Source organism: Prionailurus viverrinus, chromosome A1 (genome assembly GCF_022837055.1).
Source record: "Prionailurus viverrinus isolate Anna chromosome A1, UM_Priviv_1.0, whole genome shotgun sequence".
NCBI lineage: Eukaryota > Metazoa > Chordata > Mammalia > Carnivora > Felidae > Prionailurus > Prionailurus viverrinus.
The window spans coordinates 136750979-136857893 of NC_062561.1; the positions used below are offsets into that span (position 1 = coordinate 136750979).

General features: G+C 40.8%; 2 protein-coding genes across 4 annotated transcripts; both read left to right on the forward strand.

Annotated features, from left to right (window-relative positions):
- Nucleotides 1–527: 527 nt before the first annotated feature.
- Nucleotides 528–56983, forward strand: OCLN (occludin). Of its 3 annotated transcripts, none has more exons than XM_047869997.1 (9): nucleotides 528–665; nucleotides 10086–10202; nucleotides 15849–16524; nucleotides 18873–19034; nucleotides 42093–42238; nucleotides 48492–48707; nucleotides 52125–52296; nucleotides 53954–53995; nucleotides 55910–56983. In XM_047869997.1, exons 2-9 carry the CDS (start codon nucleotides 10153–10155, stop codon nucleotides 56009–56011), a joined length of 1566 nt encoding a protein of 521 aa, XP_047725953.1. In that variant the 5' UTR covers nucleotides 528–665; nucleotides 10086–10152; the 3' UTR covers nucleotides 56012–56983. The 3 variants fall into 3 exon arrangements, with proteins under 3 accessions (XP_047725953.1, XP_047725944.1, XP_047725958.1); XM_047869988.1 differs by lacking the exon at nucleotides 528–665 and adding an exon at nucleotides 781–864; XM_047870002.1 differs by lacking the exons at nucleotides 528–665; nucleotides 48492–48707 and adding an exon at nucleotides 781–864.
- Nucleotides 56632–101007, forward strand: LOC125172249 (general transcription factor IIH subunit 2). The gene is made up of 17 exons (XM_047870008.1): nucleotides 56632–56643; nucleotides 64532–64570; nucleotides 75601–75685; nucleotides 76478–76555; nucleotides 76884–76920; nucleotides 77572–77658; nucleotides 79838–79888; nucleotides 80213–80267; nucleotides 84368–84473; nucleotides 85886–85976; nucleotides 86131–86218; nucleotides 87223–87330; nucleotides 90171–90234; nucleotides 92009–92112; nucleotides 93088–93190; nucleotides 96358–96397; nucleotides 100324–101007. The coding sequence occupies exons 3-17, from the start codon at nucleotides 75630–75632 to the stop codon at nucleotides 100441–100443; spliced, it is 1188 nt and encodes a 395-aa protein (XP_047725964.1). The 5' UTR covers nucleotides 56632–56643; nucleotides 64532–64570; nucleotides 75601–75629; the 3' UTR covers nucleotides 100444–101007.
- Nucleotides 101008–106915: the final 5908 nt, after the last annotated feature.

Genomic DNA, 106915 nt, shown 5'->3' on the forward strand with positions numbered 1-106915 from the left:
CTAGTAATCATGTACACTACCGCATGCACTTTATTTTTACAGCAAGTTTACCAACGAGATCCTACCACACTTTGAGTAATGGTCTTTTATCTGGCTCCAGAGATTCAGAACCGGTTCCTTAATTTACAAGTGACTTTTGCAAATCTCTCATTTCTGGCTGCTTTCCAACAAAATTTTAACCAAATTTTAGGAACAGAAAATTGTTGGGTAAGGACATGCCTTTCGTGTCAGCGTGTGAGCACCCTGGGACCTCCTTCAGAGTAAAACAGTCCTCCTCCAGACCTCCCTCCGCCTCTCGTCGGCTGTTCTATCCCAAGCAGAGGGGCTCGGAGCGCGCCGCAGGGCGGTCCAGGACCACCCCCACCTTCTGGGAGCCGGGGCCCCTCCTCTGCGCTCGGTCGCCAAAGCTGCGCTGTGCCTTTAATTGGGATCGCAGGGAGGGTGTGCGGGGAAGGGCTGGTTCCTCCCGCCTCCTTCTCCACCGCTCCCTTCCCCCTCCCATCCGAGTTTCAGGTGAATGGGTCACCGAGGGAGGAGACGGCCACGACACACAATTCCTCGCTGGCGTCCACCCACACCCCCGACCTGTCCTTCCCCGGCTGGAGGCCGCGGGACTCCGGGGAAAGCTAGCCAGAGCGCCCAAGAGCCCGCGCTTGGTGTAACAGGTGAGACTGGCCAGTGCGCGGCCCCAGACCTCCAGCACCGGCCAGGCGGTGGTGCGCATGCCCGGGGGCAGGACCGCAGGGGTGGGGGGGTGGGAGGAGGAGAAGAAGGAGTGGAGGAGGAGTGGAGGACCGACAGAGTTCTTAGTCTAGTCCCAGGCTGCTGGCGGGCGGCCCGCACCTCGTCAGGTGCGCTCGCCAGGTAAGCGCGTTGCTTGGCTCCCGCGGTCCTTGGTGGGTCGTGCGGGGCAGCAGTGAGTAGATGGGAGTTGGGCGCGGCGCCGGGGGTCACGGTGGCCCCAGAGTCCCCCAGGGGATCGTGGCTCCGGTCTGGTAGGGGAGGCGCGGCGGGGGAGGACGCCCGGCGCCAGTTTCGGTGGCGGTTTCGCCTCTGGGCTGGGACCGGCGGGAGCCGGAGGGGCGCGGGTCCGCGGAGAGAGCAGCCCTGGGCTACTTTGGCGGCTGCCTCCCCCAGCGAAGGGCCACTTGGAGCCGCCGATCAGCTCTTTCGGCGGAAACGCTTACAGCTCCTCGAGTCCAGGCGGCGCGGGCACCTTCTCGCTTTAAAGGGGGGTGGGCGGGCGGTTCCCGAACTGAGGGAGCGCAGAGCGCGGCTCTCCGGACGGAGAGCTGGGAGGTCCTCAGGGAGTGGGGCGTGCGCCCGGCTCCTCGGGGTCCTGAGTGTGAGGGCTGGAGACCGGGGGTCTTGGATCCCGGCGGCGGGGAGGGACCTCATCGATTCCTCCCCGTTCACTCTTTGGGTACCGAGTGGGGAGAGGGGTGACGGGTTTAATCCGTGAAGTATTCCTAGAGCCCTGGGGTGGGCCGATCCGCTCTTTGGAATCCAGCTAGTGCGAGCGGTGCGAGCGCGCGTCAATTTAAGCCTGGGGGCGGGGATTTAATTTCGAGCGAGGCTGTACTTCGAGGGAAGCTGTTCGCGCTTGGGATCCTCACCCGTGACCCGCAGGCCGCCGCCAGGTGGGCGGACCTGCCTCCGGGCGGTCCCTGCTGACCGCGCGCTGCGCGCACCGGCCGGGGCGCACGGACACGAACTGCCGCGGGCTTAGAGACCTCCGGGGAAGGGCCGGCGCGCGCGCTGCCTGCCGACATGTTCCCTGCGTCGGAGGAAGTGTGCGGGGAGAGCAGGGTTGAGGGGTCAAAATGGCCTCTGCTCCTTGGGGCTGGAGGAGCACCTCCGAGCCCCTGTGCCCCAGGTGAAGCGACTAACCCGGAGAAGCCACGGCATCTCGGGCTGGCTGGGCACACTGCCCATTTGGGAAATGACCCGGGGCGGGGGAAGAGGCAGCCTTCCAGGTTAGTGTGTGGCCCTCACGCACAACAGGTGTATTATTGGGATCCCTGGAAAAGGTGAAACCTTCCTTTAAGGCACTTCTAGTGATTCCCGCTGTGATTGGAAGCTAGTTCTTTCCAGGCGGAGGTAGATTTCTCAAGCTGTCAATTCCAGTATAACAGTGCTTCTCTGGCACGGTACAAATGAATATTTTCTCTTTCTGGTATTTTAAAATAGACATTGTAAATGGTGGAGCCACAGTAATGGCTGTCTCCTCCAAGCCTCCTTTTTGTGTAGTTCTGCATTTCTGTAGTTACCAGGTGCCTCTTTGGTTAAATGATGGAGAGGAGGATGGCGAGATTTGTGCAGCTTCCAGGCTGTTCAGGGAAATGATGGGCAGTGCCTCCTAAATGCTGGGCTAAAAAGAGTTCTGTGCTTTGTATCCTTTAATGATACTATCAACTCTGGAAGGTAAGTCTTACTAGAACTCCATTTAAAAAAAATTTTTTTTTCAACGTTTTTATTTATTTTTGGGACAGAGAGAGACAGAGCATGAACGGGGGAGGGGCAGAGAGAGAGGGAGACACAGAACCGGAAACAGGCTCCAGGCTCTGAGCCATCAGCCCAGAGCCTGACGCGGGGCTCGAACTCACGGACCGTGAGATCGTGACCTGGCTGAAGTCGGACGCTTAACCGACTGCGCCACCCAGGCGCCCCAAGAACTCCATTTTAAAGGTGAAACACCGGTAGAGGAAACATGTTGCAAAGTTTGTGGCTTGAAACCTGCTTCAACAAATCGGGGAAGGTATACTGGACAAGCAGCAGTCCTGGATATTCCAGCACCAGAACGCTCTGGGGTTTTTCTGGAACTCTCTACCTTTGACTGGTCCCTATGGTCTCATAGAATATTTCCACATCTTGTTTGATGTGAAGATATACTTCTTGTTTTCTTTTAAAGGTAGTGTTGGAATTACCGCCCTTTAAAAATTCGGAGATTACTTTTAACCACACAAATTAACTGATAGAAAACCTTTCACCTGCCTAGGAGCCTGCCAGAAGGGAAGTTTTCTTCACTTGCATTTTAAGGTTTACTGGATTAGATTCCCTAGTGGGCTTTTTTCTTCCAAGTTATTATTTATGGATGTACTGGGGTAAAAAGACAATGAGGATTTTTGTTACCCTTTTTGTTTTAGCTTCTAGGCTTAGAGCTGCTGGGTGATTTAGTGCTTCCTAATCTCGAATATGGTACGAATTGCCTGGGGATCTGATTAACATAGATTCTGATTCATAGGTCAGATGTGGGGCCTGGAATTCTGTTTTTCAGCAAGCTACAAATGATGTCCATGGTTAAATGTTTGACCCTTTACTCTCCCTTTCCTTCAGACTGTAAACACTTAACTAATTTGGTTGAATGTGAAGGATTATATTTAGTGGCTGTTAGCATTGTGAACTTGAAGGCATTCACAGCTGTATTGAAATCCCAACTCTGATATGGGTTGTTGGTTTTATAAATCAAATGTTGATTGACCATCACTTTGTACCAGGGACTGTAGGGATCTGGAAGAAGAGTGATGGTCATGATAGACATCTGGGTGCTTGTAAGGCTGGTGTTCCAGTTGAGGTGGAGATGGTGGAGATTATTTAAAAAATAACAGAGAAGAAAAAATAATAATTAGGGGGGAAATTCGCTCTGAGAATAAAATAGGCTTGGTGGGTGGAGTGAATAGCAGGGAAGGAGCTTCTGAAGAGGTGACATTTGAGTTGAAAGCTGGACAGCTAGTTCCCACCATGTACAGATCTAGACATTATAGACAGGAAACTGACAAGATCAAGGCACTCCTTGGATTGATGCCTTTAATTGAGGCAGTGATGCTCCAAATACATGGTGTGCTTAAAAATCACCTGGAACGGGGGGGTGCCTGGGTGGCTCAGTCGGTTGAGCGTCCGACTTCGGCTCAGGTCATGATCTCGTGGTTTGTGAGTTCGAGCCCCACATTGCACTCTGTGCTGACAGCTCAGAGCCTGGAGCCTGCTTCGGATTCTGTGTCTCCCTCTCTCTCTGCCCCTCCCTGCTCACGCTGTGTCTCTGTCTCTAAATAATAAATAAACGTTAAAAAAATTTTTTTTGTAATTTTTTTTTAACGTTTATTTATTTTTGAGACAGAGAGCATGAACGGGGGAGGGTCAGAGAGAGGGAGACAGAGAGAGGGAGACACAGAATCTGAAACAGGCTCCAGGCTCTGAGCTGTCAGCACAGAGCCCGACATGGGGCTCGAACCCACGGACTGCGAAATCATGACCTGAGCCGAAGTCGGACGCTTAACCGACTGAGCCACCCAGGCGCCCCCCCCCCCAATTTTTTTTTTTAAATCACCTCTAGGGGCACCTGGGTGGTTCAGTTGGTTATGTGTCTGACTTCAGCTCAGGTCATGATCTCTAGATTTCATGGATTCGAGACTCGCATTGGGCTCTGTGCTGACAGCTTGGAGACTGCAGCCTACTTCCGATTCTGTGTCTCTCTCTCTGCCCCTCCACATTCTCTCTCTCTCTCTCTCTCTCTCTCTCTCAAAAATAAATGGACGTTAAAAAAAGTTTTTGTTTTTTTTTTAAATCATCTGGAGAGGGGTGCCTGAGTAGCTCAATTGGTTGAGTGGACGACTCTTGATTTCGGCTCAGGTCATGATCTCACAGTTCATGGGATGGAGCTCTTCATTAGTGCGAAGACAGCTTGGGATTCTTTCCCACCCCCCACCCCTGCCTCGTTTCGCTGTGTTTTCTCTCTCTTTCTCTCTCTCTTGCAAAATAAATAAACTTAAAAAAATCATCTGTAGATCTTACTAAAAATGCCCCTTCGAATACAGAGCTAGTCTGTTTCAAAATATGCCTAATTTTAAAATTTTAGACAGTTTACTAATTGTATGCCAAAATATAATAATTTAATACCAGGCACAATTTTAAAAAACTTCTTAAAGGCAAATTAACTCTTGCTGCATATGATTGAGAAGGAATAGGCTCTCCTTAAATACGATAAAGTTTATCTTTTACTTACTGACAGTTGCTTCAAAGAATTTTTCAGGGGGATAGCATTTTCAGGCTTTCTCTTCTTCCTCTTATGCTTAGGTTTCTATGAAGACAGCTTTGGCCAGTAACCATTTTCAAGGGGAGAACTTTTTAAATATTTTAACATTAATCAGCTTTACATATTTTGTAAGAGTCTGCTGTTTGCCTTATGCTTTCGACTTTTACTCAGCTGTTTGATTTATGTCCCTATCATTCACATGGTACGGGTTCTGTGATGGTGACCGATGAGCCCCTTAGGCCAGATCCTGTGTCCTTTTCATTCATTTTGTCCTTCACTCAGCATACTTTTACTGGGCAGATGTTAATATTGTTGTGCTGGGCGTTGGGTAAACAGTCTCTTGGTCCTTTTTTTCTTTGGCTGTGGCCTTAAAGCACAGTCCCGACTGCCTTGAAGGAGACATTAGAATTCCTCCAGTCCAGTCCCCCTACAATATCAAACAACTAAGCTTTGCCTACATGGCTTGAGATCACATTGTTATTTGTTATTTTTGAAGGGTGTGTGAAGTTAGGGTAAGGGAGAGGCTTCCTAACATTGACATGAAATCTGACCCTGTGGTATCTTTTTTTCAAAGAATGGTTTCTAGGACTACAAAGACAGCTGTGCAGATATTTGAAGGCTGCTGGAGTGGTCCTAATGTTGATTGGTCCAGGCCAAACATTTCCTGTTTTATCAATCATTTGTCTTAAGACATGGTTTTTCTAGTTCTTTAACACTCTTAGTCACCTCCTGGAGAGGCACCTGCTTGGAACATGATGTACACATTTCAAGGTTGTGCAGAGGTTTGTTTCTTTTTCATAACTGTATCATTCCTAGATCTAAGCACTGTCTGTGCCTACTGCCAAAGTTCGGGATGGCTTGTTAACTTTGATGAAATTCTTCCCAAGGAAACACACTTCCAGAAATTGAGTCTAGGGGTGCTTGGGTGGCTCAGTTGGTTAAGCGTCCGACTCTTGATCTCACCTCAGGTCATGATCTCACGGTTCATGTGTTCGAACCCTGCATCAGGCTCTGCACTGACAGTGTGGAGCCCTGCTTGGAATTCTCTCTCACTCTCTCTCTGCACCTACCCCACTTGTATGTGCACATGTGCTCTTTCTCTTAAAATAAATAAACCTAAAAAAAATTTTTTAAAAAAAAAAATTTTTTTTTTTTTAACGTTTATTTATTTTTGGGACAGAGAGAGACAGAGCATGAACGGGGGAGGGGCAGAGAGAGAGGGAGACACAGAATTGGAAACAGGCTCCAGGCTCTGAGCCATCAGCCCAGAGCCCGACGCGGGGCTCGAACTCACGGACCGCGAGATCGTGACCTGGCTGAAGTCGGATGCTTAACCGACTGCGCCACCCAGGCGCCCCAAAAAAATTTTTTTAAAAAAATAAAAATTGAGTCTACATTTGTAAAGTGATTTATTCATGCCACTAATATTTGAAAACGGAGACAAAGTACCTAAAATGCCCAAACACTGAAATTTCTCACCTTCAAGGTAACCATCTTGCTGTGAATGGTTTTGCTCATCTTCCTTAATATATTATCTTAATTATAACACCCTAGAGGTCAAGTTTGTCCCCAGCCCTTGGGCATAGGGGGGTAGTAAAGTTCAAGGAAGAGAAGTAGAATTTGTCCTCTCTGATTGTGAGCTGTTAAAACCTCTAGGGGACCTAAACGCTCCATTCTTTCATCCTGTTTAGATTCTGTTTTTCAGTCCCAGAGGCATCTGCCTGAGCGTGCTGTCTGTGCATAGGGATGTGCTCAGGATCCTCAGGCTTCATCCACCAATCTGGCAACCTTCTCAAAAAAGCAAATGAAGTTGATATGCCATGATTTGTCCTTGATAATTATTTGCTTCACAATATAAAATCTCTCGTATCAGAGGATATTTGATAACAGAACTCTGAATCCAGAAAATGGCAGTTTGGAAAGGGATTTTTGTTGTCACCGTTTCTGACAAAATGTAAACTTCAGCCTGAGCCTGGATTAATTTAGAAGGTTCAAAAACTACCATGGAGGGGGCACCTCGCTGGCTCAGTCGGTAGAAAATGTGACTCTTGATCTCCAGGGTCCTGGCTTCACGCCCTACATTGGGCATAGAGGATACTTAAAAAAGCCAAAGCAAAACAAAAATCTACCCTACCGTGGAGCCTGGAATTTTTGGCCTAGTCTTGAAGGAGTAAGCCCTGGCTATGAAAGGGGTAAGAATCCTCAAAGGTCAGTTTGTCCGTATTTGACATTCAGTTTCACAACTAGAGTCCTACATTAGTGTTTAAATTCCGTTTTTTTAATATTATTTTTCTGAACATCCGTTAAGAAGCCAATCTGGAATTTCACTCTCCCATAACACTGTAACGTGCTAGTGGCCTCAATTGCCCATTTTTATGTACATTTGGGTGCTAGCTATAGGTCTGTGTATGCTTAGGATTTGTGTACCTTTTTGTATGTGAATACTTCAGTAAAAACAGTTTTTTAAAGGAAAAACATTAGCGAACTCTTCCATCACTGTGTTTGGAAAATCATGCTAATGGTGTTGTGTTCCTAACATTCACTCTATTTCTGTCATTAAGGTTTTTAGCTGATGTACGTTTGGGCATTATTTTCTTCTGAGAAAGGTGGAATCGACTGTCCTTAAGGATGTGGAAGATAGTTGCCTTTGATATTAAAGAACAAAATTTAGAGAGTTTGAATTTACTTGCTTGACTAACATAATACCTTATTTGCACTTGGTTTTTTGGAAAGGAAACACAATACTAGACCCTTGAATATACTCAGATTGTAGATCTTGCTCAAGTGACCCCTCCCACTCCCACTTCCTGCCCTCCTTCTTCGGGTCTTGGTCTTTCTTCTCTGCTTGGCCCCGTCTTGGGCTCGATCATGTTGTCAACCCTAATAACTGGATAACTGCCTGTTGTGGTTGCTTTTTTCTTTGTGTGTGACCTTCTGTAGTACTTCCACAGACTCCCATGGTGTAGTGTAGACACTTAATAAGTACTTGTCGATTGAATGAAATTGCCTCTCAGGTATGTCGGGATTGTGCTCTGAGGAATTTTAGAACAAAATCATACTGCTTTTCTCGTAGGGCAGAAGACTCTTTAATATAACACATAATTAATGTTTCCCCCCTTTCTGTAAACATTATGTGCAATTTTGAAGACTTGGAAAATGAAAAGGAAAAAGTGTCCACAATCCTACCATCCATAGATGTATTGTGTAATAATTGGTAGTGATAAAGGCATACTTTTAAACCAGATTACGTTTCAACATTGAGGGACTAGTTGTGCTAGATGCAGCTCTGTATCCACTTTCCTATGCATTCTCTTTTGATATGGCCCTTCAAAAGTAATATGAAACAATAAGTTTTAAGAAGTTTTCTTTTTTTTATGTTTCTTGTTCTTGGAAGGGACTGTTTTGAAAATTACCAATTTTTTTTTCTTTCTATAATTTATTTTATAATTTACATCCAAGTTAGTTAGCATATAGTGCAACAATGATTTCAGGAGTCGATTCCTGAATGCCCCTTACCCATTTAGTCCATCCCCCCTCCCGCAACCCCTCCAGTAACCCTCTGGTCTCCATATTTAAGAGTCTCTTATGTTTTGTCCCCCTCCCTGTTTTTGTATTATTTTTGCTTTTCATCCCTTAGGTTCATCTGTTTTGTATCTTAAAGTCCTCATATGAGTGAAGTCATATGATACTTGTCTTTCTCTAATTTCACTTAGCATAATACCCTCCAGTTCCATCCACGTAGTTGCAAATGGCAAGATTTCATTCTTTTTAATTGCCGAGTAATACTACATTCTGTATATATATATATATATATATATATATATATATATATGTACACACACACCACATCTTTATCCATTTATCCGTTCATGGACATTTGGGTTCTTTCCATATTGTGGTCGTAGGGTAGTTCTGTTTTTGATTTTTTGAGGAGCCTCCATTCTGTTTTCCAGAGTGGCTGCACCATCTTGCATTCCCATCAGCAGTGCAAAAGAGATCCTCTTTCTCCACATCCTCGCCAACATCTGTTGTTGCCTGAGTTGTTCATGTTAGCCATTCTGACAGGTGTGAGGTGGTATCTCATTGTGGTTTTGATTTGTATTTCCCTGATGATGAGTGATGTTGAGCTTTTTTTCATGTGTCAGTTGGCCATCTGGATGTCTTCTTTGGAGAAGTGTCTATTCATGTCTTTTGCCCATTTCTTCCCTGGATTATTTGTTTTTTGGGTGTTGAGTTTGGTAAGTTCTTTATAGATTTTGGATACTAACCCTTTATCTGATAGGTCATTTGCAAACATCTTCTCCCATTCCGTCCATTGCCTTTTAGTTTTGCTGATTGTTTCCTTTGCTGTGCAGAAGCTTTTTATTTCAATGAGGTCCCAATAGTTCATTTTTGCTTTTGTTTCCCTTGCCTCTGGAGACGTGTTGAGTAAGAAGTTGCTGCGGCCAAGGTCAAGAGGTTGTTGCCTGCTTTCTCCTCAAGGATTTGGTGGCTTCCTGTCTTCCATTTAGGTCTTTCATCCATTTTGAATTTATTTTTGTGTATGGTGTGAGAAAGTGGTCCAGGTTCATTCTTCTGCATTTCCCAGCACCCCTTGCTGAAGAGACTGTCTTTATTCCATTGGATATTCTTTCCTGCTTTGTCAAAGATTAGTTGGCCATATATTTGTGGGTCCATTTCTCAGTTCTCTATTCTGTTCCATTGATCTGAGTGTCTGTTTTTGTGCCAGTAGAAAATTACCAGTTTTTACCTGTGCTGTAAAAGCTTTGTGAAATTTTTATTACTACAACTTAGCAATGAAAGTTAATATTTGTAAGCCAGTGATATGCAGTGCTTGGTGCTGTGAGGACGACCAGGCTGAATGATTCCTATGCTTAGTGATTTTCTGTACTCAAGGAATTAATGATCCATTGTATAAAGATGGCAGTGAGAAGGACAAGAGAAATAATCATGGTGTGACAAGTTACTTGAGATTGGTCTCATTAGTTTTTTTAGCAATGCAAGGAAACTCTGAGCTCAGTAGTAACACCCTTACCCTACTTACGTTGCTTAGATTGCCTTATCTTGGAAGCTACGGGGCAGCGCTCATCCTGAAGATCAGGTGATCCTTGGTATCAGCCATGTCATCGAGGCCTTTTGAAAGTCCACCTCCTTATAGACCTGATGAATTGTAAGTAATTCTTTAGTTGTTTTTTTTTTTTAAACTGTCACATGTAAGAAATGTGTATAGTTGAAATTTTCATCTGTTAAGTGTTTGCTGTTAAAAATGTCTGTTTAGGGGCCCCTGGGTGGCTCAGTCGGTTAAGTGTCCAACTTCAGCTCAGGTCATGATCTCACAGTTTGTGGGTTCGAGTCCTGAGTCAGGTTCTGTGCTGACAGCTCAGAGCCTGGAGCCTGCTTCAGATTCTGTGTCTTGCTACTCAACGCTGTCTCTCTCTCTGTCTGTCTCAAAAATAAATAAACATTAAAAAATATATATGTGTTTATAAATTTAAATTGAAACAAAGGTTATCAAGTGAAAGTTTCCCTCTGCTACTTAACTTCCAGGATGACAGTTTTTCTCTGCAGAGACAACTATTGTCACCTGTTCCTTCTTTCTTCCTTTCCTTTCCCTTCCTTTCCTTTCCTTTCCTTTCCTTTCCTTTCCTTTCCTTTCCTTTCCTTTCCTTCCTTCCTTCCTTCCTTCCTTCCTTCCTTCCTTCCTTCCTTCTTTCCTTTCCTTCCTTCCTTCCTTCCTTCCTTCCTTCCTTCCCTTCCTTCCTTTCCTTTTTTTCCTTATTTCCTTTCTTTGCAAGAGAGAGCAGGTGCACACGTGAGTGGGCAAGGGAGAAAAAGAGAACGAGTGAGAGGGAGAGAGAGAATCCCAAGCAGATTCCACACTCAGTGCAGAGGCTTGAGGCTTGATCTCACAACCCTGGGATCATGACCTGAGCTGAAATGAAGAGTCAGACACTTAACTGACTGAGCCGCCCAGACACCCTTATCTCTTTCTAATGGTTGCTTCTAGATAGTTTAAGCTTATATTTGTGGGTATATTTATTCCTTTTTGTTTTTTCACAAATGGTGCGAAGCTTCTTTATTAATGCCCTGTTTAGGTGACTAACCCTAAACTTGACTCCTTGTCAATTTTGTAGTAATAACTTTTATTGACATACGGTTCACACACCAAATAATCCACCCATTTAGAATGGACAGTTTAGTACTTTTAATATATTCACAGAGTTGTACAACTGTCACCACATCAATTTTAAAACATTTTCATCACCCCGATCAGCAGTCATTCCTCATTTCCCTCTAGTACTAGGCCATCAGCAGTCCACTTTCTCTTTCTAGATTGTTCCATGTCGGACATCTCATACAAATGTAATCACACAATATGTGATCCTCAGTGGCTGATTCTTTCACTTGGCATAATGTTTTCCACATCGTTAGTTTTTTTTCTTTTCTTTTCTTTTTTTTTTTTTTAAGCCACCGGAGAGGTGGATCTTTTTTTTTTTTTTTTTAATTTTTTTTTTCAACGTTTTTTATTTATTTTTGGGACAGAGAGAGACAGAGCATGAACGGGCGAGGGGCAGAGAGAGAGGGAGACACAGAATCGGAAACAGGCTCCAGGCTCTGAGCCATCAGCCCAGAGCCTGACGCGGGGCTCGAACTCACGGACCGCGAGATCGTGCCCTGGCTGAAGTCGGACGCTTAACCGACTGCGCCACCCAGGCGCCCCTAGTTTTTTTTCTTTAAAAAAATTTTTTTTAAGTTTATTTTTTGGGGGAGAGAGAGAGAGAGAGAGAGAGCGAACGAGCACAAGCTGGGGAGGGGCAGAGAGGAGAGACAGAATCCCAAGCAGGCTCCGCACCATCACCGCAGAGCCCGACGTGGAGCTTGAACTCACAAACTGTGAGATCATGACCTGAGCCAAGATCAAGAGTTGGATACTTAACTGACTGAGCTCCCCAGGCACCCCATCCACATCATTAGAGTGATTCTTGCCATTAATAAAATCAAGAAGCATAGTTGAGGGTTCTTGCATCCCTATTCATTTGGGGGTTTAACCATGAAAAAATTTAAATTTGTTATCAGACTTTGATAGGGATTTCTTCCTGTAAGTAGTTTGTAGCTTCAAGTCTTTGATAACTGTAGTAGGAGTTGTGTTCCTATTACATTGCCCCTATAAACATGGGTGAGATATAACACACACACAGAAAAGGGCACAGAACATGTGATGATGATGAGTAAGATAAAGATAAAGCAAAATCATCACGTAGGTCACCTCCAAGTGCATCCTTGTCTCCTCTCCTTCCCCTGGAAACCACCGTTCTGACATGATTATCACCTGATATTCTCTCTTTCTTTTTTTTTTTTTAAACATCTAAACAGTACATTTTAGCTTTACTTGTTTTTAACCTTTTTTTTTTTTTTTTTTGCTTCAGAGCAATGCTACAGAAATAAAATGTGAATGATATATGTAATTTTTTGTTTTTTTTTCTAACTGTATTAATAATATTTTGCTTAACCCAGTATATTTAAAATGTTATTTCAACAGGTGATGTAAACACTGACTCATGAGGCAGTTTATATTCCTTGTTATTACTAGATGTTATTTTTTAGAGCAGCTTTACATTCACAGCAAAATGGAGAGGAAGGTGCAGAGATTTCCCATATGCCCCCTGCCCTTATACATACATCGCCTGTCTCAGTATCCCCCTTCAGGGTGGCGCACATGTTATAATTGATAAACCTTCATTGACAAATCATTGTCACCCAAAGTACGTAGTTAATACTGGGTTTTCTCTTGATGGTGCTACGTTTCTTTTTTACACTATGATCCGTTTGGACTGGCCACATTTCCAGTGTTCAGTGGATCGTGTGGCTAGTGGCTGCCATATTAGACACAGCCCTGTAGCATTCCAGCCTGTGGATATGTTACAGTTACCTGTTCCACTCTAGGTAGAAATTTACACTGTTTCCAGTTTTGGGTTATTCTCAACAATGCTTCTGTGAATGTTACAACGTTAATGGAATTTTAAGTGGTGTAATCATGTTTTTTTTTAATGATATAATCATTTTGGGGGGGTGCCTGGGTTTCTCAGTTAAGTGTCTGACTTTAGTTCAGGTCATGTTCTCACAGTTTGTGGGTTCAAGCCCCATGACAGGTCAGAGCCTGGAACCTGCTTCAGATTCTGTGTCTACTTCTCTCTCTGCCTCTCCACTGCTTGCTCTCTCTCTCTCTCTCAAAAATAAATAGTAAATATTTAAACAATTTTTTAATGATATAATCATTTTGGAAAACACTTCGACATTGTCTTATAGAGCTGAAGTTAAAAAAAAGAAAAATTTGACTCAAAAATTCTCCTGGATATATACCTTAGAAAAATAAGTGCTTTTCAGGGGTGCCTGGGTGGCTTAGTCTGTTAAGCGTCGGACTTCGGCTCAGGTCATGATCTCACGATTCATGGGTTCGGGCCCTGAGTCAGAGTCTGTGCTCACAACTTAGAGCCTAGAGCCTGCTTTGAATTCTGTGTCTCCCTCTCTCTCTTTTCCTTCCCCGCTCATGCTTTGTCTCTCAAAGATAAATAAAAATGTTAAAAATTTTTTTTTTTTTAATTTTTTTTTCAACGTTTATTTATTTTTGGGACAGAGAGAGACAGAGCATGAACGGGGGAGGGGCAGAGAGAGAGGGAGACACAGAATCGGAAGCAGGCTCCAGGCTCTGAGCCATCAGCCCAGTGCCCGACGCGGGGCTCGAACTCCCGGACCGCGAGATCGTGACCTGGCTGAAGTCGGACGCTTAACCGACTGCGCCACCCAGGCGCCCCTAAAAATTTTTTTAAAAAAGAAAAGAATAAGTGCTTTTGTGTATGAGGACACATGCTCAATCGTGTTCAGAGCTACATTGTTCACAACAGCCCCAGATGGAGACATCCCAAATATCCAAGTAGAATGAGTTATGGAGTTTTCATATGTGACGTTTTCAAAGACCATCTTATCAGTGTTCTTTCTAGTTTGCATTTCCTTGCATTCAAGTGGTTAGCAGCACCCAGTAGTAAGATATCTTGCTTTGCAATGAGAGAAGTGGACCAAGGAAATAATGGCAAAAACAGAAGGGGGTGAGGTCAGTTGAGCAATTGAATTTTGTTCCTCCAGGACCCACATTTCTTACATTCAGCGTGTCCACAGATCAATGTGCCTGTCTCCCGTGATGTTTATGATTGTATTACTGAAGTTTGCAAAGTAGTTGTTTTGTTTTTTGTTTTTTGTTTTGAGAGAGAGGGCGAGAGCAGGGGAGATGGGCAAAGGGAGAGAGAGAGAGAGAGAGAGAGAGAGAGAAAGAATCCTAAACAGGCTCCATGATCAGCACAGAGCCCAATATGGGACTCAATCCCACGACCTGGGATCATGACGTGAGCCAAAATCAAGAGTCGGACACTCAACTGACTGAGCCACCCAGGCACCCCTGCAAAGTGTCTTTATAAAGATCTAATTAGACATCACCTTGATGAGTCCTCTTTGCATATTTGATTTACTTCGTAGCTCTTAACCATAACTAACCTTTGAGGGGTCTGGATTGAGACATTGCTGTTTGTTGTTGTATCCTCAGTATTTAGCGTAGTGCCCAGCGCACATCAGCCTGGTGGCTTCAGTTAATAGCTATCATGTGAATAAATGAATGAATGTGCTTTCTCAGGTAGGAGAGTGAAGCTGCCAAGAATTGGACATGACCCTGGGTAGGCCACCTTCAGTGTCCTGTTTGAATGCACTGGTCTCAAATTCCACAAGCAGTAGGGTTGACATCCTTATTCTAAACTGCTTGGGCTTCCCTCCCCAGGAATTACAGTTTAACTGGTGTGGAATGCTCTGTCTAGGGATTGTACCCACTCCCCAGGTGATTCTAATATGCCAAAAATTTGAGAACCTCTACTCCATAGAAATCCACTCCATAGAGTGGTCATTCTCAGTGCACGTTTCCCAGACTGGCTGCACGAGCAGCAGCTTGTCCTTCCTGCACAATCAGCACCTTGGGGTTGGGGACCAACAGTCTTTGTTTTAACAAGCCCTCCAGGGGATTCTGATGCACAGAAACTTTTATTGTTCACTGGGTGTTTCAGTAGCTTCAGACTGCTGTAACAAAGTATTACAGACTGGGTGACTTATTTTCTCTATTAAAAATTTTTTTTTAATGTTTATTTTTGAGAGAGAGAGAGAGAGAGAGAGAGCGCATGAGTGAGGGAGGGGCAGAGAGAGAGGGAGCCACAGAATCCGAAGCAGGCTCCAGGCTCTGAGCTGTCAGCACAGAACCCGATGCGGGGCTCACACTCACCGCGAGATCATGACCTGAGCTGAAGTTGGCCGCTTAACCGACTTCGTGACTTATAAACAACAGTGCAGACTGGGTGACTTAAAAACAACATAATTTATCTCTCACAGTTCTGGAGGCTGAAAGTCCAAGATCAGGTGCCATTGTGGTCAGGTTCTAGTGAAGTCCGTCTTCTGGGTTGCAGACTGCCAGCTTTTGGTTGTATCCCCTCGCAAGATAGAAGGGGTCTCTTTTGTAAAGGCACTGTTTCCATTCATGAGGGCTCCATCTCATTACCTAATTAGGCCACCTCCTAATAGCATCACATTGGAGTTTAAGGTGTTGGCATTTGAATTTGCGGCAGGGGGTGGGGGGAGGCATAAAGTGTTGTTGCTTGTAGTGGGGTGGTACTAATAATAGTTTTATTTGCCAATGGATAGTTTAAATTATTCCGAGTACACGATATGTTCTTTCTACTTACCTCCAAACGATACTAACTTGAAACTGTTTTCATGTGTATTTCAGCAAACCCAATCATTATGCACCAAGCAATGATATGTATGGTGGAGACATGCACGTTCGACCAATGCTGTCTCAGCCGGCCTATTCTTTTTACCCGGAAGATGAAATTCTTCACTTCTACAAATGGACCTCTCCTCCAGGAGTGATTCGGATTCTGTCAATGCTTGTTATCGTGATGTGCATTGCCATATTTGCCTGTGTCGCCTCCACGCTTGCCTGGGATAGAGGCTATGGAACTGGCTTAATAGGAGGTGGTATAGGCTACCCTTACGGAAGTGGCTTTGGTACCTACGGAACCGGCTACGGCTATGGTTATGGCTACGGCTATGGCTACGGAGGCTACACAGATCCAAGAGCCGCAAAGGGCTTCCTCCTGGCCATGGTGGCCTTCTGTTTCATTGCTGCATTGGTGATATTTGTTACCAGCGTTATCAGATCTGAAATCTCTAGAACGAGAAGATACTACTTGACCGTGATAATACTGAGTGCTATCCTGGGCATCATGATGTTTATTGCCACAATTGTCTACATAATGGGAGTCAATCCAACTGCCCAGGCTTCTGGGTCGCTATACAGTTCGCAGATATATGCCATCTGCAACCAGTTTTACACGCCTGCAGCTAGTGGACTCTACGTGGATCAGTATTTGTATCACTACTGTGTGGTAGATCCCCAAGAGGTATGGGTGGTTTCCTCCCTGCCCTGCTTTGGGTAGAGGCTTTTGGGAGGCTTAGTAGAATCACTTTGGGACCTTTTAAAAGGTATTTATGACAAGGCTTCACTTCCTTTGAAGTCAGAATCTGGAGAGGGTCTGGTGTCATTATTATATTTTTAATACCATATAGTTCATCCATTTAAAGTTTGGTTCAGTAATTTTTAGTATATTCAGAGTTGTGTGTCCATCCCCATCTGAGGCGAGCTCTCCCCTGATAGCAGAGACCCTGATGTGGGGCTTGAACTCACAGACCCCGTGATCATTATCTGAGCCAAAGTGGGAGGCTTAACCAAATGAACCACCCAGGCACCCACCCTTCTTTCTTTTTTTAAAGTTTTATTTAATCTCTACACCCAATGTGGGGCTTGAACTCAAGACCCTGAGATCAAGAGTCATATACTCCCCTGAACGAGCCAGCTGGGTGTCCCCGTGATTGGCTCCTTCCAGTTCACATCAATGTAAAATTCTCAAGGTTCATCCATGTTATATAGCATGTTGTGTCAATTCCTTTTTATTGCCGAGTAATGTCGATTGTATGCCTGTATCATTGTTTATCCATGCATCAGTTGATGGATATTTGGGATGTTTTCACATTGATTGTTTGGAATAATGCTCTGAACATTTGTGTACAAGTTCTTATGTGAACTCATGTTTTAGTTTCTCTTGAGTATGTACCTAGGGATAGAATTGCTAGGTCTTATGTTGTCTCTGGGCCTTTTTTTTCTTTTTTTTTTTTTTAATATTTATTTATTTAGAAAGAGAGAGAGAATCGCATGCAGGCTCCACACTGTCATCTCAAAGCCCAACACGGGGTTATATCTCAATGAACATGATCTGAGTTGAAATCGAGAGTCAGACACTTAACTGACTGACACTCATGGACAGTGTCTCTGTGTTTAATCTCTTGAGGAACTGTTTTCCCAGCACTGTTTTACATTTACTAGAAATGTACGATGATTGCAATTTCTGCGCATCATCACCAACATTGTGTTTTGTCTGCTTGATTCTGTCCATGCTGATGGGTGTGAAGCTGCTAATCTTTTTTTCCTGATGGATTTACCTTTTTTTCCCTTATCTTCTTGTTTTGTTTTGTTTTCCCCCTCCTTACACTGACTCAGTAATTCTCATTCTTTTACCTGAATGAGTCACTCTTTTGGGGTTAGATCATCTCCAGTAACTATCATTATTTTGAAGACTGAAATGTTTTCACCCCAAATATAGGTTTTCGGAATGTTTGTTGACTTGCGAATGTATGTCTGGTAAATAGAGCCGAGGGCTGATATTCCTATTTTACCACACCCCCCGTCTCTCTTAGTCCTCTGAATGCCCCAAACTTGTATTCACTGAAAAAGGATATCACTGTTAGATGGCTGCAAAGAGACCCACTTGTTACCCATTAGCAGAATCCAGGCCAGGGTCCAGGTACCTGCCTAATTTCAAGCATCTGCAGGCCAGTGGACCACTCAACATGCTTATCAGACACTGGGAGAACTGTCACGGGGAGGGATTCCTTGTCACAGGGCCCTTTCTTGTAAGTGCACAGAAGACTCCCAACAGAAACCACCTGCCAGACTAAATGAATCATTTTCTCTAATTTATAGCTTGGTTAGATCATGTCTGCATAATTTATGGTAAGGTAGATCCTCTATAGACTGGAAGTTACATTCAGTATAAAAAGATTTGCCGAGCATGTGTTATGAACAAGATTATAAACATGATTGGGTATTTGAAGCTACTTCTGAGAGGGGCGCCTGGGTGACTCCGTCGGTTAAGCCGCCGACTTCGGCTCAGGTCATGATCTCACAGCTCCTGAGTTCGAGGCCCATGTCGGGCTCTGTGCCGACAGCTCAGAGCCTGGAGTCTGCTTCGGATTCTGTGTCTCCCTCTCTCTCTTTCCCTCTCCTGCTCACACTCTGTCTCTTTCTCAAAATAAATAAACATTAAAAAAAAATTTAAAGCCCTTTAGAAGTATACCAGTGATTGAGTTAATTTACTGGCCATTTTCATCTGTTGGTAAAAAGGCCACTTAGTGCTCAAGCTTTGGAACTAGATGTCTATCATTTAAAATGGGGTGATGAGAGTACCTAACTTTAAGCCTGTTCTGAGTATTGAGTCAAGTCACATATGTATTGCTAGCCTCCACCGAACTGACATGGGCTACATTTTATATTTCTAAAATGTAACTATTTGTATCAGTTTTATATCACACCACAGATATATAAGTGCAGGGCCTTAGGTATTTTTGGATAGTGCATTAGGATAAAGTAAACAATTGAAATCTAACTGTGTCAATATCTTTAATCTCTTTTTAGGCAATTGCCATTGTCCTGGGATTCATGGTTATTGTGGCTTTTGCTTTAATAATTTTCTTTGCTGTGAAAACTCGAAGTAAGATGGACCGGTATGACAAGTCGAATATTTTGTGGGACAAGGAACATATTTATGATGAGCAACCCCCCAATGTCGAAGAATGGGTAAGTGTTGTTTAAAAAAAAAAAAAAAAAGAGCATATGTCTGGTATTTTATTAACCCCCCAGGTTTCTGTCTCTAAATTTGACTTTGAGTGCTTTGTGAAACTCTGTTCTTAGAATTATTGTCTGTATATGTTGCAAAAGTTGTGCTCTCATGTTTTGCTCAGACCTCTGAGAAGGTGGTATGATAACTGGAAAGTGTTTCACTACAAGGTGAAAATCAGATTTCCATATTAAAGAAGTGTACCTAAGCCCTGAAACCAAACGGCTTCTAAAGAATTGTGCAGAAAGGACTTGGCTTTTGCAAAACAAAACACCTCTCCCCTCCCCTTCTATTTTCCTTCTTGTCATTTTGGAGGGAAACACTTGGGCAGGATGCTTGCTGTCTCTTGGCTCAGGATTGGCAGTGGTGTTTTGGAGTCGTAGCAAGTGGCATATGTTTAAACTTCTTCCATGGATAACAGCCTAGCAAATTACAGTGACTGATTCTGCATGGATACTTACCTAAGAGATACTTCCGTGAAGCAGAGAGAGAGACTGGAGCGATTCCCTTTTTGTGTATACTGTACTGTTATTCATACGAGTATGTGTTAATATCTCGGAAATAGGTGTTCCTGATACCTGACCTGTCTTTAGAGATGTCTGCAGTGAGACTTTATTTCTCAGAAGTCCTGTTAGAATGCAGTTGGGAGCATCCTCAGAAACCCCCATCATAGGTTTCCTGGAGCAGATTGAAGTTTTGCTGTGAAGGGGAGGTGTGAATCCTGGACACGGGTTCCAGGGTAGATGTGTTCTGGACCGGGGGAGTGGAGTAAAGAGGGCTCAGGTTGGGTTCTGCTGGTCAGGGGAGGGATAAAGACATGGCTCATCTCGAAGGCCTCTTTAGCTCTGGCGTTCTGTGTGTCTGATTTGAAGAAACGTAGATGAGATTTTCTTCTGGTTAGTTAAGGAGCCACAACGAAACTCTTTTGAAAATCAGCAGGTGTGGTAGGGTTCCTGTGTTCCTGAACTCTCCTTGAAGCCTGCTTGTTCTCTTTTTCCTCCTCCTTCCCTCCCACCCCCAAAAAGTGTGAAGGTGTTAAGGACTGTTTTCTTTCGACCTTTAGCTCCAGGCAAGGCCACCTGTAGATGGAATAGGACTGTCTATTGTGAACTGTGAAGTAAATGTTTCGCCGGGAGTTTCTGGGAGTTTCTGGGCGTGTCAGTTTTCACTGGCTGTTGGATTTGTTTATTTAAGGTTTCGAGAGCCTAACCAAAAAAAAAAAAAAAAAAAAAACTGACTTAAGAGAGACCAGTGCTGGTAATAGTAGAGTTCCAGTGAACTTTGGCTTCTCATCTGATCTTACTGTCAGGAGGTTTTAATCAGTTCTGGGTGCTTTAGATAATTGGGCAAAAGATAGCCTTAACAGTTAATGGAGGTGATAATGATGGTGAAGCAGAAAGCACTTTATTTTTTAGATTTTTATTAAAAATTTTTAATCTAATTTTTAATTTTTTATTTTTATAAAGATTTTATTTTTTATTTTTTTAAATAAAGAAATATTTTAAGAAATGTTTTAAGAAGTTTATTTATTTTATTTTGAGAGAGAGAGAGAGAGAGCACCTGTGGGCAAGTGGGAGAGGGGCAGAAAGAGAGGGAGAGAGAGAATCCCAAGCAGGCTCCATGTGGAGGCCACCTGGAGCCCGATTTGGGGCTTGAACTCACCATTCATGAGATCATGACCTGAGCCCAAATCAAGAGTTGGGTGCTTAACTGACTGAGCCACCCAGGTGACCCAAGATTGTATTTTTAGGTAATCTCTACACCCATTGTGGGGCTCGAACCACCATCTGGAGATCAAAAGTCGAATGGTCCACTGACTGTGCCAGCCAGGTGCCCCAGCACTTTACTTTTAAAAAAGCATTATTTGGGGTATATGTATTTTTTATTAAAAAAAAATTTTTTTAATGTTTATTTATTTTTGAGAGAGACAGAGCATGAGTGGGAGAGGGGCAGAGAGACAGGGAGAGACAGAATCTGAAGCAGACTCCAGCTTCCGAGCTGTCAGCACAGAGCCCGGTGTGGGCTCGAATTTATAAACTGTGAGATCATGACCTGAGCCGAATTCGGACGCTCACCCGACTGAGCCACCCAGGTGCCCCAAGGGTCTACGTATTTTTTTTTTTCAACGTTTATTTATTTTTGGGACAGAGAGAGACAGAGCATGAATGGGGGAGGGGCAGAGAGAGAGGGAGACACAGAATCGGAAACAGGCTCCAGGCTCTGAGCCATCAGCCCAGAGCCCGACGCTGGGCTCGAACTCACGGACCGCGAGATCGTGACCTGGCTGAAGTCGGACGCTTAACCGACTGCGCCACCCAGGCGCCCCAATCTACATATTTTTAATATAAAAATAATCTCTGCTTAAAATAATGGTAAAAAACTCCAGCATTGATTATTTGTACTAAGGATTAAAATTTGAATTCTCGTTGTAGAGAACTAAGGCCAGATACTCCCCATATAGCTACTAATGTTTTTTGTTTTGTTTTGTTTCTTTTTGGTGGGGGAGAGGGGAAGAAAAACTTACCAGAGGAACAATTAATTAGCTACTGAATATTAGTTTACTCCTTCCCTATATGTTAGGGTAGGTTTAGATGTTCATTATTTTATTAGATCTTACTGCCTTTCCTGGATTTTAAAATCTGTAGTATCGGAACCTTTGAGCAAAGATGCCTCAAAAGTTGAGCCTTAAGAGTTGTAAGCAGGTTTCAGCTCTTAAGTATTATGTGTGGGGAAAATGTGCAACTCGCTAATTTCCTGTCTCTGAATCTCCAGTACAATGGTTTCTCTGCCTTCCTAGGGAATTTTCGAGTTGTTTTTTTTCCCTTCCCCTTCTGGATATCTTGTACTTTGTAAAATAAGCAGGCCATGTTTGCACATTGTTTTGGGTGTTAACCTGGTCCTTTGTAGTCAGTCACTTCAGTTTGTACCAACGTTGTAGATTAAATATTTGAAGGTTCTTTTAATTAAATTTGCACGTGTTTATTTTTTTCTGTTATGTCCTCAAATTCCAGATGTAGTTGGTACTTTTTCTGAATTAAAGTGTGTATATGTGTGTGTGTGTGTGTGTGTGTGTGTGTGTGTGTGTATTTTTAAAATTTATTTTTTCTGATTGGTAACTAGAGATTTTGAAATACAGTGAGCTATAAAGAAAATTCTTCCACCCTTAGTTACAGTTCTCATGTATTTTCTGTCATACCCCAGCCTCTCCTGCACCTTCTTAATCTGAATCCGAAGAAGTAGGACTATGTTCCCCATCAGTGTAAAATCCTATTTTTTTAATAGAATTTTTTAAAAAGTTTAGTTATTTTGAGATAGAGCCTAAGCATGAGCAGGAGAGGGAGAGAGAATCCCAAGCAGGTTCCTCACTATCAGAGCAGAGCCCAACACAGGGCTCAAACCCTCAAACTGTGAGGTCATGACCTGAGCCTAACTCAGGGGTCGGATGCTTAATTGACTGAGCCATCCAGGTACACTGTGTAAAATCTTATATTTTTTTTAATGTTTATTTATTTATTTTATTTATTTTTTAAAATATTTATTTATTTGAGAGAGAGAGAGAGAGAGCACAAGCACGGAAGGGGCACAGAATCCGAAGCAGGCTGTAGGCTGCTCAGCTGAGCTGTCAGCACAGGGCCTGACATGGGGCTTATCCGTGAGTTCATGCCCTGAGCCACAGTCGGACATTTAACTGACTGAGGCACCCAGATGCCCCTAAAGCATTAATTTATTTTTGAGAGAGAGCAGAAGCAGAGGAGCAGGAGAGAAGGGGACAGAGGATCCAAAGTATGCTCTGTGCTGACAGCAGAGCCTGATGAGGAGCTTGAGCTCATGAACCTCGAGATCATGACCTGAGCCAGTCAGATGCTTAACTGACTGAGTCACCCAAGCACCCTAAAATCCTATTTTTTGATTTAACATTATATTGTAGGCTTTTTATGACATCATTAAATATTCCTCAAAACCATTTTTGATACTCTTAATTTTATTGAAGTACAACATATATCTTACACAGAGTAAAGTACAGCAGGTACACTAATTGCGTGGCTTATGATCATGAGATCATGGTCGTGATCAAAGAGATAAAGACATAGTTCATTCCGGTGTCTGTGGTTTCCTCATGCCTCTTCTCAGTATCCTCTAGAGGGTGGTGACCTCTGTCATTTCTGTCACATCAATTGGTTTTGCCGTTCTTAAATTTCATATAAATGAAATTATGTACTGTGTACTTTTGTGCTCACTGAACATATTGTCTGTGAGATTCATTTAAAAAAATTTTTTAATGTTTATTTTTGAGAGAGAGAGAGACAGAGTGTGAGTGGGGAGAGGGGCAGAGAGAGAGGGAGACACAGAATCCAAAGCAGGCTCCAGGCTCTGAGCTGTCAGCACAGAGCCTGATGTGGGGCTCAAACTCACGGACCATGAGATCATGACTTGAGCTGAAGTCGGACACTTAACTGACTGAGCCGCCCAGGCGCCCGAGATGCATTTATATTGTTGCATCTATCAGTATGATACTGTTTTAATTTTTGTATTTTTTGGCAAAATAGAAACTTTCCTAAGTATCCCCTTTAAAAAGATCCCTTGGTCAGAATTACAGTGAAAAAAAAGGTTTTCCCAAAGAGGTGAAAGACATCACTGATGATAAAAATTGAAGATGACACAAGAAAGGGAAAGACATTCCATGCTCATGGATTGGAAGAATTAATATTGTTAAAATGTCTATACTGCCCAATGCAGTCTACACATTTAATGCAATCCCTATCAAAATAACACCAGCATTTTTCACAGAATTACAACAAACAATCCTAAAATGTGTATGGAACCACAGAAGACCCCAAATAGCCAAGGCAATCTTGAAAAAGAGAAGACTGTATACAAATCACAATTCCAGACTTCACATTGTATTACAAAACTGTAGTAATCAGCATGGTACTGGCACAAAAATAGACACAAAGATCAACAGAACAGGATAGACAGCCCAGAAATAAACCATGATTATATGGTCAATTTATCTTCAACAAAGGAGGAAAGAATATGCAATATGAAAAAGATAGTCTCTTCAACAAATGGTGTTGGGAAAACTGGACAGCTACGTGCAAAAGAATGAAACTGGTCCACTTTCTTACATCATACACACAAATAAACTTGAAATGGATTAAAGACCTAAATGTGAGACCTGAAACCATAAAAATCCAGGAAGAGAGCTCAGGAATCAATGTCTCTGACATCGGCCATAGGAACATTTTTCTAGATATATTTCCTGAGGCAAGGGAGCCAAAAGCAAAAATAAGTTATTGGGACTACATCAAAATAAAATTCTTCTGCACAGGAAAAGAAACAGTTAACAAAACTAAAAGGCAACCTATGAAATGGGGTAAGATATATTCAAATGACATATCCAATAAAGGGTTAGTATCCAAAATATATAAAGAACTTCTAAGACTCAACATCCAAAAAACAAATAATCCAATTTAAAAATGGGCAGAAGACGTCAAGAGACATTTCTCCAAAGAAGACATACAGATGGCTAACAGACCCCTGAAAGGATGCTCAGCATCACTCATCATCAGGGAAGAAGAAATCAAAACTACCATGAGCCATCACCTCACACCCGTCAGAATGGCTAAAATCAACAACACAAACAACGGGTGATGGTGAGGATGTGGAGAAAAAGGAACCCTTGTGCACTGTTGGTGGGAATGCAAACTGGTGCAGCCACTGAGGAAAACAGTATGGAAGTTCATCAAAAAGTTAAAAACGGAACTACCCTAGGATCTAGCAATTGCACTCCTGGGTGTTTGCCTACCTAAAGGATAAGAAAACACTAATTCTAAAGGGATACATGCACCCCTATGTTAATAGCAGCGTTATTTCCAATAGCCAAAATACGGAAGCAGCCCAAGTGTCTATTGATGAATGAATAAGGACAATGTGGTATATATATATATATACAATGGAATGTTGTTCAACTCTAAAAAAGAATGAAATCTTGCCATTTGCAGTGACATGGGTGGAGCTAGAGAGTATAATGCTAAGTGAAGTTATTCAGCCAGAGAAAGACAAGTGCCATATGATTTCATTTGGAATTTAAGAAATAAAACATGAGCAAAGGGAAAGTAGAGAGGCAAGGCAAGAAACAGACTCTTAACCATAGAGAACAAACTGAAGGTTACCAGAGGGGAGGGTGGTAGGGGGATGTGTTAAGTAAGTGATGGGGATTAAGGAGGGCACTTGTGATGAGCACCGGGTGTGTATGGAAGTGTTGGATCACTATATTGTACACCTGAAACTAATAGAATACTATATGTTAACCAACTAGAATTAAAATAATAACTTAATAAATAATAAATAAAAATTTAAAAACAGGTTTTTGAGGAAATGTCTCCTTGCCATCCTTGTGTGACCATTTTCTCTTTTTTTAGGTATCTCCCCCCCCTTCCCACTCTTCTAGGTACTCCTCTTAGTTTTTTATCATGCGTTTCATGGTTTTATTTTGCAAAAATAAAACCAAAGAAAAATAGACTGCCTGCTTATTTACGCAAAAGTTAGTGTAGTGATCACACCATTCTGCTCGTACCTTGCCCTTTTTGCTTTACAGTGTATCCTGATGAACTTTCTTCCCAGTTTTTTTTTTTTTTAACATTTTTATTTATTTTTGAGACAGAGAGAGACAGAGCATGAACGGAGGAGGGTCAGAGAGAGAGGGAAACACAGAATCCGAAACAGGCTCCAGGCTCTGAGCTGTCAGCCCAGAGCCCGATGCGGGGCTTGAACTCACCAACCGCGAGATCGTGACCTGAGCTGAAGTCGGACGCTTAACCGACTGAGCCGCCCAGGTGCCCCTCTTCCCAGTTTTTAAGGAGCCTCATCCTGGTATGGATGTACCATGATTTTATGTCACCAAAGTCATTGGTGGTTACATTTGCTATTTAGTATTACAAACAATGATACAATTTAAAATCTTTGTTTACCTTGTGTACATGTGTAGTTACTTCTCTAGGATAGATTTCCCAGAGTATCCTACTAACTAATACTCAGTAATATTACTGAGTCAGAGGATATATGTGTCTATAATTTTGATAAATATTGAGAAATTGAATACTGAAGTTGCCTTTTAGAGTAGTTTACCACTTTATACAACATCAGTGATGTATGAAATTTTGTCCACACACCTTTTCTAGTAACATTCCATGGTACAGGTTATTTAGCCAATCCCTGCTGTTATTTTTTTCAATTTTTGACGTTTTAAAATAATGACTTTTGTTTGTGGTGGTTTGCAAGAAGTTCGTAATGTGAAAAGAGTACATATTTATTGTAACAAAACACAAGCAATACAGGAAAAAGGAAGAAAGGGCACCTGGTTGGCTCAATTGGTAGAGCATACGGCTCTTGATCTCAGGGTAGTGAGTTCAAGCCCCATCTGGGGCATAGAGCCTAATTAATTAATTAACTAATTTAAAATTTTTTAAATGTTTTTTTTGTTTTTGAGATTGGGAGAGAGAGACACACACAGAATCCGAAGCAGGATCCAGGCTCCTGGCTGTCAGTACAGAGCCTGACACGGGACCCCATCTCATGAACAATGAGATCATGACCTGAGCCAAAGTCAGATGCTTAATTAACTGAGTCACCCAGGTGGCCCAAGCCTACTTAATTAAAAAAAAAGGGGGGGGGGGGAGTTCCCACCCCTCTCCCTCTGTTTCCCATTGGGGCAGTGACATTTAACAGACAGATTTATATCCTGTTTTTATTGTTACTGATGTCATACATTCTAAGACACTCCTTTGTTCCCTCCAATGTAATTTTTTTGAGATTAGGGACTTCTTACTGTTGTAGTGTGGATGCTTCTCCTCCCCCAAGTCCTCGTCTTAGACTCCCTCCATGTGTACGGTCACAGACACAAAACCAGTACAGTATAGTAGAGTGGGTGTGAAGTGTGGAGCCAAATTGCCTGGGTCCCAGTCCAGCCCTGCCAGTTGAGTTTGTGAGGCCAGGCAGGGTCTTCCGTGTCTGTGCTTGAGCTTTCCCATCTCTAAAATGGGGATGGTAATTGCATCCACCTCATGGGTTTGTTACAGTGAATTAACTTTGTAAAATCCTTAAAATAACTAAGTCTGTCGGTACAGAACCCATGTACCTCGTTGCTTTTAGCAGCTGTAGGGTATTACACGGTATGAGGATACCATGATTCATCCCCCCTGTTGATGGACATTTTGATTGCTTCCGGTTGTTTGCTCTTGGAGATAACGGTGCAGTGAACGTTCTTAAACGTGTCTTCATGTGCCCTTGCTCGTATAAGATAGATTTCTCCAAGTGTTCGTCGAGTGTACAAGTTTTGTATTTTGTTAGGTGCTGCAAAATTGCCTCATTGTGAAAGGCTGTTTAGTTCTCCTGACAGTATGTGATGTGAGAGTGCTCATTTCTCAGCATCTTTGCCCTGCCCTGGACATTACCAGTCTAACGTTTACCAATATCCTAAGTGAAGATTGAGTTGTATTTTAACTTTAAAAATTCTGTGATCCAGCATGTTTCCTCTGGAGTTTTTCATATTAATGCTTCATCTAAGACCGGGCCGGGGAAGGGCCCTGATGAGGCCTGGGTCGGGTCACCATCTGCACACCAGCCTGCTGTGCTCCAGGGAGGGCCCTCATCACATAATATGGCAGATGGCATTTCCCACAGTTACTGTGTGGCATAGGGAGATGGTTTCTAGAGAAACAGGGCTCTGGAAACAATACGTACTACATGAATTAATTGTAACTGCCCTCTTATTTTTGATAACATCTGGACATGTAGCCAGGTTCACATTCAGAGTGCCTTTGGAAGAGCTTAGGATGACTTCCTGAGCAGCTTTGAATGTGCCTGCTTCACTCCAGTGCCCCTCTGTGCTCTGTCGGCTCCTCCCAGGAGGGTGTCGTGCTGCTCAGATCCCTTTGGGCCCCTGCTTGAGCTGGGATTCTTACCACAGGGCAGGGGACAGTGTCATGGGGGCGCACTGTTCAGCCATGGTGCCAGAGCCACGGGAAGGACTAATATTCATTAGCCTGAGTATTTCCTGTTGATCTTTGTGCTCAGATCTCCCTTCCCCCACCTACACTTTCTGAAGGTCGTAAATATAAATACCAAGACATACAGACTCTTTTTTTTTTTTAAGTAAATACTCATAAACGGGGCCTGGCCTTGGGAAAGCATATGCCAGTGGTAATTATTAAAGCGTTGATTGTAAGAGGTGTGCACTTGAGGTTAGTTTTCATTGATACCTACAGCATTCCGGTGCAATAGTAACAAAGTTAAGAACCTGTTTCAGGTGCTCCTGGGAATGACTTTTGATTTGGCTTTGGTAAAGTGAAACAATTTGAGGGAGGTCTGGGACCTTAGGATGAGGTCCTCCAGTCTGCCTCAGTGACCTTAACCTGCAGGCATCTGTGGGTCTGCCAGGCGGACACGCTAATTAGATGGCAGCCAGGGTGGTGACTTAGTGGGTCAGGAATAGGCCGCTGTTGTTTAGACAACTTTCTCAGGGCTCTCGCCGGTGTAGTACATCAACTGACTCGGGTTTGAGCTTCACATTTTAATTTTGGCAACAAAGCTATAAAAAAAAAAAAAAAATCACAGCAAAAGAAAGAAAGGAACCAGCATTTCCTAAGTAACCATTATAGGCTAGCCACTTTATACATGATTATTATCCTAAGTGCAATCCTGACGGTGTGGGTGCTCTTCTTGCAAAAGGAGAGACTGAGGTTTGCAGAGGGCTCCAGCAGTTTGACTCAAACCTGACATCATAATCAGCAGGACAAGGATTGTATTTGCCTTATAACTTGTGTTTTGGGGTCTGTTGTTTTTCCTCTGAAAACCTCTGAGCTTTAGTTTTCTTTGCCAGCAGAACTGGGGAAGATACCACTTAGATAGTCAAACTGACAGATTAAAATGAGGTGTGTATGTGTAAGGTGCTTATCTGCTACAAACCAGCTTAGCCATTCTCAGCTAGTATTTCCTGCACGGCTCCTAATTTGCACCCTTTTTCTTGTCACATCACTTGATCTGTTTCAGCAGCAAGAATAGAGTAAGTTTGGAGAGAACATGCCATTGACTCATTTCTCCATTGTTATCAAGTAGTAAATGAAGTCTCTTAAACAAGATCCTGTTTTTAAGTTGGAAATACTTAAGTCTGAAGGCTAATAACTTTGTTATCTGGGTAGTTTTATTTCTAGAAATTTTTTAGGTTTTTGACATGGTGATGCAACATTGATGTAGTATTGTTTTCAGCATTTCACCTGTCAGGATAGAGAGGATGATCTGGCTGGGTGTAGAGAAAGGGGGCAGGATCCTGATGTACATCTTGGCCCCTGTCCTTTATGGTCAGCATTGGGTGGCTTTTGGTTTCCTTGGACTCTGATGAAGGAAATCACTTTGCCCTGAGGTGGTTTTATCTATTCATTTAATAGGTTCTTCATATGTAAATGAAAATAAAGGTTTCATCTGCAGACAAGCTGATGTGGTCATGATTAAAGGGCTTAGGTCAGGACCAGCACATAGTTTATTAACACAGTAAATTTTAGCTGGAGTGACATTGTCAGTGTTTGTACTGAGAGCTGGAATAAGGAAGCTTGGGTAAGAGTACCCAAAATATAAATACTTTTTTTTTTTTTTAATTTTTTTTTTTTTCGACGTTTATTTATTTTTGGGACAGAGAGAGACAAAGCATGAACGGGGGAAGGGCAGAGAGAGAGGGAGACACAGAATCAGAAACAGGCTCCAGGCTCTGAGCCATCAGCCCAGAGCCCGACGCAGGGCTCGAACTCACAGACCGCAAGATCGTGACCTGGCTGAAGTCGGACGCTTAACCGACTGCGCCACCCAGGCGCCCCAAAATATAAATACTTTTAATGTTGGTTCACTTTAACTTAATCCTTTCCTTATTTGTAAGCTTGCCACAAATAAAATAACAATGACTTTCCTAAAGGTCGCAGGTGGGCTCTGCTTGTTATGTCCCTGCACACCGAGTGGGGAGGCAGGTGGGTGTGGGGCAGGTGGCTGGGACTAGCCGGTGGTGGTAATCAGCATGAGACATCTAAAGAAACTTGAACGCCTTTTTAATTTTCAACCAGTGCCAGCATTCTTTAATGTACCAGTAGTCCTATGGGCTGCCGACTATCAGGACATTAGGTTCTCACTGTGGGAAGGATGGTGCTGTTACCTGTGGCCTTACAGGGGACAAAATGGAACAAAAGTGGAAGTGGCCTATCCATCTACTGACCTAGCACTCAACAGCATGGAGTACAGAAAGCCCTGTCTGTCCCAGCACCACCGTCAATGGAAACGGGTTGGCGGATGGGCCAAGGCATCCTGGAGAGCCGGTTTAGAGAGTTGTAATGAATGGCAAGGTAGGTGGTAGAGTGTGTGCTCTCGCCAGTGGGTGTGTCTGTGGCTGTCTGAAAGCAGAGATTCCTAGGTTTCCAGCCCGGCTGTTAATGCTCAGTTAGCAGTAGGTATTGTCCATGGCTGGAGGAAAGTTGTGTCCTCCCTCAGCTGTTCTTAGCAAGCATCAGCATCACCTGCAGGGCTGGTGAAAACAGCCTGTTGGACCCCACCCGCCGTGGTTTCTCATTTTCAGGACTGGGGCATGAGAATTGGTGATTCTAACAAGTTCTCGGGCCAAGTTGATGTTACTGGTCTGGGGACCACACTTTGAGGACCAAAGCTGCAGCTGGAACACTGCAAGCCCAGAGAGCTGTTGAGTTAAGGTGAGGCCTTTTCCAACCCATGGCATACTTAGAAAATGGTATTGTCGTACAGAGCAATAGAGTAAACTGAAAGGGGATTTGGATCCCCAGACGTGGACTGACCACAGGCTCTGAGGACCAAGGTGTTCTGTGCCTTGTGGCACACCTGTTGCCGTGTGCCAGCACAAGCAACGTGCCTATTAAAATACAGTCTGCGCCAAGATTTCTGTTACTAGAACAAGAGGGCCTAGAAGGAGATCACAGACTGAGTGTAAAGTTTCTCCACTGCACCCCCTGCCGAAGCTCGAACAACTCCTTGACTCTGAGGGAGCTGCAGAATTCATCTTGGCTGGTATATGTTAATATTTCCCTGTGGGCAGCGTGCATTTGGGTAGGGGACCTTGTGCTTGCTAAATCCTCAGTGCCGTGTGATTAACATACGTTAATCAGACTGTGCTCAAGCCTCGTCCATCCGTGATCTCTTTCGTTTGTGGGATTTGTACATCTGGGAGCATCACCCTTCAGGCAACCAAGAGTGGAAAAACCTTTGAGGGTACTTTCCCGAGGCAATTTTGAGGTTCCTGTGGAGGGAGCATCTGTGAGTATAAAATAACAGCAAACAGGAAAAACGAGTTGGACCACTTACTGTTCTGAGAACTTGTAGTGCAAGGGAAGGGGGACCTCAGGTTGTAAAGACTGGCGATGGTACTTTGAGATTACAGTGCTCTTCTCTCTGATGTCTGATATGTTTCTCCACTTTTAATTACCAAGCAGGAAAAGCCTTTCTGTTTCCCTTTTTGAGGGTGGTGTTCCTACGCTCTGTTCTAAACAAAGGCACCTGGTGATAAAGCACGTATTCATTTTAGGTTGTATTTTGTGTTTCTTGTGTTTTTTTGTTTTTTTTTTTTTTTGAGAGAGACAGAGCAAGCAGGGGGAGGGGGGACAGAGAGAGAGGGAGAGAGAGAAACAATCCCAAGTAGCCTCCACACTGTTAGCACAGGGCCTGATGTGGGGCTCGAACCCATGAACTGTGAGATCATGACCTGAGCTGAAACCAGGAGTTGGATGCTTAACCGACTGAGCCACCCAGGTGCCCCAGCATGTATTCTTTTTAATTTTCAAGTCAGTTTAATCCATAGTAATTTTGTGTCGAAAGCTGCTCTAACAGTGTTAGTCTAATTGGTAAGTAAAACTTCATAATGGATTCACATCATATCCCATTAGGGTGTGGTGAGGAGTTAAGGCATTGAGAAGAATGGTTTCTTTTGTTACAGGGAATAGTCAGTACCTCGAGAACATGAGTATGTTATGCCAGAAAGAGCTGGTTTTGGAGTCAGGCGGACGAGGGTTCCAATCCTGTCTCTACCATGTGACCGTGAGCAAATTAATTTAACCTTAGAGGCTCAATTTCCTCATCTGAAAATGGAGATAACCCTATCTCACCAGGCGGTGGTGAGTAATAAACAATGTCAGGTTTCGTAGGCACATGATCGATACTTAAATGCAGAACTTTCCCTTTTGTTCTTAGAGGTAGGTGACTTTTGTCACATTGCTACCACCAGCTGGATGCAGGTCTAGCCTGATATTTTCTTGTGTTATGTGATCAAGGAATGAAGACAGGATGAAGAGAAAAGTGGGGGATGGCTGTCATTGTGCCTTTTTGGTTGTACTAATTCCAAATGACATTAATTTGCATGGAGAGAAGTGTTCCCCTAAACTTAGTTTTGAGAGAAGAAGGTTTTCATTCTTTAAAAAAATATTATTTTGGGGGCACCTGGGTGGCTCAGTCAGTCAGGAGTCTAACTTCGGCTCAGGTCATGATCTCACAGCTCGTGGGTTCGAGCCCCATGTCACACTCTGTGCTGACAGCCCAGAGCCTGGAGCCTGCTTCAGATTCTATCTCCGTCTCTCTCTGCCCCTCCCCAGCTTGTGTGCTGTCTGTCTCTCTCTCCCCCAACCCCAAATATAAATAAACATTAAAATAAATAAAATTGTTTTTAATGTTTTATTTATTTTTGAGAGACACAGAGTGTGAATGGGGGAGGGGCAGAGAGGGAGGGAGATAGAATCTGAAGCAGGCTCCAGGCTCTGAGCTGTCAGCACAGAGCCCGACCTGGGCCTCGAAACCATGAACATCGAGATCATGACCTGAGCTGAAGTCGGGTGCTCGAACGACTGAGCCACCCAGCTGCCCCTAGAAAGTTTTCTTTCAGAGGGACCTAAAAGTTTTTTGACCTTTTTATGCCATCTTTGACTTCAAGGATTCGGGGTCAGGAGGCTGCTCAGGAGTCCGTGTAGGCACAAATGAGGGTGGAGATGGCTTTGTGAGGTGAGGAAGTCACGGTGAGGAGGACAGGTGTTTGGAGCTCAGCTGTTCTGGAGCCTCGCTCTTTGTGTGCCTCTTGACACCCCATGGGGATTTAGGATGTTTTCATGAACTCTCCAAGGAGTGTTAGATGTCATTTGTTACCAAGATTTTTTTTTTCACAAGTGTGTGATCAGAACTCTTCTGATAATTAAATTTGGAATAAAAATTTGTCCTCATTATAATGATCTCTTGTGAAGATCTTTTGAAATTATTTGATTTCAGTGTATTTCATTTTGACATTTCACAAGCACTTTAGTTATTTCTTGATTGGAATATGAATCTCAGTGAATCTGCCCTGTGTATCACACTAAATTAATTCACTGTATTCTGTAGACATGGTCTCTGTGAGTACTTGTGCTTTTTTGAAGTTAGTCTCAATAGTGAGTCTGAGTCATTCTTTTGGTTGGTTAGGTGTGCTTTTTCTCCTCAGCCTCTTAGCGTGTCTGTGTTTCTTTCTGGTGTCTTGTTTCCCCTTTTTTTTAATGTTTATTTTTGAGAGAGAGAATGAGTGGGGGAGGGGCAGCGAGAGAAGGGGACAGAGGATCAGAAGGGGGGTCTGGGCTGATGGCAGAGAGCCCAGTGCGGGGCTCGAACTCAGGAACCATGAGATCGTGACCCGAGCCGAAGTCAGACGCTTCACCGACTGAGCCACCCCAGTTGTTTTTCTCTTTTTGAAAGTCTGGGGTGGGGTGGGGTGCCACTGCCAGCACCTCGTCAAGTAGAACCCAGTTAAGGGAAGCCAACTGGTCCCCGCTGGGTGGGTTTCTGCTGCCTGCAGTGTCCCTCCCCCTTCACTTAGGTCTCCTCCCCACCGGAGGGCCCCGGGGTGGGAGTCTGCTGGATCAGCCCTCCTGCCTGGCCCGAGAGTCCACTGGGCTTCCGAGCTGCATCTCCAGCCTTGATGGACTCTCAAACTTTTCTTTCCCGTCAGTAATTAAAAGACAAATTTTACTTACTTAATGTTTCACTCCGCTTTCTTTTGACCCTAATTTCTTAGAGCTTTTCCTTTTTTTTTTTTTTAATTTGTTAAAAATGTTTTATTTTTGAGAAACAGAGAGACAGCATGAGTGGGGGAAGAGCAGAGAAAGAGGGAGACACAGAATCCGAAGCAGGCTCCAGGCTCCGAGCTGTCGGCACAGAGCCCGACGCAGGACACGAGCTCATGAGCTATGAGATCATGACCTGAGCTGAAGTCGGACACCCAACCGACTGAGCCACCCAGGCGCCCCTTTTCTTTTTTTTTTTTTTTTTTTAGTTTTTTAAAAATGTTTTATTTTATTTTTGAGAGACAGAGACAGCATGAGTGGAGGAAGAGCAGAGAGAGAAGGAGACAGAGCTTTTCTTAAGTTATTGGAGGAAAATTGTTCACCGTTTGCTCTATAGCATTAAGCCTCATTTTTCTCTGGTTCTAAAGCTTTAAAAATTTATTACAGTCATTAGAATGATTGGTTTTGTTTGCTTGTTTTAAAGAACTTTAGCTAGGGGCGCCTGGGTGGCTCAGTCCATTGAGCATCTTTGGCCTGGGTCGTGATCTCACCATTTGTGAGTTCAAGCCCCACGTCGGGCTCGCTGCTGTCAGTGCAGAGCCTGCTTCAGATCTTCTGTCCCTCTCTCTGCCCTTCTCCCCCCACCCCCTTAAAAATAAATAAAACATTAAAAAAAAAAAACAGGGGCGCCTGGGTGGCTCAGTCGATTAAGCGGCCGACTTTGGCTCAGGTCATGATCTCGCGGTCCGTGAGTTCGAGCCCCGCGTCGGGCTCTGTGCTGACAGCTCAGAGCCTGGAGCCTGTTTCCGATTCTGTGTCTCCCTCTCTCTGACCCTCCCCCGTTCATGCTCTGTCTCTCTCTCTGTCTCAAAAATAAATAAATGTTAAAATAAAAAAAAAAAAAAAAAACAAGCCACATCATCAGGTTTTGTGGGTAGGCTGGGCAACCTGTCCACAATACAGTGAAGCTCAGAAATCCATTTGCTCACCCCAGGAACACAGGCTGAAGACTCCTTGTGTAAATCACTATCACCTGGTCAGGCCCTACTGGGGCTTCCCCCCCTTCTGTCCTTTGAAAGCAGCAGGTTTATACTCACTCGTCATCGGTAATATGAGGAACGCAGTATTTTTGCTTCTTTGGGAAAAATGAAGTATAAACAGGAAACAAATACCTTACTCCTTGTTTTTACAAATACATTTCACCTGGGCCTCTAGATTCTTAGGCTCCTTTTTAAAGACAAAGACTACTGCTTATTCATCTTTGGGCCTGGCTGGGGATTTTTTTTTTTTTTTTTAATCTGCAATGCATCATAAATTTGCATGCCCTTCTTGCAGCGGCCATATTAATAATTAATCTTCCCTCCATTGTTCTAACTTGAAACAAAGTTAGCAAACTTGTTAGCAAAACAAGTGCGCTGCCTTGGAATTTTTTGTGCATGTGTGTAAAAAAAGGTTTAAGAAATGGGAGCCCTGTGCTGGAGGGTGAAGTTGGTCAGGCTAGTCCAGTTCTGCTGACTCTAAGAGATAAAGGTCAGCTCAGAGCAGCTCCATTTGATAAGACATTTGAATATACACAGTGTAGAAGTACAGCAGTAATAAATAAGGTAACCTTTAGGCAACAACTCTGGGCTCCTGATTTGTGCCAGGTACTGTGCTGGGCTCTGGAAACCCGAAGGGGAAGGTAGGAGGCTGCCCAGGTTGCGATGGTGGATTGTCACAGAGGCTTTCACGTGAGTGGTGTATTTAAGTCCCACATGACCATTTACTCGGTGTAGGTCCTTGGGAAAGTTGGCATAGTTTCCTCATTTCTAAAAAGGGAAAAATAGTACTTACCTGTAAGGCCGAGCCTACTAAACCATCTGTCAGTTCATTGTTTGGCACATTGTAAGCAGGCAGGCAGCGGTGGTTTTGAGAAAGCGCACTGCCCCCTGGAGTTAGAGACCATGGGAGCAAGCCATCATACTGTGTGGGGGCAGTTGTTCCGCAGTGCACGAGTGCTCTGGTGGGAGGCTTGTGTGCACAGGTGTTCAGGGAGCTAGGAGGACAGGTGGGTGCCTCTCCCAGCAGAGACATGTGTGCAAAGCCTCCAGGGAGTAGTGAGCCAAGACTTGAAGCCCAATTAAGGATTAGCTGGCAAAGAAAGGGGAAGGACATTCCATTCCAGGCTGTAAGAAGTTTACAAGGACACCCAGGCATCTTTTTTTTTTAATAAAGTTTTGGTTTCAGCTTTGCCAGAGTCAGTAGAGCTTTGCAGTCTCCGTTCAGGTTGTAAAGGGGGAAAACCTGGAAAAGGATTAAATGGGTTTTTAAGAAAAGGAGGTCGTTTTAAATTCTGATGAAGTGTCCAGAATAAGAATAGACCTTTGACTTGGCAACGCATGTGCCTGTGAAGCTTGGCTGATGGTGTCAAGTCCTAGGGAATTCAGTGGGAGCCAAGAGTGGTTCCCACCTGTCCCTGTCCCTGCTGTGGTGACATCTAAGCACACTCCCTTGCAACCTACCCACTGGTTTCCCAGTTGCAGACAGACTCCACTTTCAGAAGAAAATCATTCCATTCTTTTCTTTAAACAATCAAGAATACCTTGTGTTCTGGGGCGCCTGGGGGGACTCATTCGGTTAAGCATCCGCATCTTGGTTTCTGCTCAGGTCATGATGTCATCGTTTCGTGAGTTCGAGCTCTGCATCAGGCTCTGCGCTGACAGCATAGAGCTTGCTTAGGATTCTCTCTCCCCCTCTCTCTCTATCCCTCTCCACTCACACTGTCTGTCTCTCTCAAAAATAAATAAACTTTAAAAAAAGAATACCTCATATACTTAAAGTGGTGCAATAACACATACCTTTCCTTGGTAGGAAAGGAGGAGGTCATGTTTTGATGCTATGCATAATGGAAAACAAAGCGTAAAGTGTGTGTGTTTCAGGGAAATACACTGTCTTGATGCTGAACCTAATTGCAAGGATTTATAATAGCAAAATAATCCCATTAAAAGTCTGCTGTCACCTTCAAATACTTACAGAAATTCTTTGTTTAGATCCAGTAGCTTTAATTTCAGAATCCAGCATCTTGTGAGTTTTTACAATGCTCATCAAGGTACTGTGCCAAATATGAGACCTTGTCATCCGATTTGATTGTCAAAAGAATGTTATGAAGTAGGTAGTTTCTCCCCCCACCCCAAGTTTCTTTTTTTCTTAAAGTATAATTAACATACAGTGTTACATTGTACAACATAATGATTCAACAATTTTGCACTTGACTCCATGCTCCTCATGATGTGAAATCACCATTTGTCACCAAGCAAGATTTTTCCAGTCTTATTAACTATACCCTCTATGCTGTGTTTTTCATCTTTGTGACTTATTTTGTAACTGGAAGTTTGTACCCCTTATTCCTCTTGAATGTACTTATCCCCCCAACCACCTCCCGTCTAGCAACCGGAAGTTTGTTCTCTGTATTTAAGAGCCTGTTTTTCTTTTTTCTCTGTTTTGTTTCTTAAATTCCATATATGAGTGAAATGATAAGGTATTTTTCTTTATCTGACTTATTTCACGTAGTGTAATATCAAGTCCATTCATGTCGTTGCAAATGGCCAGGTCTCGTTCTTTTTTATGGCAGAGTAATATTATTCCATTGTGCATATATGTCACATCTTTACCTGTTCATCTGTCAGTGGAGATTTTGGTTGCTTCCGTGTCTTGGCTATTGTAAATAATGCTGCAGTAAACGTAGAGGTGCATGTATCTTTTCAAATTAGTGTTTTTATTTTTGTTGAGCAAATAGCCACTAGTGGACTTCCTGGATCATATGGCCTTTCTGTTTTTAATTCTTTGAGGTACCTCCATACTGTTTTTCAAAGAGGATACATCGGTTTGTATTCTCTCCTGTAGTGCACAAGGGTTCCTATTTCTCCACATCCTCGCCAATTTCTTATCTTTTTGTTATTATTTTTTGGTGTTTTGTCTTTTTATTACTTCTTTTTTATTTTAGCCATTCTGACAGGTGTAAGGAGATACCTCATTTTGGTTTTGATTTGCATCTCCCTGATGATTTGTGATGTTGAACCTCTTTTCATGTGTCTGTTGGCCATCTGTTTGTCTTTTTGGGAAAAATGCTTAACAGGTCCTCGACCCATTTTTTAATCAGATTATTTGGTTTTACTTTATGTTTAGTTGTGTAAGTTCTTTATATATTTTGGATATTAATCCCTTATTGGATATATCATTTGCAAAAATCTCCCAATTCAGTAGGTTGCCTTTTTGTTTTGTTAATTGTTTCCTTTGTTGTCCAAAAGCTTTCTATTTTGGTGTCGTCCCAGTAGTTTATTTTTGCTTTTGTTTGTCTTACCTCAGGAAATATATCTAGAAAAATGTTTTCGTGGCTGATGCCTAAGAGATGACTGCCTATGTTTTCTTCTGGGAGTTTTATGGTCTCACAATCGGGTCTTTAGGCCATTTGAGTTTATTTTAGTGTATGTTGTAAGAAAGTGGCCCAGTTTCATTCTTTGGCACGTAGCTGTCCATTTTTCCCAGTGGCATTTGTTGAAGAGACTGTGTTTTCCCCATTGCATATTTTGGCCTCCTTTGTCGTAGATTAATTGACCATATAAGTTTGGGTTTGTTTCTGGACTCTCTGTTCTGTTCGACTGATCTATGTGTCTGTTTTGGTGCCAGTACCGTACGATTTTGATTACTTCAGCTTTTTAGTATATTTTGTAATCTGGAATTGTGACACCTCCAGCTTTCTTCTTTCTCAAAACTGTTTTGACTCTTGGGAGTCTTTGTGTTTCCATACAAATTTTGGTATTATTCTAGTTCTGTGAACAACGCTGTTGATATTTTGATAGGGATTGCATTACATCTATAGATTGCTTTGAGTAGTATGGACATTTTAACAATATTGGTTCTTCTGATCCATGAGCATGTAACATCTTTCCATTTGTTTGTGTCATCTTCAAGTTCTTTCATCAATTTTTTTTATGGTTTTTGGAGTACAGGTCTTTCACCTCTTGGGTTAAATTTATTCCTTAGGTATTTTTTATACCTGTTGGTGCAATTGTAAATGGGAATGTTTTCTTAATTTCTCTTTCTGCTACTTCATTATTAGTGCATAGAAATGCAACATGGGTGGCTGGGTAGCTCAGTTTGTTAAGCGTCTGACTCTTGGTTTCAGCTCAGGTCATGATCTCATGGTTTGTGAGTTCAAGCCCCACATCGAGTTCTGCACTGACAGTGTGGAGCCTGCTTGGGATTTTCTCTCTCTCCCTCTGTCTCCACCCTCCTGCTCACTTGCTTGCTCTGTCTCTCTCTCAAAATAAACTTTTTTTTTTATTTTTATTTTTTATTTTTATTTTTTTTTTTTTTTAATTTTTTTTCAACGTTTATTTATTTTTGGGACAGAGAGAGACAGAGCATGAACGGGGGAGGGGCAGAGAGAGAGGGAGACACAGAATCGGAAACAGGCTCCAGGCTCCGAGCCATCAGCCCAGAGCCCGACGCGGGGCTCGAACTCACGGACCGCGAGATCGTGACCTGGCTGAAGTCGGACGCTTAACCGACTGCGCCACCCAGGCGCCCCTAAACTTTTTTTTTTAAAAAGGAGTGTTTAAAAAAAGAAAAAGAAACGCCACAGATTTCTCTATAATGATTTTGTATCTTGCAACTTTACTGGATTCATTTATTCTAGTAGTATTTTGGTGGAGTCTTTAGGGTTTTCTATATGTACAATCATGTCACCTTCGAATAGTGAAAGTTTACTTCTTACCAATGTGAATGCCTTTTACTTCTTTTTCTTGTCTGCTGCTGCTACGACTTCCAGTACTATGTTGAATAAAAGTGGTAGTTTCCCTATTTCTTGAAGAAAAGAGACAGACTTTCTAGAACTTGTCGTTGGCAGATCTAGAGTGAGCTGAAGTTAATCTCATGTCATTGTTTTCGTTACCAAGCTAAACCAGTAATTTCCTCCTTAGTTTTGAAAAGTTGCTCTTTTTCACATTACTAATTTTTGTGGAGTTACTTTTAATTTTTCCCACACCTTATTTCTATTACTTTGTAACAACTAAGTGACTTACCTGGGTTTCTCAGTAATTATTTGCAGAGTAATATATAACAACTTAAAGATTGGAAATGAAATAGAAAGTGTTGGATCTACCACCTGAACTCCAACAGTCAATATTGGGAATTTAGGGGCTTCTAGCTGGCTCAGTCAGACGGGCATGTGACTCTTGATCTCAGGGTTATGAGTTCAAGCCCCATGCTGGATATAGAGATTACTAAAAAAATAATAAATAAGTAAACTTTGTAAAAAATGTTGTGAATCTAATTGGCAATGCTTACTGATATTTAAATTTTTCTCCGACAGATCCTTTGGGAAATCTTTCACGTTAACAGTGCATAATCTCAATGTGTGTTACCTTCTAGGACAAATTCACTTACACGTCAGAATGGAATAGGTAGTAAAGTAGAGAAGGAAGGCAGTGATCGTGGACTCTACTGTGTAGGCTATTAAGAATAGAGGCATTGAGAATGTATGTTAAAGGAAAATAAATCTCTTATTAAAGAACTGTAGCACCTGGTGCACCTGGGTGGCTCAGTTCATTAAGCATCCGACTTTGCCTGTGGTCATGATCTCTTAGTTTGTGAGTTTGAGCCCTGCATCGGGCTCTGTTCTGACAGCTCAAAGCCTGGAGCCTGCTTTGGATTCTGTGTGTGTATGTGCGTACGTGTGTGTGTGTGTCTGTCTGTCTCTCTCTCTCTCTCTCTCAAAAATAAAGATTAAAAAAACAAAACAAAAAAAGAACTATAGCAGAAATCATCAGTTTAAGCTTCTTAATTTCTTCTGTGGTTTTAACATTACATATTTAGTGTGGATGGGTTAAGAGATCCAGTGTCTTTTGGGGAGCCTGGCTGGCTCAGTCGGTTAAGCATCCGACTTCGGCTCAGGTCATGATCTTGCAGCCTGTGAGTTCGCGCCCCGCGTGGGGCTCTGTCCTGACAGCTCAGAGCCTGGAGCCCGTTTCAGATTCTGTCTCCCTCTCTCTCTGCCCCTCCCCCGTTCATGCTCTGTCTCTGTCTCAAAAATAAATAAACGTTAATAAAAAAAAAAAAAAGAAGAAGAAGATCCAGTGTCTTTTGTCCAATATTAGTGGTTTTCCAAGTGTGGTGCCCAGACTACAGCATAAACATTACCTTAAAACTTGCTAGAAATGAAAATTCTTGCCTAACCCAGACCTAGCCTAGAAAAAATGAGATTAGGGGCATCTGGGTGTCTCAGTTAAGCATAGCACTCTTGATTTCAGTCAGGTCCTTATCTCCTAATTCAAGGGTTCGAGCCCTGTGCATCAGGTTCCACACTCACAGTGTGGAACCTGCTTGGGATTCTGTCTTTCTGCCCCTTCCCTACTTTGTGCATGAGCATGCTCTCTGTCTCACAAAAATAAATAAATAAACTTAAAACGATAAGATTAGTCCCGCGTCGGGCTCTGTGCTGACAGCTCAGAGCCCAGAGCCTGTTTCAGATTCTGTGTCTCCCTCTCTCTGACCCTCCCCCGTTCATCTCTGTCTCTCTCTGTCTCAAAAATAAATAAACGTTAAAAAAAAAATTAAAAAAAAAAAACGATAAGATTAATCTTTCTAATGTGGGGTGGAACAATTACCATGGATAATGATTCTGCCTAATCACATCAGGATAAGAGTCAGGTCATTGTGATTTTTTTTTTCCTTTTTTGTAATTCATTCTGGACTTGTTAAGCTAACAAATTGGCATCATTTGTGTGTTGGTAACAATACTGATTTGATTGTTTACACTAACAAGGTAGTCATTACAGTTAATAGTATTTAATGAGCCCAATAAGTATTAGGTAATTTTATATCTGATATTTTTCTTCCATTTCTTTCCCCTTTAAATTACAGGCTCAATGATAATTGTATCTCTTGGGTCTGTTTCTGTAGGTTAAAAATATTTCTGCTGGCACACAAGACATGCCTCCTCCCCCTTCTGACTATGTGGAAAGAGTGGACAGCCCCATGGCTTACTCCTCCAACGGTAAAGTGAATGACAGGAGGTCATATCCAGAGTCTTCCTATAAATCAACACCGTAAGTAGCAGCTTCCTTCTTCAGGTAGAATGAGTCTAAACAAAAATGAATATTTGCTGGTGTTGATAAATCAGTTCTTGTTGTGCCATTTGCCTTAAAAAACAAACAACACAAAACAGAAAAACACTTTCCCAAAGACTGGAGACTGATGTTGGCCTTGTTGGTGGAGGCTTGCAGCTACTTGGGTGATGAGGGGAGAGGGGCTGTGAGTTGGTGGGGTCTTTTTCCCCATCTAAGCTGAAAGTGCTTCTTTTTTCTCTCGTTGGTTTAATAGAGAAAGCGTAAGTTGGGTTTTTTTCCACTCTAAAAACATGGTTCTCTTTCTGATTCTGGTTTTGAGGTTGAGGTGAGGGTCAAGGACATTACTGATAGTGGAACTGTGTGTGGTTGTGTCTCTCCTTGCCTGTCAGTGTTAGAGCTCATTTAATGGAAAGGGAAGATTGCTGGTTGATCTACCCTTAGCCACATACATTTTTATTAAAGGAGCAGACCTTGTTTGAATTCAGGAATTCTGAGATCTCACTTGCTGTGCTAGATCCTTCATGTCCTGGGGGATGTGAAACTGATGAGGCCTCCACGTTTAGAGTTACAAGTAGCGTAAAAAACCTCACAGTGAGTTTCTGGCCCAGAGTAGCTGCCATTATGGTTACTGAAATGGTATCTCCATGGTGGTTTTAGTTTACCCTAAAGCCTGATTCTAATTCATCCTAATGACTAGTGAAGGAGGGGGTTTGGAGAAACTGTTACTGACTGGATGTGATTTTTGCCAGGGGATGATAAATTGCTCTTTTTTTTTTTTTTTTTTTTTAAGATTTTTTTTAATGTTTATTCATTTTTTGAGAGAGAGACAGAATGAGAATGTGGGAGGGCAGACCGAGGGAGACAAAGAATCCCAAGCAGGCTCCAGACTCTGAGCTGTCAGCACAACACCCCATGTGGGGCTCGAACTCAGGAACCGCAAGATGATGACTTGAGCCAAAGTCGGACACTTAACCAACTGAGCCACCCAGGCACCCCTAAAGATTTTATTTATTTATTTATTTATTTATTTATTTATTTATTTATTTATTTATTTTTTAACGTTTTATTTATTTTTGAGACAGGGAGAGACAGAGCCTGAACAGGGGAGGATCAGAGAGGGGGAGACACAGAATCTGAAACAGGCTCCAGGCTCTGAGCTGTCAGCACAGAGCCCGACGCGGGGCTCGAACTCACGGACCGCGAGATCATGACCTGAGCCGAAGTCGGATGCTTAACCGACTGAGCCACCCATGCGCCCCTAAAGATTTTATTTTTAAGTATTCTCTACACCCAGCGTGAGACTCAAACTCATAACTCCAAGACTGAGTTGCATGCTCCACTGACCGAGCCAGCCAGGCGCCCCATCTTCTTATATATGTAATTCTAGAACTCCAAATTCCTTTGTAGACTGAAAAAAAAAACAAACAAAAAAAACACCTTTCCTTTAATTGCTTTGATTGTTTTACATTAAAGGTGTATCTGCTGGAAACCTTTCAAAGTTTTATCCACAGCTCCCTGCCCCACCTCCTTTTAATGGGGCAGTTAATATAGAGATCAACCCTGAGTGTGCGGTAGTTTGGGCGCCTAGAACCCCTTAAGGTGACACCAGCAGCTGAGTTAATTATGGACTCAGTTTGAGACAGTAGGTTTTATTATTACCCTGGAGTGGAATGTGGGAAACACACTGTCAGTTTGCCTTACCCTCGATACATATTTTGTTTTGGTCTTCGCAATTGACCTTCCTGTTGCTATCAGTTGTGAATGATTTGGAGGAGAAGCATTTTCTCTCTTCTCCTTCTGTGTGGATTTTGACACAAATCCAAAGCACTTGAGGCTGTGAGGGGCAAGGATATACCTGGTAGAGACACAGTCCTTTTAAAAGTTTCAGGCTAGGAGTTGCGTGACTTCTGTGCATACATGAGAAATATTTATAATGCATCTTGTGGCCAGCTGTGTCTCTAATTGTAAAGCCTGAATGGTTACATAGCATTCCACATGCTGTCTTTTCATGAAAACCAAGATATTTTCACAAGTTCATTTGGAACCATTGAAAAATCTTAGCTTAATTCTTGAATAAGCCAGTACCTTTGTAATGTAAAATCTTAAATGGACAGAAGGATAGCTTTTGTCCCCAGCTACCTAGTTCCTCTTCCTAGGAGCAGCTGGTGTTACCAGTTTCTTTTATATAACCTTCCAGAGGCTATTTTAAAATAAATATGCTGGCCAAAATGTACATTACTTATATTTTCCTTTAAAAAAATACAAGCATAGGGGCTCCTGGGTGGCTCAGTCGGTTGAGCGTCCAACTTCGGCTCAGGCTATGATCTCGTGTTCCATGAGTTCAAGCCCCGCATCAGGCTCTGTGCTGACAGCTCAGAGCCTGGAGCCTTCTTCAGATTCTGTGTCTCCTTCTCTCTCTGCCCCTCACCCGCTTGCACCCTGTCCCTCTCCCTCTCTCAAAACATAAATAAACATCAAAAAAGAAAAAGAGAATGGCATGATCTAGAAACTCAGAGGCTAGCAAGGCTCCTGTTGTTCTGTGGGCTTTATTGTCGTTAGAGCAGAATGGTCATCCACATTTTCCAGGCTACGCTAACTGAACTTCCAGCATAGGATTTGGAAAATGGAATGCCCTCTTCCAAAGCTTACATATACAACCTGTTGAAAGATTCTTGATTAGCCCTTTTTGGATCATTGTCTTTCCTGAGGCCAGGGAGATGGAGTTCTCTGATGGACAAGGCTTAGATATTCCCCCCGATGATGGTGACAGTTCTGAAGTACCATGTACATCATGGACATTATGCTCATAGGACACTGATGTTGATCATGCATTATTTCTGTTCCCTCACTGATAATGGATGTCATCAGAATTCTTGTGAAGGTGTTTTCAATTCATTAATGATCCTGAACACCTGCCAGGTACACAGTAGGGGAGCTGCCCCTGGAATAGCAAATCCTTGTTGTCATGGAGGTTGCAATCTATCAGGGACAGAAGACAGTGCACAGTAGCTACACTGAGAGTCAGGACAAGATAGGAACACCAAATGCATGTGAGAGGGTGTGTGTGTGTGTGTGTGTGTGTGTGTGTGTGTGTGTGTATGTGAATAAAACAAATGAATAAAAAAGACAATACAAAAGGGTGAACTTCTGGACTTGGATACTGAGTTGGATACCAGGGAAAGTATACAGTTGGTTGCCTCTTCTGGGGTATGCAGATTATGACCTAACAGGATTTGTATCTAAAAGTGGGTTCAAGGGCACCTGAGTGGCTCAGTTGGTTAAGTGTCCGACTCTTTCTTTCTTTTTTTAATGTTTATTTATTTTTGAGAGAGAGAGAGGGAGAGACAGAGTGTGAGTCAGGGAGGGGCACAGAGAGAGGGAGACACAGAATCCGAAGCAGGCTCCAGGCTCTGAGCTGTCAGCAGCCCGACGTGTGGCTTGAACTCAAACTGTGAGATCATGTCCTCAACTGAAGTCGGACGCTCAACTGACTGAGCCACCTAGGCACCCCTAAGCGTCTGACTCTTGATTTCAGCTCAGGTTATGATCTCATAGTTTGTGAGTTCTAGCCCCACATCAGGCTCTGTGCTGACAGTGCAGAGCCTCTCTTCCTCTCTCTCTCTCTGCTTCTCCCCTGCTTGTGCTCTCTCTCTCTCTGGAAATAAACTTAAAAAATAAAAGAAATAAAAAAGAAATAAAAGTAGGCTCAAAGATTATTGGCAGTACAAAAATTCTCTAACTCTTGAATTTATATATATTTGCTAAGCATTTTGTTTTTAGGTTTTATGCCATATCAAGTAAGTTATCCTCTAGAGTTTCAAAGTATGTAGGAGAATGGGAGGTGGAAAGCTCCCAAAGTCGGGATTTATAATATAAGTATCTAACACAATTATGAGAGGATGCCCATTTTAATATTTTAAGTTTTGTTCTTTTCTAATTTGTTTTGCTTTTTAGTTTTCTCCTCCTCTAGTCCCTACTCCGTCAAATAAGCCTTCTGCATTCCCACAACGAGGAGCATAATACCAGGCAGTTTTGGCAGAGTGTCTAGGAACTTGTTACTCATTGACTCATGGAGAAAGTCACATTTTCCCTCCTTTAGATGTAGCGTTAATATAGCACCCTAAGCCTCAGGAACCTGAATACATTCCAGCAGAAGGAATAAATCACACCACCACCCCCAACTATGCACACACATCCCAAAGCTTTAGGATTCTACAAGAAATCACTAAGTGTGATTAGAAATCTGAAGACTTTGGGGCACCTGGGTGGCTCAATCGGTTAAGTGTCTGACTCTTGGTTTCAGTTGAGGTCATGATCTCACGGTTTGTGAGATTGAGCCCCGTGTCAGGTTCTGTGCTGACAGCTTGGAGCCTGCTTGGGATTCTCTCTCCTTCTCTCTCTGCCCCTCTCCCACTTGTGCATGCATTCACATGCACACACACTCTGACTCTCTCAAAATAAACATTTAAAAAAATCTGAAGATTTTGACAACAGTTAGTATCAAGCAGTTCTGGATCACCTAGAAAATAGAGTACACCTCATAGATAAAGCTCAAGATTATAGTTTCTGTCAAGGTGCCTGGGTGGCTCAGTCAGTTAAGTGTCCATCTTCGGCTCAGGTCATGATCTCATGGTTTGTGGGTTTGAGCCCCGTGTTGGGCTCTGTGCTGACAGCTCAGAGCCTGGAGCCTGCTTCGGATTCTGTGTCTCCCTCTCTCTCTGCCCCTTACCTACCCCCCACACCCCCCCCACACACACACACATTCACTCTCTGTCTCTCTCCATCTCTCTCTCTCTCCCTCCCTCTCCATCTCTGTCTCAAAAATAAATGTTAAAAAAAAAAAGATTATATAGTTTCTGTAAGTGGAAAAGCAATAAGAAAACAAAAGTCTTAAGACACTTTTACTAGTTGATTTGAATAGCAGGCCAATGGTGGAAAGTCTCAGGCATGACCTTTGTGTTCTTTCATTGTTCTTCTTGACCTTCTTTAGCTTTGCTATCAGGGAAAGTTAAGTTTCACATTGCTGTTACTCAGAAGTGCTTTACTGTTGCCACAGCTCTTGGTGTTTTATTCCACGTTTGGCTTCATATTTATGCTTGCGGCACAAACATTTGCACGTAAAATTCCAATGTGGGCGGCGCCTGGGTGGCTCAGTTGGTTAAGTTTCAGACTCGTGATTTCGGCTCAGGTGACAATCTCACAGTTTGTGGGATCGAGCCCTGCGTTGGGCTCTGTGCTGACAGCTTGGATCCTGCTTGGGATTCTCTTTCTGCTCCTCCTCCACTCTTGCATGTATGCACTCTCTCTCAAAATAAATAAGCATTAAAAAAAAAAAACAAAACCAAGGGGCATCTGGGTGGCTCAGTCGGTTGAGTGTCCGACTTCAGCTCAGGTCATGATCTCACAGTCCGTGGGTTCGAGCCCCACGTCGGGCTCTGTGCTGACAGCTCAGAGCCTGGAACCTGTTTCAGATTCTGTGTGTCTCCCTCTTTCTCTGACCCTCCCCTGTTCATGCTCTCTGTCTGTCTCAAAAATAAGTAAATGTTAAAAAAAAAATTAAAAACAAAAAAACAAAACAAAACTGATGCAATTGGGAAAATAAGTCTAATGATAACACTTCCAGGCCATTCAGTCTACGTGGCTGCAGGATTATCACAGCAGTTGTTTAAATTTTTAGTCTCTAGTTTTTTCAAGATTGTATCTTGAAAAGAAAGTTGATACACAGGAGTCTAAAATTAGTATTACAATATGCTTACCTGTGAGAATCAGTTTCTGAAAGTAGATATGTACGTGCATTTCTCTTGACCGCTTAGCATTCGGTGAAACTGGAAGAACCTATAGAAAAGAATCCTGAGCATTATTTTCCTGCCTGCCTTTTGTGGAGTAAGTCCCTGGCACAGGTCGGGTGAACACCTCTTCCAGATCAGCCTGGGCTTCCTCAAGTGCAATCTTAGATCCATCTGCTTAGGAATGTTTACACATGGGCTCCCCTTACATCGGAACCTTAAAGCTACTGGTCTGTCTCAGAGGATCTGAGCTGGTGCGAAACTGAACACGGGAAACTGGGGATCTGCTCCGTGTTGGGAACATGAGCTGCTTACGTGAATGAATGCACTTACGTTTAGATGTCTCTTACTGCTTACTGTGGCTGCTCCTTGTGATTACAGCGCACTTGCTGGCAAAGAGCTGTGGTGTACCTATGACCCCTGAAAAACGATGGCTGTTTTGTTAGGGTGCCTGAGGTGGTGCAGGAGCTTCCAGTGACTTCACCGGTGGACGACTTCAGGCAGCCTCGCTACAGCGGCAGTGGTAACTTTGAGACGCCTTCAAAAAGGGCACCTACGAAAGGAAGGGCGGGAAGGTCCAAGAGGCCGGAGCAGGACCACTATGAAACAGACTACACGACCGGGGGCGAGTCCTGCGACGAGCTGGAGGAGGACTGGATCAGGTACGGGGTCACCTCGTGTTGGAACCACTCGCACATCTGATGGGTCGCCTGGGCCAGTCAGCTTTGGGGTTTTGCCTGCCAAATTGGAGTTGGGTGGTAGGATATCGTTCCTGCACAGCCAGGACTGGAGATGGTATTTCAAGAGGTTCTTTTCTTTAGTGCTCTTTTGTAATAAAGATTGATGTAGAGGGGATACGTTTGGCTCCATTGCGTCTTAAAAACACTCTCAGTGTCTTTCACAAAATGACTGATGGACTTCACTCTTTACTTGTACCAGTAGTCACCCAAGAAAGGTCTTTTCAAATAAATAAAACACAGGTATGGAGGAACTTTTGTTACTGATTATATAATTCCCAGACCAGAGCTATGGCTCTGTTTTGGCATTTACTTTTAAGTTAAGGTTTCATGGGGAGACCAGAGATTCTTTTAAAAGTTTAATCCAGAGGACTTTGGCAAACGGTTTTGTAAACAATTAAGTTAACAATTTAGTGTTCTGGCCAAGGTTGTGGTTAAGTTCCTTTGTGTGTTGGTGGTTTAGTTATACTTCATCATCACTAACTATCCTCATGTATGGCGTATAGCCCTTTTATGTCCAAGTGTCCTGAGAAATGGGACACGAATCAGAAACATTTGTGGTCTGGATGATGGTCAGTCACACCGTTGCTTCTCGAGCTGTGAGAGGTGGGTGGTGTAGCATAGCCTGACATCGCCTCCCTGGTGGTTCTCATACCCCACCTTCCCTTGTTCCCACAAGAGTTCTTGGCCAAGAGGCACCTGGGGGGCTCAGTAGGTTGAGTGTCCGGCTCTTGATTTTGGCCCAGATCACGATCTCATAGTTTGTGGGATCAAGCCTTGCTTGGGATTCTCTCTCTCCTCTCTCTCTGTCTGCCCCTCCCCCTGCTCACGTGCTCGCTCTCTCTCTCTCTCTCTCTCTCAAAATAAATGGATGGACTTAAAAAACAAAACAGAACAAAAAAAGAGTTCTTGGCCACGTTCAGTCGTCTGGCTATAAAATACTTTCCTAACCTGTTTCATGGAAGATTTAAATGAAAAGTTTTTTTTTTAATTTTTTTTTTTTTAACGTTTATTTAGTTTTGAGACAGAGAGAGACAGAGCATGAATGGGGGAGGGTCAGAGAGAGAGGGAGACACAGAATCTGAAACAGGCCCCAGGCTCTGAGCTGTCAGCACAGAGCCCGACTCGGGGCTTGAACTCACGGACCACGAGATCATGACCTGAGCCAAAGTCGGCGGCTTAACCGACTGAGCCACCCAGGCGCCCCCTAAATGAAAAGTTTTAAGAAACTGTTTTCTTGTTTCTCTTTTGAGCAGTCATTTAATTTCTCCCCTCTGTAAAATGAAGATAGGAGGCCAATTTCGGTGTAAAAATTGAAATTCCATATTGCTGTGAAGTTCCTACATCATGTGAAACAAGTCAGAGTGTTTCCTCAATGGATTATTAGTGAAGAGCATCACCTGGAAATGTAAAGAATGGCTAGTCTCTTGAGAGATACAAGGGATACAGAATTGCATGCATCGCCAGATTATTTGTACAAGGAGCATGCATTTTTCTACATGTACATTTTAATGTCTGATCTTACCATCAAAGGATTTAAAATAAGCCATTTCTGTGGAGGAAAACAAGTTGGAAAAAGAAAAAAGAATCTGAAGATTGTAGTTGGTGGCAGAAAACAACCAGCTACCAGCCAGTTCTTCTGCTGCCGTAGTGATGGGAATGCACTTTGTGTTCCAGTATTCTAGTTTTCACACTTTAAATTCAGGGGTGCCCAGGTGGCTCAGTCGGATGAGCGTCCAACTTCGGCTCAGGTCATGATCTCACGGTTCATGAGTTTGAGCCCCGCGTCGGGCTCTGTGCTGACAGCTTGGAGCTTTTAGGCTGCTTAGGATTCTTGTTTCTGTCTTTCTCTACCCCTCCCCTGCTCATGCTCTGTGTCTCAAAAAAATAAATAAACATTTTTAAAAAAGTAAGATTTTAGACATATTCTGTTGTCACGTGGTGTTGTATTTTCAGAATAAATAAGTTCCTATGACTTGAACCTCAAATTTCATAAATGATTTTCAATTTTATTTCTAAAAATTATATTAGCATAGTATTTCTTTTCTAAGTAGACTTCACGCCCAATGCAGAGCCCAATATGAGGCACAATCCTAAGATCAAGACCGAGCTGAGAGCAAGTCAGGTGCTCAACTGACTGAGGCACCCAGGGACACCCCTAAGCATAGTATTTTCTTTTTTAATTTTTTAATGTTTTTATTTATTTTTTTTTTAATTTTTTTTTTTAATGTTTATTTATTTTTGAGACACAGAGAGACAGAGCATGAACGGGGGAGGGGCAGAGAGAGAGGGAGACACAGAATCGGAAGCAGGCTCCAGGCTCTGAGCCATCAGCCCAGAGCCTGACGCGGGGCTCGAACTCACGGGCTGTGAGATCGTGACCTGAGCCGAAGTCGGACGCTTAGCCAACTGAGCCACCCAGGCGCCCCTGTTTTTATTTATTTTTGAGACAGTGTGTGAGCGAGAGTCAGATGCTTAACCAACTGAGCCACCCAGGTTCCCCTTTTTAAATTTTTTTTAAGTTTGTTTATGTATTTTGAGAGAGAGAGAAAACACAAGTAGGGGAGGACTGGAGAGAGAGGGAGAGAGAGAGAGATTGCCAGGCAGGCTCTGCACTGTCAGCACAGAGTCTAATGCGGGACTCAAACTCAGGAACTGTGAGATCATGACCTGAGCCAAAATCAAGAGTCCGTCACTCATCCAACTGACTCACCCAGGTGCCCCTAAGCATAGTATTTTTAAAACCATAACCAGTGATGTAGAAGTATAATCATTCATTTTTTTTTAAGTTTATTTGGTTATTGATTGAGGGAGAGAGAGAGTGCACGTAGAGGAGAGGCAGAGAGAGAGAGAGGAGAGAAATCCTGAGCAGGTTCCATGCTGTCAGCTCAGAGCCAGATGCTGAGCTCAAACTCCCAACCCATGAGATTATCATCTGAGCCCAAACCAAGAGTTGGACGCTTAACCTTTTTTAATGTTTATTTTTGAGAGAGAGGGGGCGAGTTAGAGCAAGGGAGAGGCAGAGAGAGAGGGAGACAGAGGATCTGAAGCAGGCTCCTCCCTGACAGCAGAGGGCTTAGTGCGGGGGCTGGAACTCAGGAACCATGAGATCATGACCTGAGCTGAAGTCAGACCCTTAACCAACTGAGCCATTAAGGCGCCTCTAAGTAGAATCATTCTTAAGAGAACTCACTTGCTTCTCACCTTCCTCTCATAAGCAAGAAAAAGAAAACAGGAGAATGTCACTCTCATGTCCCACCAGCTTTATTGTCTTGGCTGAAGAAATACTGGATTTTATGTCTGCTTGAGTCAAAAGTAGTCATTTTCTCACTGAATTTTTAGGGAATATCCACCTATTACTTCAGATCAACAAAGACAACTCTACAAGAGAAGTTTTGACACTGGCCTGCAGGAATACAAGAGCTTACAGGCAGAACTTGATGAAATCAATAAAGAACTTTCTCGTCTGGATAAAGAGTTGGATGACTATAGAGAAGACAGTGAAGACTACATGGTACATTCAAACCTGATAATTGTATATTATATATGATGTCATTCTAATTTATGAAGATACAGTATCCTTTCTATTAATGTTGATTCAGATTTTGCTAGTAATTTTTAAATTGATTTCATTGAGAAATAATTGAAGTCCAGTCTCAGATGAAAGTCTTTCCAAATTGAAGAGTGTACTAATGTAGTTAAGAAATAGAAAACAGGGGCGCCTGGGTGGCGCAGTCGGTTAAGCGTCCGACTTCAGCCAGGTCACGATCTCGCGGTCTGGGAGTTCGAGCCCCGTGTCGGGCTCTGGGCTGATGGCTCGGAGCCTGGAGCCTGTTTCCGATTCTGTGTCTCCCTCTCTCTCTGCCCCTCCCCCGTTCATGCTCTGTCTCTCTCTGTCCCAAAAAAATAAATAAACGTTGAAAAAAAAAAAATTAAAAAAAAAAAAAGAAATAGAAAACAAAAGGCTATGTACATATATCCCTTCCTGTTTAAAATAGCTGGATTATTTTTTCTATTTTATTTTATTTTATTTTTTTAATTTTTTTTTTTTTTCAACGTTTATTTATTTTTGGGACAGAGAGAGACAGAGCATGAACGGGGGAGGGGCAGAGAGAGAGGGAGACACAGAATCGGAAACAGGCTCCCGGCTCCCGGCTCCGAGCCATCAGCCCAGAGCCTGACGCGGGGCTCGAACTCCCGGACCGCGAGATCGTGACCTGGCTGAAGTCGGACGCTTAACCGACTGCGCCACCCAGGCGCTCCTATTTTTTCTATTTTAAAACACTGTTCATTCTTTCTGTAAACTATTAAACATTACAGAATTGGGTACAGAAAGATAAACTACCTTAAATTCTGCCTCCTGACTGTCACCAAAATGTTTGTTTAAATATCCCCTTCATGCAAAAGTGCACCTAGACACATACCATCTTTGATAAAAAGTTATCTTTTTTTTCCCCCCGTTTGTCCATGAAAGTTACTCTTTCCTTTTTAATCCCCCTTTCCATACTTTCATAGTGAAGGAAGTCACTATGCATAGATCACACCTAAGAAATCGAGAATTATGTTCCAGCTCTTTAAAGACCGTGTATCTACACAAATTATTTGGAATTCTTGTGCATGAGAAATTGGTTACTTCCTCCCATTTACTTAATCATTCACTTATACCAGTATTGACTCATAGATATATCTATTTTATACGTTGGGTTATAATCCAATACTACTTTACTTTGTTGCTCAAATTATTTATGTATAATATAACACGTTCACTTAACGATATATGTAATATGCATACACGGGGTAGTTACTGGGAGCTCAGACCAGTTTCATAACGGGGTATAACCAGATGAGAGCTACACTTGACAGAAGATCTCTGTGGGGTCAGCACGGCCCATGGACCCGCATGGGGAGTGAAGAGAAGCAGCAGAACCATTACCTGTCTATGGGAATGGAATGTGAGGAATAGGTCTTAAATTCCTCTGTCCTGGCTTCCTCCAGGCTCTCTTGCTGACTATGTGAATAATAGCTTTAAGGACCTAAAGACTTCATTATTTTAATTTCCTGTATTTGGGGTATTGTTGGCAGTTTTAGCTCCAGAATATGTCATCAGGAATGTCATTTTTGAAAGAGAAGATTCCCCCCTAAACATATTCTATTGTGTTTCTCCTTGATAGGCTGCTGCTGATGAGTACAATAGACTGAAGCAAGTGAAGGGAGTAAGTATTCCAGATTGTAAGATTCTTTCAGAGAGGATATTTCTAGTATGTGTTTTTTATTTAACCTTTGGAATGACTGTGAATACCTAGTCACACAAGCACTGATTATGACAAAAGGCCTTATCATTACAAGGTGAAAACTGTACCTGAGAAGTTAGGGCCTTAATTTCAGTTGTTTGCAACTATAGCCAATACTGATTTTTTAAGATTATTTTATTTTTTTAATGTTTATTTATTTTTGAGACAGAGAGAAAGAGAGAGACAGAGCACGAGCAGGGGAAGGGCAGAGAGAGAGGGAGACACAGAATCCGAAGCAGGCTCCAGGCTCTGAGCTGTCTGCACAGAGCCCGATGTGGGGCTTGAACCCACAAACCACGAGATCATAACGAGCCAAAGTCAGACGCTCAACCGACTGAGCCACCCAGGTGCCCCAAGGTTTTTTTTTAAAGTTGAAGTACACATACAGAAACTTGCACAAATTCTGAGTGCACAACTTGGTAAATTTTCACCAACCACCATATACCTTTGTACCTGGCACCCAGATGAAGAAATATATTTCCTAGTTTCCTAGGCAACCCCCTCTGGAAATCCCCTCCAATTTTTACTCTCCCCACAGATAACTACCATCCTAATTTCTAACATCATAAATGAGTTTTGCCTATTTTGAACTTGATGTAAATGGCATCTATAGTATGTATTTTTCATGTGTAATTTCTTTTGCTCTTTTTGAATACCCATTCATATTTTTGTGTGTGGCTATGGTTCATTTATTTTTACTTGGTAAATAGAAGACAATTGATTCATCCGTTCTTTCGTTAGTGAGCCTTTGGTTATTCCTAGATTATGGCTTTTATAATTAATGCAACTTCAAACATTTTTGAATGTGTCTGTGCACATCTGCACACATATGTTAAGGATATATTTGGGAGTGGAATTGCAGGGTCATTGGGTCTGTCTGTCTAACCTTGGCTTAAATAGTGTCAAACAGCTTTCCTGGATTGCCAGTTTATATTCCCACTGAAGTGTGCATATTCCTTTTGCTCCATATCCTTGTAAACACTTGGCGTTATTAATCTTTCTTGATTTAAAGCTTTGTTTTTAAAGGATTATATATTAAAATTTTTTGAGGTCACAAAACACTGTAATTTTAAATGCAAGAGTTTTATATAATGGGGCACCTGGCTAATTCAGTCAGTAGAACATGACTCTTGATCTCGGGGTTGTGAGTTTAAGCCCCATGTTGGGTATAGAGATTACATAAAAAATAAAAAAATAAAATGAAAGAATATATACTAAAATTTCCTGTCTCTTTACCCATTCTTCCTTTTCCAAGTCAACTGATATCGCCAGTTTTTGTTGTACTAATTTTTGTTTTAAGGATTTTATTTATTTTTAAGTAATTTCTACACCCAGCATGGGGCTTGAACCTACAACCCAGAGACCAAGAGTCACATGTTCCATCCTCTGAGCCAGCCAGGCACCCCTGTTTTACTGATTTTAAAAAAAAAAATTTTTTTTTTAACATTTATTTATTTTTGAGACAGAGAGAGACAGAGCATGAACGGGGGAGGGTCAGAGAGAGGGAGACACAGAATCTGAAACAAGTACTGATTTTTTTTAGATGATGTGTTAGCAGAAAGGTGAGTCAATTTTTGGGGTCACTTTATAAATCACTAGAAATTAGTACATGTTTTGTAAAACTCAGAAGATATGACTAAGCAAAAAGAATCCATTGCCTGTTTGGTCAGAATGGTCAGAGAAACTGCCAGATCACTGCATATTACTCTATTCAACACCCCCAACAATTTCATTTGACTAATATTCTGTGGTTTTTTGGCTCACCTCTGCCTTCCTAGCAGCTAACACAACTTGTTTTTATTTTGTTAAGTTTACTTGGCTTTTTTTTCCTCCAAGTCCGCAGATTACAAAAGTAAGAGGAATTATTGCAAGCAGTTGAAGAGTAAATTGTCGCACATCAAGAAGATGGTTGGAGATTATGACAGACAGAAGACATAGAAGGCAGATGATACCACATTGTTTGAGAGATTAAGAAGTTATTTGACATCTCTGCAATGTTGTCAGAAGGCAAAATGACTGGATTCTAACCCAGGAAGACAAACCTTTGTCACATTACATCCTTTTGGTGGCTTTACTATCATCAGTTTAATATCATCAGTATTGAAGCATTTTATAAGTAGCTTTTGATAATCAACTGGGCTGAACACTCCAATTAAGGATTCTGTACTTTAAACTTCGGCTCTTATATTGAGGACTGACTATAGGTTGAGGTTTTTAAACCTTGAAGGCAGGTCCCATGGTGAACTGTGCTATGAATTTGCACACTCAGGCAGTGTTTTCTTAACACCTAAGTGCACGCACTGGTTCACATTGGTGATCTCATCCATTCCTCCCAGAAATCTGTTTTCAGAACTGTTATTTATAATCATTTCTTTTCAGGTAGGGAGACTGGGTCCCTGCAGTGAAGGCTCTGAAGTGAATCTGCCTGTTTCCTGGCTTATAGTTTTGGTTAAGTCTGTTTTACGACTTGACTCCATTAATTAAAGTCCCTCGGCCTTTCCCTTAGCTCCTGTGGCTAGTGCATTCTATCAACCTCCCTATTCATTTTTTTTTTTTTCTGTGTATAAGTGGTTAAAAGACCTTTTCATTGTTGTGTGCTCTCCAGATAATAAAGATCATGTAAAAATAACACATTGTGAAACTTAAAGATTGTAAATACATACAGGTATTCACTTTTTAAAAATCACAGTTTAAACCTGGTTAGAATTTGGTTGTGTATTCTAAAATTCTTTTAAATCTTTTATGGTTTACATGTGTGTTTGTTTCATTTTTTTAAACCAACTAGGCTTTTTCATTATATCAGAATATCTGATTACATTGCTAATTCGGTTGTGACTTGGATCGTGTCTTAAGAGAATATTCAAGTTCTGTACATATTTTATAAGGTATTAAACCTGGTGTTTTCTTTCATATACTTGTTTGACATCATTCGTGCTGTTGATATGAAGATGTGGAAAATTACACTCAGTTTTATCTGAGTATATAGTTTATTGCGTTAAACTATATTGGTTGCTGTGCTGGTTGCTGAATTTCCCAGTCTTTCAGTTATAAGAAGGCTGATTTGTCTGAGAATACAGCACAATACAACAAAACATCAAATTCTTTCAGATTGTGCCCTTGGTCTCACCACTTTTTTTTTTTAATTAACATTTTTATTAGTAAAGTAAAATTAGCTGATAGTAGTGGGCATATAGCTAGCCAAGTTGATTGTTTTTATCCCCCCCTCCCCCCAGTTTAGAGTGGTTTCTGTGAAAATTTTGGAAGAATAACCTTTAATCATTAGTATGCAATTCAGACATTATACACAAGTCTGAATCATTTTCCAAAGATAAACCTTAAAATGTTTCTTTTATAACATTGTTCATTTCTTCAAATTGAAGAAATTCTTAATTTTCCATGTGCTGTACATACTTACTACAAAAGGTAGTAGTTTATAGTTTTCGTGCCTTTTGGATTCACACCAAATGGTAAGGACTCTTTTGAGGAACTTAACTCATTATTATGCATGCTAAAATATAAATCTCTTTGTTCTTGGAAGTTCGTGTACTTAGATTATGAAGATGGCAAAATTGCCAGTGTTCTGACAAAATAGTACTGTTCACCTGAATGCAGAAAACCAAATAGCATGAGTTTCCATTGTAAACTTGTGTCATAAAGTTGAACTCTGAAATAAAAAAACAAGAAAGTCATTTTTCAAATGTACTTAAAGACTGCTTGGTATTAACCAGCTGGATGTAACTTTAAAGAAGCACCCAGGCATATTTCTAGTTTGGAAAAAGGAGATGTAGGTTAGATGTCAGAAGTCTCTTCCATGTCTGACCTGAGATTCTTTTTAAGGTTTTGTTTTTGTTTTTGTTTTTGTTTTTTATGAAAAAGAGCATGTGTGAGTGGGGGGAGGGAGAATGGGTGAGGAGGGGAGAGAGAGACAGAGAGAGAGAGAGAGAGAGAGAGAGAGAGAGAGAGAGAGAGAGAGAATCCCAAGCAGGCTCCACTCTGTCAGTTCAGAACCCGATACAGGGCTTGAACCCTCAAGGCATGAGATCATGACCTAAGCGGAAATCAAGAGGCAACACTGAACTGAGCTATCCAGGTGCCCCTCTGACCTGAGATTCTTATGTGTGCTTCTGTCTTCTATAAAGAACATTCCATACGTTCTGTTGTGAAAGGATGTGGTCGTTAGTAAAGGTTAATTGCATACAGTGATTCCCTTACGTAGGTGATTCTGTGATAAAAGGCAAAATCAATATTTTAATTTCTCTTTATCTTGAAAAATTTAAAGAAGTATAGAAAATGAAAAATACAAATATCCAGGGTGCCTGGGTGGCTCAGTTGGTTAAGCATCCAACTCTTGGTTACTGCTCAGGTCGTGATCTCACGATTTGTGGGTTTGAGCCTCACGTCAGGCTCCACGCTGATAGTATGGAGCCTGCTTGGGATTCTCTCTCTCCCTCCCTCTCTCTGCCCCTTCCCTGCTCGCTCTCTCTCTCAAAAATGAATAAACGTAGGGGCGCCTGGGTGGCACAGTCGGTTAAGCGTCCGACTTCAGCCAGGTCACGATCTCGCGGTCTGGGAGTTCGAGCCCCGCGTCGGGCTCTGGGTTGATGGCTCAGAGCCTGGAGCCTGTTTCTGATTCTGTGTCTCCCTCTCTCTCTGCCCCTCCCCCGTTCATGCTCTGTCTCTCTCTGTCCCCAAAAAAATAAATAAACGTTGAAAAAAAAAACTAAAAAAAAAAAAAATGAACTTAAACACATATATCCACCACCAAGAAATGACAGGTGTTAGTTTTGTCATATATGCCTTTTGTGAAATAAATTTAAGTCTATTGGTACTTATACTAAAAGTTACATTGTATACACACGTGAAATTATCACTTATTCCTTATATCATTCTATTGACCTTATCATTTCTCTTCTCATTTTACAGGAAAGAAAAATAATGTGGTAGATTAGTCCACTGTCACATACTAGCAAGTGATTAAACTAGGATTGGAAGCTTGGTCTATTGAAAATAATAGGCTCTGTACTCCTGTTCTAGGTTGCCTGTCACTAAATTAATGTTTTGGGTAAGAAGTGATTGGTCTGTATGGTGTTAATAAAATTTCGTATTTTAATTGTAAGTGCATTTTAAGTACTTTGAATTAATGTAAAATGCTTCATATGAAATATCTGAATCTGTAAAGATCTGAGTGGGTGTGTGTGTGTGTAAAGAAGGGTAAGAACAGTGGCACCTGGGTGGCTCAGTCGGTTAGGTGTCCAACTCTTGATTTTGGCTCAGGTCATGATCTCACAGTTCATGAGTTTGAGCCCTGAGTCAGGCTCTTTGCTGACAGCTTGGAACCTGGAACCTGCTTCGGATTTTGTGTCTCCCTCTGTCTCTGCCCCTCCCCCACTCACGCTCTCTTGCTCTCTCTCTTAAAAGTAAATAAACATTAAAAAAAAAAAAGACAAATGAATTAGATACAGGGGTGTATTATCCCTTCTGTGTCTCATATTAACATTTCTTTTAATGAGAATAGTTTTCATAAAAATGCCCAAGTAACTTGGGTAGTTTTTAGAAAACATTTAAAATAATGCCACTTTGTGGTTAGAGAAAAGCACGGAAACATAACTGATTTTGTGTGTGTGTGACTGCAACAAAATGTAGGCGTCTCCCCAGGATTTGTAATTGCTGCCACAGGACCAGCTCGCTCTTCCCTGCTTGGGTTGTTGTGTTCTTGCTTTGCCCTCCAGCAATTACTTGACCTTGGACACATTATTTACCCTTCCTCTCCTTCAGTTTGCTTATTTGTGTGAGAGCTATTTGTACCTGATCTCATAGTTGTTATTAAGGTTCATGTGGGACTGAGCTACAGTCCTTGTCGGACAGTAATAAATAAGGGCTCTTATCTCCCAAAGCTGGAAGGTGATGCTTTAAACACGCTTTTAAAAAGCAAAAAGTGTTTTAAGAATGTATGTATCGTCCCAATCCCTATATGCGTGGTCAGTGCTGGGTGCTATAAATTAGGCTATGAATTTATAAACTTAGGCTATAAATTAGGCTGTTATAAATTAGGCTGTAAATTCTTTTGAATTCTAGACAGCTGCATTAGGCTTAGCCACAATTTCATAGATAATGAACAGGTGCTTTAAAAGATGGATTTACATATCAAAATAAGGACTATTAGGTACTGTTAAAAGCAATTGTGCAGGTTTTCAGTGAGTCTTTCTCTGGAATGATTTAGGTTCTATCTAAAGGTATTGGAGGGGTGCCTGGGTGGTTCAATCAGTTAAGTGTCTGACTTCAGCTCAGGTCATGATCTAACAGCTCCTGAGTTCAAACTCTGTCCTGGGCTCTGTGCTGACACCCAGAGCCTGGAGCCTGCTTCAGATTCTGTGTCTCAGTCTCTCTCTCTCTCTCTCTCTGTCTGCCCCTCCCCTGCTCGTGCTCTCTCTCTCAAAAATAAACATTAAAAAATAAAAATAAAAAATAAAGGCATTGGAATAGGCAGGCTCACCTCTCCCATTCTCCAAAGTTGTACACCCTGAATTTCAGCTTAATAACATGGGCTGAGCTCTTCATAAATTTAACTCAGTGGACTGTGTCCAGCTACCCATGGGCAAAGAACTGTTTCATTCTTCACAGTTGTCCCCGAGTTTTACTAGTTGAAACATTAGGCTAGGTTAGATCCATTTCTTTATTCTACCCATTTGCACACAATTAGAATATTATGTCAGTCGTAATTATGGCAAGAGATTATAATCCATGGATTTACGCATTTTTTTGTTTTGCCTTAGTACCACTCCTACTTGAGTCAAGATCTACGAATAAAATTTATACAGTTGTTTAAATGATTCAGCCTCCTCTCCACAAATAAGCTTTAAATTTATTGGGAACTCCTGTTGTTTTCCTAGTTTTTCATTAAAAACAAAGGCCTTCCTTAGGGGCTCCTGACTGGCTCAGTCAGTAAAGCATATGACTGTTGACCTCAGGGTCGTGAGTCCAAACCCCACAGTGGGTGTGCAGCCTACTTAAAATTTTTTTTAAATGCTTTTTTAATTAAAAAAAGTTGTTCCCAGACTGATGGATAGTGAACATACACAGGATACATACTTGGGACTCGGGGGTGTGGCCACTTGTCCCAAAGGAATGCATCCTGTCTTGGAATATGATGGCCAACCGGAATGGAGGGAAAGAAAAAGGAAAAAGTGGAGTTAATGGAAGGGAGCATAGGGGAAAAGTAAGAAGGGCAAAGAAAAAGTCCTGAAGAGAGTCAACGATGTGGGGGATGCAAAAAATGGCACTAGGATCAGCAGTGCTAATTTCTCCTCTCCTTTTAATTTTTTTGAAAAAAATTTATTTTATTGTTTTAAAATGTTTACTTTTGGAGCACCTGGGTGGCTCAGTCGGTTGAGCATCTGACTTTAGCTCAGGTCATGATCTCACAGTTCTCGAGTTTGAGTGCTGACAGCTCAGAGCCTGGAGCCCGCTTCAGATTCTGTGTCTCCCTCTCTCTCTGCCCCTCCCCCACTTGCATTCCATCTCTCTCTCAAAAATAAAATAAGACATTAAATCTTTTTTTTTTTAATTTTTTTTCAACGTTTTTATTTATTTTTGGGACAGAGAGAGACAGAGCATGAACGGGGGAAGGGCAGAGAGAGAGGGAGACACAGAATTGGAAACAGGCTCCAGGCTCTGAGCCATCAGCCCAGAGCCTGACGCGGGGCTCAAACTCCCAGACCGCGAGATCGTGACCTGGCTGAAGTCGGACGCTTAACCGACTGCACCACCCAGGCGCCCTAAATCTTTTTTAAACAAAAAATAAGTAAACATTAAAAAATACTTTTAGAGAGAGAGAATCCCAAGCAGGCTTTGTGCTGTCAGCACAGAGCCCGAGAGCAGGGCTCGAACCCATGAACTGGGAGATCATGACCTGAGGTGAGATCAAGAGTCAGACACTTTACCACCTGAGCCACACAGGCGCTCCCTTAAAGATTTTATTTTTAATCTCTACACCCAATGTGGGGCTCAAACTCACAACCCTGAGATCAAGAGTCACATGCTCTACCAACTGTGCCAACCAGTCACCCCTCTTCCTCTCCTTTTTATAATTTTAAAAAGTTTTTATATATAAATTTTCAGAGAGAAAGAGAGGGTGAGCAAGTGAGGGGCAGAGAGAGAGGGAGAGAGAGAGTCCCAAGCAGGCTCTGCACTGTCAGCACAGAGCCCAATGCTGGGCTTGAACTCAAGAACCCTGAGATCCTGACCTGAGCTAAACCAAGAGCCTGGTGCTCCGTAGACTGAGCCACCCCGGCGCCCCTCCCCTTTTTAAAGCCAGTACCGAAAATAAACGGTAAGGCCTTGTTTTCTGGGGGTAAGTAAAAATGCTGGTAATGGAGTTTCCCCTGTGTGATGTGTAAGCCCTGTAGGGTAGGTAAAGGTATCCCCATTTTATAGGTCAAACTTAGGTTGTGACTTGCTTGTGGTCACCCTGCTAGTGTGGCGGAGGCTGATTTTAAATCCAAGTCTGTTCTTTCCACTACTATGCAGGATGCCTTGTGTTTATGTTTTTGAGGGGCCAGAACACAAGGAAAGATTTTGGTACCAACAAAGCACCAGGGGGGAAGCATATACTGATGGGGAAGTAAAGAAGCCCCAGCACGTACAGTTCCTTTCTATTATTCCTCTCCTGCGGTAACTGTTTTCCGATGCTCTAGATGTGCCTTGCCTCTCCATTTCTCAAGTGTGGGAAATGTTAGAATCAACTGGAAAAAAAAAAAAAAAAGCCAACCTCAAATAGGTTACTAAATGTATTATATGTTGTTTTGCTGAGGACCCTAGCCCAGGAAAGTGTTTCAGATGGCTCAGAACTGCTCCGAAACTTTTAGCTTTACCGGAGATTATACATAAAAAGGGTAAGGAGTTTACACGCTTGCGAGCAGTTCTCTGATGTATAATTACGTGTCACAAGGTATAATCGTTTCGGTTGTAAAAATTAAGGTTTATGGATTTCCACATAGACACGTGAAAAACCCTTAGGTCATCTTAATACATTGTGTTTCTAGCCTATTTGTTCAAAAATATTGGCTGTATGCCTCTGCTTAACTGGTTTTCCTGTTGTTGTTTTGATTTCTCGAGAAGGTTGACATCAGTCGTCTTTTAAAAAAAAAATTTTAATGTTTATTTTTGAAAAGGGGAGAGGGGCAGCGAGAGAGGGAAACACAGAGTCTGAAGCAGGCTCCAGGCTCTGAGCTGTCAGCACAGAGCCTGATGCGGAGCTCTACCTCACGCACCCTGAGATCATGACTTGAGGGGAAGTCGGACACCTAATCGACTGGGCCACCCAAGTGCCCCATCAGTTGCCTTTTTTAAGGTACTGCAGTTTTCGTGCACACTGGTAATTCCATATGTATTAGCAGGCATCTCAAACATCTCAAACTTGCCCAAAACTGAACTGTCCTTACCACCCCTTCACCCTCTCAGTAACTGCAACTCTAACCTTACAACACCTCAACTGAAAACTGGGTCTATGGATCCTAACACCCATCTGCTCTGTTGGAGCAGAATCCAACAGATTCTAGAACCCAATCTTCTCACTAGCTGCACTGCCATACTATACTAGTTCAAACCACTAACATTCCTCCAAAAGTTATTAAAATGTTCAGAGCTCCCACCAGATTTCAGCAGTGATCACTCAACCATTTCCTCACCCAGTCCCTGAAACACATCATTGTGTTTCCACCTCAGGACCTTAGCACTTGCAGTTCTCTGTGTCTGGGGAGGTCTTTCTCTAGGTATCAGCATGGTTAACTCCCTTTCTCATTCTGGTCATGGCTCAACCATCTTCTCAGCGAGGGTTCCTCTGACTAGACTATTTTAAGCTGCCACCTTTTCCCCCTTCCATGCTTAATTTCTATTGGCACTATCACCATTTGATACAGTATGCTTTTCTTGATAAATACCTTCATGGTAGAAGCAAAATTCCAGGAGGGCAAGGATTTGTTAGTTTTTCACTGCTATTTACTCAGTGCCTAGAACTGTCGCAGGCCCACAGTAGGTGCTCAATAATACTTGTTCCATGAACAGCAGGAGCAGCAGGGTCTTCCCAGAAAACCGTTGTCCAGTAAGGTTCTGGCCCAGCTGCTGCTGCTGCTGCTGCTGCTGCTGCTGCTGCTGCTATTAGAGTCATTCACGCCAACCTTTTAGAACTAATATAACAAAAATCAAGCTCGTCAGATCCGGGGTAGACGGCGATCACTTTTCCCGCCTCTTTGTGAATAACCGCTGGAAGTGGGGTAAGAGGCCCTTCCTCGCACCCTAAGTCAGCTCCAGCTACGTGTCCGCCCACGAGGGTCCAGCACCAGCACGGGCTCGAAGCAACCGGAACGTTTCGTCCGTCGCCGCCGCGCACAGGGGAAAGATTTCGGCATCGTCCTTGGAGCGGACTGGGCGGGGCTTCCGGGTAGAGCGGCATTCTACGAGACCGGTGAGTCCGCGGCGAGAGCTCCTAGAGGAGCCAAGGTGGGCACCGGTTGTTTGGGGAGCGCGGCAGCTTGGAAGTCTTTCGCGTGCGGGCGCGGAGGCTGAATGGTTCCGAGCAGCCTCGTAGGGATTCGTGAGTGGGAGGGAGCGTATGGAGGGGGAGGAGGGCAACTTCCGTGTGGGAGCTGGAAAGAAACGTGTGGGTCTGTAGTCCAGGGAATGGCTTTCCTTCCTTAAGGCAGAACGCGAGTTTTGGGAATTGTGGTCGTGGGTCCGAGTTTGACCTACCTCCAGCTATGTGACCTCGACAGAGTTTACCAGCCTTTTGACTCTTCGAGTTCCAAGTCTGAACACAGGGCAGTGATCACCCGTGCCTGGCTCGAAGCGCTTGGCAGGGTTAGGTGTGAGTAAAAGCTTCATAAATTGGGACGTTTGGTGCAGATCTCATTTGTTTTTGGAAGCATTCTGAGCTCATGTGCCTGGAATCACACCAACAGGCCTACGCTAGGAGAAATAGCTTTTCTGGGTTTGGATTCCCATGAAACGAATCAACTTTTGGAGATGCTGACCGAAGAGGTCACTAAGTACATCTTTTGCCAGGATGCATAACTTCTTTCTCTAGGAATAACATGCATTATAAACATCCAGCTTCCCTTGGAATATCAGCAATTACAGGGAGCTTAATACCTCTGTAATTTCCCATTGCACACAACTCTAAGTCCTTGTGTCCAATGAGTCAGAAGTGTTCCTGTTTGCAGTCTTCTGCTTGTCAGTTCTGTTTCTCAGCTTTCAGAGAATTAAAAGTAGAAACTAAGAATAAGATAACAGTTTAAATATTGATAGGATGGTTGGCAGTAGTGACATTTCTAAGAATTTGAGTTTGAAAACATCAAGAACACTATGTAAACTTTGATTTTTGTAATTCGCAGTAATTCAGAAACTTTGATGGAGGATCAAAATGTTCAGTTTAGTCGCCATATGCTGTTTCTACATGGACCATTAAGTTTACAAGCACCAGCATAGTGTGTTAAAATAACACAAATGTTAGAATTAAGTCACTTGTCATTATTTCATGCAGTCTACCTAAGTTCATACTATAGTAGATCACCAGATTCCATGAAACAAGTAGATCTCTTCCAATGCCAGGGAGTGGTTTGTGACTTAAATGAGAGACCTACAGAATTTTAGCAAATAATATCTGATAATAGCAGATGCCTCAGAAAGCACTGATGCCACAAAAGCAGTTTGCAACTTGTCAATAGATTTTAATTCCAGAAGCCCATTTATAGATCAATTCTTTAGATCTTAAAATGTATTTTTCTATAGTGTAAGTGGAGGGGCGCCTGGGTGACTTAGTGGATTAAGTGTCCAAATTCCACTCAGGTCATGATCTCTCGGTTCATGAGTTCCATTCCCACCTGGAGCTCTGTGCTGACAGCTCAGAACCAGGAGCTTGCTTGGGATTCTGTGTGTCCCTCTCTCTCTGCCCCTCTCCCTCTCACACTCTTTCTCTCTCAAAAATAAATAAACATTAAAAAATTTAAATATATATTATATGTATATAATATATATAGTGTGAGTGGGGTGTAAGGTCTTGCATATGATCCTTATTACAGAAATTAATTTTTCCTCTGCCAGTGGTGGGATTTGTTTTGTCCTTAATGTCTTCTTGGCCCTTAGGATTCCTTTGATCTTTCATTTATGAAAGAAGGAAGCTGATAGTGAAAGTGTAGGGTAGGCATGGAGATTCCACTGGGGAGGAAGGGAGTGTAGAAGTGACTAGGATATTTTATTACTTGGTTATGGTTAATAGATTACCCCCCTATTACCCGTTTTATCCCTGATTATTAAAGAAATACATGCTTATATGAAAAATACAAAAATATGGGGATGCCTGGGTAGCTCAGTCCATTAAGCATCCAACTCTTGATTTTGGCTGAGGTCATGAGCTCACTTTGTGAGATTGAGTCCTGTGTCGGGCTCTGTGCTTTTAGCCCCCTCCATGCCCCTGCCCCCACTCGTGTGCATGTGCTTTCACTCTTTATTTTTTTCAATAGTTGAGATAATAATATAGTTTTAATATTGTGTCCTTTTTTGAATTTTGAGCCATAAGCCTTTACCATTTATAAATAATAAATTTCAAGAGTGCCTGGGTGGCTCAACTGGTTAAGCACCAACTTTGGCTCAGGCCGTGATCTCATGGTTTGTGGGTTCAAGCCCCCCATCGGGTTCTGTGCTGACGGCTTAGAGCCTGGAGCCTGCTTTGGATCCTGTGTTTCTGTCTCTCTCTGCCCCTCCCCTGCTCGTGCTCTGTCTCTCTCTCAAAAATAAAATGAATATTAAAAAAATTATAAATAACAAATTTCATTTTGGTTTTTATTTATTTTTATTTTTTTAATTTTATTTTTTATTTTTTAAAATTTACACCCAAATTAGCATTTAGTGCAACAGTGATTTCAGGAGTAGATTCCTTAGTGCCCCTTACCCATTTAGCCCATCCCCCCTCCCACAACCTCGCCAGTAACCCTCAGTTTGTTCTCCATATTTATGAGTCTCTTATGTTTTGTCCCCCTCCCTGTTTTTATATTATTTTTGTTTCCCGTCCCTATGTTCATCTGTTTTGTGTCTTAAAGTCCTCATGAGTGAAGTCATATGATATTTGTCTTTCTCTGACTAATTTCGCTTAGCATAATACCCTCCAGTTCCATCCACGTAGTTGCAAATGGCAAGATTTCATTCTTTCTGACTGCCAAGTAATACTCCATTGTATATATATATACCACATTTTCTTTATCCATTCATCCATCGATGGACATTTGGACTCTTTCCATACTTTGGCAATTGTTGATAGTGCTGCTATAAACATGGGGGTGCATGTGTCCCTTCAAAACAGCACACCTGTATCCCTTGGATAAATGCCTAGTAGTGCAATTGCTGGGTCGTAGGGTAATTCTATTTTTAGTTTTTTGAGAAACCTCCATACTGTTTTCCAGAGTGGCTGCACCAGCTTGCATTCCCATATTTATTTATTTTTAATATGATTTATTGTCAAATTGGCTAACATACAATGTGTAAAGTGTGCTCTTGGTTTTTGGGGTAAATTCCCATGGTTCATCGCTTACATACAACACCCAGTGCTCATCTCAGCAAGTGCCCTCCTCAATGCCCATCACCCATTTTTCCCTCTCCCTTACCCCCCCCCCCCCCCCCGCCGCATCAACCCTCAGTTTGTCCTCTGTATTTAAGAGTCTCTTATGGTTTCCTTTGGTCCCCCTCTGTTTGTAACTATTTTCCCCCCCTTCCCTTCCCTTCCCCCATGGCCTTCTGTTAAGTTTTTCAAGTTCCACATATAATTGAAAACATATGATATCTCTTTCTCTGACTGACTTATTTCACTTAGCATAATACCCTCCCAGTTCCATCCACATTGCTGCAAATGGCAGGATTTCATTCTTTCTCATTGCTAAGTAGTATTCCATTGTATATATAAACCACATCTTCTTTAGCCATTCATCAATGGATGGACATTTATGCTCTTTCCATAATTTGGCTATTGTTGAAAGCGCTGCTATAAAAATGGTGGTACATGTGCCCCTATGAATCAGCACTCCTTTATCCTTTGGATAAATTCCTAGTAGTGCTATTGCTGGGTCATAGGGTAGTTTTATTTTTCATTTTTTGAGGAACCTTCACACTGTTTTCCAGAGAGGCTACACCAAGTTACATACCCAGCAACAGTGCAAGAGGTTTCCCGTTTCTTCACATCCTCACCAGCATCTGTCGTTTCTTGAGTCGTTCATTTTAGCCACTCTGACCGGCGTGAGGTGGTATCTCATTGTGGTTTTGATTTGTATGTCCTTGATAATGAGTGATGTTGAGGATCTTTTCATCTGTCCGTTGGCCATCTGGATATCTTCTTTGGAAAAGTGTCTATTCGTGTCTTCTGCCTGTTTCTTCACTGGATTATTTGTTTTTCGCATGTTGAGTTTGGTAAGTTCTTTATAGATTTTGGATACTTACCCTTTATCTGGTATGTCATTTGCAAATATCTTTTCCTATTCCATAGGTTGCCTTTTAGTTTTGTTGATTGTTTCCTTTGCAGTGCAGAAGCTTTTTATCTTGATGAGGTCCCAATAGTTCATTTTTGCTTTTAATTCCCTTGCCTTTGGAGACGTGTTGAGCAAGAAATTGCTGTAGCTGAGGTCAAAGAGGTTGTTGCCTGTTTTCTCCTGTAGGGTTTTGATGGTTTCCTGTCTTGCATTTAGGTCAGTCATCCATTTTGAGTTTATTTTTGTGCATGGTGTAAGAAAGGGATCTTGTTTCATTCTTCTGCATGTTGCTGTCCAGTCCTCCCAGCACCATTTCCTAAAGAGACAATCTTTTTTCCGTTGGATACTCTTTTCCTGCTTTGTCCAAGATTAGTTGGTCATACATTTACGGGTCCTATTCTGGGTTCTCTATTCTCTTCCATTGGCCTATGTGTCTGTTATTGTGCCAATACCATACTGTCTTGATAATTACAGCTTTGTAGTAGAGATTAAAGTCTGGGATTGTGATGCCTCTGCTTTGGTTTTCTTTTTCAACATTGCTTTGGCTATTCGGGGTCTTTTTTGGTTCCATACAAATTTTAGGATTGTTTGTTTTAGCTTTGATAAGAATGCCGGTGCAATTTTGATTGGGATTGCATTGAATGTGTAGACTGCTTTGGGTAATATTGATGTTAAATAATATGTATTCTTCCAATCCATGAGCATGGAATGTTTTTCCATTTCTTTGTGTCTTCTTCAATTTCCTTCATAAGTTTTCTATAGTTTTCAGCATACAGACCTTTTCATCTTCGGTTAGGTTAATTCCTAGGTATTTTATGGTTTTTGGTGTAATTGTAAATGGGATCGATTTCTTGATTTCTCTTTCTGTTGTTTGCTTATTGGTGTATAGAAATGCAACTGATTTCTGTACACTGATTTTGTATCCTGTGACTTTGCCAAATTCGTGTATCAGTTCTAGTAGCTTTTTGGTGGAGTCTTTTGGGTTTTCCATGTAGAGTATCATGTTGTCTGCAAAGAAGTGAAAGTTTGACTTCTTTGCCAGTTTGGTTGTCTTTTATTTCATTTTCTTGTCTGATTGCTGAGGTTAGGACTTCCGACACTATGTTAAACAACAGTGATGAGAATGGACATCCCTGTCATGTTCCTGATCTCAGGGGGAAAGCTTTTAGTTTTTCCCCATTGAGGATATTAGCTGTGGGCTTTTCATATGTAGCTTTTATAATATATAAGGTAATATAAGCATATATTAGGTTTGTTCCTTCTATCCTGACTTTCTTGAGGGTTTTTATTAAGAAAGGATGCTGTAGGGGCACCTGGGTGGCTCAGTCGGTTAAGTGTCTGACTTCGGCTCAGGTCATGAGCTCGCAGTCCGTGAGTTCGAGCCCCGCGTCAGGCTCTGTGCTGACTGCTCAGATCCTGGAGCCTGTTTCAGATTCTGTGTCTCCCTCTCTCTCTGACCCTCCCCCATTCATGCTCTGTCTCTGTCTCAAAAATAAATAAACGTTTAAATAAATAAATAAATAAATAAATAAATAAAAGAAAGGATGCTGTAATTTTGTCAAATTCTTTTTCCACATCTATTGACAGGATCATATGGTTCTTGTCCTTTCTTTTTAATGTGATGTATCACATTGATTGATTTGCATATATTGAATCAGCCTTGCAGCCCAGGAATGAATCCCACTTGATCATGGTGAATAGTTCTTTTGTATGCTGTTGAATTCGATTTGCTAGTATCTTGTTTAGAATTTTTGCATCCATGTTCATCAGGGATATTGGTCTGTAATTCTTTTTTGTGGGAGTCTCTGTCTGGTTTGGGAATCAGGTAACGCTGGCCTCATAGAATGAGTACGGAAGCTTTCCTTCTGTTTCTATTTTTTGGAACAGCTTGAGAAGGATAGGTATTAACTCTGCTTTAAATGTTTGGTAGAATTCCCCTGGGAAGCCATCTGGCCCAGGACTCTTATTTGTTGGGAGATATTTGATAACTGTTTCAATTTCTTTGCTAGTTATGGGTCTGTTCAAATGTTCTTTTTCTTCCCCTTTGAGTTTTGGTACTGTGTGGATGTCTAGGAATTTGTCCACTTCTTCCAAGTTGTCCAGTTTATTGGCATATAATTTTTCATAGTATTCTCTGATAATTGCTTGTATTTCTGAGGGGTTGGTTGTGATAAGTCCAGTTTCATTCATGATTTTATCTATTTGGGTCCTCTCTCTTTTCTTTTCTTTCCTTTTCTTTTTGAAGTTTCTTTTTTTTTTTAATTTTTGTTTTTTTTTAATGTTTATTTATTGTTGAGGGAGAGAGAGACAGAGCATGAGCAGGGGAGGGGCAGAATTCAAAGCAGGCTCCAGGCTCTGAGCTGTCATCACAGAGCCCGATGTGGGGCTTGAACTCATGAACCGTGAGATCATGACCTGAGCCAAAGTTGGATGCCCAACCAACTGAGCCACCCAGGCGCCTCCCTCTTTTCTTTTTGTGAAGTCTGGTTAGGGGTTTATCAGTTTTATTTTTTCATAAAACCATCTCTTAGTTTCATTGATTTGTTCTACTTTTTTTTTTTTTTTTTGGATTCTATATTGTTTATATCTGCTCTAATTTTTATTATGTCTTTTCTTCTGCTGGGCTTAGGGTTTCCTTGCTGTTCTGCTTCTAGTTCCTTCAGGTGTGCTGTTAGATTTTGTATTTGGGATTTTTCTTGTTTGTTGAGATAGACCTGGATTGCAATGTATTTTCCTCTTAGGAATGCCTTTGCTGCATCCCAAAGAATTTGGACTGCCGTGTTTTCATTTTCATTTGTTTCCATATATTTTTTAATTTTTTCTTTAATTGCCTGGCTGACCCATTCATTCTTTAGTAGAATATTCTTTAACCTCCATGCATTTGGAGGTTTTCCAAACTTTTTCCTGTGGTTGATGTCAAGTTTCATAGCATTGTGATTTGAAAGCGTGCATGGTATGATCTCAATTCTTTTATATGTATTGAGGGCTGTTTTGTGACCCAGTATGTGATCTATCTTGGAGAATGTTCCATGTGCACTCAAGAACAATGTGTATTCTGCTGCTTTTGGATGAAAAGTTTTGAATATATCTGTTAAGTCCATCTGGTCCAGTGTATCATTCAGGGCCATTGTTTCTTTACTGATTTTCTGTTTAGATGATTTGTCCATTGTTGTAAGTGGAGTATTAAAGTCCCCTGCAATTATCACATTCTTATCAGTAGGATTGCGTATGTTTGTGATTGTTTTATATATTTGGGTGCTTTCATATTGGGTGCATAAACATCTATCATTGTTAGCTCTTCTTGATGGATAGACCCTGTAATAGTGATATAATGCCCTTCTTCATCTCTTGTTACAACCTTTAGTTTAAAATCTAGTTTGTCTGGGGCGCCTGAGTGGCTCAGTCGGTTAAGCATCCGACTTCGGCTCAGGTCACGATCTCACAGTCCGTGAGTTCGAGCCCCGCGTCGGGCTCTGGGCTGATGGCTCAGAGCCTGGAGCCTGCTTCTGATTCTGTGTCTCCTTCTCTCTCTGCCCCTCCTCCATTCATGCTCTGTCTCTCTCTGTCTCAAAAATAAATAAAAACGTTAAAAAAGAATTAAAAAAAAAATAAAACTTAAGGAAGCTTTTTTAAAAAAAAAAAAAATCTAGTTTGTCTGATATAAGTATGGCTGCTCCAGCTTTCTTTTGACTTCGAGTAGCATGATAGATTGTTCTCCATACCCTCACTTTCAATCTGAAGGTGTCCTCAGGTCTACAATAGGTCTCTTGTAGACAGCAAATAGATGAGTCTTATTTTTTTATCCATTTTGATTTTTTTTTCAACGTTTATTTATTTTTGGGACAGAGACAGAGCATGAACGGGGGAGGGGCAGAGAGAGAGAGAGGGAGACACAGAATCGGAAACAGGCTCCAGGTTCTGAGCCATCAGCCCAGAGCCTGACGCGGGGCTCGAACTCCCGGACCGCCAGATCGTGACCTGGCTGAAGTTGGACGCTTAACCGACTGCGCCACCCAGGCGCCCCTATTTTGATACCCTAGGTCTTTTGATTGGAGCATTTAGTCCATTTACATTCAACATTATTATTGAAAGATAGGGATTTAGGGTCATTGTGTTATCTGTAGGTTTCATGCTTGTGGTGATGTCTCTCGTCCTTTGTAGTCTTTGCAACATTCCACTTACAGAGTTCCCCTTAGGATGTCTTGTAGGGCTGTTTTAGTGATGATGAACTCCTTCAGTTTTTGTCTGGAGAAAACTTTATCTCTCCTTCTATTCTGAATGACAGCCTTGCTGGATAAAGGATTCTTGGCTGCATATTTTTCCTATTCAGGACATTGAATATTTCCTGTCACTCCCTTCTGGCCTACCAAGTTTCAGTAGATAAGTCTGCTACTTCCCTTATGTGCTTACCCTTGTAGGTTAAGGCCCGTTTGTCCCTAGCTGCTTTCAGAATTCTCTCTTTATCTTTATACTTTGCCTGTTTCACTATGATATGTTGTGTAGAAGATCGATTCCTGTTATGTCTGAAGGGAGTTTTCTGTGCCTCCTGGATCTCAATGTCTGTTTCCTTCCCCAGATTGGGGAAGTTCTCAGCTATCATTTGTTGAAGTACACCTTCTGCCCCTTTTTCTCTCTCTTCTTCTTCTGGAACTCCTATGATATGGATATTATTACGTTTACATTTTCATTGAATCACTTAGTTCTTTAATTCTCCCCTCGTGGTCTAGAGTTTTTTATCTCTCTTTTTCTCAGCTTCACCTCTTTCCATAATTTTATCTTCTATTTCACTTACCCTCATCTCTGCATCTTCAGTCCTTGCTGTCACCACATCTAGTTTATTTTGCACCTCATTTACGACATTTCTTGATTCATCTAAGAAATAGTTCCTTGATCTTTGCAGCAATAGATTCTCTGCTGTCTTCTATGGTTTTTTCCAAGCCCAGTGATTAATCTTATGACTATTATTTTAAATTCTTGGTCAGATATATTGTTTATATCTGTTTTGGTCAGTTCTTTACCTGTCATTTTTTCCTGGAATTTCTTTTGAGCATAAGTCTTCCATTTCGTCATTTCGGCTAGTTTTTTGTCTCTTACGTGTTTTAAAAGCTTGTTATGTGTCCTGCACTTGTGAGCACTACTGTATTAAAGAGTGGTGCTGCACTGTCCAGGGCCTGGCCGTTCAGGAGGTGTTTTTTGGAGTGTGTTACTTACTCTCTGTTGTTGTGACTGTGTTTTTTTTATGTTCCTACTCATAGTGATGTTTTGGGCCCTCCACCAGGTGTGCTTTGATTTGTTCGTTCAAGTATCCCTGGAGAAAAAACAAAACAAAACAAAAACAAAAAAACCACAAAACAACAACCACAATAAATACTAAAGAGGGAGGCGGTGTTGGTGGAAGAGGCCTTATGCCATACAAAGAGAGAAACAACAGGGGCGGAGAAAAAGAAGAGAAAATAAAATTGACCAGTCAGAGAAACTATATGGGTTAATCCAGAGAGAGAGGGAGGAAAACAGAAAAGGAGATATAGAACAAGTATAAAGAGAATAGATCAAATATGTCTGCTTAATCAAAAAGAATGAAATCCTGCCATATGCAACTACGTGGGTGGAACTGGAGGGTATTATGCTAAGTGAAATTAGAGAAAGACAAATATCATATGAATTCACTCATATGAGGACTTTAAGACACAAAACAGATGAAAATAAGGGAAGGCTAACAAAAATAATATAAAAACAGAGAGGGAGACAAAACAGAAGAGACTCTTAAATATAGAGAACAAACAGAGGGTTACTTGAAGGGTTGTGGGAGGGGGGATGGGCTAAATGGGTAAGGGGCATTAAGGAATCTACTCCTGAAATCATTGTTTCACTATATGCTTACTAATTTGGATGTAAATTTTAAAAAATAAAAAATAAAAAATAAAATGAAACTTTAAAAGTAAGAAGGTAAAAAAAAAAAAAAAATGTCTGCTTAAACAAAACAACAACCAGAATAACCAGACTAGAGGAGGGAAGAAATAAGGAGAAAAGGAAGAAAAAAATATATATGTATGATAAGAATTGTCCAAGAATTAAATCAGAAAATGCAAAAACACTGAGTGCCTTGGAATCTTGGTGGCAGCACTGGTCTGGAGGAGGGGCTGTCTGGTTCATCAGCACATCAGTTCTGCTCCAGTAGATAAGCAATTACCAGGCGTGGAGGAGCAGGGTTTGGTGTGGATGGGTCCCGCCTCCACCGGGGGCCTGCTATTGGTTCCCTGAGGCCCCACCTGTGGCCCGCCAGGTTGTCCCCATGGGCCCCTGGAGATGGCTCTGTCACTCTGCAGCCCAGACTCTTGGAATTCAAAGTCCTTTGGTCTAAACAGTGCTGTGTTTGACGGACAAGGGATCTTCGGGTCCCCCTCCTTCTCTGCCATGTTGGATCTGTCAATAAATTTCATTTTAAAACTTCTGATTATAATGGGGTGCCTGCCTGGCTCAGTCAATAGAGCATGTAACTCTTGATCTTGAGGTTGTGAGTTCCAGCCCCACACTGGGTGCAGAGCTTACTTAAAATAAATTTTTGATAATGAGAAAATTCACACACAGAAGTGGACAGGTAATACAGTGAATCACCATGAATCCATCACTCAGCTATAATAACGATCATTTGCAGCTAATCTTGTTTCATCTACTCCTTCACTCACTTCCCCTAATTCTGAGGCCTTATCCTATGACACATCTATAATGCATTTTTGTTTTTAAAAATTGTAAAAAGATGCTTATCTCCATTGGTGCCAGATTGTGTGTAAATGTTTGTATTTTTTCCTAAGGATGGGAAAAAGTTTCATGAGAATTTTGTGAAGTATTTTCAACAACAATTAGTGAATAAATTGCTAAGAATTCAATGACCTTGCATTCTCTGTTTTTATTTATTTTTTACTTTATATGTTTGCTTCCCTCTCTTTACTTTTCAAATTGAAATGTATGAATTTGGTGGCAAATATTTTTAGAAAATTCACGATCTAGTGATTTTTACAGGATATTGAATAATACATTTAAGAGAAGAAATGGATGACGAACCTGAAAGAACTAAGCGATGGGAAGGAGGCTATGAAAGGACTTGGTGAGTAGGGCGTTCTTGTTCTCTTTCTCTTTTAAACATTGTTTCTCAGTGTTGTTTTATGGCTTTATCTCTCTTCCAGTGACTGGTTTTTTTTTTTTTTAATATTTATTTAAGTTAATTTATTTTGAGAGAGGGAGAGCTCGAGCATGAGTAGGGGAGGGGCAGAGAGAGAGAGGGAGACATAGAATCCCGGACAGGCTGTCAGTGCAGAACCCGACGCAGGACTTGAACTTACTAACCTGTGAGATTATGACCTGAGCCGAAATCAAGAGGCAGACACTTAACCAACTGAGCCAGGCACTCCCCAGTGATTGGTTTTTCTAACACATTTATTAAAATATATTTAACACATGTTTTCACCACCCCAGTAAGATCCTTCATGCCCATTTGTGATTAATTCCATTCGTACCTCTAGCCCTAGGCAACTACTAATCTACTTTCTGTCTCTATGGATTCGCCCTTTTAGATATTTCATATAAGTGTAATCATATAATATGTAATCATTTATGTCTGGCTTCTTTCACATAACAATATTTTCAAGGTTCATCCATGTTGTAGCAGAGATCAATAATTCTTTCCTTTTTATTGCTGAATGGCATTATATTGTATACCATGTTTTTATTCCTCTGTTCACCAGTTGATGGACATTTAGATTGATTACAACATTTGGTTTTACGAATAATGCCACTGTGAATGTTCATGTGCAAATCTCTGTGCAGATATACATTTTCATTTCTTTTGGATTAATAAATTTTTAGCTTTTCTTTTCTAATGAGTCATTATTCCTTATAGGGAGATTCTTAAAGAAGATGAATCAGGATCACTTAAAGCTACAATAGAAGATATTCTCTTCAAAGCAAAGAGAAAAAGGTATGTAAACTGTTTGTAAGTGTGTTATAAAAGGTAAAACTGACTCCTTTAAGTCTTTCTCTCCACCTATGCCCACTCTTTAGTATTTCATTACAGCTGTGTTCCAGGGAAACTGACCTTTAAACTCTTGAATAGGGGGGAAGGAACCAGCAACCTAGCATCTCAGCAGGGAATTGGGTCTTCAGGGACTATCCAAATGCCTGTAATTATGTGGATCCTCTAAGTTAATAATTTATTTCACTAAAAAAATTCAGGTTACTTGAAAAGTTATATTGATTTTCGGGGTAATAAAGGACATTCTATTAAAATGTTTGCATAATTTTAACAGAGTGTTTGAGCACCATGGACAGGTTCGACTTGGAATGGTATGTTAATTTTTTTATATACTTTGTTTTATTGTTTATTCATTTTAGAGAGAGAGCGAGTGGAGGAGGGGCAGAGAGAGAGGGAGACAGAGTATCCGAAGCGGGTTCTTTACTGACACAGAGAGCCCGTTATAGGGCTCGAACTCATGAACCGTGAGATCATGACCTGAGCCAAAGTCAGATGCTCAACCAACTGAGCCACCCAGATGCCCCCTTTTTTTTTTCTTTACCAGGACAGAACTAGCTGGGTTACAGAAACATTTTGTCTTGACAGAATAAACAATACTAAGTCAACAGACCTTTTAAAAGAATATATTAAAAATATAAGTTAAGAGGGCTCCCTGGGTGCCTCAATTGGTTGAGTGTCTGACTCTTGATTACAGCTCAAGTCATAATTTCATGGGTTTGTGAGTTTGAGCCCCTCCTTGGGCGCCACCTTGGGCATGGAGCTTGGTTAACATTCTCCCTTTCCCTTTGCCCCTCTCCCCCGCTCGCCCACACATACCCCGACTCTTAAAAACAAAAAGTGTGTGTGTGTGTGTGTGTGTGTGTGTGTGTAATATGTAAATAGTAAATGACATTTTTATTTCTTGGTCAAAAATGTTTTTGAAAATTGTCTTCATTTTTGAACTGTCTACCTTTTTTTGGTAGATGCGTCATCTTTATGTGGTAGTAGATGGATCAAGAACAATGGAAGACCAAGATTTAAAGCCAAATAGATTGACTTGTACTTTAAAGGTATAGTAAAATCATTCTTATTTATACTAAATGTGGGAAAGGACACTGAATTCTAAAATAAAAAAATTTTTTTTTACTATAATAGCTTTATTAAGATGGAATTCACATACCATAAAATTAACTTATTTAAAATATACTGTTAAAGTTTTTTGTAAATTTACAGTTGTTCAACATTATTACCACAGTCAATTTTAGAGCATTTTTATTATTACTAAGAAAAAAAAAAACCCGTACCATTTAACAGTCACCCTCTGTTTTCCCCCAATCCATCTCAGGCCGAGGCAACCACTAATGTGCTTTCTGTCTCTGTAGATGTTCTTATTTGGAACATTTCATATAAATGGAAACATACAACGTGTCATCTTTTGTGACTGACTTCTTTCACTTAGTATAATGTTTTCAAGATTCATCTGTGTTGTAGCATTTTTCAGTACTTCATGTCTTTATTTTTGCCAAACAATATTCCATTATATACAACACTGGGTTATTTCCACTTTTGGGGGCCTTTATGAATAATACTGCTGTGAACCTTCATGAACAGATTTTTATGTGGATCATCTTTTCTTTCCTAATGCTTAATTTTAGCCTGGGTGTTTTGTATTTCATGCACTTTTCTGTGACCTAAGAGAATAGCAGCTGGGATGGAGTGGTGTGCACACAAGGAGGGAGCTCAGCTTGGGTGGCGTGCAGGCTGTGTTGGGTTTCTGAGGATCCGTTTTTCTCTTCTGAGATTATGTTGTCCTGTTTCTTGTTTACTCTAACTAATGGGCAAGGAAGGGAGGATGTAATGCATTTCCATGAGGAGATATTCCCATACTTTGAACTCTTCCCCCCAATTAAGCCTGAAGTTTGAATTGTTATCTTCCGACAAGGAAAGTCTGTTTTTGATTTCTTTCCCTATGCATTCATAATTTCTGGCAGAAGAGGGAAAAAATAAGAATACTTCTTCTCTTTTTCCCAAAAGCAAGTGTATTGGTGAAATTTCGCGGGACTTGTATGAGTCATGAATGGGGCTTCAGAAGAGTAGGGTGAGGAAGTAGCCATTCTTCTTCAGAATCCTCTGCTCCATTTTTTGTACACAAGTTCTTAAAATTTACTAGATTAGATTTGTTCTTTACCTTCTCTTTTAGTGAATTTGTGTGCGCTTATTCCAATATTAGCTCTCTACAGTTTAATATCCACAGCATTCTCTATTTAACATACTCCAATTGGAATGTTGTCTTCACAACTACATTTTAAAGGTCCACCATAACCTCCATGATGTGAAATTCAGTGCCTTTTTATCTTTATCAGAAACCGAAACAGTTGACCACTTCTCCCTGAAAGGTGTCCCTCTTTTGTTTTTTGGTTAGTGTGTGTGTGTGTGTGTGTGTGTGTGTGTGTGTGTGTGTGCGCGCACGCGCGCTGTAAGTAAACTCTACCTCTGATTTGGGGCTCGAAGTCTTGACCCCGAGATCAAGAGTTGCACTCTCTAAGGACTGAGCTAGCTAGGCGCCCCACCCATTCTTCTTTTGACTTTGGTTATAGATAGTCTCTTGATTTGCTTCTCAGGCTCCTCTCCAATTTTCAAATGCTGGAGTGCCCTGGAACTTGGTCACTCTTTTTCTTTCTATCCTCTTCCCCTGAGTAAATATCGTACATTCCCATGAAGAAATTTTTTTAAAGAATGTAATTTTTTTTGAGTTATAAACTATAAGTAGAAGTGCTACCACATCATTTTGAAAAATGATACGCCAAAATGGCTAATTATTTATGCTCTTAATTTCTATCCTCCTACTCCAGTCAGCATCTTGCTTTGTCGGTCAGTTATCCCTTTTCCTTACCAAATTTTCACTGTCTCTGGACTTAATTCAGATCAGTCCCCTCAGCTTATAAACATATTCAGATTATTCCTAATTTATCAAAACCCATCCCCACTTCTGCTCATTCTCCTGTGTTTGGCTTCATTGGATCTTTCCATGTTTAGATTGTTTCTGTCTCACCATCTACCATTTTAAATTCAGGCTTATTTAGTGTTGTGATTTTTATTTTTAATATTTTAAAACTTATTCTCATTTAATATTTTTACTAAGCATTTTTTAAAAATCATAAAGTGATGCTTGATAAATAGGTTTCACCAAACATGTTCTGTATAGTTATTATTTTGCCCTTATCTAGTGTTTTTGTTTTCTTTATACAGTTGTTGGAATACTTCGTAGAAGAGTATTTTGATCAAAATCCTATTAGTCAGGTATGTAGATAAGTGATAGAATTCACAATTAGATTCCTGATATTACTGCCAATTATAATTTATTTTTAGAACATTGGGCATACATTCTGTGGATTATTAAGTGATCCAGATTGTGTACCAGTTTCTGGTACATTTGTCAATGAAAAGTAAGGTAACTCTAGAAATTAAATAATGTACAGTGAAATCATAGCTAAATTTATGTCAAAAGCAGCATGAGAAAAAATTTCTCTTATTTCTTTTGTAATTACTAATTCAGGTTATTTACATTCTTATCAAGAAAAAATAAATTGTTAAATTAATGATCATTTTTGTTTTTATTTTGAGATTGGAATAATTGTAACAAAGAGTAAAAGAGCTGAAAAACTGACCGAACTCTCAGGTATGCATAAAATTACCTTCATAGGACTCAAGGACTTGGCTCTATTTACTCAACCTTGTTTGTAACCCTGTTTATAAGGTTGCCTAATAAGTAAAATGAAGACTTCTTTTATACTTTCATTGTGAAACACTTAATAAACCCTCCATTAAATCTTCCATTAAACTCTTGGTATTTAAGATGAACTGTTTTAAATTGAGTTCTGTACAGTAGTGAATACTACTGCAGTGACTGTAAATGTTTAAGATTCATACAGTCTTATCTCGAAAGAATTAAGATAAAATTATTGTAACCATTCTAAAAATCCACTTAGTCTTAAAATTAATTTTTTAAAAGTTAAACCTTCTAGGGGCGCTTAGGTGGCTCTGTCGGTTGGGCGACCTACTTCAACTCAGGTCATGATCTCACAGTTTGTGGGTTTGAGCCCCGTGTCTGGCTCTGTGCTGACAGCCCAGAGTCTGGAGTCTGCTTCAAATTCTGTGTCTCCCTCTCTCTCTCTGCCCCTCCCCTGCTCTCACTCTGTCTCTCTGTCTCTCAAAAATAAATAAACATTAAAAAAAAATTTTTTTTTAAATTTAAACCTCTAAAGAATAAAGAGTTTAAAAATTGAATTGTAGGGGCGCCTGGGTGGCGCAGTCGGTTAAGCGTCCGACTTCAGCCAGGTCACGATCTCGCGGTCCGTGAGTTCGAGCCCCGCGTCAGGCTCTGGGCTGATGGCTCAGAGCCTGGAGCCTGTTTCCGATTCTGTGTCTCCCTCTCTCTCTGCCCCTCCCCCGTTCATGCTCTGTCTCTCTCTGTCCCAAAAATAAATAAAACGTTAAAAAAAAAAAAAAAAATTGAATTGTAGATATTGTTAATAACTGAGTTTTTCTGCTTATATGGCATGCCTAACTGAATTTTATCATCTTAAAAGTTAGTTCAGGAGGGGAGCCTAGGTGGCTCTGTCGGTTGGGTGTCCGACTTCGGCTCAGGTCATGATCTCACAGTTTGTGGGTTTGAGCCCCGAGTCGGGCTCTATGCTGACTGCTGACAGCTGACAGCCTGGAGCCTGCTTCAGATTCTGTGTCTCCCTCTCTCTCTGACCCTCCCCTGCTCACACTCTGTCTGTCTCTCTCTAAAAAATGAATAAACGTTAAAAATTTTTTTTAATTAAAAAAATCCTCTTGATATTCTGATAGGCCTCTTGAGGGCACCCTTTGTCTCTCTGATTAGAATCACTGTTATAAACCACACTGACAGTAATGTAGTAGGCTTTTTTCCTGTACTCACAATATAGTAGGAGATGAACAAAATATTTTGTATGGTATGGTAGAATGAGAAGTGGATGGAGAGCCAGGAAATGTAGGTTTAAGTTCTGGTCATACCACTGGGTAGGTGTTTGTCTTGTGGCCAATTATTTAACTTGTTAGGTTTGTTTCTCACTTATGAAAGGAGGAATTTGGACCTAGTGAGGTACTTTGCATTTCTTTCTTTCTTTCTTTCTTTCTTTCTTTCTTTCTTTCTTTCTTTCTTTCTTTAATGTCTATTTATTTTGAGAGGGGGAGAGAGAGTGCTAATCAGGGAGAGGGGTAGAGAGAGAGGGAGAGAAAATCCCAAGCAGGCTCCATGTTCAGCATGGAGCCCAACACGGGGCTCAATCCCTTGACCTTGAGATCGTGACCTGAACCAAAATCAAGAGTTGGACGCTTAACTGACTGAGCCACTCAGGTACCACTATTTCTTTTTTTTTTTTTTAATCTTTATTATTTATTTTTGAGAGAGAGAGAGAGGGTGTGTGTGTATGTGTGCAGGCAGGGGAGGGGCAGAGATAAAGGGAGACAGAGAATCCCAAGCAGACTCTGTGCTGACAGTACAAAGCCTGCTTCAGGGCTTGAACTCAGGAACTCAGGAACCGAGAGATCATGACCTGAGCCAAAATCAAGACTCGGGTGCTTAACTGACTAAGCCATCCCAATGCCCTGGTAATTTTCATTTTTTAAATTTTATGATTACAAGAATAAATACTTGAAAAATATGTTAAATAATGGTAAATGCTTAGTATTTTAAAACCTATTTAGATAAATAAGAACACCAAGAAGCTCCAAGGAGATGAATGGACAAAGAAGACAGATAATTCATACCAGAATAAAAAGAAAAACTAAACAGCTCTGTCATGATCTCACGGTTTATAAGATTGAGCGCCGTGTCAGGCTGTGCACTGGCAGCATGGAGCCTGCTTGGGATTGTTGGGATTGACTCCTTTTCTCTCTTTGCCTCCTGCCCCCACATGCACTCTGTCTCTCTCTCAAAAGAAATAAACTTTTTAAAAAAATATTTAGGCAAACAAATGATCAAAAAACAAAGCAAAACCACTCAACAACATTTAATTGTTTTATGTATTTTCAATGAGGAGAATGAAGTTTGAGAAGCAGTATACTGCTTGTTGAACCACGGAGAAACTGACTGGTACTTACAGTGCTTATGGGCTGATTAATTTTTTAACATTTTTGGGAAAAGCCATAAAAATGGTTGTTCCTTGTAATTTATACTTAGGAAACATTATGAAAGAAAAAGCCTCATTTTACAAATATACTAGTGACAAACTGGGAAGAATTGTTCAACAGTATGGAGGTAGTTGGATGAATTATATGATAAAATCAATTTAATAATGTTTTGGTTTTCATTAAAGTGAAGACCGTGTTGAAATAGAAAATGTCTAACTATATTTCATTGAATCTCAGATTACATCATTTGTAAGATGCCTTTATTTTATGAGCCATCAAGAAGGAAACACTCTAGCAGTTAAACTTTGACATAGTATCTGATGATAATGTAAATTGTTCATACCAAAAAAAGAAAAAAATTATATTTTACACTAGCTCCTTGATAATTTGACATGTCTGATAGCTATTCTCAAGAACTTGGCAATTTCTCCTCACTTTATATGTACTGCTTGGTATGAAATAGACCATCTTTTCAGATGTTACTTCAGTAACAGAAGATAACACAGCTATGTTTATTTGTGGAAATCTTCCTTTCTTAGGTCATATAAAATTCCTTTTTCATCCCCTGAATAAAAATAGGAAATTACAGTCATTCTTCTCTCAATGCATTTTTGCTTCACTAATAATAAATTTATACTTCACTGCTCTGTTCTTTGCCTTTCTACATAAAAATATCACCTTTTGCATTATAACCTTTTTTAGAAACACTTTATGTTATGTTACATTACATTATGTTAGAGAGAGAGCGCACAGGCAGGGGAGAGGGGCAGAGGGAGAGAGAGAAAGAATCTTAAGAGGCTCCGTGCTCCGCGCGGAGCCTGATGTGGGGCTCAGTCCCACGACCCTGGGATCATGACCTGAGCCAAAATCAAGAGTCGGATGCTCAACAGACTGAGCCTCCCAGGGCCCTAGAAACACTTTAAATGGCAGTTAAACTGAACATGAATAGGACAGTGTATGTAATGCAGTTGGTACAACATATCAGTAGCCACTCATAGGTTCACATGTAACCAGGCAGTGATGCTGCCTGGCTGCCACTGGTTGTAAGACACAGTGTGATTTCGGAGATGTTAAAATGCTAAAATGTATGAGTTTCTAAAATGATGAAATAAGGAAAAAAGTAAAAAGTTGTACACTTTAATAATATTTAAAGTATGTGCTAATAGGGCGCCAAGCTGGCTCAGTTGGTAGAGCATGCGACTCTTGGTCTCAGGGTCATGAGTTCAAGCCCCATGTTAAAAAGAAATGTGTGTTGGGGCACCTGGGTGGCTCAGTTGGTTAAGCATCTGACTCTTGATCTCAGCTGAGGTTTTGATCTCAGTTTTGTGAGTTCAGGCTGGTCATGGGCTCCTTGTTGGATTTGGAGCCTACTTAAATTAGAAAAAAAAAAAAAAAAAAAAAAGTGTGCTAATAGAAGCAGATTATTTTTATTCTATTTTTCATATGAAGTAAAAGTTTATGTAACAAACATTCCTCATAAAAGAGTCACTTGCTGTAAAAATGTAAATTAAGGAGATTCTGTTCTTTAACAACATGGATAAGTAAGTTTAGGGAAAACACAAATTTCTATAATGTATAATAAAATTTTATTATAAGTAGATTATTACATTTCTATTTTAGGAAACCCAAGGAAACACATTACATCTTTGAAGAAAGCTGTAGATATGACCTGCCATGGAGAACCATCTCTCTATAACTCATTAAGCATGGCTATGCAAACTCTAAAGTTGGTATTTTACATTTTTTTATTTATAATTCATTTCAAGCTTTTTGAGTGAATTGAGATGATAATGTTTTGATATGTGTGTCCATAAACTGAGCTGTAACAAAACTCTTCTTAAGAGAAATATCTAATGTCATTTATGATATTTAGTGTGGTATTGATTTATAATTTTTATTTTACATTTTAGCTGGTAAGATTCTTAAAGATTTTAGAAAAATATAACTAAAACTGTAGCAGTATTAGTACAAAGAAAATGTTGATGGAAAAAATGTTTTTTTGAAAATTGATTATATATGGAATTTAATGTGAAATTAATTGTGAGTTTGTTGTACATTTATTTATTGACGTTTCTTGTTCTGTAGTATATCTGCAAATCAATAGCACACTTTTCCAGCAAGTTCAAGTATGTGGAATGTAGCTAAGACCCTAATAGAAATATTCAGTTAGTATTAGCTCATATATTTTATTCCTGGATTGTCCGTCCTGGTTTTTGTACTTTTATATCATAGATATTTTTCTAGTTTTGAAGTAGGTGAGGAGGTAATACCCATATTAAAGGTAGGCACAATAGCAACATCCACAAATGAAATCAGCCCAACAACGAAGATAAAAGGAAGAAAGCTAGAAATAACTGACAAAATTGCCCCCTAAAAGCATAAAAATCTGTTTAGTAGAGTGGAAAACAGCTCATCACTTCTTAAAGTCCCATGAATTATTGTGTAATTGATAAACAATGTGAGTCTGAATCAAATATGAGGTTAAATTATAGTCTTAAAAAAGAAGTATGTTGGGGTGCCTTGGTGGCTCAGTTGGTTAAGCATCTGACTCTTGATTTTGGCTCAGATTATAAGATCAAGCCCCATGCTGGGTTCTGCGCTGGGTTCTGTGCTGGGTGTGGAGCCTGCTTAAGAGTCTTCATCCCTCTCTCTCATGCTCTGTCTCCCTCAGCTCCTCCTCTGCTTGCTGTGCACTCTCTCAATAAATAAATAGACAGATAAATTGATCAATAAGTCAATCAGTAAGTGTAAAAAAGAAGTATGTTACTGTTGTCAAGATACACCTTAAAGTCGATCTACATGGTATTTTCATACTTTCCAATGTACACTTTAGACTTTGTATGAAATGAATCTACTAGTTTGTAAGCTTCATGATGTCAGGAATGTTGTTCAGTCTTGCTTATTACTCTGTCCCCAGAACCTAAAAACAGTATTCAGTCAGTATTTATGGAATGAATGAATTAATCAATTTTTTGTGTAGCTAACTTTAGAAAAATTTACATTGACGTAGAGTATACTCGCAATTCATTCCTTTGCGGTGTTAAAACAATAGTCTAAATAAATAAACCACATATACTATTTTTTCTAGGTAAATTAATTAATCTACTCCTAATTGGAATATGTTTGATCTTTCTGTAGACACATGCCTGGACATACAAGTAGAGAAGTGCTAATCATCTTTAGCAGCCTCACAACTTGTGATCCATCTAATATCTATGATCTAATCAAGGTAGAATCAGTACATTTCTTTATAATAAAAGCCAGAGGAGAATTCTGTAGTGAATTTATTACTAGTTTTCAGAAACTTGTTTTTCAAGCACATTAATTCTTGCATGTTTTTTTTCTTCCCCCCCAAATGCTCCATTTACGTGGATTTTATGAAGACCCTAAAGGCAACTAAAATTAGAGTGTCTGTTATCGGATTGTCTGCAGAGGTTCGGGTTTGCACTGTACTTGCTCGTGAAACTGGTGGTATATATCTAGAATCTTCAGTATTTATTCATAATTACTATGTAAGAAATAACAATTGATTAATTAAATTAGGATGTTTTCAGGGCGCCTGGGTGGCTCAGTCAGTTGGATGTCCAATTCTTGATCTCAGCTCAGATCATGATCTCACAGTTCGTGAGGTAGAGCCCTGTGTGGGGCTCTGCACTGGTAGCGTGGAGATTGCTTGGGATTCTCTCTCTCTCTCTGTCTCTCTGTCTCTCTCTCTCTGTCTCTCTCTCTCTGTCTCTCTCTCTCTGGCCTTCCCCTGCTGTTTCTCTGACTCTCTCTCGAATTAAATAAATAAACATGGGAAAAAATTATAAATTAGGATATTTTCATGCTACTAAATTTGAATCACTTCATGTCCTGAAGTCTGTAATATGTATAGTCATCTTAAATGTATTATTGATTCTGTAAAATATCATCTCAAAATGCAAGAACTTTTTAGTAGTTATGGCAGTATTTAGAGGAAGTGTTATGACTCTTGAAATGCTAGAAATTTCACTAATATGTAATACTTTGTAAAGATCTTAGGGGCGCCTGGGTGGCTTAGTTGGTTAAGTGTCCGACTCTTGATCTTGGCTCAGGTCTTGGTCTCACTGTTTATGGGATCGAGCCCTGCATCAGGCTTTGCCTGCTTGGGATTCTTTCTCCCTTCTTTGCCCCTTCCTTGCTCAACCCTTCCTTGCTCAACCTCTCTCTCTCTCTCTCTCTCTCTCTCTCTCAAAATGAATAAATAAAACATTTAAAATAATAATAATAAATATCTTATAACTTGGCTCTAATTAAATTGTAATTATAGTTATTCCTAGAGAAGTCAATTTAGAGATGTCAGTTAAACGAGGTTTTTGAAAAATGATGATTTAACTTAATTTTGAAAATGTACATTTTCAGATGGTGTAACTTACAGAATTACGTAGAAATTACAATTGATACTCATGTCTGGAAAGCTGAATTTTTTTTTCTTTTACTTTTCGTCTTCCTAGGCACATACCATGTTATCTTAGATGAAAGCCATTACAAAGAATTGCTGACACATCATGTCAGTCCTCCACCTGCTAGCTCAGGTTCTGAATGCTCACTTATTCGTATGGGTAAGTGTTTATTTTATGTTGTTGTAAAATGGATATTTAAAAATGACTGGGGTCAAATTAGACTTGCTGTTTTCATTTGTACAAGTTTATTTTAATGCTTAAGAATTTATTTCTTTTAACTTAAATGTTTTATAATTAGAGAAAATTATCCTGTTGAAGTAATCTTGGAAAGTACAAAGAAGTTAAAAGAAAACTAAAACCGGGGTGCCTGGGTGGCTCAGTCGGTTAAGTGTCCAACTTCGGGTCAGGTCATGATCTCACAGTTCATGGGTTTGGGCCCTGTGTGGGGCTCTGTGCTGACAGCTCAGAGCCTGGAGCCTGCTTCAGATTCTGTGTCTCCCTCTCTCTCTCCCTCTCCCTCATTCACTCTCTGTCTTTCTCTCTCTCTCTCTCTCTCTCTCTCTCTCTGTGCCTCAAAAATAAATAATAAAACCTTAAAAAAAATAATAAAACCATCTGTTGTCCTGTCACAACAGCCATTACTGATTTTGTTTTATTTTTAAAGCTAGAAAGGTACAAAGACACTGCATTTATAGAAAAATTCTTATTATGTTAAGAAATTTAAAAAAGATAAGCTACAAAATTGTTTGTACTGTTTGATCAAAGCTATGTAATACAAACTGCAAACACAGAAGGTTGCAGGGAGGTACATCACATTGTTTAAAAGGGATTTTGGGGGGTTGCACCTGGCTGCCTTAGTTGGTAGAACCTGTGAGTCTTGATCTCAGGGTTATAAGTTTGAGCCCCACTGTAAGTGTAGAGATTACTTAAAATCTTTTAAAATAAATAAAGTAAAATATTTTTTTTAAAAGGGATTTTTTTTCAAGAAAAGAAGAATGATGGGTTTTGCATCGTCTGAAACAATTTTTCGTTTTCTTATATTTTCCAAAACTTTTATAATGAACACTTATCATGTTTACAATGGAAAAAGGCATAAACTTTTTAAGTATGAGAAAGGATTTCTTTATACATTTTTTTAAAGTTTATTTATTTATTTTGAGAGAGAGAACGAGATGGGGAGGAGCAGAAGAGAGAGGGAGAGACAGAATCCCAAGCAGACTCTGCACTATCAGCATGGAGCCCGACGTGGGGCTTGAACTCATGAACTGGTGAGATCATGACCTGAGCTGAAATAAAGAATTGGATGCCTGACTGAGCCACCCATCCTCTGTCTCCCTGCCCCTCCCATGCATATGTGCTCGCTTGCTCTCAAACATTAAAAAATAAAGTTAAAAATAAAAATGTTTATTATTTATTTTGAAAGAGAGAGCATAAGCAAGCGCTTGCAAATGCTGCTGGGGAAGGGTCAGAGAGAGAGAAACACAAGCAGGCTCAGTGTTGTAGCGCAGAGCCAATGGGGCTCAATCCCAGGAACCATGAGATCATGAACTGAGAAATCAAGAGTCAGAGGCTTAAGTGACTGAGTCACCTAGGTGCCCTTTGATTTTTTTTATTTTGTTGTGTTTTAAAAAAAATTTTTTTTAATGTTTATTTATTCTTGAGAAAGACAGCGTGAGTGGGGGAGGAGCAGAGAGAGAGAGACACACACACAGAATCCAAAGCAGGCTCCAGGCTCTGAGCGCTCAGTGCAGAGCCTGATGCAGGGCTCGAACTCACTGACTGTGAGATCATGACCTGAGCTGAAATCAGCTGCTCAACTGACTGAAGCACCCAAGCACCTCTTGTTTTCTTTGCTAATATACATTTTTTAACTGTTAGTGAGATGGAATGCTTTTCTGTCTTTTTTTAGTCCATTTCTAGTACTGGTCAACCTCTCCTGTTTCCTTATCTGTAAAATGATGTGTCTATCTCGTGTGTTGCAACAATTAACGTAATACACTTAAAGCATACAGAATAATACTTGACATAAACAGTTAATATATTTTAAATGTTATGGTTGGCTAATTTTTTTTTATTTACTGATGACATTTCTTTAGCCCATTTTAAAGTTATTTAAACTTATAATAATGTATTCTTCAAATTGATTTGTTAGAGCCATTTAGGAATATCAACCCATTTTTGTCACATGCCACAAATATTTTTTCATTTGGCCATTTACCTTTACCTTTCCTTGTTTTGATCTGTAGATAGACTTAAATTTTTTATGTAATGAAATATGTTTTTTTATGGTTTCTGCTTCTCTTGGACTTGTTTTCAGAATTTAAAAATATGTATGGAGGGGGACCTGGGTGCCTCATGTTAGCTGCCAACTCTTGATTTTAGCTCAGGTCATGATCTCATAGTTCCGTGACATTTAGCCCCACATCGGGTTCTGCACTGACAGCATGGAGTCTGCTTGGGATTTTCTCTCTCCCTCTATCTCTACTCCTCTCCTGCTTGTGCTCGCTTGCTTTTTCTTTCTCTCTCAAAGTAAAGAAATAATCATTAAAAAAAGAAAAAAGAACTTCCTTAAAAAAAATATGTATGGAAAGCAAATTACATGGGTTTGGGCATACCAAAATTTTAAACATAGAAGTATATTCTTATATAAAATGAAAGTGGACAGCTATGTAATAGACTTCTCAATTGTGTCAGAAGTATTTAAAAATTACAAACATTTTCTTTTTAAAAAGCAGCACGTGTTGTTACTGAATTAGAAAATTACAAACTTTAGAATCTACGGCCATATGTATGGACTGATCTTTCCCCCATATTCTCAACTTTTAACTTTTTTATAACCTGGTATTACTGTACATACTATAATAAGCCATTCTAAAAGTCAGGAGAGAGAACTTTTGTACAACTTTGTGGGCTTTCTGGTAGGAACATTTTTAGCTTCCTAGTCCTAGAATTTTGCTATGTGCTTAGAAAAAGAAAGTAATACATTTTCTTCTATGAAGGATTTCCTCAGCATACCATTGCTTCTCTGTCTGATCAAGATGCAAAACCCTCTTTCAGCATGGCGTAAGTAAAAACTTAGAAACTGTCAGTGATGATGTTTTTACGTTTTAAATTCCTTCTATAAGTTAAAAAAAAAAAACGCTAAAGTTATATGGGCTTGCAGTGTATTGGCTTTTGTAAAAGGTTACCTTCTATATAGCTATAACAAGGAGTGAGGACTATCTCCTTTACTCCTGTGGAGTAATCTTCAGGATATATTATTAGGTAAAACAGCAAAGTAGAGAAAAGTGTATAGTATACTGCCAGTCCTCTAAGATGAAGGCGGAGATTTGACTAGATATACAGTATGTTTATATTAATGATAAAATGACTAATTGAAATAAAAAGTAAACACTAAAAAAATGTTTACCTGGGCAGTGTGTAGAGAAAGGCAAAGGGATGGCCCCTAGACTTTTATGAACATATCTTGTTTTAACTGTAGAACTTTATATTTTACATAATTATAAAGCAAAGTTAAAATAATTCTTAAAAATCACAAGTAAGACTTGTGTCTCCAGCTATAAAGGTACCATAGGGACTGAATTTACTTTTCTCCCTCCTGCCAGACAAAACATATAACACAATGATTTTCAGACACGGACAACAGACAGTGCAGGTAAATGATCCCTGAAAGAAGGGAAACAAATGAGGTGAGCCCTGTGAGTGCAGTTTACTGCCTAGAAGAAATATCTAGGCTGCATTGTAGGAGGGGAAACCCACACAGAGCCTGGAGGTCTTGATCAGTTGAAGAAACAAAGTTCAGAGTTTGGGGAGGCTGAAATGGCTATAATTTTCTAGGCACAGTACTAGAAAGTAAAGGGCTGGACAGAGAACTCTTGGGATTGCAGGGACTTCCCTGGAGTCATCAGCTGAGTTATGGTTATCCCACTCCTATGACTGCTACTAGAGGCCCAGGAAAGAACCACTGAAGAGGAACAGGCAGCATAGTCACTGGAGCTCACACGGGGCAGGGAATATTTCATGTTCTCACAGTCATTGTGGAGAAACCTTTTAACAATGGGCATTGAACAGTGTTCACAGCAATGGAACCAAATTAATTCCAGACTAACAGCTATTATGGATAGCCTAATGAACTAAAAAGCAAGTTTTGAACAGATCAAACTATTTCCAAGTATATTCTAGAATATTCTATACTTCATTTCCAAGTACATTCTAGAAAAAGCCCCAGTATATTTAAGGGAATACCAGAAAAATCCAGCACCTAAAACAAAATAAAATTCATAATGCCTGGCAGCCAATCAAAAATGACCAGGCCTGCAAAGAAGTATGAAAATATCACCCATAACAAGGAGAAAATCATTGAACAGAAACATATCCAGAAACAACACAGTTGATGGAATTAGTGGTTAAGGTGTTAAAACAGCTATTACAAAAAAGACCCAAATCAAAATTCTAGACACAAATGTCTAAGATGAGAAATACCCTGGATGGGATTAACAGCAGCTGAGTCCCTGAAGAAGAAAACATGAGTGAATTCAAATACCTTACTGCAAATTGGGGTGCCTGGCTGACTTAGTAGAGCATATGACTCTTTATGTCGGAGTTGTGAGTTTGAGCCCCATATTGGGTGTAGAGATTACTTTTTAAAAAACCCAGAAAACAAAGACATTAATGCACACTATTCAGAACAAATGCAGAGAGAAAAAAAGGTAAAGAATGAACCTTGTGTAAGTAAACTATGAAACAACTTCAAGATTTTACAGGGTAAGATACTTTCTTTTGCTGTAACCATTCACATTGTCATATATCATTTTAAAAGTAATGTTTCCTCCCACAGGCACTTGGATAGCAACACTGAGCCAGGACTTACATTAGGAGGGTATTTCTGCCCACAGTGTCGAGCAAAGTACTGTGAACTTCCAGTTGAATGTAAAATCTGTGGTAAGAAACAAACTATCCTTTATCCAGTAAATTAATCTTTAAAAGCTTCTTACATATATTGCTATTAAAGTAAATGTTAGTATTAAGCTCTGCCTATGTTTCTGGATTTAATGTGTGAGAAGAGTATATTTTTTAATTGAATGCTCAGTACTTCATTTCTAAGAATAACCATGGCATTCTAGAACAGTTTTCTTATTCTCTTTCTGAAATGAGTATGTTCTTTAAAGGCATTGCAGTAGATCTGGTAGACATTTTTGCAGCTCTTACTTTCTTTTTTAAAGAAAAAAAATTTTTTTTAATGTTTATTTATTTTTGACAGAGAGAGAGAGAGAGACAGCATGAGTGGGGAAGGGGCAGAGAGAGAGGGAGATACAGAATCTGAAGCAGGCTCCAGGCTGTCAGCACAGAGCCCGATGTGGGGCTCAAACTCACGGACTGCGAGATCATGACCTGAGCTGAAGTCCGATGCTCAACTGACTGAGCCACCCAGGCACCCCACAGCTCTTACTTTCATTGTTTCATTTATAAGTTGGCTAATGGCCAAGAGAGGTCACACAATTAGTGACAGAAGTAAGACTCCATCCTGGAATCTCCTTTTTAAGAGACATGTAAATAAAGAAATGAATACCAGCAGTCCTAAAAAAAAATACCTTGAAAATATTTAGCCTATCATTTCACGTTTTAGCCGTTGCCTGTTTTTTTTTTTTTTTTTTTTAACATTTATATATTTTTGAGAGAGAGACAGAGCGTGAATGGGGGAGGAGCAGAGAGAGAGGGAGACACAGAGTCCGAAACAGGCTTCTAGCTGTGAGATGTCAGCACAGAGCCTGACATGGGGCCCAAACTCACGGACCGGGAGATCATGACCCGAACTGAAGTTGGATGCTTAACCGACTAAGCCACCCAGGTGCCCCTCAGCCATTGTCTTAATGAGGTTTTGGGCTATTAAATATGACTCTGTGTTTTATTTGTTAGGTCTTACTTTGGTGTCTGCTCCCCATTTGGCACGGTCTTATCATCATTTATTTCCTTTGGATGCTTTTCAAGAGATTCCTCTAGAAGAACATAATGGAGAAAGGTATATGAGTTTTGATTAATTTATATCTATTATACGTGGTAATGTTTGCATGCATTGTTACTACATAGAAAAAGATAGTCATATTAATTTGGGCAAGATTACTTCTGCTACAGAGAATAAGATGGTAGAATGCCTTCGTTATGACTGAATTGACTCATTATTAGAGAGATCTGGATTTCCAGAAATTAATTTTCTTAAACCCATCTATATATAGTAAGTGTAGTCATATGCTGATATTGTAGTCATATGCTGATATATCAGCTCTCCAAAACAACAAAAAAGCCCTGATTTGTAGCCTTAGCCAGTTTCTGCGGTGTAAAACCGAAGGATTTATCCAGAAGGTCTAATACTGTGGTCTAATGTTCTTTAGCTATTTCTTTCCTAAAGGATATTTTCTACTTTTGAAGAACAGAACTTGGTGGATTGAAACGGATTGCCAAGTGCCTAACATAGTTAGGAAATATAGACCCACACTAAAGTTTATTGTTGTGAAATTTTAGAATATGCAGCAAAATACTAACTATAAGCATTTCTGGAGAGGGAAAATTAGGTTACATAATCTGGAATTAAAATTATTTTGCTTTTCAGCAATACTGGATGCTGCCAGGGAGCAATTTCCATCAAAATTTGGAGTGACAATTGTTACCAACCTAAATTACATACCTGGCAAACCTATCAAGTAAATGTAGGTAGAATAAAGACATTTTCAGACTTGTAAGGCCGCAAAACAAGACTTTCTGGGGAAGCTGTGGAAGAGATAGTTCAAAGGAACTGAGAAAGAGAATAACCAGAAGAGAATAGGAATATTTATCTAAAGAAAGCCCTAGGATGATGCTAAGGGGAGATTACAGAATAACACTTGTGTATCAGATATGGAGAATAAATAATCCAATTTGGAGAAGGTCTGAATGCTCCAGCCAGGAGAGATGTCACCTGGAGGACGAATTCCTGATGGAGGCGAACATAGAGAAGGCTTTGAGACTTCTCAGGGAAAGGTTGGGGCTGAGTTGGTGATAATTACATAGAAAACTAAGGTTGTGGACCACAATATAGTTATTAACTCCAGGAAAAAAAAATATTTTTTTAAGTTTAGTTATTTTGAGAGAGAGGGAGAGAATCTGCTCTCAGAGTCCCATGCAGGGTTCTATCTCACAAACCGTGAGGTCATGACTAGAGCTGAAATCAAGAGGAGTCAGATGCTTAACCAACTGAGCCACCCTGATGCCTCCAGCAAGAAAATATTTTTTTAATGTGCTTTATTATTATTTTCTAAATGTTTATTTCTGAGAGACAGAACACGAGCAAGGGCAGAGGGGAGCAGAGAGAGAGGGAGGCTCTGAGCTGTAAGCACAGAGCCCAACGTGGGGCTCAAACCCATGAACCACCAGATCATGATCTGAGCCAAAGTCAGAGGCTTAACCAACTGAGCCATCGAAGTGCCCCAAGAAATATTTTGAAGAAGAGTTTTATTACATGACTCAGCTGAATATGTTTATGTAGTCATAATAAAACCAAACATTTAATATTGTTCTATTCAAAATGATTTCCTTACGTAGAAAGAATTGAGAATTAGTTGTGTGTATACATGCTGTTGGTTCAAGAAGGTTGGAAGAGAATTAAATTCTCATCTCCCATAGTAGGAGGTCTATAGCCAATGCCAGAAAAAAACGAGATCTCACTGTAAGCGTAGGTAACTATCAAACAGTTAAAAGTTTTGCAAGTGGGGAACTGGAAATGTAGTGGGGGTGGATGGGGAGAGGGCCTCTATTTTTTTGTAGTAAGGTTTTTTTTTTCTTTTTTTTTTTAAGTTCATTTATTTATTTTGAGAGAGAGAGAGAGAGAGAGAGAGAGTCGGGGAGGGGTAGAGAGAGAGAGGCACAGAGAGAGAGAATACCAAGCAGGTTCTACACTGTCAGCATAGAGCCCAACACTGGGCTTGAAATTCGGGAACCATGAGATCATAACCTGAGCCAAAGTCAGTTGCTTAATTGACTGAGTCACCCAGGTGCCCCGAACTTTTTCTTTTCTTTTTTTTTTTTTTAAGTCTATTTATTTATTTTGAGAGAGAGAGAGAGAGAGAGAGAGAGAGAGAGACAGACAGAGGGAGAGAGGTAAAGAGAAGCCCAAGCAGGCTCCATGCTATGAGCATGGCGCCCAGCACAGGGCTGGAACTCACAAACCCTGAGGTCGTGAGTCTAAATCAAGAGTCAGATGCCAGAGCCACCCAGGTGCCCCCGTTTTGGGATCTTGTAACTCTTTAAACCATTCCTTGAAAATTAAGCACTTATGCATCCACACATAAATTAATTTCTGTCCACCTAGAATTGTACCAGCTGTCTGCTGTCTTCAGGAGAGTTGCAAAATAGTCATTCAGATTATTTTCTGTAGGGCTTAATTCCCTGGCAGAATCCCAGTAGGAAAGTTGTGTTCATATTTAACCTTGATGAAAATAAAATTAAAAATTTCTTATGACTTTAATTTGTTTTTTATTTTTTAGCCAAAACAATTTTTTATTGAAGTATAATTGACATAGATCCTGTTATTTTCAGGTGTACATCATAGTGATTCAATTTTCTTTTCCAGTTTATATATAATTATGTATATAATTGTATAAAATATAATGAAGTACATATATATTTTTTCAAGCTACCTAATATAGAGTGTATATGGTGTGCTCTTGGCTTCGGTTGTAGATTCCTGTGGTTCATCACTTCCATGCCACAGCCAGTGCTTCCTCCCAACAAGTGCCCTCCTCAGTACCCATCACCCATTCCCCATCCCCCACTCCCTTCCACCCTCCATTTGTTCTCTTTAAAAGTCTCTTATGGTTTGCCTCCCTCTCTGTAACTATACAGATATATATTTTTTTCTTTCCCTTCTCCCATGGTCTTCTGTTAAGTTTCTCAACTTCCTCCTATGGGTGAAAACATGATACCTGTCTTTATCTGAAAAATTAAAAAATTTTTAAGGTAGCATTTTGCTTTGTGAGATGACCTTGGGGCTATAGAATTTTCTTCAATTATTGGTATTCTTGATTCTGTCTTTCTCATAAAAGTCATATGTAAAGATAATTACTTATTAATCACAGGATTCTTGTTACTGAGATTTTGCCGAACTGTATTAACAAGTGAGTTCCTAACAAATAATTCTTAAACTTTCTTTTTCAGATTTTGTTATGGATGTCAGGGGGAATTAAAAGACCAGCACGTAAGTTCATGTGCTTTCTAAATGCTAAGTATTGTCTAAGAAATACTGAGGAAATAGCATTAGAAGTTTACAGTATATTATTAAAAACCAGGCTCTTATCAGGTTATCCCTCAGAAGGGATAACAGTAGGTAGAGGGTAAATGGAAGTAAATTAGTTTAAATAGGGGCACCTAGGTGGCTCAGTTGGTTGAGCATCTGATTTCAGCTCAGATCATGATTTCACCAGTTCGTGAGTGTGAGCTCCACATCAGACTCGCTGCTGTCAGCACAGAGCCCTCTTCAGATCCTCTGTCCCCCTCGCTTTCTGACCCCGACCCCCCCAATCATGCTCTCTTTCTCTCTCTCCCAAAAATAAATAAAATTTTTAAAAATTAGGTTTTTTTTTTTATAATTCTCCATTCTAATTTTCCTGTAATAATATTTTAGTACTTTAAACTGTCTTCAGTTTGCAAGCTAAAATGCATTTAGATGGAAAGTATTAAAAGTTTTTTCTCCATACCTTACTTTAGTGTACTTTGAAGTTACCATTGAAGGTGGTTTCAGACCAGAGGTTGTTCCCCGATTGTGCCAATTAGAAAATATTTTCAAAAATTTTGAAGGGTGCAATTTGAATGTATACACTGATGTAAAGATGCAGATAAGATCAGTGTGTAGTTTTATTTTTATTGGTAATGTGTCCATATTTAAAACTGTACTTTATACACTATATAAAATATTAGTTGGCAGGATTGCTTGCTTGTTTTACTCTCATATTTGATAAAACAATTTTATTAATTTTTGCGTGCCTCTGACATTGGTAGCTTCATCCTCATTATAACCACCATTGAATCTTTTGACTTTTTTTTGGACGGGGAGTGGGTTTGATTCTTACAGTTTTTTTGCTACAAGCTATGATGCAGGGAACATCTGGTACATATTTCTTTCTACATATACACAGTGGTTTCTCTGGGGACTCAGAACAGAAATTGTTAGGTCAAAGGGTATTCATATTCAGCATTCATATTTGACATTTTAATATATGCTACCAGACTGTCCTTCTGAAGGTCTGAACTTAGACTGTGCTGTTAAATGTGCTTTTTTTTTTTTAATTTTTTTTTTAAATTTATATCTAAGTTAACATATAGTGCAACACTAATTTCAGGAGTAGATTCCTTAATGCCCCTTACACATTTAGCCCATGCCCCCTCCCACAACCCCTCCAGCAACCCTCAGTTTGTTTTCCATATTTATGAGTCTCTTCTGTTTTGTCCCCCTCCCTGTTTTTGTTATTTTTGTTTCCCTTCCCTTATGTTCATCTGTGCTGTATCATAACATCCTCATATGAGTGTAGTCATAATGATATTTGTCTTCCCCTAACTAATTTCACTTAGCCTGTTACCCTCTAGTTCCATCCACGTAGTTACAAATGGCAAGATTTCCTTCTTTTTGATTGCTGAGTAATTATATATATATATATATATATATATATATATATATATATACACACACATACATACATACACACACACCACATCTTCTTTATCTTCTTTATCCATTCATCTGTCGATGGACATTTGGGCTCTTTCCATACTTTGGCTATTATTGATAGTGCTGCTATAAACATTGGGGTGCATGTGTCCCTTCAAAACAGCACATCTGTATCCCTTGGATAAATGCCTAGTAGTGCAATTGCTGGGTGGTAGGGTAGTTCTATTTTTAGTTTTTTGAGGAACCTCCATACTGTTTTCCAGAGTGGCTGCACCAGCTTGCATTCCCACCAACAATATAGAAGAGATCCTCTTTCTCCACATCCTTGACAACATCTGTTGTTGCCTGAGTTGTTAATGTTAGCCATTCTGACATGTGTGAGGTGGTATCTCATTGTGGTTTTGATTTGTATTTCCTTGATGATGAGTGACGTGGAGGGAGCATTTTTTCATGTGTCAGTTGGCCATCTGGATGTCTTCTTCGGACAAGTGTCTGTTCATGTCTTTTACCCATTTCTTCACCAGATTATTTGTTTTTTGGGTGTTGAGTTTGATAAGTTCTTTATAGATTTTGGATACTAAGCCTTTATCTGCTATGTTGTTTGCATATATCTTCTCCCATTCTGTTGGTTGCTTTTTAGTTTTGCTGATTGTTTCCTTCACTGTGCAGAAGCTTTTTATTTTCATGAGGTCCCGATAGTTCATTTTTCCTTTGATTTCCCTTGCCTCCAGAAACGTGTTGAGTAAGAAGTTGCTGTGGCCAAGATCAAAGAGGTTTTTGCCTGCTTTCTTCTCAAGGATTTTGATGGTTCCCTGTTTTCCATTTAGGTCTTTCATCCATTTTGAGTTTATTTTTGTCTGTGGTGTAAGAAAGTGGTCCAGGTTCATTTTTCTGCATGTCGCTGTCCAGTTTTCCCAGCATCACTTGCTGAAGAGACTGTTTTTATTCACTGGATATTCTTTCCTGCTTTGTCAAAGATTAGTTGGCCATACGTTTGTGGGGCCATTTCCAGGTTCTCTCTTCTGTTCCATTGATCTTAGCATCTTTTTTTTTTTTTTTAATTTTTTTTTTCAACGTTTATTTTTTTTGGGACAGAGAGAGACAGAGCATGAACGGGGGAGGGGCAGAGAGAGAGGGAGACACAGAATCGGAAACAGGCTCCAGGCTCTGAGCCATCAGCCCAGAGCCTGACGTGGGGCTCGAACTCATGGACCGCGAGATCGTGACCTGGCTGAAGTTGGACGCTTAACCGACTGCGCCACCCAGGTGCCCCTCTTAGCATCTATTTTTGTGCCATCATTTGACTGTTTTTAAGAACACATCTTGTATACTTTTTGAGATTTAGTAATTTTTTTATCTGTGTATGGTGCTGCCTTGGTAATTTTACTCCATGGCACAAGTATCCCTATATGTAATACTGATAGAATTATAGATTTTTAAATTTTATCTTATTGGTGTCTTTTCCCATATTAAGTAGTTCAATAGTTAAGTAAAAGGGGAATATGATTTGTGCAGTTGTGAGGTCATTCCCTAGCAATAACTAAATCTGTGTTACAATTTTGTGCTTTTCTTTTTCTTTTTCTTTAAGTTTTTTTTTTTAAGTTTATTTATTTTGAGGGAGAGAGGGAGAGAGAGAATCCCAAGCAGGCTTTGCACTGACAGCTGTCTCATATCAATTAAGTTATCTTGAGGGAGAAAGAGAGACAGGGAGAGAGACAATCCCAAACAGTCTCTGCCATGACAGCCCAGAGCCCTGGGTGTTTAATCCGTGAGATCATGACCTGAGCTGAAATCAAGAGTTGGACACTTAACTGACTGAGCCACCCAGGTGCTCCCATGCTTTTCTTTTTATTCGTATCAGAGAAATGACCACTCTAAGCATTTGAAACCAGCCCTGCTTTCAAGTTCATGTGTCTTCCCCAGACATTTACATAAAATGAAGCAATTGACAGTGTCTTACAATACAACAGACTGTAATGAGTCAAAACAAAGTAATTTTCTGATTTCTTTTTTTTTTTAATTTTTTTTTTTAACATTTATTTATTTTTGAGACAGAGAGAGACAGAGCATGAACAGGGGAGGGGCAGAGAGAGAGGGAGACACAGAATCGGAAGCAGGCCCCAGGCTCTGAGCTGTCAGCACAGAGCCCGACGCGGGGCTCGAACTCACGGACCGCGAGATCATGACCTGAGCCGAAGTCGGACACTCAACCGACTGAGCCACCCAGGCGCCCCTAATTTTCTGATTTCTAAGGAATAGGGTTTTTTTGGGAAAATAATCACCTGAGATTTGAGAATAAATAGTACAGTGGAAATAATAGGTAGGTGGGCGGGGCAAATTGATAAGGATAATTGCAAATTGATAATGGAAGAGCAAAGCAGTGTGAATGTCTTCTAGCTATGCTGCACTTAACTCTGGGAAACTATTTTTTAAATTCTCTTTTCTTCTTTTCACTGCAGGTCTATGTTTGTGCTGTGTGCCAAAATGTTTTCTGTGTGGACTGTGATGTTTTTGTTCACGATTCTCTCCACTGCTGTCCTGGCTGTATTCATAAGATTCCAACTTCTTCAGGGATTTGATTCCAGCATATAGTGCACATTGTATGTGTTAAAAGGACATCTGCAACTGTAAATGAAATGATCCTTTAAAAGAAGTTCCAGTTAAAATATGAAGACCAGTTTGAAAGGAAAATATGATTTAAGAAGCTTTTTGCTGAGAAAATAAGGGATTGGAGCACCTGGCTAGTTCCATTGGAAGAGAATGAGACTCTTGATCTCAAGGTTCTGAGTCCGAGCCCCATGTTGGATTACTAAAAGATAAAATAAACTTAAAAAAAAAAAAAAAGTAAAAAAGAAAATGTAGGATTTTATTACATTTTAAAATTTATGTCTTGTCATAGAAATGCCCAGATTTCAATAGTACTTTACTCAATTTTGTTTTCTATTATTTTGAGTTAACAATGTTTGCAGTCATTATACATTATTGTATTTAAGTTATTTACAATTATTAAATTGATATGACAGTTTTACTGCCTTATAATTAAAGTAAATGAAGAATCTATAGTTTATTTTTATTCAATTTTAGTGTAAAAAGAAAAATATAAGTGTGAATTCACTGAGATTCGTCTCACATGAAGCAGTAGTTAGGGGCGCCTAGGTGGCTCAGTTGATTTAAGTGTCCAGCGTTGACTCAGGTCATGATCTCGTGGTTCATGGGTTCGGGCCTTGCATCGGGCTCTGTGCTGACAGCTTGGAGCCTGGAGCCTGCTTCGGATTCTGTGTCTCCTCTCTCTGCCCCTCCCCCTCTTATATTCTGTCTCTCAGAAATCAATAAATGTTAAATAAAATTAAAAAAGAAAATTAAGCAGTAGTTAGGAAATTATTACTGCTACACCCACCTGAGGGGTTTCTTTAGGCTTAACTAAACAATTAGAATATAATTGCAGAATTCATGCATCTAAAATTATTTATAGCTATGACCAAAAGGGGTCTTTTTTTTTTTTAATGTTTTTTTATTTTTGACAGGGAGAGAGAGACAGAACATGAGTGGGGAAGGGGTAGAGAGAGAGGAAGACACAGAATCGGCAGCAGGCTCCAGGCTCTGAGCTGTCAGCACAGAGCCCGACGTGGGGCTCGAACTCATAGGCCGCGAGATCATGACCTGAGCCGAAGTCAGACGCTCAACCGACTGAGCCACCCAGATGCCCCAAAAGGGGTCTTTTTAAGTTTAAACATTCAAACTTAAAAGATTACCGTGGCCACATGTAGCACCAGTATACTCAAAAGAGATAATAAATGGGAACAGCGGGCTGCCAGTAGGACAGTGTCCAGCAGTCCTTCTTAGCACTAGAGGTCCTGTAGCAGTTCACCCAAAACAGTTTAGGTGCAAGGTGATGAGATCCTTCACAGGCCTCAAGGAGCCACTATTTCTAAGTACAACTTCCAGGGTCCCCACAAGGGACATATCAGTCTTAAGAGATACCACATTCAGAGGAGCCCAAAGCTTGAGGTTCCCATCCGATGATTTATAGTGCATTCAGTCCAGATACAGTTTAGTAGCCAGGAGTCCTTTATGTCACCAGAAAGTTGCCTAGAAACAGTTGACATTCCTACCTTCATCAGTTACTGTGATAACACAGCCAGAAAGCTTAACTAAAGGGGACATTCACATGGAGGGAAAGAAAAGGTCTTCCTTCACTTTCATAAGGTAAGCCTACTGCATCCTTTGTAATAGTTGGTAAAGGATTTTACCTAATGGAGTATATCTAATACCACCATTTTGTTGGATATGAAACTGGTTTACCTTTTTGTTCAGGCTAATGAAGCCAAAGTTGTGTCTGTTCCTGTTAGCCTCATTCAGGTTCATACCCAGGGATTATTCAACAAAATCCCTTTCAAATTTCCCAGTGTTTTTACTGGAAAAACTTAGGTGAGAGTGCATGAAGAGGTCTGTATTTCAGGTTCAGTATAGATGAACCATTATAGGGAGAACTCTTCATGGTATACCCTGTTGAGAATTATTAAGGTTTCCATAGCAAAGGTATGTTTATTTTAAATCTACAAACTTACTCTAGATTGAGTGTCACTATGATATTTATGATTTTATGAAAGCAATTCTTAGTGAAAAACATTATCAGTAAAAATGATATAATCCTACCTTAGAGAGTCTATTCAATAAATCTTGGGGCACCCACATGGCTCAGTTGGTTAGGCATTCAACTCTTGTTTTGGCTCAGGTCATGATCTCATGATTCGGGGGACTGAGCCCTGTGTTGGTCTGTGCTGACAGTACAGAGCCTGCTTGGGATTCTCTCCCTCTCTCTCTGCACACCCCCTCCCCCCCCCCCCCTCCGCCAAATAAATAAAACTTCAAAAGCTAAAAAAAATCTTGAACTGAGCCCAGGAATATGCATTTTGAATAGTGTGCACAAACACTCACGAAGACATAATGTGACCAAATGAAAGTAATAGATCTTTCTCCCCTGAGTCTTATTACTCTCTGAGCCTATCCCCAAATTGTTCTTTATGCAGAAATAGATTTCAGCTATAGGAAAACTGCTGTCTTCCTTCTGTTCTGTCAACAGAGGTTATCAGTAGCTTATAGGAGATTCCTTAACATGATCACAGTATTGTATCCCCCTCACCTGATTTAGAAGAAAGGCCATGAGTCTTGAAAAGTTACTAGACATATGTTAGAGATATGCCCTCACTACCTTATATAAAAGGAATATTCAGTGCCATCTTTTTTTTATCTGCTTTATCTCTCTACATGGTTGCATTTCCTGTGCATACTTGGTAAGGGTAAGGTGAATATTTTAGTTAGGCTTAAGGAGGAATTTCTGTCACAATTATAGAGAAGATATTGGCTTGTTGGAGATGACAGAAATAGGGGCGCCAACTGTGTGGCTCAGTTGGTTAAGCATCTGACTCTTGATTTTGGCTCAGGTCATGATCCTGGGGTTATGGGATCGAGCCCCGAGTTGGGGTCTTATAATTCTCTTAAAATTGTCTCTCACTTCCTTTTTGCCTTTTCCCCTGCTCATGCACGCTCTCTCTCTAAAAATAATAATAATAATAATAATAATTTTTAAAAGATTACAGAAATAGAAACGGTGATCTAAGACTTAGTTCCAGTCTTTACTTTCCGTGTTGGAGCTTCACAGTATACTATGATATTGAAGGAAACTATTTAACATTAGAGATGTTTCTGAATGGTATGGATTTCTCAGTTCTTTTATTGAATTAATGAGAAAACTTTTTAATACATAGCATTCGTTATGAAAATTAGATTCATTTTAAATACTTTTAAATGCCTACGATTTACTTCATATATTTTTTAAATGTTTTAAATGTTTATTTATTTTTGAGAGACAGAGTGTGAGTGGGGGAGGGGCAAGGAGCGAGGGAGACACAGAATCCAATGCAGGCTCCAGGCTCCATGCTGTTTGCACAGAGCCCGATGCGGAACTCTAAACCATGAACCATGAGATCATGACCTGAGCCCAAGAGGGACATTTAACCAGCTGAGCCACCCAGGCACCCCTTACTTCATATTATCTTTTATTTGGCCTGGCAGTCTTTGTTTTTTAATTGAAACATTTAGTCCATTTACACTTAATGTGCCTGCTGATATATTTGGGTTTAAATTTACCATCTAACTTTGTGCTATTTGTTTAAACTATTCCATCTTTATTTTTCTTTTCTTGTCCTTTTTTGGATTGACAGTTTATCATTTTATGTTTTTCCTTGTCTAATTTGGAAAGCGTATACTTGTTTTTATTCTTTTAGCATTTATCCTAGAATTTACAATACACACCACTGTTCAACTTGAGTCCTCTAGAAAGTAGAACTTGAGGCAGAAAATGAAAGTATTAGGAGATATAGATTCAGGGAAGTGAGGGTAGGGAAGAAAATGGAAAGTCCTGATGTGATGTGTTCCCACAGTGGCCAGGCTTGGTCATGAGCCACTCTTCATGACTGAAGAGTCACAGGCGTCTCCCAGCGTAGAGTGTTTACTCAGAGTGCGTGACTTCTCCAGGAGGTTTATAAGAAGAAACTGCCCCTCTGAGCAGTTCTTCAAAGGGAGGAAGGAGGGCAGTGTGATTTCCTAACTTCTTCCATCTCACATTTCCCGTTGGCCAAGGCTTGCCACACAGAGTTGTCACTTGGTCCATCGGCAACTGCTTAGAAAGCCAAACCTCCTGCTCAGTGGTGTGGCATTGCAGCTAACTGTGGAAGGTGGGGGAACCTCGGGTCAGATAGGCTTGGTGTACTTCAGTTTGGAGGCAGGCAAGAGCCCAGAAAGAAGGAAGCAGCCACGGGAATGTAAAGGGGCATTAGAAGTTTGTGTTCAGGGGCGCCTGGATGGCTCAGTCGGTTAAGTGTTCAACTCTTGATTTCAGCTCAGGTCATGATCTCGCAGCTCATGAGATCAAGCCCCGTGTCGGGCTCTGCTGACAGTGCAGAGTGCTTGGGATTCTCTCTCCCCTCTCCCTCTCCCTCTCTCTGCCTCTCCCCCCCCTCATGCTGTCTCCCCGCTTTCAAAAATAAATAAAAAGTTTGTGTACAATATTCATTCATAACATGGGAATATAAAGTTGATATGGGCCTTTACCCTCCTCACAGATAATACAGTAAACCTCATTTACCTTCTTCCTCATTTCTATGTTATTGTCATTGTATATATAATTATTTCCTTCGTTTCGTAAAACAATATTTGTTTTAATCAGTCGTCGTTTATTAAGATCTGATTACATATTTACCAGTTTCATGGCTCTTCATTTCTTCTTACATCTCAGATTTATTTAGGACCATTTTCCCTCAGTTACATCCTTCAGAATATACTGGTGCTCAAAGTACACAGTGTGCTACCTCCTATTTATGTCAGGAAGAAGGAAAATTCAGATGATTTGTGTTAGTGCAAAGAAATACTAGAAAACAATAGAGAAAATCAACAAACCTAAAGTTGGTTCAACAAAATTGACAGATCTTTAGCTAGATTAACCAAAAAAAAAAAAAAAAAAAAAAAAAGACTCCTATTACTGAGATCAAGAATGAGAAGCCCCACAGTGGGCATAGAGATTACTTAAAAAAACAAACAAAAAACAATATATGTTAAGATGCCTGGCTGGGTCATTAGGTAGAGCATGAGATTTGATCTCTGGGTTGTGAATTCAAGCCCCATGTTGGGCCAAAAAAAAAAGAACGAAGGAAGAGATATCTCTCTGCACCTTAGGAAAGTAAAGATTGTAAACGAGTGCTGTGAACAGCTAGGGCAATGAGTGAATGTTAATGGGCATAGAGCTACTTTCTGGAGTGATAGAAATAATCCAGAATTGTGTGGTGGTAATGATTGTTCAACTTTGTGAACCTACTGAAAACTGATGAATTGTACACTTTGAATGGGTAGGTCGTGTTGTGAAGTATATCTCAGTAAGGGGCCTTTAAAAAATAAAACACAGGGGCACCTGGGTGGCTCAGTTGGTTACGCATCGGACTTCAGCTCAGGTCATGATCTCATGTTCGTGAGATCAAGCCCTGCATCAGGCTCTGCACTGACAGATTCACTTTCCCTCTCTCTCTGCCCCTCCCCAACTCACGCGTTCTCTCTCAAAATAAATACACTTAAAAAAAAATAGGGGTGCCTGGGTGGCTCAGTTGGTCGAGTATCTGACTTCTGCTTGGGTCATGATCTCGTGGTTCATGAATTTGAGCCCCACATCAGGCTCTCCACTGTCAGCAAGGAGCCTACTTCAGATCCTCTGTCTCCCTCTCTGTACCTCCCCTGGTCACTCTCTCTCTCTCCAAAATAAACACTTAAAATAAATAAAACACTGGAAGAATACTTGTCTGGGGTGAGGGTCTAGAACTGAGTAGACAAACACAGGGAAGAGAGTGAGAATTATTTTTCAGTATTTTTACACAGTTTAAATTTTTGAGCCCTGTAAACAAATTATTCAAAAATAAAATTTATGGAATCCTGGGAAACTGTAATGAAGCAAATAAAAATAAAGTAATGTAGTTAAATGTTAGCTGTTAGTTGAGGGCCTGAATAATAACGCAAAAGCGGTCATGTTCATCAAATAAGGTAGGAAGTGTGGAGCTGGAGGTTGGAAGGGAACTGGAATAAAATTTTATTTGGGTCATTGGTTCAAGCAATACATTTTCCATATGGCAATATACCCTTGAGAATAACTATATCCATGCAAGATGAAGAAATGAGTAGATTAAAAGCCTGTAGGTCCTGTGTTTAAGGACTGTATGTGACCCACTGTATATATGAATACATGCTGTACTCACAGTGTGGAAACTGTGAGGGGACAACAGGGCCACTGATGCTCCGAATGGCAGTCAGAAGAAGAACCATAAACATTTTACATTTCTCAATCCTTTGTAACTTCCTCATGTTTGCGGCTGTATCTGTGTTCAGCTGTCTGTATCTCTGTAATGATTGGCTAATACATAACAAGAGGAATGGTTTCATGGTGGTGACATAGGGTATGTCCAGATGACAGAAAGTGGGGTGGTAGAATCTTAAGGCCTTTAGTGGGTG

Bases quoted from the DNA above. Each gene is read 5' to 3' on its own strand.
- LOC125172249 (XM_047870008.1), top strand. From the start codon at position 75,630: ATGGATGACGAACCTGAAAGAACTAAGCGATGGGAAGGAGGCTATGAA. The intron at 85,977-86,130 runs GTAGAATCAGTA...GATTTTATGAAG, and splicing joins ATATCTATGATCTAATCAAG to ACCCTAAAGGCAACTAAAAT. The intron at 86,219-87,222 runs GTATATATCTAG...TCGTCTTCCTAG, and splicing joins ACTTGCTCGTGAAACTGGTG to GCACATACCATGTTATCTTA.
- OCLN (XM_047869997.1), top strand. From the start codon at position 10,153: ATGTCATCGAGGCCTTTTGAAAGTCCACCTCCTTATAGACCTGATGAA. The intron at 16,525-18,872 runs GTATGGGTGGTT...ATCTCTTTTTAG, and splicing joins GTGTGGTAGATCCCCAAGAG to GCAATTGCCATTGTCCTGGG. The intron at 42,239-48,491 runs GTAAGTAGCAGC...CTGTTTTGTTAG, and splicing joins TCTTCCTATAAATCAACACC to GGTGCCTGAGGTGGTGCAGG.